Source organism: Gobio gobio, assembly GCF_949357685.1.
Source record: "Gobio gobio genome assembly, chromosome: 7".
Lineage (NCBI taxonomy): Eukaryota > Metazoa > Chordata > Actinopteri > Cypriniformes > Gobionidae > Gobio > Gobio gobio.
This window is the reverse complement of record NC_137103.1, coordinates 8751128-8895306: the sequence shown is the minus strand read 5'-3', so window position 1 is coordinate 8895306 and position 144179 is coordinate 8751128. Positions and strand designations below refer to the sequence as shown.

The following is a 144179-nucleotide window of genomic DNA, read 5'->3' as shown; positions in this document are numbered from 1 at the left end:
TTGACAAACATGTTTGGGCCCACCTCAGGAAACGAAAACTACAAATTAACTCCACTTCATCTGTGAAGTTCAGTTGAGTTTTAGACTTATCCAGCAGAGCTTTGAGGGGTTCAGAAAGAATGTCTGCTGTTGCTTATTGTCCATGTAGACTGGCACACGTGGGTTTGGGGGAAACCACTTTGGTTTCCCATTGAGAACATCCTGTGGGGCAAACAAAAAGTGTTATTTTATATACATTATTTCATATTCATATTATATACATTTATATTTATATTCATTATATATATATATATATATATATATATATATATATATATATATATATATATATATATATATATATATATATATATATATATTCAAATATTTATATATTCAGATACAGTTATTTCACCATTTGCAGGATCCTTCATATCAACAACTTCATATCACAGTTTAATTAACATGCATTAATTTTAATATGTAAGTTTTATAAGTAGGCTACTCATTTAAGTAGGCTACATAAATTATATAAAGTAAAAAAATTACTCCATTTGACATTAATTAATTCAATTTATAGTTTTAAGATAAAAGGTCATTAAAAAAAAGGTCAAACTGTAAATCTGATTAAATAATTAATGATGACATTCTTTGATATTAACACACTCAATGTATTTAATTGGTCTACCTTAATTTTAATCGGATTTTACAATGGCTTGTCTACAAAAAGTCCAAGGTTAAAGGCTAGCTAAGCTATAAAAAATATTTTCGGGAAAAAACTATCTTTACAAATATTAAATGAGCTATTCATGTTGGTGTCGATGAGCTATAAAGTGGTTTGATTAAAAAAGAAATGTGTTAAATAAAATTGATGATACTCACGTTTCGGCCTAAATCCTTCACATTGCAATTGCATTGTTTACCCGATCCAATTTGATAGAAGGCACTGTCTCGAAAAACGAGGGGCCTGAGAATGCGGGACTCTGGGTGCGGGACTGTAGATGCAGCAGGCTCCGAGTCTGCAGCTTCATACTACTCAAAGCAATCGCAATGTTAACCAAGAGCTTCTCTCGTCGAAGTGGCAGCAAGGAACCGTCGAGAAAGTGCAATTTTCCGTCTCTTTTTTGTAATCGCTTGGTGTGTACAGTACACAACCTTTTCATGTCCATCAAACTAGATATTGTCGCGAGCATCTAATGCGTGTATAGAGAAGAAATTAAACATTATGCTGATGGTGCTGTCATTATAGTCAAATTACAGTAAAATCACTCTAAATACTATAGTGTTTTTGAACCACACTATAGTAAAGATACTACAGTATATTATAGTATTTTCTACACTTTGTTAATTTACTGTAGTAGCTTATATTTACTATAGTACGGTTCAAAAACACTATAGTATTTACTAGAGTAATTTTACTATAATATAGCCTACTATAGTATTTTTTCATGTGGGTTTGTTTTATATAACTGATTGTATGTAGACTTTATTCTTATGACTGTATTTACCCAATAGTATTGCATATCTTATAGTTTGTTCCTTACAAATGCATGTTTCTCTGAGATATGATGTACAGGCTAGGGCAACATTATTTTGGAATATGTTAGGGTGGACTGGGGGGAAATTGAAAAGTTAAATGTGTCTAGAATAGTTATCCTAGTTTTCAGTGACAATTACATAAATTATAAACCAAGTATGAAAAATGTCCAAAGTTTGAATTGTTTTGATTTTTAACAAAAAAATGTATTTGTATAATCTCTGACAAAGTAGTTTACTTTATACGTATACAGCAAAATCAGAGTACCACAATGTTTAGCTAAACATTAAAAAGACAAGCCAAAATAATATGAATATTTATTAATGAACCATTTTGAAAATAAACCTTTTTTAAAAATATTGTTAGCTGATGCTAACTGGCTGGCTAACTAGCTAGCTGATGCTAGTGTGAGGTCGAAAAAAATTCAACCACCTAGTTAGATTATATTTGATAGAAAAACAAAGAATGTGATGTAACTAGGCTACAGTATTTTTGATAGTGGGATGCTCCCTGGGGCGTTTTACCCCACAGACTAGGTTTGAAAAAAAAAAGTTAAATTTACATTTACATTTATGCATTTAGCAGACGCTTTTATCCAAAGCGACTTACAACTTGGGGGTACAATAAGCGAATGGTCGTGAAGAGTCGAGTGAGCGCAACAAGTGCCTGAAATACTTAGTCCGTGTACATTTCTCAGTGTAGCACAGGCTAGAGTAGGGAGGGAAAGAGGAGGAGAAAGAGGAAAGGAAATATTTTTTTTTTATTTTTTTATTTTATTTTATTTTATTAAGAGGTTAAGTGCTCATGGAAGAGATGAGTTTTTAGTTGACTTTTGAATGTTGTCAACGAATCAGCATTTCGGATGGCGGTGGGCAGATCGTTCCACCAGCTGGGAACGTTGAATGAAAATGTTCTGGAAAGGGATTTTTTGCCTCTCTGTGAAGGTACCACAAGCCTTCGCTCCTTAGCTGAACGAAGGCTTCTGGTGGGGGTGTGGATTTGTAGAATCGAGTCAAAGTATGCAGGAGCTGAGCGAGTGGTGGATCTGTAGGCAAGCGTCAGCGCCTTAAACTTGATGCGAGTGGTAGCCAGTGCAGAGAGATGAAGAGTGGTGTGACGTGGGTCCTTTTGGGCTCATTGAAGACCAGACGTGCCGCTGCATTCTGGATCATTCGAAGTGTTTGGATCGCACAAGAGGGGAGTCCAGCCAGAAGCGCATTGCAGTAGTCAAGTCTAGAAATAACCAGGGCCTGGACAAGAAGCTGTGTTGCGTGTTCTGTTAGGAACGGTCCGATCTTCCTGATGTTGTAGAGCGCAAACCTGCATGAGCGAGCTGTCTTAGCAATGTGTTCTCTGTCATCAAATGTAACTCCAAGATTTCTGACTGATTTTGAAGGGGAGATCAGGGATGTACCTAGCTGGATGGTGAAGTCATGTTGCATAGTGGGACTGGCGGGAAAGATGAGGAACTCAGTCTTTGCCAGGTTGAGCTGTAGGTGATTTTTACTCATCCATGCAGAGATGTCAGCCAGACAGCTGGAGATTCGTGCAGCTACTGTGGGGTCGTCTGGTTGGAATGAAAGGTATAGCTGAGTGTCATCAGCATAACAGGGATATGAGAAGCCATGTGCCTGTATGATGGGACCTAATGAAGTAGTGTAAATGGAGAAAAGGAGAGGTCCAAGCACTGAGCCCTGAGGAACCCCCGTGGTCAGTTGATGCGCTTGGGATTCCTCTCCTCTCCAGGCAACCTTGAAGGACCTACCTGTGATATAAGATTCAAACCAATGGAGCGGAGTCCCTGTGATGCCCAGTGATGAGAGGGTGGACAGAAGAATCTGATGATTGACTGTGTCAAAGGCAGCAGATAGATCAAGGAGGACGAGGACTGATGATTTGGACTCAGCTTTAGCTATCCGCAGGGCTTCGGTGACCGACAGTAATGCAGTCTCTGTGGAGTGGCCCCTTTTGAAACCGGATTGGTTAGTGTCCAGCTGATTATTCTGTGAGAGGAAGGATGAAACCTGGTTGAAAACAACTCGTTCAAGAGTTTTTGCTATGAATGACAGGAGAGGGACAGGTCTGTAGTTATCTATGACTGATGCGTTTAAAGTGGGTTTCTTAAGCAGTGGAGTTACCCGAGCCTGCTTGAAAGTGGTAGGGAAAGTGCCAGTGCAGAGCGATGTGTTGATGATGTGTGTGAGTGCTGGTAGGAGTGTAGGAGAGATGGCTTGAAGGAGGTGTGAGGGAATGGGATCGAGAGGACAGGTGGTAGGATGGCTGGAGAGGAGAAGTTTAGATACTTCGGCCTCAGTGAGTGTGGAAAATGAGGTTGTGGAAGTGGCTGATCTAAAATCGACAGTGCGCGGGGGTGAGAACTGATTGCTGATAGTTGTAGTTTTGTTTGTGAAGAATTGTGCAAAGTCGTCTGGAGATAGGGAGGTGGTGGAGGAGGACAGAGCAGAGAGTTGAATGTTCTGAATAATGTGCGTGAGTTTGAGGTGCTGCTGATTTTGTTTTGGAAATAAGAAGATTTAGCTGAATGTACTTCATCTGAGAAGGATGAGAGCAAAGATTGATACTTAGCTAGATCAGATGGGTGATTTGATTTATGCCATTTCCTCTCTGCTGCCCTGAGTATCGTCCGGTGTTCACGAATAACATCAGATAACCAAGGGTTAGAGGGAGTAGCTCGTGCTGGCCTAAAAGAAAGGGGGCAGATATTGTCTAGACATGAAGTTAAAGTGGAGCATAAAGTGTCAGTTGCAGTGTTAACGTCCATGGAAGAGAATTGTGTGGATGAGGGAAGGGAGGATGACAGAGCAGAGGAGGGATGAGAAGGAGAGAGTGAGCGCAGGTTTCGCCTGAAAGTAACTGGTGGAGGAACTGGTGGTGTGTGAGTAGTAAGTTGAAGATTAAATGTGATGAAAAAGTGATCTGAGATGTGTAGAGGTTTGACCAAAATGCTGTCAGTAGAGCAGCTGCGTGTGTAAATGAGGTCCAGATGCTTACCAGATTTGTGGGTATGTGAAGTGATGAGGCGTTTGAGATCGAATGAAGCTAGGAGGGTGTGGAAATCTGAAGCATAGGATTTGTCCAGGTGAATGTTGAAGTCGCCGAGTACTATGAGTGGGCAGCCATCCTCTGGAAATGAGGATAGCAGAACATCTAGTTCATGGACAAAGGTGGTCAGTGGACCTGGGGGGCGGTAAATGACTACAATATGTATTTTAGTGGGAGTTGTAAGCGTTATAGCATGATATTCAAATGTGTTGTTATTGTAAAGAGCTGTGTGAGATGAGTATTTCCAATTGTTAGAAATGAGAAGACCTGTGCCCCCAGCCCTCCCAGTCTGGCGAGGGGTGTGGGAGAAAGAGAAGTTATTAGAGAGAGCAGCAGGTGTTGCTGAGTCTTCTGGACGGATCCAGGTCTCAGTCAAGGCCAGGATTTTGAGAGCGGATTGAGTGGCAAAGGCAGGAATGAAGTCAGCTTTATTGACAGCTGACTGACAATTCCATAGCCCCACAGAAAAAGAAAGAGACGGAGGGGCATTAGAGGAGGAGGGAACCGGACGTAGATTAGCAGTGTTACGGTGCCGTCTACGTCTACGTGTAATAGTGGGGCGTGGTTGCGAGATAACGGGGATGGAGTGGACGCACATGGTTAGAGAGAGGAAAGGAAGATGAAAGGAGAAGAATGAAGATAACTAGGTGCCTTATCGGAGTCGTTGCCTCGGAGGAGTCGCGCAGAGGAAGAGTCGAATACAGATGTCTTTACCCGCGTCGGTCTTCACACGCGGAGGCTGAAATGCGGGCTGAACGCTCCCGCTGACGCTTCCGCGCCAGCTATGGAACGCTCGTTAAATAGAACCTATTCGTGGCTGAGTGAGAGCAGCTGGCTCAGATAATTACACTTCAACGCGCAGATGATAGGCCGTGAATGGCTTTAAATCAATACCAATTTATGCCTGGATATAGGCAAGTTAAGTGCAAAGCTCTCTCGGTAATAACAGAGTCAAATCTTATTCAAATGCAATTTTGCAAGTTGCTATGGCAGTAATAAAAATGCTAAAAACCACACAGAACGAAATATAATATTAGTAGGAGAATCCAGCTACTACTTTGAGTCGTGCAACAGGACTAAAGAATATTTTAAAATATCATTATATTTCCCTTAAATATCAACTACTCCCTAACTACAGGCCTTGCTCTTCTCATTTCATATAACTGAGCATGCTCTATAAAATAGAAAGAAGAGGAGCTGACACATCACACGAGTCACAGCAAGCTTTTTTTCTTACTCCAGGTAGTCCCGAGATCCATAAAACGTCCATTCGGTATCCGGGGAGCGTGGCCCCAAACGCAGTTGAAATTTTCTTGGGGGCTGTCAAAGCGGCGAGGACGGTTATGGCGGCCCTGACCCTGCCGGGGGTCAGACGGGAGCGCTCCGAAGTCCGAGGCCCCCAGAGGCAGTACCGCCTTCATCCACTGTGGGGCAGAATCACCGTCCCAGTTCCGGATTGTTCCTACGGGCTTCTCAGCCATTCCTATAAACTGGGATCGGTCACTTTCTCGAGTCCCCCTTTCCCACGAACCCGTTATCTGCCCGATTCCCCTCTGCAGTGGGTGAGTGACCCCTGCTAACCGCTCCTAAGCCACGCCCCTGTCCTCCGAGCCCGATTACCCGCTATGTTGGGCAAATGATCATGTAACCCCCACTGACCACTCCCAAGCCACGCCCCGTCCCACGGACCGGTAATTTGCCCGATTACCCGCTATATTGGGCGAATGATCATGTAACCCCCACTGACCACTCCCAGGCCACGCCCCGTCCCACGGACCGGTTATTTGCCCGATTACCCGCTATGTTGGGCAAATGATCATGTAACCCCCACTGACCACTCCCAAGCCACGCCCCGTCCCACGGACCGGTTATTTGCCCGATTACCCGCTATGTTGGGCAAATGATCATGTAACCCCCACTGACCACTCCCAGGCCACGCCCCGTCCCACGGACCGGTTATTTGCCCGATTACCCGCTATGTTGGTCAAATGATCATGTAACCCCCACTGACCACTCCCAGGCCACGCCCCGTCCCACGGACCTGTTATTTGCCCGATTACCCGCTATGTTGGGCAAATTATCATGTAACCCCCACTGACCACTCCCAAGCCACGCCCCGTCCCACGGACCGGTTATTTGCCCGATTACCCGCTATGTTGGGCAAATGATCATGTAACCCCCACTGACCACTCCCAGGCCACGCCCCGTCCCACGGACCGGTTATTTACCCGATTACCCGCTATGTTGGTCAAATGATCATGTAACCCCCACTGACCACTCCCAGGCCACGGCCCGTCCCACGGACCGGTTATTTGCCCGATTACCCGCTATGTTGGGCAAATGATCATGTAACCCCCACTGACCACTCCCAGGCCACGCCCCGTCCCACGGACCGGTTATTTGCCCGATTACCCGCTATGTTGGTAAAATGATCATGTAACCCCCACTGACCACTCCCAGGCCACGCCCCGTCCCACGGACCGGTTATTTGCCCGATTACCCGCTATGTTGGGCAAATGATCATGTAACCCCCACTGACCACTCCCAGGCCACGCCCCGTCCCACGGACCGGTTATTTGCCCGATTACCCGCTATGTTGGTAAAATGATCATGTAACCCCCACTGACCACTCCCAGGCCACGCCCCGTCCCACGGACCGGTTATTTGCCCGATTACCCGCTATGTTGGGCAATTGATCATGTAACCCCCACTGACCACTCCCAAGCCACGCCCCGTCCCACGGACCGGTTATTTGCCCGATTACCCGCTATGTTGGGCAAATGATCATGTAACCCCCACTGACCACTCCCAGGCCACGCCCCGTCCCACGGACCGGTTATTTGCCCGATTACCCGCTATGTTGGTCAAATGATCATGTAACCCCCACTGACCACTCCCAGGCCACGCCCCGTCCCACGGACCGGTTATTTGCCCGATTACCCGCTATGTTGGGCAAATGATCATGTAACCCCCACTGACCACTCCCAGGCCACGCCCCGTCCCACGGACCGGTTATTTGCCCGATTACCCGCTATGTTGGTCAAATGATCATGTAACCCCCACTGACCACTCCCAGGCCACGCCCCGTCCCACGGACCGGTTATTTGCCCGATTACCCGCTATGTTGGGCAAATGATCATGTAACCCCCACTGACCACTCCCAAGCCACGCCCCGTCCCACGGACCGGTTATTTGCCCGATTACCCGCTATGTTGGGCAAATGATCATGTAACCCCCACTGACCACTCCCAAGCCACGCCCCGTCCCACGGACCGGTTATTTGCCCAATTACCCGCTATGTTGGGCAAATGATCATGTAACCCCCACTGACCACTCCCAAGCCACGCCCCGTCCCACGGACCGGTAATTTGCCCGATTACCCGCTATGTTGGGCAAATGATCATGTAACCCCCACTGACCACTCCCAAGCCACGCCCCGTCCCACGGACCGGTTATTAGCCCGATTACCCGCTATGTTTGAGCAAATGATCATGTAACCCCCACTGACCACTCCCAAGCCACGCCCCGTCCCACAGACCGGTTATTTGCCCGATTACCCGCTATGTTGGGCAAATGATCATGTAACCCCCACTGACCACTCCCAGGCCACGCCCCGTCCCACGGACTGGTTATTTGCCCGATTACCCGCTATGTTGGGCAAATGATCATGTAACCCCCACTGACCACTCCCAAGCCACGCCCCGTCCCACGGACCGGTTATTTGCCCGATTACCCGCTATGTTGGGCAAATGATCATGTAACCCCCACTGACCACTCCCAAGCCACGCCCCGTCCCACGGACCGGTTATTTGCCCAATTACCCGCTATGTTGGGCAAATGATCATGTAACCCCCACTGACCACTCCCAAGCCACGCCCCGTCCCACGGACCGGTAATTTGCCCGATTACCCGCTATATTGGGCGAATGATCAGGTGACCCCCCTGACCACTCCCAGGCTACGCCCCGTCCCACGGACCGGTTATTTGCCCGATTACCGCTATATTGGGCGAATGATCAGGTGACCACTCCCCTGACCACTCCCAGGCCACGCCCCGTCCCACGGACCGGTAATTTGCCCGATTACCCGCTATATTGGGTGAATGATCAGGTGACCCCCCCTGACCACTCCCAGGCCACGCCCCGTCCCACGGACCGGTTATTTGCCCGATTACCGCTATATTGGGCGAATGATCAGGTGACCACTCCCCTGACCACTCCCAGGCCACGCCCCCGTCCCACGGACCGGTAATTTGCCCGATTACCCGCTATATTGGGCGAATGATCAGGTGACCCCCCCTGACCACTCCCTGGCCACGCCCCGTCCCACGGACCGGTAATTTGCCCGATTACCGCTATATTGGGCGAATGATCAGGTGACCACTCCCCTGACCACGCCCAGGCCACGCCCCCGTCCCACGGACCGGTTATTTGCCCGATTACCCGCTATATTGGGCGAATGATCATGTAACCCCCACTGACCACTCCCAAGCCACGCCCCCGTCCCACGGACCGGTTATTTGCCTGATTACCTGCTATATTGGGCGAATGATCAGGTGACCACTCCCCTGACCACTCCCAGGCCACGCCCACGGACCGGTTATTTGCCCGATTACCCGCTATGTTGGGCAAATGATCATGTAACCCCCACTGACCACTCCCAAGCCACGCCCCGTCCCACGGACCGGTTATTTGCCCGATTACCCGCTATATTGGGCGAATGATATTGTAACCCCCACTGACCACTTCCAAGCCACGCCCGTCCCATGGACCGGTTATTTGCCTGATTACCCGCTATATTGGGCGAATGATCAGGTGCCCACTCCCAGGTCACGCCCCCGTCCCACGGACCGGTAATTTGCTCGATTACCCGCTATATTGGGCGAATGATCAGGTGACCCCTCCTGACCACTCTCACGCCACGCCCCGTCCCACGGACCGGTTATTTGCCCGATTACCCGCTATGTTTGAGCAAATGATCATGTAACCCCCACTGACCACTCCCAAGCCACGCCCCGTCCCACAGACCGGTTATTTGCCCGATTACCCGCTATGTTGGGCAAATGATCATGTAACCCCCACTGACCACTCCCAGGCCACGCCCCGTCCCACGGACCGGTTATTTGCCCGATTACCCGCTATGTTGGGCAAATGATCATGTAACCCCCACTGACCACTCCCAAGCCACGCCCCGTCCCACGGACCGGTTATTTGCCCAATTACCCGCTATGTTGGGCAAATGATCATGTAACCCCCACTGACCACTCCCAAGCCACGCCCCGTCCCACGGACCGGTAATTTGCCCGATTACCCGCTATATTGGGCGAATGATCAGGTGACCCCCCCTGACCACTCCCAGGCCACGCCCCGTCCCACGGACCGGTTATTTGCCCGATTACCGCTATATTGGGCGAATGATCAGGTGACCACTCCCCTGACCACTCCCAGGCCACGCCCCCATCCCACGGACCGGTAATTTGCCCGATTACCCGCTATATTGGGCGAATGATATTGTAACCCCCACTGACCACTTCCAAGCCACGCCCGTCCCACGGACCGGTTATTTGCCTGATTACCCGCTATATTGGGCGAATGATCAGGTGCCCACTCCCAGGTCACGCCCCTGTCCCACGGACCGATAATTTGCTCGATTACCCGCTATATTGGGCGAATGATCAGGTGACCCCTCCTGACCACTCTCACGCCATGCCCCGTCCCACGGACCGGTTATTTGCCCGATTACCCGCTATATTGGGCGAATGATCAGGTGACCACGCCCCGTCCCACGGACCGGTAATTTGCTCGATTACCCGCTATATTGGGCGAATGATCAGGTGACCCCCCCTGACCACTCTCACGCCACGCCCCGTCCCACGGACCGGTTATTTGCCCGATTACCCGCTATATTGGGCGAATGATCAGGTGACCCCCCCTGACCACTCTCACGCCACGCCCCGTCCCACGGACCGGTTATTTGCCCGATTACCCGCTATATTGGGCGAATGATCAGGTGACCACGCCCCGTCCCACGGACCGGTAATTTGCCTGATTACCCGCTATATTGGGCGAATGATTCTTGTTTTAAAATGTCACATCATGACGACTCAAAAACGTACCGATAATTTACGAATGAATAATAAATAAATATATACTGTGGATTCAAAAATGTGTTTGTATAAAATGAGCATGTGTGTTTTAAAGATGTATAGTTTTCTCTTAAATGTCAGACCCTTTATCTCCCTCTGACCTCTGACTGAACTCATGACATCTTTATCTCTGCTCATGTGTTTCTTCTGGGAGAGTGTCCATCTAAAGGGGTGGTAAAACACGATTTCACTATTCTAACTTTAGCTAGTGTGTAATGTTGCTGTTTGAGCATAAACAACATCTGCAAAGTTACAACGTTCAAAGTTTAAAGCAAAGGGAGATATTTGCTTTTAAAGAAATCAATTTCTAATACAGCAAACGGCCGGTAGGGACTACAGACATTCCTCCAGGGTCTCTGACATCACCAGCCCCAATATTTACATAAACCCCTCCTCCGAGAATATTAAATAAGGGGAGGTGAGGCCATTTTGTATTGCTGTGAGGAAGAGTTGTTGTGGTGGTATAGTTAGTAGGCTGGAGTGGTGTTGCCGCAATGCAGACGAAACGCTGTTATTTTCATCCGGATTGCAGGTCCACTTTGTTCAGCCTTCCTTGTGGGACGGGGGTGCGTTGCAGAGCGTTTAACATACAACATGTTATATGCATGTGTGTATGAGACAGAGGGGAACAGGTCGCATCGCGTTTGCAGCAGATATATGCTGCCCATCATAAATCAAAGCACGAGACAGACAGGGGTCGGAGGAGAAGACCGGAAAATGTGACATAATGGACAATATTCGTCTGTATTTGCAATACATGAGCCGCGGTTCAGCTGCGCGAGACAAACACTGCCAGTGTGAATGAACAACGGCTCCCGCTGCACATTTCACGGAGGAAAACTTCCACAATCTTCACGAGTTCAATACAGGATTCGCACAACGGCTTGTCCTGAAAGATGGATTTAAAAACAGAAGCTGTTTACGGGCCACAACCTGTAAGTATGAATTATGTTTCAGTTTGTTAAATGCTCATTCATACTTAACGTTATCCGACAAAAACCTAATATTACAAACTTTTTTAAATCTCAACAGCGAACTTGGCATTAGTGTAAATGATTCTTTGATTAGAGCTTTTATGTATTGTTTATCTACAGGCAGGCTAAACATGGTTCTGTGTGTGATTTGGCTACTATAGTAAAGCCAATGTTTAGTGTTCGTTTTGGGTTAATAGTTCTTGCGACAGATATTTGGCTATAATCGTTTTAAAAATACAAAAGTAACAGTGCCATTCAGTAGCGATCACTATAGATCCGCAGTCTTTACTCTTGAGGACTGAACAGGTTCTGCTCGATCATCCTCACTAAAATTGTCTGGGTCTGATTCGGGCTCAAATTGGTATGGTTCTATTGACGCCATTGTTTCTACACTCTCAAAAAAAAGAGTACAAAATTGTACCTTTTAAGGTATAAAGGCCAATTTATACTTCTGCGTTGAGTGTACGGCGTAGGCTGCACGCGTAGCCGACGCCGTCGTGAGCATTTATACTTCTGCGCTGTTGTCTGCGTCAATGTGCAATTACACATGCAGACGCTAGTAGGCAGTGTCCTCGGGCATGATGGTGTAATCAAGAGAACAGCCGAAGAAGAAGCAGCTTGTTGTGTGTAGAATCTGTAGCCTGACGTCGTCATACTCAATTCTAGTCAGAATATGAGTCTGATTCTGCTCCGTTGGGCTGTGATTATGGGGCGTTTCAACCGAACCAGGAAAGACCTCAATTGGATAGACCTACAACCAATCAGAGCAACGGAGCGACGCATAACGTTAGTTGTCAAATGTCAACAGAACTCAACTGCACTGTGTTGCCATGTCCGCGGGTTGAAGCGACCCCAATTATGTGATATACAGACCCAGGAATGCGATTTTTAGCTGCCAGCCCTGCCAAAATAACACATATTTTACCCCCCAAATGCCTTTTTTCCCGGAGAACCCCCCCCCCCCCCCCCGGAAAGCTATTGGGCTTGTTTTGGGCTAGTTTTGAGGAACGTTAGCAATTGGGCGGGTTTTGTTGTAAAAACTTGGCAACCCTGTCTGCACGCACGCTGGAATAAGTAGCCTAACGTTAGAGGAAAAAGATTGTAAACGATCTTTGCCGGTGTTGTAAAAAAATAATTTTTAGGATACACAGAGTACTTACCAACAGGATCATCATTTCTGAGAGAAATAGTGAAGGTGAATGCATATACTAACAAGTTCTCCGTTTAGGATTAGAACAAACTCAACCCAGGCGCTCTTTGATGACGTGGATGATTACATTACTGTTGATCATCTGTCCATCATCGTCTAAAGCCCGCCCTGACAATTTCATTGGTCCGAACAGTTTCTGTTCGGGCATAATTACTTCTCTGTGGATCAAGTCCAGACCGAACTGCCCGAGGAAAAATGTTGTGGGCGGGGCTAAGTTCGGCTGGCATCCAGGCTATAGAATCTGTACATTCATGTCGGAATATCAGCAGCAGTGAGAGAGCGGCTTTTCTTGCAGCTTGAGTTGTTGTATCTAATACAAATTAAGCATCTCTAGTTGATTAGTAAAGTTAAATAAGGCGATCTGGCGCTGGAATGTGTTTGTGAAATCAATCGATTGCTGTTGCAGAGACTTCATTCACGAAATATACCCTAATGTGTCCCTGTTCTTGATATACAATTACTGATTAACATCTTTGGTTTTAATGAGAAAATAAATAAACTATATTCAGCGGATCTATGTATTTATTTACTACCATAAAGAATCGCTGGACTGCAAAATATTGTGTTATAGCAGACGTAAGGAACTATCATCCCATTTCTGGACACACACACACACACACTCCTATCGCAGATTTTTCATTTATTTATTGACCTGAGGGAAGGGTTCTGGCAGACCAATCACAGCGCTTGCGGTCCGCGTAGAATTGACGCGTTGTTACATTTTTGGAGAGGTGCGCGTAAGGGTACGGCGTATCCAACGCGTCTATGCGTATAGTACGCCGTAACCTCTGCGTGCACTCGACGCAGAAGTATAAATTGGCCTTAAGTGTCCGTCACTGGGGTGGTACCCTTAAGGGTACATTTGTGTACCTCTAAGTCCTGATGTCCTGTAGAGTTTAGCTCCAACCCTACTAAGCCACCACAGTATAAAACTCATGGCTCCCAGCATGCATTGCAGCATTAAGTATGTCACCATTGTTGAGATTCATATGCTGATTCTTGATATCTGTGTGCATCTAAACTTTTTTCCCCCTAGAATGTATTTAAAATTCAAAATTCATAATGCCTGATCTGTGGCAAGAAAGCATTGTTGGTGAATATAATTTATTAATAGTTTTAGTCGGTGAGGAGTTCAGTCATACATTTTTCTTCATGACAATTTTTGTTTATGGCTTCTTTTGATTTGAACAGATTATGTGTTTTGTTAACACTGTAACAAAAACCACAAACTCAAATAAAAAAGCCAAGAGTTAAACTGCTCAACTAAAGGAAACACCGATCGCCATAAAGGTGACCACACATTTTCAATAAAACCAACATCTAAACCTCTGTTAATTCTCAATAAGAGCTTCTATAGATGTCTTTCAGGGTTGGAGCCAAACTCTGCAGGACATCGGCTCACTAGGACCGAACTTGCCTGCTAATGGTTTATTGTAGGGGAAATTGTACCTCCACTGTACCTTTTTTTCTGAGAGTGTAATACTACCCAAAATACAGCCTCCGGTAAAGGTAAGTGGCGTGACGTTTCCGACAAATGTGCACTAGGCGGTTAGCGAATCACAACACACTGGGCCAGCTAACCAATCTGAGCCCATTGCTTCATACAACCCGGAAACCATCAGACCGTTTTACAAGGAGGGACAGAGCAGTGTAGAATAAAGGTCAAATATATGAAAAATAATGACATGATAATGACATGATAACACAGGTGAGTCCGTGGAAGCCAGCAGTAGTGTGAGCATGTGCAAACGAGACCGGACAGTGAGTGAGTGAATGCGTGGGGTTTAAGTGCAGGTGGTGATGCTGTGATGATGACGTGCAGGTGTGTGTGAGCAGTTTTCTGGTGAAGGTGCACGTTGTGTCTGGGAGAGGGTGGAGCCTGGCGTGCTTGAGACAATACTGTTGTTGGAGAGAATATCATTTCAATTCTTTTAAAAATATATCTCTTTATTGTTTTATTTTAAAAAAACTTAAATATGGACAGAAGTTTTGGACACAGCTCTTAATGACTGAACTGAGGTGTTTGAATCAGACCCATTGCCACAGGTGTTTAAACCCAGCACGAGCCGCACATCAGCGATCAATGCCAAGCGCCGGATCTCAGAGAGTGAAGCACGCCAGCACTGGACTCTGGACCGACACACACGTCTCGTCTGACCTTTACACCAACAGGGGCGGTAATGTCATCCCATAATGACCCGATACTTCTGTCCATATAGTGTACACTATATATTATAAACATAAACACACATTATGACCAGTCAAAGGTGTATATAAAGCCAATATAGAATATACAGGAGACACTCGAAAAACTATAATATCGTACAAAAGTTCATTTATTTCAGTAGTTCAACTTAAAAGATGAAACTAATGTATTATATAGACTCATTACAAGCAAAGTGAGATATTTCAAGCCTTTTGATGATTATGGCTTACAGCTTATGAAAACCTCAAAATCTCTTAGGATATTGTGAAAAGATTCAGTATTTTAGGCTCAAAGTGTCACACTCTCATCAGATGATTCATCCAAAACACCTGCAAAGGGTTCCTGAGCCTTTAAATGTCTCTCCGTCTGGATCAGAAAGTTCACAATCATGGGAAGAGACCGCTGACCTGACAGCTGTGCAGAAACCATCACTGACACCCTCCACAAGCAGCCAAAGCCTCAAAAGGGAATCGCAAAACAAGTCGGATGTTCTCAAAGTGCTGCATCAAAGCACATGGATAGAAAGTTAAGTGGAAGGGAAAAGTGTGGAAGAAAAAGGTGCACAAGCTGCAGGGATGAGGATTGTCAGGAAAAGGCCATTCAAATGTGTGGTGGAGCTTCTCAACGAGAGGAGGCTGGAGTTACTGCATCAAGAGCCACACACAGACGGATCCTGGACATGGGCTTCACATGTGGTCAGAAGAGTATAAGAGAAGAAATATCTCACTTTGCATGTAATGAGTCTTACTGAAATATATATTTCTATGGGGATGATTAGGAGGTAAATTTGGCCAGGATGCCGGGGTTACACCCCTACTCTTTTCGAAGGACATCGCGGGATCTTTAATGACCACAGAGAGTCAGGACCTCGGTTTAACGTCTCATCCGAAGGACGGCAGTATAGCGTCCCCATCACTACACTGGGGCGTTAGGAGCCACACAGCGCCCCCTGCTGAAGCCTCGTCAGCGCCGCTGTTAAAGGCTGAGCGCCTCTCCTCCAGAGACCGTCTCTTTCCCTGTGCATGCAGGCTGCTGTCCTCACAGGTCCAGGAGCGCAGCGGGGACGGATTCTTGCTCCGCTTTGCCCTTCAGCTCCACAGCTAGAGAAGCAGCCGTCGCCCGTCCCGGACAGAGGAAGGGAACGCATGCTGCTGCCAGGACCCCGACACTACCTTCTTCTTTTCTGATTTAAAAGCATGAGTAAAAAACAGCACTGAAATTTGTCATCTGACTACATGAGATTTGCAGCACATATGGAAAAGTAGCGTAATTAAAGCTAGTGTCAAAATCTTCTAAATGTAATTAATACCTTAAACCAGCTGTGGAGACGAACTTTCTTTAGTTCAATCCTGTTCTCTGGGTTGACCTGCAGACAACGGCGAATCAAATCACAGCATTCTGTGGAGAGAGAAGAAACGTCTGATTATTCGCTTAAACTTCACAAATATCACAAAACCATCATTTATTAAGCCACTGGGCTCAGATGCTCCTGCACTGTTGTTTTGTTCTGTCTAATAAGATTCAGAATCAAAATAGTCTCACCTTGAGACAATCCATTTCTGTTCCAGATGTTCAGTTTCATCTTCTCCAGGTCTTGTTTCTTCGGAAATTTCTTGCACATCATTACGAATAGGAGGACGCCGAGTGACCACACTGTGGCCGGTTCCCCATGATAGTATCCGTTTGTCCAGTACTCGGGGGGGCAGTACTGTTTTGTGCCTGGAGGAAAGAATGAGTAAATTTCCATTAACACAACATTGACTAGATATCCATTATCATGCAAGAAATGATTTGATGCTAATCGCTACAGTGGATCCCATCCCATGATGCTTCATGAGAGCTGGACTCACTCAGAGTCCTGAGGCTCTCAATCATCACCAGACTTTGAGACACACCTTGCAGCTTTGAGAATTATACATACCAGAAAAGGAGGTGTATCCCACGCAGTTGAGGAATTCCCCACATCCAAAGTCAATTAATTTAACTTCAAAGGTGTCCGTGTTAATAATCAGGTTTTCGAGTTTGATATCCCGGTGTAAAACTCCTCGTTGGCAGCATGTCTGCGCCGCAAAAGTGGTCTGGAGCATAATATGGCGAATCAAATCTTCATAACTGCTGCCCGTGACGTTTGGTAAAAACTCACGCAAGGTCTGACTGGGAATGGGCCGCTCCAGCACCATAACATATCGGTCAGCCTCGTCCTGCCAGTCCAAGAGCTGGGCGATCTGAGGAACACTGGGCCCTCGATTGGCGGACATTAGCAGAGCCACTTCTAGCGGGATGGGTCTGGCATAATCCTCCTAGAAGAAAGACAAACAGTTATCTATACTTATGATTTATAGTCTGGGATTAATGTTAATATGAGATGTTTGAAATTGAAAACAGTGACTGAGAGGTCAAACAGAGCCGACTTACAACTATGGCATATTGTGCACGCTCTTTGGAGGCCAGTTTCACCGCCACCTGATGAAGAAACACAGAACATGGATTAGCGTTAGAATTATTTACAATACATGTGTTCAAAGTTCACACATTACAATCATTACACCTGAACAAACATGAACATTTCCATGATTTTAAATTATAAACATGCAGAGCAATGCTATTTAAACAGGTCAGACATGTGACGTGCACTAAATAGTGAATATAAGATTGGGTAAGAGAGTGTAATACAAGACCAAAATAATCATTGAGATAGATATTGTAAGTACCTGAAGGCCATCTTTCAGTCGAGTCGCTGCAAAAACCGTCCCAAAGCCTCCTTCACCCAGTTCAGCGCCCACTTCATATCGACAGGAATTGATGACTGTGAAAAGAAGAAAGGAAGAAATGTCACCGACTTGATCTAAAACTATTTTAACAAGATTTTTCTGATTCATATATTAATTGAGTTACTAATTTGAATATTTGTGCCTTCAAAAACTAATTTATCAAACTACAGTACTATTCAGGTGAACTGCAGTAGCCATTAAACACACACACACACATTTAAATGATCTTGTTGAATGTCAAAAAAGTTAATTTGCGTGTGATCAGCTTCCCTTTAAAGAAAGCATGAATGTAAAGGATAAACCCCTGAACTGCTGATGAAAGAGTGCATGTGTGTCGGTTATGTTTGGGTTTTCTCAGCAAACTGACCCATAATTGTCCTCTTCTCCTCCGCTAGACTGCCTGAAGCCTGGGGGACGGCACTCGTGTCAGGGGACACATGGGCAGGGGTTTGGAAGGAGGCTTTAAGTTTGGACACGGCGCGGCTGAAAGCGAGGAAGGTCTGGTCAATCCAGTCGTGATGGTCTGGAGGGTCAGCAGTGACGCTTTCCTCTGAGATATAGAAGAGCTTCTGAAGTCCAGTGCTGTCCTGAGGAGACGTCTGACCTACAGAGGGCAATCACACCAACATTATTCACCACACACTCCTGTTACTGACGCTGAGCTTGCTGTCAATTATCAACACACTTTTCCACACATCATGTCATTAATATTCATTAAAGCCGCGTTTCCACCCCAGGAACTATAGGAACTCTGGACTGGTACTCGGTGTGTTTTGGGGTCTAAATGAAGTTCAGAATACGCTTAAGTGTCAGTGCTCGTCTCTTTTCCGCCATTTTGTTAATTACATCTTTAGTAAACCAATACATAACCAGCAAAAGCAGCGCTGCTTGCATCTCCTCCACTTATTTTTGTTGCAGACAGTATCGCACAAAAATGATTCCTGTCCGTCTCTGACTGGGAGGAAGAGTTGCGCGCAGTCCTACATCACCGGACTAATTTGCGTAATCCGGTACTTTAGACCGCAGTGGAAACGCAGACAGTAGCAGATCTGGGGGGGGGGGGGGGGAACTTAAAGATGGCGTGTAATGTCCTGTATCATGTGTCGAGTTTATTAAGTCTGAATTTTGCAGTACAATTCAGTTTTAATGTGTGCATAAATTAATTGTGCATATATGTGCTGTATGTTGTATTGTGACTAGGGATGGAACGATTACCGGTTTCACGATAAACCACAATAAAATGTACTGACGGTTAGTAATATCGTTTAAAAATGAATTATCATTAAAACCACACGTGATTCTAATAATCAGAGGCGTTCAGATCAGCCGGAGTTTTGTTCAGAGCGGCTCTCACTCACTGAAATCTGCAGATAAACGTGGGATTTATGCAGGAGATTCACTCATCATACAGTGATCGACTGTTTCAAACAAACACAGCAGATCCACAGCGCATCTGATATGACTGGCATAAAGTCGGCTTGACGTTTGTGAATTTAGGGACCGTCTCTAAAGTTACACACAAGATTTGTATACACGTTTCAAACTTCAATAGCATTTGAAGAGAATGACTTGCAGTCATACATCTGACTGTAAAGTGTTTATCTAGGTGTCAGGTATGATGCACACCTTTTGGATTTTTGATATTTAATAAAATAAACGGTCAAATCATATGAAAATATAGATATGCACTATTTCACTAGGATAGTGTTTGGGCTCTTACACAAAATATGCTGATTTAAATGCATCACAGCTGAACACTGATGAGAATATTGCTTGAGAATATATTTACAGAGATAATATTAGAGATTATATTTACACCAAATTATTATTATTCATGCGTTGCTATTGACGACGGTCATTAAGAATCCCACCGAATAGAATCTAGCTTAAAAAAGTGCATAGAGCTGCTTGATTTATTTGTTGTTTTTCAAATATAAAACTTGTTGAAATGTTTTAAGTGTGTGCATCTGTTCTTTTTTGAACACTTTCATCTCATTGGAAGAAAACCGTGATAATATTGATAACCGTGATAATTTGTGTCACTATAATCGTGATGTGAAATTTCCATACCGTTTCATCCCTAATTGTGACACATTAAGTTACAGATAAAAATAATCTTCAGATGTGCCTCTACATGTGTGACTGTCCTTTAAACATTAAAATAGAGCCAAAAGAGTTCATATGGTCATAACATGTCATTTACCGTCATCATTCCTCTCCACAGGTGGATGATCATCGCTCTGGTGCTGGTGTTCATCTGAGGGGCTGTCGCTGACCTCTGTCCTCCGGAAATAAGCATAAAGCCCTAATAAAGTCAAGAACACCATGGTGAAGCCTTAACTAGGCTAGCTAGCGAAGACCGCAGGATCTGCAGCAAGATCAACGGCTCGTATTTATCTGTGATGAGTTAAGCGTGTTCAGATAAAAGCTGTGTAATATTGGCAAGTGTAATATTGCACAATAAATGTATTCAAAATGCTAGCAAATTGTAGTGAATAAAGCTCGAATCAAGAGAGAAACGCAAGAAACACCAGAATCAGCAACGCTTGAGCAAAGTATAAGCGCTTTAGTCCCTGCACTGTGACGTCAAAGTTCCAATGGAATTCCATAGAATGTCCTGTGATTGGTCCATTCTGTGCTGTGGGCGGGGCTTCCGCGCCTCTAAACTAGTGTATTTACAAAATGAGCCTACAATAACAGAAAGAAGCCATTTAATGAAAATAAAGCTCCATATTTAAACAGAAACAAGCCGTTTAATGAAAATAAAGATCCATGTTTAAACAGAAACAAGCCATTTAATGAAAATAAAGCTCCATGTTTAATAAGAATATTCACGAATTTGAATGAAAATGTTTAGTGAAATTAGAAAACCGTTAATTTTACATGTTTTCATCCATATATTTAGTTCTAATGTCATAAGTAATAATCTCAAGGTTTTCTGTGTTTGACACGGTTCTTCTGTGGTTTTGGTGAAGTGTACTAAAGTAAACCACACGAGTGTAACGTTACTCCTTCTCTCCGCGGTTTCTGACGGTTTATGAGCAATTACTCCGAGTCTCCTCTTTCGTTTCAGAGAATAGAACAAGTATTAAATTATAGGATTATTTTCCATTCAAAACGGTGATTATTTTCCCAGTTCTGTCTTAAATTTCCTCGGTGACAGTCGCTGCAATAATAACCAACTGAAGATATTGGTGCGGAGTTTAAACTATATTAGGCGATTATTTCACAAGCTTTATTATATAAGCCTAAGTTACACCTCGGAGAAATACAGAGGTCCGGACCTCGGCTGCGATCAATTCACAAACAAATGGACAGTTTTCCCATGATTTTATATATCATTTTATTTTCCACAACGCTTCTCATCGTCTATTTTTACCTGTGTCGCGTCCCGTAACTTTTATTTGCTCGCGGATTCTCCACTTTCATCATTTATTTGACATCGACTAAATAAAATAAAACCAATAAGAAGATCCGATCACGGGAACTAATAGCAGAGACGGGTAAGAATATAATGTTTAACTAGATTTACGTTTAAAAAACAAACAAACTTACTGTTGGCTTGACGAGGTCTTTTCTAATATAGACGAGCAGGCAGTTGGGTCTCTCAGTGTTGCTAGGGGGTTTCTGTGGTTGCTAGGGGGTTTATGTGGTTGCTAGGGGGTTTCTGTGGTTGCTAGGGCGTCCTGTGCCCATATAGAGATGATCCACACCTCTGTTAAAACTCTCAGAAGTCTAATGTTGCTGTTTTTGTTGATTCTTGATTGACCCTTTACAGGAAATGACATTAAATTCACAGCTATCATTTGCTCTACAGTAAATATGAAGTCTTTGATATGGCTTTTGATCAAAACTTGTGATTTATCATCAGTCGCCTAACGTTACATTATAGTAATAAACTCTTCTCTATGATGGACCTTCTCTTCTCTCTTGCTGCTCTGATAGTCATATTTTGGTAACACTTTACAATAAAGTTCATTAGTTAACATGAACTAATAATGAACTGCACTTATAAAGCATTTATTTATCTTTGTTAATGTTAATTTCAACATTTACTAATGCATTATTTAAATCTTGTTAACATTAGTTAATGCTCTGTGAACTAACATGAATAAACCATGAACAGCTGGATTTATATGAGCTAACGTTAACAAAGATGAACTAATGCTGAACAGAGGTGTTGTTCATGGTTAGTTCATGTTAACTAATGCTTTAACTAATGTTAACTAACACAACCTTATTGTAAAGTGTTACTGATATTTTGTTATTAGGGGTTCATTTGGTCTCCTAATGAATTTATGCTGCTAATACTAAACTATCAGCCATTTCATGAAAATGATGAGCTGAATTTCTCCCATCAGACATTCGTTCATCGGAGCACAGATGAAGATGTTTTTAATGAACTCTGAGAGATTTCTGTCCCTCCATTGACGCTCCACAACTGCCACTCTCAGGCCCAGAAAGCCCAGCCAACACAAATATGTTCTGACAATGATTTGCTAACTTTCCCATTAAGTTATGAAAATGTTATACATTTTAAACGTTCAAAACGTCCAGTTTTTTAATGTATTAACGTTAGAGGAACATCTTATTCTATCATTTTGAAAATGTTATTTCTGAATGTTATTTCTGAATGTTGAAGATGTTTTTATGTTTTGTCTTTAGGGTTGTGAGGTCGCTGGAGCCTGTCCCATGATCCTCTCCGGCCTCAGGCAGGGAAAACCCCCTGGACGGATGGCCAGTCCATCACTGGCTCTCATACACACGGCTCACCTGCTGCATGTCTTTGGGCTGAACTGTGGGAGAAACTGGAGCACCTGCAGGAAAACATGGAAAATCCCACTGGCTGGAATCAGGACCTTCTCGCTCTGAGGTGACAGTGCTATCCATCAAACCGGTCAACATTTGGGTACCAAAATCCGGGAGACCAGGAGTGGTTTGGGGATGGGCGGTGCTGGATGGCGGAGGCAGGCATGAACACACAGACGTTGCTAAATCTCACAGATATCAACATAAATAAATACGTCATTTTTCAATAAAAATAAATAAATTTCTTCATGTCAAGACGTTCATGTTTTTTAATACATTTTTATTAGTTCTGTCAATCAATTAAAAAATATAACTGGATTAATCACACATTTTTTCTGTGATTAATCGCCATTAAAAACACCACAGCATCCTTTATAATGGCAGTGAATGGCTGTTTCTGTGTTGAAGTCTATAAAAGTGCATCTGTCCATCATAAAAGTGCATCTATCCATCATAAAAGTGCATCTGTCCATCATAAAAGTGCATCCATCCATCATAAAAGAGCATCTATCATCATAAAAGTGCATCTATCCGTCATAAAAGTGCATCTATCCATCATAAAAGTGCATCTATCCATCATAAAGTGCATCTATCCATCATAAAAGTGCATCTATCCATCATAAAAGTGCATCTATCCATCATAAAGTGCATCTATCCGTCATAAAAGTGCATCTATCCGTCATAAAAGTGCATCTATCCATCATAAAAGTGCATCTATCCATCATAAAGTGCATCTATCCATCATAAAAGTGCATCTATCCATCATAAAAGTGCATCTATCCATCATAAAGTGCATCTATCCGTCATAAAAGTGCATCTATGCATCATAAAAGTGCATCTATCCATCATAAAGTGCATCTATCCATCATAAAAGAGCATCCATCCATCATAAAAGTGCATCTATCATCATAAAAGTGCATCTGTCCATCATAAAAGTGCATCTATCCATCATAAAGTGCATCTATCCATCATAAAGTGCATCTATCCGTCATAAAAGTGCATCTGTCCATCATAAAAGTGCATCTATCCATCATAAAGTGCATCTATCCATCGTTAAAGTGCATCTATCCATCGTTAAAGTGCATCTATCCATCATATAACTGCTCCACACGGCTCTGGGGGGTTAATAAAGGCCTTCTGAAGCGAAGTGGTGATCCACATATCCATATTTAAAACTTTATAAACTGTTATCTCTAACTTCCGCTAACTGTCGTCTGAGCGTTCATGAGAGACTGGCGTTACCGACAACCGCCGCTCATTATCTGAATATTAACCGTTAACTGATAAGATTATGATATTGAATTGGCATTAAATAAAAATACAATTGACAAGTGTCTGTGACCCGTTAAAACGAGTTTATTTTACAGTGCAAACCGCAGCATACAGAACAGCTCAACAACAGAACCTGGATATCACATTATCACAGCAGCGTTTCTGACAACAGAGAAAAACAGAATGAAATAATATAAATAAAAAGCATAAAATAAATAGACCTACACTAAATATTTTTCACTTAAATATTTTTCACTTAAATATTTTTTACTTAAATATTTTTCACTTAAATAATTAACAAATTAAGATGACAAAACGAAAAGACACTGAATCTGTTTGAAGCTTTGAAGAACCGGAATAGTTTTTTTCCGTCAGACTAAGTTTTTCTTCGTCAAATAAAAATAGCAGGCCTACCTCAATCCACAGCTTGACTGTTTTTTAATTTTTTATGTAAAGTAACATGTCTAAGTGCTGTGGGTTAGTCTGGACTCAGCCTGTTGACAGTTAGACCCGCGGTAGAAAACACCCTCTGAGATGCACTGATGCCCCGGGAGTAGAGAGATATCGCCTCACTAGAGCGGCCAGCCTTGGGAAGCGCCTTTCATTTGCTTTCCACCAGTCAGGAGCTTGTACTGCTGCTGTATTTTAATAGCATATTTTGCAAGTAACTTCGTCGCCCTTTCTGTCGAAATGGTCCCACACAGTTGGCCTACTTCTTTTCCATTTGCTTCATTTTGCAAAATATGTCTGTGTAGGCACGTGTGGTTGCACGAGTTGACGCGCCCGTGAGTGAACAAATACAGTGTATTTTTCCATAACCATGCTCATGGGCGTCAGAACCACTGTGTGTGGGCGGGACAAGACCCACCCACTTTATACGACCAATGATATTGGACCCACTCACTTTTATCGTCTCTAATTCAGCACGTCTGTTTGCCTACCCCTAACCGATAAACACTTATTATTAAACACATTTTAGATGTTTTATTTCCACTTTTCTAATATTTTCTTCATTTTTATTGAAAATAAATGCCTTTCCGATCTGATATGTGATGGGAAAAGGGAGTAGAGTGAGTTCGGCAAAGGCGGGATTTCGAACCTCGGGTCGATTTGGTTCAAAACTTGATGTGGTGATTTCCGTAATCTTGTCTTGTCCAACCAGATGTTTAGCAAACAAGGCGATATATTTTTATTAATGTAAATGGCATCTACTCCAGAAAAAAAAATTCTGATAGAGGACCCACCCATATTTTTTTTGCTTCTGTTCATGAGTCTTTTTTGTTTTTTTGCTGCATGGTCATGGGCGTCCATGACCATGCAGCAAAAAAACAAAAAAGACCCTTTAAACTAGGGCTGGGTATCGATAATAATGCTGAGCACAGAGCATCTTGAATGCTTTCATTCATGTTTCGCTGTATGTCCTATGTTTTTGTTTAATCATTTGGGTGTTTTATTGTTCGTTTTTGTGTTTTTAGTCACTTTGAGTCTGCATTCGTCATTCACAGCTATTGAAATAGCCTTCAAATTTGTTTGGGCAAATGAGGATATAAATTAGGATAAACTACAGCATGTCCGCCTATTGAAAAATAAATAATTATAAAAATGACCTACTGATTACCAACACACAACTATTGACGTTCCCCACGAACGTATCCGAGAATTTAAATTTTCCAGTTACGTCACCACGACGAGAGTTTGGTCAGCAGATTACATTGCAGTTATTTGGGCCCAGCTAACACACAACGTAACAGTTACGTAATTTATTCGTACTTTTTGGTAATTTCATGACTTACCAACTGACAATGTGGTCTCAACGTCGCATGCCTGTAATTTCCTTACCATAAAATGACCTTCTCACAACGTTGTCTGTACGTTCTCTGGACGTTAAAAGATTACCAACAACGTTCCAGATACGTACACCACACGTAATATTTTGTTCATTTGGCAATGATCACTATGCAAGGCAAGCATTCGCATGTGTGTGATCTATTTTTAGCGGTTGTGTGCTCGGCTGTGGGGGTGTTGCAGCGTCTGGGTGATGTCTCATCAAATGGTTCTGCAGATTTGTAGCATTTCACCTCAGCATTACAAACGTCGACAACACACCGGAAACCACCATTTAAGCACTGAATAAATAAATGAAGAATGAATGACAGGCGCGCCTCTCGCTCCTTTGTAACATCGCACAAGGCCACTAAGAGGATGACATCTAGTTGAGAAGACTAGTAATTAGATTTACGTTAATCTTATGTTCAATGTTTGCAGAAATAAATATTCGATTTGTGGCCTTTGAGAATCAATTTTTTAATCGACCACAATTTAAAAACGATTAATCGAAAAATCTTTTTTTTCCCCAGCCCTACTTTAAACCGTTTAACTGATATTATTAATCCGTCAAAATTCTTACTTTCGGTTAAAAACTGAACTAAAACTTAAACTAATTGCCATTAAGTGCCGACTTATATAGACAGTCGACTCCGCCTGTTTTGCTGGGCTGAAGTGCACAGACGTGATCCAATCAGGCTTCAGTATTTCGGAGAGTCCGGAACTCCTTCTCAATCCCAACACAGTCCTGATGGATCATATTCTGCACTTTTCACATCTTCTGATTGAATCTGTACAAGAAAATCTGAAGAAAAAAAACTGAAAGCCATTAAACTGGCATATAAACGTTTTCTCAACATAATGTACCTTCACTCATTACCTAGGATACATTTTAGATTTTTTCTGTGCAGATTCTGATATGAATAACAAAAGCTCATATAAATATTAAAATCAAGCTTAGTGTGTAGTTCTTACGTGTCATGTCAACTTTTGTGTACATGAGAAAAATATAAAGAGCTGACACATCACACAAGTCACTTTATTAAACATTATAGTCAGTTATTATAAAATAGAGATAACATATTTCAATAGCCATGAATTTCGTCTTCAGATTCTTCCATGTTTACTGTTTTTCTGGATCATTAACCAGTGATGGACTATTTACAGCTCACCATCTTAAAACCACGGAAAATATCCCAGATCACACAAACATGAGAAACCACAGGCCGAGGTGTAAAACACTGTTGATTTTATTATTTTCATGACTTCTTCTATAGTTCAGAGTAAATGGAGGAACGTTTAGGCTAATGAACAGAGATGATGAAAAGCAGAGAAAATATAAAAGGCAAGTGTCCAAAAATGCACCTGAAACCTCAAATGTCAATAAAGTAACTTGGGAATTATTTTAATTAACAAAAGGAAATACATTCATTTTCATGAAAGGGTAATGAGCAACAAAGATGTCATTTTTCCTGATATGTGAAGCTGAAGATAACTATTATATCGTGGCTAAAAACAGGGTCAGCTGTGATACTTCAGTGTGGTATTTTACCGTTTTAACCCGTCACTTTGTGCAGCAAATCCTTTTGCATAGTACAGTAAATAAAAGTGTTGTAGCTGGCATGCACAGACAGCACAGCACAGTCTCTGTGTATAATATACATATTCCTACGGGGTTGGGCACTCGTACTTCATACTTACAGAGTAATAAGTTCACTATAGTGAATACATGCAGCAAAGCAATCATTTCCAGTCGGGTTAGCAGCACTGACAGCTGAGGGAGATGGACCAGAAAGGCCATATAATAAGCTCTGAGTAATGTCTTGACCAACAGTAAGCAGATGAAACAGGTATATTTAAAGCACTGATCAGGGTTATTGCATGTATTTCAGGTCATCAGTTACCATAATAATACCTCGCCCCAGCAGAGGAAACAATATCACTGTAAAGTGCTGTGTATTACATCCGAAACGTACATTTTTACTGTAGATCTTTGGCTTAGAATCACCTCCTCATTCAAAGCGGATGGTGACGTACAGCATCTATAGATGTGTTCACTTACATTCAGCTGCACAGCCCCACGTCAGAGCAAAAGACCAACAATAACACACAACTTACACACACTAATGTGCAGGACTGATAGGAAATCAACTTTCATTAACATATTAATGTTTGCTAAAAAAGTCAAGAAAATCCCTAAAAAAAAAGAGCACTAAACGTACTCCGTAAAAAAACTAACGACAAAAATAATGAATTGGAAAGAGCAAAATTATGTTATTCATCTTAAAGGGATAATTCACCCAAAAATATAAATTCTGTCATCATGTGCCCTTTTTCTAACATAATTTAGCATGGAGCCCTGCACATGGCATGTGGAAACAAGAGATCGTGGCCACAAAATTTGTTCCCACAACTTATTAATTAGTTCCTTCTTGGTCACAATTGAACTACATTAACATGAGGGAATGGACTAATTCTGTTTTTGTTCCTTGTCTCAGTTTAGTTTGACCTCGGCTGTGTCCGATATCGCCTCACACCCTTAAATAGGGCATTATTTGAGGGGACAGCCTACCATTTGTAGTGTGTCCGAAACCATAGTGGACGTTATCGTGTGTACTCATTCAATCCCACAATGCACCTCAATAAGAAGTGAACAGCTGATGTTCGCTCGCCAGAAGATGCGCCCGCAGCTGAATCATACATACATACATTTTACAAACCACGCTAATCTTGTGTAATATCAGACGGGTATAAATTCCTGTTGGTTATTCAATTGTTTATTTATGGTTTATACATGCTAGTTTCCAGAGTTAATCAAGATGAATCTTTTCATTACTGCTGGAGCTGTCAGTTTGCTGTGTTTCAAATGATTATTAAACAGCTCAAATGCAAAAAGCGGCAGCCCTTCCGGAGCACCCAGTGTCTGAATTCACTCACTCGTTTTCATTCACTCCTTCAAGTGGACTATATTAGTGGACTACATAAGTGGAGTAATGTAGGGAATAGTGAGTGAGGGTATAGTGGGCGATTTCAAACACAGCACTAGTTTCTTAGGCCATGTCCACACTAATACGTTTTCGTTTTAAAACGCATATTTTTCTCTCCGTTTTGGCCTTCCGTCCACACTGAGACGGCGTTTTAAGTAAATGAAAACGTAGCTTTTTGAAAACGCTCTCCAAAGCGGATACATGTGAAAACGCCGTCCTCGCGTCGTAGTGTGGACTGTGAAGACGGAGGTAATTGAAAATGACGCATGTTTAGTCATGTGACGCATATTGTACCAATAGATATGTATGTTTATACCTCTTTTCCAGCAGCACCTGACCTATCAAGAATAGCACTTATCACTCTATTCATTTTCTATATATTTTTATAGTTTGTCTATATATTAAAAAATAAATAAATCCTATGTGTTCTGTTCTAGATTATTTGAGACTTGTTACAGCACTTACATATTGTTGCCCTTGACTGTCCTAGTTGCTTCTATTGCACTCATTTGTAAGTCGCTTTGGATAATGTAAATGTAATACCGCCAGAGTTATATGCTATTTACTTTCACAGAGTTGCTAAAATATGTTACTTTGCACACTTCATATCGCAGTCCTGCAAGGATGACAGAAAATATACTCACATTTGCTGTCATGTTGCAAAACACGAGTGGAGTTGCGTTTAAGACCAAACTAATGGTTGACCGAATGCGACCTAGACGCGTCAGTAAATGTGGAGATATTTTGCTAAATAAAATGATCCTGCCTGAAGAATTGTGTGATAACTTTAGAGATGTCTGTATCATCTCAGTGAGCTTTGATTTGGATTTAGATTTGGCGTTTACTGACGTTTCAGTGTGGATGAGACACTTTTGGAAAATGTTAGTGTGGACGGATAGCGTTTTGAGACGAAAACTAAAATATTGGGATTAATGTGTGATAATTTGTTTTCATAGCAACTCATTGTGATCACCTGTGTCTCGTTTAGCTCCATCGGTTGGTCTGTGTATTTAATCCCTCCGTTCAGTCGGGCTGCCCTCGACTAAAGATGTTTCTAGTCGACTGGTAGTCGTTCATTTAAGTGTTTTAGTTGACTAATCGCATGTGTATATTAATAAGCCACATAGCCTAATCATAAAGCTTGCCACAGCGCACCGGCAAAAGTAATGATTATGAATGTGTTGTGAAAAACAGCAAGGAGTGTTTAAAAATGTGAATAATTTATTGCTAATGTTTTCTGTGTTTTCGGCTGCAGAGGTTAAGTCGGCGATAGGGGTGTAACGATATATCGTTTTATCACGATATAAAAATGCAACGATATGATTCGCGATATAGAGTTGTTTTATCCAAGGCTCAACTTGCTGTATTTAAAAGGTATAATTCACCTAAACATGTAAACTCTGTCATCATGTGCTCACCCTCATGTCGTTTCGTTTAACTTCCAAACACAAATGAAGATATTCTTTACGAAACCTCAGTCCATTTAAAGTCCATTCCTCTCAAACTTAAAAGATCCAATAAATGTCAAAAAGGTATCGCAAAAATAATAACTAATCGAGTGTCTAATCCAAATCAAAGTGAAGAGACACGATGGCTTTATATGATGAACAGATTTACTGCAGTAAACACGGACGTTAAAATGATTGCGTGATGCGTGAAAACAACATGAGAGGGAGTGAATGCAGAATTAAATATTTGGATGAGCTAAACATTTACAGTTTGAGTGGTCATTTTGATACGCTTTCTTGCGATTAGAACTGTGACGGATTGCACTGATCATCTGAAGCGCACACACACTCCTCAAAGTCAGTGCGCAAACATCATTAAATCACCAGATCATATTTGGTTTTAGTAGTATGATTTAGTAGTAGTATGAAAAAAAGCAACAACTTTATTTTATTTTATTACAACTTAAAATATCGTGATACATATCGTATCGTGAGTTCAGTATCACGATTTATATCGTATCATGAGTTCAGTATCGCGATTTATATCGTATCATGAGTTCAGTATCGCGATTTATATCGTATCGTGAATTCAGTATCGCGATATATATCGTATCGTGAGTTCAGTATCACGATATATATATTGTATCGTGAGTTCAGTATCACGATATATATATCGTGAGTTCAGTATCGCGATTTATATCATATCATGAGTTCAGTATTGCGATATATAAATCGTATGGTGAGTTCAGTATCGCGATTTATATCGTATCGTGAATTCAGTAACGCGATATATATCGTATCGTGAGTTCAGTATCACGATATATATATTGTATCGTGAGTTCAGTATCACGATATATATATCGTGAGTTCAGTATCGCGATTTATATCATATCGTGAGTTCAGTAACGCGATATATAAATCGTATCGTGAGTTCAGTATCGCGATTTATATAGAATCGTGACACGAGTGCATCGTTACACCCCTAGTCGACAATGCGGACTCGTCATACTTGCATCATACGGATGATATAATCTGACAATCTTTGTTTTCCACTTGAATTGGTTGACAATCGCTTGACATTTCAAGCGTTCTATAGATATATTTCTCATGTCTGTGAGGCAAGTATACACTGAGTTTTGATTTATTTTTTTGACTCGCTCAAGTTCTCAGAGACTGAGACGGCAGAAAGCGCATCCTGTTTGTTTTCTTTATTTGACAAAGGCACAATGTTTTCTTGTTATTGCGATTTTACACAAATAAAGGCAGACCCTTTACAGTGTGGATTGATGTATTTCTCTCATCTGTATGACCACAAATGACCTGGGCTGGATTTCCCAAAACCTTCTTAACACTATGACATTCTTAAGGTATACCTTAAGGTGTATCTTAACGTTAATACGTGTTTCCCGAAACGATCTTAGTTAAGAATACCTTCTGTAAGTCATTCGTTCATAAGGTTGCCTCTTATCTATACCTTCATTCCGATAGAGGCCCACCACTGTTTCTTTACATCTCTAGTCTAGTCTATATGAATATAATTCTGCTAATTGAAGTGTTTTCATGCAAAGAATACAGTTGTCAATGTCATTACACTGATGTTTGTTATCTTTTGAATTACATTATCCAAAGGTAGGGTACATCAGCTGGCAAACCACTATGGAGTCTATTTAAAGTGAACGATTGTGGAGGGGAGTTTGGTCAAACTATGACGGCGATACAGCGAATAGTTGTGCTAAAACGTCCGCGGTGCCATTTCTATGTGCACGATTTTATCCGTGAAAACTTTAGTCCCCTGGCTATCATGTCAAAAGCAAATTCAGAAGCTTTTAGATCTTGTTGGTCCGACTTTGTCAAGACAAACCCGACGGAGGTCAGCCCCGAAATTCAGCTGCTGTTGCCGCTCTTCTCTTTCTTTTTTTATCCACGATAGTAGCTGTTGATTATATGTTTCACGTGTTGCGCTTTTATTGAGTAGGTCATCCAATAACAGAAATGAGTGATTTACTCCAATAATGTGATGCGGGCAATTAACCCTGCTTGTGGAGTAAATGAAGACTATGGCAAAATATATAATGATAATATAAATGGCATACTACCAGTGTAGTGGGTTGATGCATGATACGTCTGGGCATGAGAGGTTGCGGGTTTCATTTCAAAATTATATAAAATATCGACGGTTGGATTTAGTTTGCAATTTGTATTATATTTATAAGATCTCACGAGTCCTGATAAAGGCAATTTCAACCATTTCTGAAGAGCTTCTATTATAAAGAACACCGCTTTCTTATAACGCAGCCTCTGCATTGAGTGAATCATCGATTTTTGAGCCATTGATAAACCAAATTGGCACCACCACCACGGACAGCACCTGCTAACGTCGCACTTCAGAAGGTATACCTCAAGCAACCTCCTAAGATATAGTTTGGGAAATGGTATACCTTTAGTTAAGTTATACCTTTAGGGTCTTCGTAGTGCGCTAAGAGACAACGTTATGGGGAAATGCAGCCCAAGTATTTTAAGTTGTTTCCGCTGTTATCAAGAAAAAGTGCAAGCGATTGCACCTGCTGTAAATCGTGTTATACTTCGGATGAAAGCCCGACACACTGTAATTACCACTAGAACCCGCCGTTAATGATCTTTCCTTGACTTCACCATGAGGGTTTTTTCTGTGAGTTATCGACTATTACATTTTTGGTCGACTATTTTTTATTTCTCTGGTGTCCTCAATGTAACGGTTGGTTTGTGTTACTCCTGTGCCTTACGATAGAGTGTACTATGGTACTGTGCTATTTTGACCTTATTAGAGCTTGTTGCCATTCACTTTCACAGTATACAAAGATTTGACATCTTGCCCCACTGAAGAAAGAAAGCCACACAGTTTTGGATCAACATGAAGGGGACTAAATAATGACAGAATCTTTACTTTTGCATCAACTATTCCTATAGACGTCTCTGGCCATTAATATGTAGAATCAAGTCCATCCCATAATTCGACTTAACATGTCTCTCTAAGGCTAAGCCATGCAGCGATCAATGACTTCTGTCAAATAAACAGTCTAGAAATGAAGGGGGTCTGAGCTCGTGTTGACAGCGCTGATGTTCTTCGTAGGTCGTGATGCTGTATTCGGCTGAGTATGGGCGTTAGACATGCAAAACCTTCAAAGAGGTGCCAAGGCCAGGCGGTTGTGATGTCATGCTTCTGTAATGTAAGAACGTTCTGATTGGCTGTTGGGGGAGAAGGGGATATGTCAATAAATTGGCTCTGAGAGAGGGGGTGTGGCTTATAAAAGGGGGTGGAGCTACACAACTAAGGTATTGTTGGTTGAATTCTTCACTATTGTGTATAATATGTTCAAGTATAACTAATGCCAGAATACAGAGGCTCTGGAGATTGGAGCATTCGTTCTGTCCACTAGATGGCAGAAGCACTTGGATCGTATCCTCGCCGTTTGACGTTTCTTGTTGTTTGGAAGAAGAGGAAAGAAGAGAAAAGTTATTGGGAAACAAAACACTGTTGTCTCTGAGATAGACATTTATCATAACCAAGACTCTGTTTCAGCTCCACAGCATCCAAATAAGAAGAATCAAATTCTACAGTTTAACTTGGTCACATGGTCACTGAAATGTGTTGTTTAGGTAGTGAATTTGTATACAGTTTACACATTGTGGAACTGAAGCAGAGCAATGTGCGCTACAGAGAACAAGCCTGTTCTGGAAAGAGTGGAAATGCACAGCTTCAAGAAGAACAGACCGCTCTCTACTGAAGGGGTGCAGGTCTTAAGGGCGTTCACACTGACAGCAAATATCAGGGAGCAACCAGTTAAGGCCCTTTCACACCGGACGCGTAACGGAAAAGCGAAGCGGAAAAAGCGAACATTTCGTGTGCGAATAGTTCGCATTAAAACCATTCACATCAGCCGCGACGCAAGTTTGCGACGTTTCAGAGCTCCAACATTCCAAAACATTCGCGGCGACAGCTGAGAAACACGGACACGTAATCATTCAGTGGAGACAAGCTTTTAATTTTCTTTAAAAGACAGAGAAGGCGGCTTTGGGTGCACCCAGTCTTAAAGAACAGAGTCTGAAGGGGAGGATGCTAATCTTCTACAGGAGCTAAAACTTTATCATGGCCGGTTCCGAACTTACTTTCAAATGTCCGTGGGACAATTTGAGGAGCTCCTCCAGACAGAGACGGTGGCAGCGCATCTTACGACACACACACACACACACACACACACCTTACGACACACACACACACACACACACACACACACACACACACACACACACACACACACACACACACACACACACACACACACACACACACACACACACACACACACACACACACACACACACACACACACACACACACTCTCTCTCTTCAGGAACGGCTCGATCCGGAGCTGCTGTGTTTCCAGTTGAGTCACAATGTAAACATTTAAGTGCCACAGTCGTACTGACGGAAACACATTCACTTTCAATTAGTGAAGTTACAATTAGGTTAGAAAAAAAATCAACGTATTGATTATAATATCGTAATCTGTAGCCTATAGTGGGCAAACACAGCTGCATCTGTACAGCTGTAAACACAACTACAGCTGTAATCTCATGAGAAATGCGATACCTGGCAAAGGTTAATGTTGATTGAATGGCTAGTGACATCAACTGGACATTTCGTCACCTTTGTTTCCTTGTATGTGATTGGTTTAAGCCTTTTCTGTCGCTGCGAGTGTTAAAAAAATCGACATTGAAACTAAAAAAATAAACATCGTTTTTTCGCCACAGCACATTCGCATTCGGTGTGAAAGCTCTCATTACACAAACAGCTGATCAAAAAATAAAACCATCGTGCGAATTATTCGTGCGTCAAAATCGCGTCCAGTGTGAAAGGACCTTTAGTTTGGGAGATTTGAGATCACATGAGCAATGATGTGACAAAAGTGTGTCCAACGTAATGTAGTAGAAATTTAAATTTTGTATCTACCTGTATGTTGGTTTTATATGGTAAAAAAAACGTTATACATTGTTCAATAAATTGTTTAAATTTAGTTTTAAATTGAATTACTCTAAAATGTCATGTGCTCTAGCCAGGTTCCATTTATTAACACTTAATTACATTAGTTAACATGCACTAACAATGAAAAAAATATGTTTTTATTAAAGGTGCACTATGTAACTTTTCCGTCCGCTAGAGGTCGCCTCTTCAAAACAAAGGCGTAGTTTGATGACGGCATGTTTGAGCGCAGGGACATGTGGTCTTCAGCTCACAGCCGGTGGGAGAGAATCGGGACAGGACTCGGGCAGAAATCATGTTGATGTGATTATTAACATTACTGTAGTGAAGCAGAGCAGGAGCGAGTGTTGTGGAGCTGAGGAACCGCTGGAGCGATTGTTAATAAGATGAACGCAACACACGCCTCGCGAGCAGCGGGACTTTTATTATGAAGCCACAGTCGCCGGCGCCACTTCCGCTCCTCCGCTCATGAGTGTGAGGAAACGCAGCTCTGATGATCGTATTAGACTCATCTGAGTGGTGTTTGGATATTTTACTGCAAAAATGTTACATAGTGCACCTTTTACTATTAATTATTAAATATCAATTAATATTAGCTAAAGTAATAATAATTAATGGGACCGTATTGTAAAGTGTTACCAAAGTGCTAAAATATTTTCCTTGCATTTTGAATACATAGCACACATTGCAATAATCATATATGTATATATTATTATTTATTTATTTTTTAATCATAAATAGCTACCATTGTGTTTCTGGTCACACATGATATTTTACCATCGGTAAATTAATTTTTATCTGATATTTTACTAGATTTAATGACATTGACTACGTTTATTTGCACCCTCATAATGAGATTTAGGAACTATTGCGATTAAACTTTACCTCTTGTAAACAGAATACTTTGATCAAATGGATGTGATTGAGCTGATAATCGCAGCAAACATAATCATAGTAAATATGTGGTATATGCTGATTTTAATGGCAATAAGCAGGCATGTAAAACACTATAATGGCGTAGGCCTATATTCCACTGATCTGAGTGCGCATGTGCTTGTGACAAACATGTTGCGCGACATGAATATAATAAAGAATATTGTTTGTCGAAAACATCCAAATGAAGACATTTTAGGCGCATCGCCGATAAATCCAATACGTCCATAGAAATGTGTTTTGTATTTGACGCAAGTAGATTACAACAATGACGAGTAACATGCTGTGCATTGGGGTTTGTAAATAATGGCGGTAAAAATAACCATAATTCTTAGCGAATAATCAGAATAAAGAAAACTTCTACAGTAGAAGTACCGTGACTTGACAAGCTCCAGCGAACGTAGTGAATCACTGTCAGTGTGAACGCCCATCCAAAACGATGCATTTCCAGGACAGCCCCATGCAGATGGGATAATTGTGTGCGAGTGAACAGCCAGCATTTCTGGATGTGGTCATGCAGACCAGTGTCAGCCAGAGCTGTCTGTACCAGGTGTGGGTTTGCCAGCCAGCAGCTCCACAAGGAGACAGGAAGGCTGATGCCCTGCTCAGTTTACTCAAGACTGAAAGAGAGTGTAAGGGTTATCATGATGTCTCACAAAACTCCTCCAATACTTACCAACACACCTAATCACTTAAAGGAACAGTGCACTCAAATGAAAATTCGGTCATCATTTACCAACCCTCCTTTTTGTCTGTCAAGCACTATAATGTCCATATAATGCAAATTGTCTCTCAAGTTAATTTTACATTACGGCTTACATCTAACTGAATCCGATCTGATTGAAATGTGACTCAATTTCAAATTTCACAATGCATCTCAATCATAAGGTAAATGATCGTAATCTAATGTAATTACTATACAATTATATATCATTGTGTAGAAAAGAGCACTCTGTGCATTCTGCTAAACATTTCCTCTTGTTCCATGATGAAAGAAAGTCAAACGTTTGGAACGACAAGAAGGTGAATAAATGATGACAGGATTTTCATATTTGGGTGAAATACTGTAGCCCTTTAAAACTGATTGTGAATATGAAGCTCATTGTAGAAAGTTAGGAGACCAGTTTCCACTTTGTATGTATAGATATATATTCTAGATACCACATTAGACTGCTCCAGATACGCCAATACGCCATATTGGAACATCAACATTTCAGACAATACTCATCAGTCAGATTAAAAACCAATTAATTTTCGAAAACACCACATTCCCTTATGAAAAAGAAGTGCGCTTATTTTTCAAATAAAAGTAACTAAAGTGTACTTAAAAAGAGTATACTTTCATGACTGTTTTTAACACACAAGTACATTTTAAAAAGTGCTCTTCTTAATAGTAAAAGTTTTACATTAAAGTGTACATTTGAAATCATGTTTTAATAATCTTTTGTCATGCTTTAAAGTACACTTATTTTGATATGTTGGCTAACATACTAAAGCAAATGTAAAGTACTGGATTTTGTTATTCGATATTACATTTAAAGTTAATTTTAAATGCACTAATTATTACAAATTTGTATTTACAAATATATTTAAATACGTGACATTCAAGTGTTAATAGAAATGACATTAAAGTATATTCTAGTTTATCATAAATGCTTGTCAGTACATTCAGTAGTACACTTTAACCATGTTTCAAAGACAATAATTATGACATCACATATAAAGATGCACTTAAGTGGGTCAAAAAGCACTCTAAAGGTAAGCTAATTTCATTTAAAATACATTTAAACTTCTATACAATTTAATTTAATTGCAATCAACAGGTTCTTCCAGGACCTTCACACTGAGATGTCTAGGTCTTGGAGGAATCCATACTCTGCGTGAGTGCATACGCAGGCCACCTCTACATATTCTATGGTGTTTGGTATGCATGAGCGGGTACTGGGCGGTGCCAAGGCTGGAAGAGCCCTCAAGCGCATCATCGTGGAGGAAACCTGCCTTAACCACCAAGCCTTGTAGGGCCACTTCGGCCCTTGTGGGTAGCAGGTCAGGCTGGTGTGTCCCTGCACACCATGGCAGTTTTGCAGGCTTACCAGGCAGACCTGCCTAAAGAATTGGATTATGGGGAGGAATTAGCCCAGGATGCAGACGGCCACAGGCGTTCCGCACCATCGGCCGTTCAATGGCTGCTATGGAGTGGCATCTGTGGCTAAACCTAAAGGAAAAAGACAAGGCTTTCCTCCTGAACACCCCAATCTCGCCTTCTGCCATGTTCAGCAATGCAGTCAACACTGTCGTCAACAGATACCAGGAGGCGATGAAACAGCCAGCGGTGTTCAAGGAATTAATCCCTCACCGTATACAGGAGTCGGCACCATCCACCAGCCACTCCAGGCCAGGGCCCAGTGACAGGGAAGAAGAACAGAAAGCTAGCGTAGTGACCTCTGTTTCCCCTCGCAATGATAAGGGGGCCGGAAAGTGCTCTCAAGCACAGTCATCCCGGGGGAGACAGGATCCTGACACACAGCATTGTGTGATCAACCTTCCTCTGGGCTGTTGGCAGGAGTTTCCACTTACCCCGCCTCTAACAGTGATTCAGGGGGTGGAGGCGCCCAATGGGCTATTCGCCCCATTTTTGCTCAAGAGCGATATTCCCATTTGGCCCGCCATTCGGTCCAACTGGCTACTCCCAAACGTCTCTCAGTGGGTGCTGAATACCGTAAGGAAAGGTTACAGGATTCAGTTCGCCTTCCGTCCACATTGATTCAATGGCGTAGTAGCTACAGTGGTACATCAGAAGTCAGAACATTTTTCTTCAAACAAGAACGACAGTCCCTCTTGGCAAAAGGGGCCATAGAAAGTGTACCCCTCCTAGATGGGACTTAGCCTAGATAGAGCCTAGCTCTACCACCACACATTCACCAAGTGCATGGGTGGTGCTCTGGCTCCTTTGAGACTCCAGGGCATCCGTGTGCTGAACTAGATAGATTATTGACTGATACTGGTTCAATCGGAAGAGCTGGCGCTGCAACATAGAGAAAAAGTTGGGGTTGAGATTGAATGGCAAGAAAAGTGTGCTTTCTCCAGCTGAGATAATCACTTTCCTTGGGGTGGTTTGGGACTCATGGCGGCAGTGCTCAATGTCATTCCACTAGGCCTACTGCATATTAGGCCATTTCAGTTCTGGCTCAAAAGCAGGGGATTACATCCTCTGAACCATCCCTTCAGGGTTGCAAGAGTCATGTGCAGTGGACTACGTTTGGGTTCCTGAACAAGAGCCAGGCTCTTGGGGTGCAGACTTGTGTTTTTGGATTTGAAACACTTCCTCCCACTCCTGAGGGGCTACCATTTGTTGGTCCGGAGAGACAACACATCGGTAGTCTCTTACATAAATCACGAGGGAGATGCACTTTTCAAGAAGATGCCTCTTTTCAGGCAGTCGCAGCAGATTCTGCTCTGGACAGAGGAGATATTCAAGTCACTAAGAGCAGTTTACATTCCGGGGCATGCAAACTTGGGGGCAGATATCTTGTTGAGGCAGGAGCTGAGGCCTGAGGAATTGCGCCTCAATCCACAAGTAGTGTTGTTCATATGACAGAGGTACGCCCGAGTGGAAGCTGAGTTTCTGTTTGGAGGCATCCTTTGGTGTCTTGTTACTTGCATGGTTCCAGACGGTCACAAGCCAGTCACAAGTTTCAGCCTGGGACCTAGCATTGGTCCTTGGAGTGTTAGCAGTAGCTCCGTATGAGCCATTGGAAAAAAATTCTGACCCTTAAGGTGGCTCTCTTATTAGCACTGACTTAGCTAAAGAGAGTAGCAGATTTTCAGGCCCTGTCAGCTGCCTAGACATTGCTCCAGGTGATGTCAAAGCTATACTCCACCCCAGACTATATTCCAAAAGTTCCATCTATGGCTGGTCAGCCAGTGGCTCCACCTCGCAAGAGCAAGAAAGTCTGCATTTGTTATGACCAGTCCACATGATCCACATCCACCGCACATCCACAAAGCTCTCGCTCGGGGTGCACCTTTACGAGATGTTTGTGCTGCAGGAGGATGGTCCTCTCCACACACATTCATCAGGTTTTATAGTGTCGATTTGGATTCAACCCCAGGGTCCCAGGGTCCCAGGATCCGATATAAGCCCACGCTCACAGATGTCTGTGCAGAAACACAGCCTTGTGGGGCAGGCATTGTCCAATGGCGTACTACACTAAGCGGCCCAATAGCATCAAGCCATGATGCAGCATCTCGTTGCCATCTTACATAGGTAACCTGAGGTGCTCACTGCTTTCATTAGAAGCTTAGAGCAATTGCCTGTAGGGTTTTCTGCTGATCAATAATATTTATAAAGAGCTTTAACCAATATTACTTTTTATTTACCATATGCAGAATTTCCTAACATGAATGATAAACTAAATCCTGTGAAAATCAGCTGCTAAAGACTATTGTGGCTATAAATACTGATGAATGTGAATAACTCGGTCGCAGACTCAGCTACGTCAGCACGGAATGGCTTTGACTTTTTCAATATGGTGGACGGGTTATGTATATTGGACCATAGAAACAGTTGCTAATGTGGTATATGTGGTATGACTGTAGCTTAATTTAAATGCACATTTAATTGCACAGCACATCTCTTACAATTCACAAAATTTTTGTCTGAAAGTTTTAACGCTGTTAGTTCAGGCTGGTTCTAAACTATCTATTCCCCACATCAATCAAGAGATTTTCTGCACCATGTAGATTCAGCCTCTCTAGCTTGTGCTGTGAATGCCAGTTTGTGAGGCTTGTGGATGGGGAAGTTGTGTGATTTTAACATGCAGGTCAGGATTTCAGCTGGACCCTACAAGCTGGTTTGAGGTTCTGCTGCAGTGAAGTTGTGTGTAATTTGCCCTCAGTTGTTCACTCTGTTGGCATCTGCAGAGCGTTTCTCTCCTGGTACAGCGTCTGCAGCAGAAACCCAACCCGTGCAAGCGTAAGCTGCAGGTATAGTGTTACAGAGAGGGAAGAGACATGCAGACTGGTGCTTACTTAAACCCCCAGCCCGTGCCACCCAGGACTATAGCTGCCACCAGGATGGCCCCTGCGATGGACCCTATGATGAGATTGGTGGCACTAGGACCTGTTTGGGCAAGTGTGGGAAAACGGGACATGAGCTATGATTCGCTAGAACTCCAAATACGTATATGTTCCAGCAAAACAGATGGTGTCTTTAAAAGATCCAGCATTGTTATGCCATGTTTGCTGTTTGTTATTTCAATTCATCCGGTCAGCCCTAATAACACTGCATGTAATGACAAAGTATCAAACTGTGGTCACTTCAAATGTTGGTCAAACAATCTCTTCCTGTCTAATTGGGCAGTTCTAAGTCAATACGAGTTGCAGAATACTCCAAGCAGCCCTGTCCTGTTTTAGGCATGTTGTTTTTGTAGGATAATTCTATGTCGTGTTCTTTGTCCTGCCCTGCTTGCTTCCCTGTAACACCCTTTGGCAATGACTGCTCATTTTTCTCAACTAAGTAGCTAGTTAGGTGGCTACTTTCTAGGGGTGTGACGAGATTAAAATATGATGAGATTTCACGTTGAGTGAAAAGCTGTCTCGCGATATCTCCATGACGGAGCATGAGGGTGAAATTAGCATAGAATATGCCACCGCTACGTTTACATTACTTTTTTTATAGAAATAAAAAACATTTAATTCAGTTGCAAAACGGTCGCTTGAATTGTAAACTATTGTACACATCTGTGCTCAGCACCACCGATCCCTATACACAGAGTATGCGCGATCACAAATGAAAGCGAAAGTAAACGCGAGCTCCCTGATTCGCGCAAATTAGGCTACATACAATAGCCGGACTCCCAATATCAAAGCCATCTTAGGCTGGGCTGTGTAGTTGTAACCACCTCTTAGCTCTGGTCGTGGTTTTGCTCTCTGTTTGCACTATAATATTGAGAGAGTAATTTGATTATGTTGTTTTTTTTACCTTTTGGACTTCCCGTTTAAGCTTCTACATTCCCTGTGGATCACTGTTCAAAAGTTTGGGGTCGGGAAGATTTTTAAATGCTTTTGACAGGAGTCTCTTCTGCTCACCAAGGCTGCGTTTATCTGATCGAAATACAGTAAAAGCAATAATAATATGAAATATTATTACAAATTCAAATCATTGTTTTCTAATTGAATATAATTTTAAATGTAATTTCTTCCTGTGGTGGCAAAGCTTATTTTTTTGTAACATTTCTTTTTATCGCTGCTTCATAATTCTATGGAAAAAAAAATTTTTTTCAGGATATTTTGATGAATAGAAAGTTCAAAAGAACAGCATTTATTTAAAATATAAATCTTTGTAATATTATACATGTCTTTACAGTCACTTTTGATCAATTGAATGCGTCCTTGCTGAATAAAAGTATTAATTTAAATCTTTGAACGGTAGTATTCCTATGTTTGCCTGAAATACATGAAAAAAAATCCTTCATATTACAGTTTTTCTCAGTCGCTTTGGTACATTTCTCGAATCATCCTTGACATTTGCAAAACAGTAAGTGCATTTCTCAAAACAATTCGTACAAATAGCAAAACACCATGGATTACCTGCAAAAGCCAGTCTCTTGCTCAAAATCCTTAGTTCATCTCTCAAAAGTAAATATCTGTGTCAATGAACATGTCAGTGCCATCAGAATGACAAATCCTTGTATCATTGTGTACGGATAAGACAGTCAAATTGCTTAGTCATATTGTCAATATAACTGTACTCTGGAGGGATGTTCTGATGTAAACTATAGCTAAACTTTTGATGACAATTATTGTAAATTGTAGGTTACACCTTAGTGTATGTGGGAGTTTGATTGTAAGAGACTGGACAAGATTCACATTTACGCTTTTACTGTTTGTACTGTAATTTGTTGACAGACCATGTCATTGCGATACAGAGAGAAAAAGACAGCACTGCATAGCACAGAAAAAAAAACTGAAAAACAAAAGTAGAAATATAAACGTCTAACGGAAATGTATAGAAATATGCTTGACATATTATGATAACTTGTTCAACCATTTTGCATGTAAAGACTTCTGCTATGAACTAATGCCTAAATGTTGTGGGGGGTGAGACTATTCAACAGAGATCCATTATAATACATTTTGATCAACATGACATAAGCAACTGATAATGTAGGAAACAGCAGAAAATTGTACATAATCATTTGCATGGATGTACACAAGCATTTGCAACTTGTTCAAAGAAATGAGAAACTGCTTTTTTGATGTGCACAAGTGACACAATGATGTGAGAATTGAACAGGTAGTTTTGAGAATTTCAATTCTGATCTGAGAAATGTACCAAAGCAACTGAGAAAAACTGTAACAGTGTGCCTATTTGATGGACTTATCTTAGAGTGTGGTTTCCCTCTCTCTGATTTATTCTTTCCTGTCCACTGGGTGGCGCTTGTCTATATTTTTTGTACATGATGATTTTGGGGATTGTCATGTATTGACTAGTATATTTGAAATCTTTCCGGTCAGCCCTAATAACACTGCATGTAATGAAAAAGTATCAAACTGTGGTTGGTCACTTCAAATGTTGGTCAAACAATCTCTTCCTGTCTAATTGGGCAGTTCTAAGTCAATATGAGTTGCAAAATACTCCAAGCAGCCCTGTCCTGTCCTGTTTTAGGCATGTGGTTTTGTTAGGATGATTCTGTGTCATGTTCTTTGTCCTGCCTTGCTTGCTTCCCTAATTAGGCTGCATTTATCTGATCGAAATACAGTAGAAGCAGTAATACTATGAAATATTATTACAAATTCAAATCATTGTTTTCTAATTGAATATAAATGTTCTTAAGTTTACAGACATTTCCTTTAATGTCATGCGTAATTAAAAAAACGTGAAAAACATAAAAACATCCCTTCATATTATTAACAGTAGTTATTTTATGGACTTATCTTAGAGTGTGGTTTTCCTCTCTCTGATTTATTCTTTCCTGTCCACTGGGTGGCGCTATTCTCTATTTTTTTTTTTTTTTTTTACATGATGATTTTAGGGACTGTGTCTATGTATTGACTAGTATATGTGAAATACATTTATGCACTAAATTACTCAAATTACTATTACGACAAAAAAAATTATAGTACAGTACTGTTCAAAAGTTTGGGGGTTTGTTCAATCTTACTGACCATTGACTCATTCATGAAGCGCAAATATAATGACAAGTCGATCACAAATCCATTAAAAAATTTTAACTAATTTAATGCTGGTGTTTTATGAGTCTTTGTATGTGTGAGCGTATGTGTTTGTGTAAGAGCAAAGCAACAAACCCTTGGGTTCATCATCTTCACTAGGGGCCGGTTCTTTTGGAGGGTCAGGCATGCTACAGTCTGTCCCCGCCCACGTCGTGTCACATGTACATGACGCCTCATTATTGCACACCTGTTCAATTTAAAATGCCCAAAACAATGCATATTACTTTAATACATATGAAGTATTACTTTCCAGGTATAATGAGACATGGATTTTGGAAAATGTACATCGATAAACCTCGACATGGCATGTATTCAGCATTGTTCTCACCCCATGACTGGAGCAGATGTGTCCGTTGTGTCCGGTGGGACAGGAGCTCAGGTTCAGATACTGAATAGGGAGACACTTCCTGTCCAGACACATCATTGATGGACCACATGGAGTTCCATCCTCCACATAACCATGATCAGTTTGATCATCCAGCAAGACGTGACCACCGCTGAGAAAACAGTGTGTGTGTTCAGATCAGAGCATTCTGATATTGGCAGACTGTGATGCAGTGCATTTGGCTGCTACTGAAATATATGCTGATTAACATGCATGATCAAAACGTATTATTTGCCTTCTCACCTGCAGTCGATCAGTCTGCCCTGATGGTTGAAGCTCGTGGGAGTGATTTCTCCTTTCATAATTCCAATCCGTGGGATTCGGCCAATGTTAGTGCACAACAGGTACCCGCAAAACACATCACTGCAGATATGGAGATCACAGAGACACTACTGTAGAGAACAAAATACTCAAATTCACAACAATGGCACATGCGTATACTGAAAATCAGAAACAATGTATCATGTGTTGCATCTTTTATCTATTTGTTGTTTTTCTTCGTATGTGCATATTTAAATTTACCAATAAAATTCAGCCCTAACAGTTTGTGAGAGATATGGGAAAGAGGTTAAATATATTCACAAAGCATTTTTTGTGACTAATCTAACTCAAAGATGTTAGGTGTGATTAACTTACATTTTTTATTTAACTTACAAAAAAAGCAAAACTGATGCATGAAGTTGAACATACTTCAAGGCGGCCTGGCAGAAGCTAGATATTTTACTTTATAAAGTTGTAAATATGGATATTTTTCTTACACAAACCCATGGATTCGCTTCAGAAGGCCTTTATTAACCCCCTGGAGTCGTGTGGAGCATGTTTATAATGGATGGATGCACTTTTTTGGGCTTCAAACTCAATAGAGTTTGCCATTATAAATCTTAGAAGAGCCAGGACATTTTTTTAATATAACTCTGATTGTATTCGTCTGAAAGAAGAATGTCATATACACATGGGATGACTTGAGGGTAAGGAAATCATGGGGTCATTTTCATTTTTGGGTGAACTAACCCTTTAAGGCCATTTGTTCAGCTGCTTCCTGCTTCTCTTCGTTCTGCACCTTATCTTCACTCATCAGTTTCACAGTGCAGAGTTATACACAAAATCTAGTTTTTGCAGATTAAAAACTATGAACGTAGATAAATAACAAGCATGATCTGCAGAGTAAGAACCTGACAGCATCATGCAAATGGAAATGTTGCAGAAATGTAACAAAGCTAAAGTGTTTAAAAAGGTCTCAGGCTGTTAAGATCTAATTTGTTATTTGTAAGGTTTTTAGGTAATGTAGAAACAAACCTTTAGTGAAATCAAGGTATAGAGGGACTCGGATGCCCGAATGGGAGAATGGGAGCCCGAAATGCAGGAGCGACTTTCTTATGCTGCGTTCACACTAAAAGCGGTTTGAGCGTCAAATTAGCTTCTATCACGTCTAGTTGGACTCTTGAACATCTTGAATCCACGCGCGCATCCAAAGCGAATTGGAGCGAGCGAGCGTTTGAAGCGAAATAGCTCCGTCTGACTGCTCACTGCCAATATCAGTCGTTCCTCCATGTTGAATGAGTGACTCCGGGTGGGCCTGCCCCCATTTATCACGAGCAGGCTCCTGATTGGTTAACGCGGCGGGATCAGATGCCAAAGTTCAGATTTTTCAACTCAGGCGTCAAACGCATGAATGCCCAAAAAGCACCAAATAAAATCACTGGCGCAAAACACACAATTCGCACAAACTGGACGCACGAATGAGGCGAAACCACGCCGCACTAAACACGCCTATCGCGCCGCAGGACCTCCAGACGCGCGTCAACATATCTTTACATTGACTTCACATGGAAATCGCTCACTCCAGACACTCAATTCGCATTCGGTGTGAACGTAGCATTATACTTTTGCTTGATACTCTCCCAAAGACAACGCGTGCCACTCTCAATCGCCTGACGTGTTTCTGTGGTTGCACTATGATATGAAACGACAGATGGCAGTGCAGAGGAGCTTTCCGTTCAAATAGCGAGAAAAGGCAGTGAAGTGCTTTACTAAACTTTAGGCTTGTGCTATTTATTGTCTAAGCAAGTATATGATTTCCTCCACTGGCACCTGAGCCATATCCAGACCAGAATATCATAGAGAGAGGTGGGATCTTTAGTCTTGGGCCAGTAAGCAAACACCCAGAATGCTCTATGCTGCCATGGTTTATAACTCACTGCTTACTGCACTGGATCCATTTCTCTCCATCTTGACCACAGTTGCCCTTCTCCGAGCCCTCTGTGTTCAGCTTCTCATAGCAGAACTTCTCAGAACTCGCAGCGTCTGTATGAGAACAGGAAGAAAAGGAGTGAAAGGAGAGAAACAAGGGGAAAATAAAATACACTTCAGGATAGATACACTTGTCTAATGGTATTGCCTAATCTATGTAGATCTACTCTACTCACTGCGTGGCCGTTTGTAACTTGATTGGATCAAGTCTTACAGTTGTTTAAGCTGTAAAAGCAGTCTGGTATGCGGCTTGCTTGTATTTTTATCATATTATTTCATTATCACACTCATAAACACACTGGTTTGTAGGGCAAATGGTTCCCTTTTGAAGTGGAACTTCAACACTGCGTCTTGGATGGACGCTATGGAGACGGCATCAGCGTGACCGGTGTCTGAAGCACAATTTCATTGGCCGACGACAGTCCATGACATCACTAGTGGAGCGCCTGTGAGTATTAGAGGGCACCTGTAATACACATCATCAGCTTTGTTTGTCTTCAGGAGACGTTTTTTGCAGAAGCGTGTGGTGAAGGGGAAGGGAAAGCTCAAGCAAGGATTTCAAGGAATATGTGCCTCCGTGTGCCAGGTTTTTGACACCTGAGCACACACACACGATCTGTGTTTTTTGTGCTTGGGTGAGGAGCATGCGCTTTCAGTCCTCGATGAATGCGGCCATTGGGAGAAGTTAACAAATTTGGAAGCTCTGTTCACGCTGGGACCTATTCTTGAGGGATGTGGGACAAGCGTCTGCCCCGCTGTAGCTGGCCGAGGAATTCGAGAAAGGTATGGCTCTTTCATGTTCCTCAGTTGCCAGCTTGAGCGATTTGATGGATCAAGATGTGCTGTCTCTTGAGTCATCTGATCCAGCGAGGATATCGTTTGCATTGAACCATCTCAGCCTGCCAGCACTGCATATGGGGAGCTGCTAGATGTTTTCGCCTGCGCCACAACCAGATTGAATCTAGTTTAGCGTGAGAAACAGGAAGGCCCTCATGGCTCATGACTCGATGAGCGAATCCTGCCAGGCCGTTATCGCCCCGTCCCCCTGAGCCTTCCATTTTGGAGAAGTTGTGGCTCGCATTTGCCCATTCCAACAGTTAAATGATGAGAATGTGGAGGGGATGCGCGAGCTAGGATATGTGCAGATGCCCTCTGTTGAGGAGACGCTTGCAGGCTATCTCTCGCAGGGCAAAGCATCCTCTCTGAAGACTGTGGCCCTGCCGCTTAAGCCACTACTGACCTCCTTGCACTTAATGGGCAGGGAGTATGTGCCAGCGGGTCAGGCAGGTGGTCCTTACACACAATGGCAGGCAGACCTGCTGGATCAGGGGCAGGGACTGTTTCCTGAAGTGGTCGCTGAACTGTGATGCACCACAGATCTAGCCCTCTGAGCCACCAAACAAACATTTGTGGAACCTGGCGGACATCGGCAAGAGAAATCCTTTCTCTTTTATGCCCCGGTCTTGCCCTCAGAACTTTTTGGCACGCCTGTAGAGATGATGGTTGGGAAGTTTAGAGAGGCAAGGGCACAGTTCAGGAAATATATCCTGTGCTGATCCAAGTCTCCACCCAAAGCCTCTAGGGGTCCTGGCCTGCCAGTCTGATGACCGGAGACAGGGCCAGACGGAGAGCATGGCCACTCATGAGGAGAAGTAGAGCACAGAGGAGACGTGACACCAAAAGAAAGAGACCAGATTTGAGGGAAGTAATTAATAGAAAAACAGTTAAAGGTAAAGGAAATTGAACCGCTGAGAAGAAATTTCTCCTCCTTACCTTCCTTCCTTCATCCCCACCCAAGAAGGGTGTGTGGGACACAAGAGGTTGTTCCAAAGCACTTACAGTACATCAGGCTCTGAGGCTGGACTGATGAGGTAACTGGCATGTCCCGCTTATATTCATGAATCGTCTTCTGAGAGGTCTGACAAATTGCTTGATAGCTGAGCTGTTTACAAATCCTTCCCCAAATTATTAAGGGATACTTTTGGTGTTGGAACCAAGTAAAGTTTAGATTCTCTGCCCGAGCCCGCAGGTCGGGTCAGGCCGATATTTCCTGCTACTATCCTCGGGCTGGGTCGGGCCGGGCCCTTGATCAAGCATTTGTGGGTTTTTTTTCATTACTTTATTAGCCTAATTGGGTGGGCAGAAAGCTATGCCATAATTTGAAATAATAAATATATATTTTTAGCATAGTAAGAACTAATACTACAACTAAGAAACAAATGTGTACAAAGTTGCACAAGTCAGAATTAGTCTAAAAATGCGTTAAACTCACAGCACATGCAGTGATGGAGCGCGCAGGACCGCTCTGAGACGCCAGTCAAGCGCTTTGCTTAACTAGCCGATTTCTTTTCGTTTCAAATTGTTTCGTTTAAAAGTGGACATTTCAAGCTTTCTATACACATATTCCTCATGTCTGAGGCAGTCGCTGCTGAGTTTGGGTTTATTTATGAGACGCGCTCCAGTTCATGTGCAATGAAAGTGATCGCTCCGGCGCCTCCATGTCACGATTATTGTCTGCTATAGTCTATTTGCTTCTTATTTATTAAATGCAGGCAATTGGCTGACGAAACATTGATTAAAATTAGGATACAATTTATACAAAACGAAATTCACTTTAAAGAAAGGCTTTCTACAAAACAAAACTTAATATTAAACAAAATATAATAACCACCAAAATCATTTCTGACCCACTCGCATCTTTGTACTTTTCATAGTCAGATGAAATTTAAAAACAACTTTATAATATTTAAACATAAATATGAAACAAAATACATTGTTTAATGGCTACAACAGGTATAGTAGCTACAGTACAGAGAAATGTCATGTCTGAGCGGGATTTGAGCGAGTGTTGTTTTACCGGTGAGTGGTTCATGAGTGGAGCGGATTATTGAGCTGAGCGTCACACCGCTTCTCTCATTACAGGCTCGTTCTCATCAGAACGCCCACGTATTAAAAAATGGCCGGGTTTAAATCGGGCTTGGGCTCATAATTACACGTAATGTGTCGGGCCGGGCTCGGACACAATGTGTACGGGCTCGGGTAGGGTCGGGCTTGATTTTTTTTAGCTCAATCTAAGCTCTAGAATCAAGGTAGTGAGACGTCAGGGCAAAACCCTGTTCTCGCTGATTTCATAATACTACATATTTATTATTAGTATTATTATTAGGTAGATACGCAGTTCAGTGCCGGTCCTATACTTCTGGGGGCCCTACACGATGGACGAGTCTGGGTTTGGTGGTTGCCAGGAGAACGGGACTTGCCTGACTGCATTGTGCCAAGTGTAAAGTTTGGTGGAGGGGGGATTATGGGGTGGGGTTGTTTTTCAGGGGTTGGGCTTGGCCCCTTAGTTCCAGTGAAAGGAACTCTTAATGCTTCAGCACACAGATATTTTGGACAATTTCCTGCTCCTAATTTTGTGAGAACAGTTTGGGGACGGCCGCTTCCCCAAAAAACGTAACTAAAACACGGCCCTAAATCATTCTTGAGAGCAAATGGGCCCCATGGTGTTTCGGGGGCCCAACGCAACTTGCGTACATTGTGTTTAGGGAGGACCGCAGTTCATAGTGGAGCAGACTGCTGGGTTTAAGTCTTCTGTCTGTTAATGATGACAGGATATGGTCACTCACTTTGACCCCACACATATTTACACTGACTGTCTCTCGTCTTGCACTCCCCAGCATAGCAGCGACCCTGCAAAAACAACACAGTGTCACTGATTAATAGTAAAAGACCTACATATATCGATCAAGAAGATTAATCAGCTGATTGCTGGACTGATATCAGTGGCTGCTCTGCTAAAATATGCTAACTCTGCCAATGGCTAATGTACATTTTTAAATATTTGTAAATATTTTGTTAAATATTTTATGTAGCCTAATTTAATGCAATGAAAGTCAATAAAAAAATATTAAATATTGCACAATTCATATTTGTCGACAAAACTAATTTATTTCATTCAAACATAAGCTTTTATATCAGAAGCAACTGGTCATTGCTCACCCTGCTTTCTAGATACGGTCATTGGCCATTTGAAACAAAAACAAAACATATTGGCCAACCACTAATAAGTAACGCCACCGTGTTTCAGTAGAGCAGCAGTTTTTGCGGTGTGTACCTGGTTGAGAGAGCAGAAGTATCCGTCCTGCTTGTGTAGATTGGGAGGGCACTGCACAGACACAGAGACACACAGATAGGCTCAATAAAAACATGGATGACCAGAGCCTAATATGTGTTTGAAGTAGCGCTGATACATCACTGACCTGCCCTGAGTCTCCTGAGCACGTCTCAGAAATATCACAGTCATTTACTGCATAGCGGCAGGTGAAGCCTCGCGGGTAGAACTGAGACACAGAGAGAGAGAGAGAGAGAGAGAGAGAGAGAGAGAGAGAGAGACAGAGAGAGAGAGAGAGACAGAGACAGAGACAGAGACAGAGAGAGAGACAGAGAGAGAGACAGAGACAGAGACAGAGAGAGAGACAGAGACAGAGACAGAGACAGAGACAGAGACAGAGAGAGAGAGAGAGAGAGAGAGAGAGAGAGAGAGAGAGAGAGAGAGCTCTCACACACCCCTTGTGACGAATACGTGTTTAATAATCATTTTTCGCGCTTTAAAGAAGTTTTTACACTTGTGTTGAACATACTAAAGCACATGTAAAGTTGCGTGATTATAATTTAAACAGTAGTGTTATTCTGCGTTACATTTAAAGTTAATATATGTTAAATGTATTCAATTGCAACTTCATCGATGCAAACTTGTAATTACAAATATATTTAAATACAAGTTTTAGAAGAAATGGCATTATATTCTAGTTTATCATAAACGCTTATCAGTACATTCAGCAGTAACACTTTATCATATTTCAAATACAATAATTATGAAATCATATATAAAGATGCACTTAGGTGGGTCTAAAATTCATAAATGTAATACATTTGAATTAAATTGAACCAGCATAAGGCCCTCAGTTTGTTCAGTTCTTTGTCTTGTGTTGTTTGCACTGCCATGTGTTTGCTCCTGTTTGGATTATCATCTTAGTTTTTAGTTATTAATAAATAATATTGCTGCATTTAGATCCTCCCGTCTCTGTTTGCCTGACCCACTGTGACAGTATACTAAAGTGTACTTTACCAAACACTTTTAACATCACTAACACCACAATGTTTATACTTTGTTTTCTGCTGAGCAATTTACGAAATGTTCACTTATAAGCAGTGTTGGGGGTAACGCATTACAAGTAACTTGAGTTACGTAATAATATTACCTTTCCTAGTAACTAGTAAAGTAACGCATTACTTTTCAAATTTACAACAAAATATCTGAGTTACTTTTTCACATTAATTTGACTGACAGCTCTTCTGCCCCCATGTTGAGATAAATAAGTGCAGATGTGTGTGTGTGTGAACATGTTATTGTAGTTCTAGACTAAATGTGAGCATTTATTTATCTCACTTGCACAATAAAGATTCAGTACTCCTCAAAATGAATAAAATCAGTCAAATGCAAAATCAGAATACAATGCAAACCTCCAATAATTAAATGTTAAATAAAACAACCTATTTTTATGCATTTAATCTACCTTTATATTTCATTTACCAATGTCTTGCTGCTGACCTTTGATGATGAAAATTACTAGATTTTTTGTTTTTATTGGTAAAACTTTTTCCTCCTGCGTCCTATTCTCCATTATCCAGAGCTGCGCCCTCTACTGTTCATGTGTGAATCTGCATTTTTACCTCAGCCTGGGGCTTATTATTTCAATTTTGGTATAAGAGGTCTTTACCATTGCACAAAAATATATCTTTTTTTGTTATAAAAAAAAACAAAAACAAGCCCAGCCCAGGTGAGAAAAAGTAACGCAAAAGTAACGTAACACATTACTTTTCTTAAAAAGTAACTAAGTAACTCAATTAGTTACTTTTTAAGGGAGTAACGCAATATTGTAATGCATTACTTTTCAAAGGAACTTTCCCCAACACTGCTTATAAGAGTCTCAGCATACAAGCTAGGATAAGAGATTGAGTGAATAAATGACATACTTCACCTTTAACATGTTTTAACCACCCAGGCAGATGGATAAGTAAATGAGACGGACAGATTTGGTTATGTATGAGTGTTTGTATAAAAGTAATAATAATAAACATAAATAATAATAAACTTGATTTGATATATAGCCTTTAAAAGAAGCTTCTTAAAGCACTTTACATAGTAAAAAAACAACCAATACAAACAAAAAAAAATATACATAATCAGTTTTATAAAATGACGACGGTGTGACTGACTCTCACCAGACATGTTTTATTGCAGCAGGGTCCGTCGCTGCAGTGAGCACCGTTAGACAGAGAGCACTTTTTACAGCACTCTTTAATGCACTCCTATGACACACACACACACACACAGAAGATACACATATACACAGCTCAATACTGCTGTGACACTGTTATGAGCTTCATGTGTAAAATACAGAAGTCATTTGAGTGCTGTCAAGAGCAGCAGTTTCAGTCCTGGTCCTGAGGACACACACACCGCTCTGCATATTTTGTATGTCTCCCTTACTTTAGCACACCTGATTCAGATCATCAGCGCATTAGGAAAGAGCTCCATGAACTGGACTGAGGCCTAGTCCACACTCCATTTAATAAAATAAAAAATTGTGTCCACGTGAAAACACAAAACACGCTATGAAGCGCTGTCAAGAGCATGCCAAACCAACAGGTGGCAATATAACCCTAACCATAAAGCCATGTTGGCCAGAATGCAAAAAATACGGTCTCCGGCCCTTTGAAGCTAAAGGTCACAGCCTGGACTGATGAAACCTGCAATGATTAGTCGACTATTAAAGCATGAATTTGAAGTAAACAGTAAGTCTACATAATATTCACATCTGAAGTTCATAGGGGACATACATACACAGCAGTTACAGCATGAAATTATAAATAAACCTATAACATTTAGATAGCTAACATTTTTATCTCACAATTCTTGACTCTTGACAAAATACTCTCTTTCTTGCATTTGCGTGTTTATATCTCCCAGTTTCGGACTTTATAACTCGCAATTTTGAGTTTATATCACAATTCTGAGGGGGAAAGAGTCAGAATTGCGGGATATAAACTCTCAATTCTGAAAAAGAGTAAATAACGAGTATATCTCACAATTCTGTTTATCCTTCGAAATTAACTTTTTTTAGTCTTTTATTCCATGGCTTCCACAGATTGCTATGAAAAACATCACTGTTTACAAACACAAAATAGGTCTATACCCTTAAATAGGGCATTATTTCAGGGGAAAGCCATTTGTAGTGTGTTCAAAACCATAGTGGATGTTATTGAGTGCACTCATTCTATCCCATAATGCACCATAATATCGAGTGTACAACTGATGTCCGCTCAACGGCTGTAGGGAATAGTGAGTGAGGGTATAGGGGGCGATTACACAGCATTAGTGTGTCAGATAAGAGTAAGAGAGACATACAGAAAATATGCCTCAGGACCAGGATTGAAAAGCGCTCACGGAAACTCACTTCTCTTGGTCCACAGTCACACTCCTCTCCCACTTCTACAAATCCATTTCCACACGCCGTCTCTTCAAACAGCTGCAAGACATGAGGAGGAGTGAATAATGGCATTTTGATTGCATTGAATGTGCACTTGTAATGTACTTTAAATCTGAAAAGTATATATTTTTACACTTTATTTCGATGGTCCACTTTAGACACTCTACTAACTATAAGTGGCTTTGCACATACATGTCAACTAGCAGTCATTAGAGTATTAGTAGACTGCTAGGTTAGGGTTAAGGTTAGTAGAGTTACTTACAGTCTGTTGGGGAGCATCAAAATAAAGTGTTAGCAGATATTAAGGAGAAATTAATACTCTAATGAGAGTTAGTTGACATGTAGGTGCAAAGTCACTTATAGTTAGTAGAGTGTCTAAAGTGTTACTTTAACTTAAAAACAGTATACTTTCATTACTATGTCTGTACACACACTTAAGTACACTAAAAAGTGCACTTTGTATTAATATCACATTACGTTTTACTTTAAAGTACATTTTAAATCATTCATTTTTAGTAAGAATAAGAAGAACACTTATTTTGATGTGTTGACTAACATACTAAAACACTTTATAAAGCACAACTGTAGTGTGTTATTCAGTGTTACATTTGAAGTTAATATATTGAATGTATTAAATTGCAACTTTATCATTACAAATGTGTGATTATAAATATATTTAATTACATGACATACAAGTTTAAATAGAAATGACATTAAAGTATATTTTAGTTTACCATAAATGCTTGTCAGTACATTCAGCTGTGACTTTAACCACAACAGAAGTAATTATAAACTGACATATTCAGCTAACAGCATTTAATATGAATTTAAACTTAAAATTAAGTGTCTGACATAACATTCAGTTTGAACTGAAGTATATTCTCTTAAAAAAATTGCCTTGATCTTTTGACATATAAGAGTCTTTGTACCATTCAAACATCCCGCAAGTTTAAAATGTCCTTCTCATCATAAACAAAGCATTTATTTAACCAAAAATGACTTGTTTTGATATTTCAGGATCCATAGATCCAGCTCATCTACATTAAATGAGTTGAGTTAACATAATCAGGCTAGTTGATTAACTAATAAAATAAAGATTCAATTAAAATGATAACCATATATTTCTATATGTCACCACCACACAAAGCATCGTTTTTAATGTGACGATTGGTTATAAATATGAAGATTGTATTTTGAAGATATTGTATTGTATAGTCTATTATAAAGATGAAGATTGACATTTTGTTAATGAAACAAAAAGCACTTTAATGTTATAAAAAATTAAACAATTTAGGTTCTGTTAGATGTGTTTTGACTACTTTTTGAATGTTGTAAAATTAGATAACGAAGATATATTAACATAAGATTTTTTAAATAGGGCCTCATTGATTCATTTTGTTGGTTCGCCTCTGTTCACTTTAACGCATCCAGTTTAAACTGGTCTTAAAGTTTCTGCTCTTATCCTGTCCACATAGACAACATATTCGTTTTTTTATACAAACAGAGGGATGAGTTATTACAGAAAATAATGTCTGTGGTATTGTGCAGCACACCACAGATGACCTGGAACAATTTAAATGAAAGGTGGGACTGCCTGTCTCCTCCTTATACTTTCTCAGGCAGTTTCTTATTATTTTTGGATAAATTCTGATGATGTCTGACCTTGATGGGTTTGTTAAAGAGGCAGGATCCCCCTCCCTTCAACAGGAACTCTTTATAACCAGTGATACTGCACCTAGAGAAAATCCTCGTGACCTGAGCCCTGAGTAGAAAGACGGATGGGGGAAGAAAGTATAGCTCACATTAAAGGGTTAGTTCACCCAAAAATGTAAATTCTGTCATTAATGACTTCCCCTCATGTCGTTGGACACCCGTCAGACCTCAGTTCATCTTCAGACACAAATGAAGATATTTTAGTGTAAATCTGATGGCTCTGAAAGGCCTCCATTGGCACAATGCACTTTTCACTCTCAAGACCCTTAAAAGACACTAAAGACGTCGTTACAAAGTCCATCTCACTACAGCGGCTCTACAATAACTTTATGAATCGGCGACAATAGTTTTTGTGCACAAAAAAACCCTAAATAACGACTTATATAGTGAGGACGATTTCAAAACAAGGCCTCATGAAGCTTCGAAGCGTTATGAATCAGTGAGTCGAATCATGATTCGGATCGTGTGTCAAACCGCCAAACTGCTGAAATTTGGCGATTCAAACCGCTGAATCGACTCACGGATTCATAACGCTTCGAAGCTTCATGATGCTGTGTTTTTTAGGGGTTTTTTGCGCACAAAAACTATTGTCGCCTCTTCATAAAGTTATTGTAGAGCCACTGTAGTGAGATGGACTTTGTAACGACGTCTTTAGTGTCTTTTAAGGGTCTTGAGAGTGAACCGTGCCATTGTGTCAATGGAGGCCTTTCAGAGCCATCAGATTTACACTAAAATATCTTCATTTGTGTCTGAAGATGAACGGAGGTCTGACGGGTGTCCAACGACATGAGGGGAAGTCATTAATGACAGAATTTTCATTTTTGGGTGAACTAACCCTTTAAGAAGACAACATTTTCTCCATTTCTGTTCTGCCAGGCAAATGACACACATTGCAACAATTTACTCCATTGACAGGCCCATTGAAACGCATGTTATTTAAAACATGTATTAAATGAATAGGAAATAGTTCAATTTAGCTTAAATACAAAAATAATAATTGTGTTTTTATAGATTGTGTGCATGTGAGTGGTAACAGGGGCTTGTGTCCCTGTGCCCCCCTCCAGAGCGAGGGAGACGGACTTGATAATAGCATGATTTGAATTTGAATTTTTATAATAATCCCATATTTTAGTGAAAAAGAGATCCAGTGCGTTTCTGTATTTGTGCTCATCAAATTATTCAATTTTTGGTGAGTAATGTAGCCAATCACAGGCATGTTTGTTGATTTCTTGAACGCAATGGCCAATCACAGGTGTTGAAGTCAGACTCCACTCACCGCTCGAGTGTTTGTCCAGTGCTGAGTTCTGCATGCGCACTAATCCTCTCTAACATTACGGAAATAAGAGATGCGTTGCGTCATCTGATTCAAATAACGGGACTGTGTGAGAACGTGTTCATTGAATGAGTGACAGCTTTTAGTGATTATAAAGGGAACGCTGTCTATGCGATATAAAAAAATAATTAATAGGCCTATAATATATTCAGAATTTGAATAAAACTTTTGTTTTCCATTCTTGACAAGCGGCCACATACACACTTCAGTACATAGACCCATCTGTGTATATACATGCGGGATTCACTCTGCAAACTGATGACTGACTGAGAAATATTTATGTATCAAAATCAAGCTCATATAAATGTCAGGAAACACGACTCCTGGCTGCATGTTAATATCCATGGATCACTGGATCTTTGGGGAGTTGTAAGGAACACTATAGTTTGATAACCGTTTGTTTTATTAGCAGTTTCCTCTATTAACTCAGTCCGGCTCCGGCGGGACAGGGACGTCGATGCATAATACCCTCTATAAAGTGATGTCTAAATGATTACACCCCCCTCCACACACACACACACACACAACCTACACACACACAGGAGATGTAATGAGTACTTAGTATATGGACTATGGAGACTTGTCATATATCAAAATGTGTTTGTGTGAAGTATCTCACCCATTGTCCTCCATGATACAGCCTTGCCAAGAGTTCATGCAGCCACAATCATCTGATAAACAGAACACACACAGTCAGTTAATGCTCAATATTTTATAGTTTATATGTCAGTTTCAAAGTAAAGTGAGCAAGATTATGAGAAAGAGTGTGTACTTTTTATTGATGTTGTATCCCACTGAATGCCAAGATTCTGAGCCAAACTCTGGGACAGCAAGAGCGGCAATGTCTGCGTAGAGCCATACTGCACATCCATTACACACACACACACACAGAGAGAGAGAGAGAGAGAGAGAGAGACATGTTGGGTTTTAATAATATGGGTTTTATACTGTACAAACTGTATATTCTCTCCCCTTACACTAAACCTACCCCTAAACCTATCCATCACACAAAACTACAGGCATTTTTACCTTTTCAACAACAAAAACCTCATTCTGTTTGATTTATAAACTTGTTTCCTCATGGATACCAAAAAATGTCCCCACAAGGACAAGGATTTGTGATATTGCCATCTTTGTGAGGACATTTTGTCCCCATAATGTAGGATTTGCCAGGATCTAATAAATACGGTGATATTCCTGACAAAATAAGAATTGTCCATTTTGAATTCATGTTGACTTTAAGATATAGATGATGCGATAATTAAATAAAAAGGTAGATTTGTTAAAATGTGCAATTAAAGTCTTTAATTTACTGATTGCAGTGGGAGGCAGAATTAATCAAAACAAATCAATAATTGTATTCAACAAAGATGCATAAAATTGGTCAAAAGTGCCAGTAAAGACATTTTATGATGGTGCAAAATATTCTGTTTCAAATAAATGCGTTCTATTCATCAAACTCAAAATGTATCACAATTTCAACAGAAATATGAGGCAGCACAACTGTTTTCAACATTGATATTTCTGAAGGATCATGTGACACTGAAGACTGAAGTAATAATGATAAATTCAGCTTTGAACACAGGAATACATCACACTTTACTATACTCTGATCAGGCATAACATTATGACTAATATTGTGTTGGTCCCTTTTGCTGCCAAAACAGCCCTGACCCGTCGAGGCATGGACTCCTCTAGACCCCTGAAGGTGTGCTGTGGTATCTGGCACCAAGATGTTAGTAGCAAATCCTTTAAGTCCTGTAAGTTGTGAGGTGGGGTCTCCATAGATTGGACTTGTTTGTTCAGCTCATCCCACAGATGCTCGATTGGATTGAGATCTGGGGAATTTGGAGGCCAAGTCAACACCTCAAACTCGTTGTTGTGCTCCTCAAACCATTCCTGAAGCATTTGTGCTTTGTGGCGGCGCATTATCTGCTGAAAGAGCCACAGACACAGGGAATACCGTCTCCATGAAAGGCTGGACATGGTCTCAGCAATGCTGAGGTGGTGCGTGTCAAAGTAACATCCACATGATGGAGGACCCAAGGTTTCCCAGCAGAACATTGGCCAAAGCATCACTGCCTCCGCCACACGCCTTCTTCCCATAATGCACCTGTGCCATGTGTTCCCCAGGTAAGCCACACACACACACACACCCGGCCATCCACGTGATGTAGAAGAACACGTGATCATCAGACCAGGCCTCCTTCTTCCATTGCTCCGTGGTCCAGTTCTGATGCTCACGTGCCACTGTTGGTGCTTTGGGCGGGGTCAGGGGTCAGCATGGGCACTGGTCAGCGGCTGTGCCGCCCCATACACAACAAACTGAGATGCTCTGTGTATTCTGACACTTTTCTATCAGAACCAGCATTAACTTCTTGAGCAGTTTGAGCTCCAGTAGCTCGTCTGTTTGATCGGACCACACGGGCATCAATGAGCCTCGGCCGCCCATGAGCCTGTGGCTGGTTCTCCACTGGTCCTCCATGACCCTGTGGCCGGTTCTCCACTGGTCCTTCATGACCCTGTGGCCGGTTCTCTACTGGTCCTTCATGACCCTGTGGCCGGTTCTCCACTGGTCCTCCATGACCCTGTGGCCGGTTCTCCACTGGTCCTTCATGACCCTGTGGCTGGTTCTCCACTGGTCCTCCATGACCCTGTGGCCAGTTCTCCACTGGTCCTCCATGACCCTGTGGCCGGTTCTCCACTGGTCCTTCATGACCCTGTGGCCGGTTCTCCACTGGTCCTTCATGACCCTGTGGCCGGTTCTCCACTGGTCCTTCATGACCCTGTGGCCGGTTCTCTACTGGTCCTTCATGACCCTGTGGCCGGTTCTCTACTGGTCCTTCATGACCCTGTGGCCGGTTCTCCACTGGTCCTTCATGACCCTGTGGCCGGTTCTCCACTGGTCCTTCATGACCCTGTGGCCGGTTCTCCACTGGTCCTTCATGACCCTGTGGCCGGTTCTCTACTGGTCCTTCATGACCCTGTGGCCGGTTCTCCACTGGTCCTTCATGACCCTGTGGCCGGTTCTCCACTGGTCCTTCATGACCCTGTGGCCGGTTCTCTACTGGTCCTTCATGACCCTGTGGCCGGTTCTCCACTGGTCCTTCATGACCCTGTGGCCGGTTCTCCACTGGTCCTCCATGACCCTGTGGCCGGTTCTCCACTGGTCCTTCATGACCCTGTGGCCGGTTCTCTACTGGTCCTTCATGACCCTGTGGCCGGTTCTCCACTGGTCCTCCATGACCCTGTGGCCGGTTCTCCACTGGTCCTTCATGACCCTGTGGCTGGTTCTCCACTGGTCCTCCATGACCCTGTGGCCAGTTCTCCACTGGTCCTCCATGACCCTGTGGCCGGTTCTCCACTGGTCCTTCATGACCCTGTGGCCGGTTCTCCACTGGTCCTTCATGACCCTGTGGCCGGTTCTCTACTGGTCCTTCATGACCCTGTGGCCGGTTCTCTACTGGTCCTTCATGACCCTGTGGCCGGTTCTCCACTGGTCCTCCATGACCCTGTGGCCGGTTCTCCACTGGTCCTTCATGACCCTGTGGCCGGTTCTCCACTGGTCCTCCATGACCCTGTGGCCGGTTCTCCACTGGTCCTCCATGACCCTGTGGCCGGTTCTCCACTGGTCCTCCATGACCCTGTGGCCGGTTCTCCACTGGTCCTCCATGACCCTGTGGCCGGTTCTCCACTGGTCCTTCATGACCCTGTGGCCGGTTCTCCACTGGTCCTTCATGACCCTGTGGCTGGTTCTCCACTGGTCCTTCATGACCCTGTGGCCGGTTCTCCACTGGTCCTTCATGACCCTGTGGCCGGTTCTCCACTGGTCCTTCATGACCCTGTGGCCGGTTCTCTACTGGTCCTTCATGACCCTGTGGCCGGTTCTCCACTGGTCCTTCCTCAGAGCACTTTTGATAGAGACTGACCACTGCAGGCCGGGAACAGCCCACAAGAGCTGCAGTTTTGGAGATGCTCTGATCCAGTCGTCTAGCCGTCACAATCTGGCCCTTGTCAAACTCGCTCAAATCCTTACGCTTGCCCATTTTTCCTGCTTCTAACACATCAACTCTGAGGACAAAATGTTCACTTGCTGCCTAATATATCCCACCCACTAACAGGAGATGAAGAGATCATCAGTGTTATTCACCTCACCTGTCATAATGTTATGCCGGATCGTTGTATATTCACATAGAAAAAACTTTTTGTAATTTCTGTTTTTATTGTATCAAATAAATCCCGCCTGTGTGAGCAGAAGAGACTTCTTTCAAAAAGAGATATTTTGTACCCTAGCTTACACTGGAAGTATTGCAAACTAAGAGTAAGATCGGTGTGTAAAATCAGCTGTAATATCCTCTACTTTAGAGAAAACGTCATTGACACCGTCTGTGATGAGTGTGTGTGTTTGCTGTAGAGTCACTCACCTCAATGACTCCGACCCCGTGACTCGCAGAACACATCCCTCCAAAATACGCCGCGCAGCCCCGAGGATAGTGAAACGCCACATTACTGCAGACACACACACAGAAGCTCCATTAAGCACACTCTATTTCTGCACATGTGTAAGCAGTTTTGCACAAATGTGAACTCACGAGAACAGATGCACAGCGTCTGCGTGCTTCCTGATGTGCTGCTGTCGGTATTTGGAAAAGTTCCGCAGCATATCGAATGGAATCACACTAACGGGAATGTGATCCTTGTCCGTCCAGATCTCTACGCCGACCAGGACAACACGCGTGTACAGGTGATCTTTGAAAATCTTCCATTAGACAGAGAGAAAGAGCAACAGGAGAAAATTAACATCTTTCCATATAATCCATACTTTGTTGTTTAATTTGGGGCCAAGCATCAAAGCTGAGATCGTATCCGTTAGTTTTCTTATTATACAGCCCATAGAACCGTATGGTTGAAAGTTATGAAATTTGGCACACTGATGGAGGACAGTCCAAACATTCACCACAGTAAATTTGGAGTCTCTAGCTCAATCCATCTAGCGCCACCAACTGTCCAAAGTTTCACTTACGCTTGTGCTGATAACTTTTGAACAAGAAAGGCTAGAAACAAAATTGAATGAAAAAAATTCCGCCATTTTGAATTTTCCGAAAAACGGTTTGTCCAATTTTCATGAAAATCGAATCAGATCATTTTCAGACCATACTGGCAAAAATGTAACAAAATCTTTTTGATAAACCCATCCATTCTCGAATAACGCGCAAACGAATTTGACAAAGAGCACGCCAAATTGGACGTGAGGCAATATCTCCGCAAGGCTTTAGCGTATTCAGACCAAACTTGGTACATGTCTTCACAAGCATGACCTGAGGCCGCATGCAGAGTTTCAGCACAGCGCCACCTACTGGTCAGGAGATATGAAAAATTGCTCTTTTTGCTTATAACTTCTGACCGGTTTGCCCAAAAATCATAAAATTGGTTCTCGTTGGTTGGCGAGCTGAATTATACACAATTTTCCCATAACGGCCATTTTTGACGACAGCAATTTTTAATTTTGTAGTAAAATTATGTATTTTATGAACGCATTGGCGTATCATTATGAAACTTGGTATGGGTCATCGGCCGAGTCCTAAAGGAGCCTGAGAAGTTTCGGGTCAGTGTCACCTAGTGGTAAAAATAAATATTTACAAAAATGTTTCGATGTGGTTGACTCCTTTTCACAGCAGTCATCTCGTTAGATTCCTGAATCTTTGCAGAGCCCAATGATACCAAACATGCTATGTTTTGCTGACATTGTGATTTATCATTTTAAAAAGCATTCGCAAATATCTTCGAAACATTTATTCCAATTGAGATGAAACGTAGAAAAATTGGAACCATAGCAAGTTCACAAAATATCAAAGATCCAATGTCAAAACTTTGATTGTAAGTGGCAAAAGATTAAATCAACGTCGGGCATGGGTCATTTTTCATGTGCTTATAAATGAAATTAGATATTTTCACAGAATTTGATACTTCTGTATGAGCGCACTCAGAGGACACATAAAGAAGAGATGGGATTGTGCCACTTGGTGGTGTTATAATTGAACAAAACGTGAAATTAGCACAAACTACAGTACAATATTTTGTTGTAAAATGCTATATTTTACAAATGCCTTAGTGTATCATTACAAAACTCTGTATGTGTCATCAGGACCATGCCTTTAATATACACAAAAAACACATTCTGGTCAAATTTTATAATGACATTTAAAAAAATGCTAATAATGTTCGATTTATTTAGCCTATTTTGATGAAACTGATCTTGATAGATTCCTTGAGTAATACCGAGAACAATGATACCAATTAGTAGCTAGCCTGGTCTTACCAGACTCTCTTACGTTTCATTTGTACAGAGAGTCTGGCCACTCTCCATTGACAAGCGTTGACTTCCTTTAAGGCGGGAAACTGATTGGACTGGTTAAAATTTGACCGGAGAAAACCAGAGAATATACCGCAATCCCAGACGGAGTACTGAAGGAAAATGAAAATTGAGCGGAAGTACGTAGGAGGGCGGAGCCAGGCTAACCGAATACTAAAAATTAGCTGTCGGCCATTTTGAATTTCTTTGAAAACGTACTTTTTCGAACTCCTTCCAGACCATTGGTCTGAATTTCACCAAAATTGTCCCAGATCATCTTCAGACCATGCCAGCAAAAAAGTTGTCAAAAGCTTTTCAATAGATCAACCCATTTTCAAATAACACATCAATGAAATTGTAGGCATGATAACCAAATGAAGCTCTTGAGTTACAGCCTCAGAATCAGCTGGTTATGCCTACAATTTCATTGATGTGTTATTTGAGAATGGCAACTGCAACGCTTTGGCATATTGACACTAAACTTTGTATGTTATTGTAACCTCACACTGACCACACTATAATAATTTGATAGCAGCGCCACCTATTGGTCAAAAGGGATAAACAAGTCAATCATAATCCAAGTGATTATATTTGTGATGTTTCTGCCATTTTGACAAAAATAATAAAAAAATGTCTTTAATTACACATTGTTGCAGTTTTTCTGAAGCTCCCAGCCACGGGGTCCACAGACCATTAGGGGTTTCTGAAATCCAGGTCTATCTAATTGATCACAAACACAAAGTATTCACTGAAAACTGGTCAATAATTCAAAAACTCACCGCATCCGCCTGGTTGACAACAGATTTGGCGAAGTTGAGAGTGTGCTGCTTGGTCCTCAGTCTCTTAAACTGTGGGATAATATTGATATAGTTATAGCCTAATTATAAAACATCAAACCGAAAGATCAAACAAACACTCAAACTCAGCACACTTAAATGCGCCTTTACTTGCAGCGCTAATACTGCATTGACTGCAACAGAATTAGTGAGGAGAACAAACTCTGTAGAAGAAGCAGAGCGCCCTCTAGTGAACACTACAGATTTACTCAAGAACACTGCAGAAACATTGTTTTCAACCCTTACACCAACTCTAAGCGTTAAGACTGTAAAAAGGTTTATGTATGACGAGTCACTCAGGTATGGGTTACTCCGCAGCGGTTGTCGTCCCGCTCAGACTAAAATATTTTACATTGTCCCTGTTACACATTTTACATATAGTTACTTTAGTAATAATAACATTCAATTATGCATAGTTACATGCAACTAAACCAAACCGTAACCCTAACCCTGATTATCTAGTTAGTACAAGTAGTTAATTACTGTTACTTAATACTTAGTTGTATAATTACACTGGGACAATGACACTTTAAAATAGTGTAAGTGTAATCTTTATATTCAACTTCATCATTGTGTATTATGTTCAACTTTAAGTTGTGCAATTACAAACATATTTAAAAATACAATATAAATTATGGTTACATTTTATTTTAAGGTGTCGTTTGTTACAGTGTAATTATATATTTAAGTACTGAGTACTATTAATTAACAAAATGTACTTGCTATAAGGTTAGGGTAGGATTAGGGTTTGGTTGAGGGTTCTGTACATGTAATTATGCATAATTTACTGTTATTACTATAGTAAGTACATGTAACATATGTAACAGACACTGTAAAAAAAGGGTTACAGAAATTACATTTTAGTAAATAAAATAAATATATTTTAGTCTATCATTAATGCTTGTCAGTACACTCAGCGGTAACTTTATCCATATTTCAAAGACAATAGATGTAGTTATGAAATTGCAAATAAAGATTGGCACCCCATGGTAAATATGATCAAATATGGCTGTAAAAATAAATCTGCATTGTTTATCCTTTTGATCTTTCATTCGAAAAATTCACAAAAATCTAACCTTTCATTGAAGTAAAAGAATTTTAAGTGGGGGGGAAATCACAGTATGAAATAAATGTGATTTATTTCTGAATTGTACTTAAGTCTTACTTAACTAGGCAAAAAAGCTGCAAATTGCATTTAAAGGATTAGCTCACTTTTAAATAAACTTTTGCTGATAATTTACTCACAGTTTTTCTCCAAATAGTGGCCTTCAATGGGCTCCAAACGGTTCAAATGACAGTTTCAGTGCAGCTTCAAAGTGCTTTAAACCATACCAAACAATACCAGATGATGAATAAGGGTCTTATCTAGCGAAATGATCAGTTTCTGCGAGAAACCGAGCAGTATTTATGCTATTATTTTACCTCTTATCAGACGAGCGTGATCATCTCTGAGCTCCGCCATAACTTCCGCTAAGTGAGGTCAAAATACGAGCGTGGTCATAGATATATCGATCATAGATGCCTCATTCTACTGATCCGTGCAGGCGCTAATGAGGCATCTACATATACATCTATGACCACGCTCGTATTTTGACCTCACTTAGCGGAAGTTATGGCGGAGCTCAGAGATGATCACGCTCGTCTGATAAGAGGTAAAATAATAGCATAAATACTGCTGGGTTTCTCACAGAAACTGATGGTTTGGCTAGAGAAGACCCTTATTCATCATCTGGTGTCGTTTAAAGCCCTTTGAAGCTGCACTGAAAATGTAATTTGGACCTTGAACCGTTTGGAGCCCATTGAAGTCCATTATATGGAGGAAACCCCTGGACTGTTTTCATCTAAAACCTTCATTTCTTTTTGACTGCAGAAAGAAAGACATGGACATCTTGGATGACATGGGGGTGAGTAAATTATCAGCAAAAGTTTATTTAGAAGTGAACTAATCCTTTAATATTAATTTATACTATAATACATTTTTGCAATTAACATGAAATGAAGTGTCCAAAAACATTACAATGAGTTCACTCTTTTCAAGTACATTGTAATTCCACTTAAATGTTTAAGTACAATCAAATTGGCTGTACAAGTCAAAAATCTTGCCTAGTTAAATCTTCTATAACTAGTTATAACATTGGTCAAATTATTTTGATGAGATAAAGTGGAAAATTGACCATATAATTTTTCATATTTTTCCCCATACTCTTTTTAAAAGGACTGCTAAAGTGTACGTCTTCTTCGCAAAGGAAAACACATGCCACACACTCACATACTATCCTATCCAAACAGCATTTAAACACACCATGTTGTGGTCAATGACGATCATCAGCTCTATGTACTTCATCTCCTCAAACAGGTTCCTCGGGATCTGGAAGAGAAATAGGACTCAATCCTGGCTCAGCTCCTCAAGAACAGACAGAAGTGTCTCATAATCACTTTCATTCATTACAGACTCTCATAATGGGCTGCGGTTACATTTATGGATAAAGTGCCTTGTTCTGGATGAACGTTTTTGGATGGATCCCAATTTACATACTTCGACAATACCATAATTTAATTTATGGCCACAAAAACTTTTTTGTCATAATGAAAGCTTGCATGTTTCTGGTGATGGGAAAGTACATTTCAAAAGTTTGGGGTTGGTAAGGTTTTTTATGTTTTTAAAAGAGGTCTCTATTGATCAAAAATACAGTGAAAACAGAACATTTTTTAAATATTACTACATTTTATAATAGATGTTTTCTATGGAAGCTTGTTTCCACCATGGAATACAACTAATTTAAAAGATAATTGTGAAATAAAGTCAGAACTGCGTGATATAAACTTGCAATTTTGACTTTTTTTCTCACAGTTGTGACATCATATCACGCAATTCTGAATGTCAATGTGAAATGTCATGATTGTGAGTTATAAAGTCAGAATTGTGAGATATAAACTCGCAATTGTGGAAAAAAGTCTGAATTGCAAGTTTGACTATATCACGCAATTCTGAGAACTAAAGGTCAAAAGTCAGAATTATGAAATATAAAGTCACAATTACCTTTTGTATCTTTTATTCTGTGGCGAAAACAAGCTTCCATCATTTTCTGTGTGAATATATAGTAAAATGTGATGTATTCCTGTGCCCAAAGCTGAATTTATCATCATTACTCCAGTCTTCAGTGTCACATGATCCTTCACAAATCATTCTCATATGAGGATTTGATGCTCAAGACACATTTATGATTATTATCAGTGTTGAAAAATGTTGTGCTGCTACATATTTGTGTGGAAACCATGAAAAAAAAAAATCAGATTCCTTGATGAATGAAGAATTCATTAGAAATCTTGTGTAACATTATTAACCTTTACTGGGTCTTTTGCTCAATTTAATGCCTTCTTTCTTTAAAAATTGGATTTTGTCATCACAGGTAAAAAATGTTTTGACATTTATAGTAGAAAGTGCTACATTGATGCACCAGTAGACATTTCAAACATTTTGAACAATTCATTTTCAGAAGCACACCATTATTGAGAAATACTATTAGTTCATAAGATAGCATCAGCTATTGTTTGCATTAGCATTTTGCTAAACAAATGGCCTAATTTATTCATAATTACATGGGGCATTATGGTAATGATCTGAGCACATGGTCTGAAGCTCATGGTGCACTTAGAGTGTGTCCGAATCCACTTTTGCTATTTTAACGACGGAATAAATGGTCGGCGCACCAGGCGCAAAAAGGTCCAAAAGGGTCGTCCCTCGTCTCTCAATGAGTCATGGGTGTGTTTTGGGCGTAACGTGCAATAAACCAATCACAGTCTCATCTCCCATTCCCTTTAAAAGCCAGTTGCGCTCGCACCATGGCGGATTCCCCATTTGAATGGAGGAATATAGACGCCCTCAACCTGACGAGTCTGTTTCATGTGTGTATTGGCACGATTGGTCAAATAATTAGCCAATTTCATCCGTCATTACTGCAAATAGCTAATTCTGAAACATGCAATGACTATCCATTATGACATGAAGGCATTTTTATCTTTATGTACACAATAATAATAAAATCTAATGTAATAATCAGAGTGTACGCGTGTTGTGAACCGCCTATAGGCTCATATCACTAACACACCCTTTAAATAGCACACAAAATACTGCACTATTGACTTTAGAGCAGGTTTGTGTTGGTCAAAGGCGCAGTCGTCTTCAGTTCCTCACAATAGCAACACTCCAGCAATGCTCCTGAACACACCTGGGGTCCGTTCTTCGTACCTCGACAGATCCCAGATCTTTTAATCGTGATAACTGATCTCTGGCTAATTTGGTTCTTCAAACGGATTAAAATATATAATTTTATATATATAAAATATATAAGATCACTGCGCGTTCTTCTGTTCCCTGAAGAGGGCAGATGCATTGATTCTCGAAACCATGATCAGCAATGCAGCGATTGGCTGGCGGCAAGACAACGTCATGACATCATATAATAAAAAAAAGCCACCTGGCAAAAAACTTGACAAATTAAAAAAATTCTGGACCTTTATAAGGAAACAGCCAAACAACCAAACCAACATAAAAATTATAATAGATAAATCAAATTTGTTCCCAATTATTTATATTCATGATTTTATAGTATTTGTAAACCCTTTACATTTTTATTTCAATGTTGTAGTTAGCAATTCATTTAATTTTTTATTCAATTTGAAGAAGATTTGTATTAAAGTTTCTTAAGGGTCAAGATCAAGTTCTCTGCATCTCCTGCGCTGCATCAAACCATCCCATAATATCCGTCACCACTCAAATTAATGCACGGCTCAGAGTAACTGTACAACGTGTGTAAGACTGCGATAACATTATAAAGTAATTATTCCATCACAAATAAATCTCTCCGTAAAGTAGTCTATAGTATTATACACAACATTATAATATTATTTTCAAATGTATATTTTATATATATTTTCATTTTTATATTATTATTGTTATTATTTAAAATAATTATTGCCCCTGGTGTAATAAAGCAGCAGTGGCTGGGACAGATTTTAAGTATCAACGCTCCTTAAAAAGATGCAGTCTAACCCTATTCACATGAAATCAGCCGCTCCCGAACAGGTTTAAGCTCACAGTTTGATAGCAAGATGAGCGTCGAAGAACCAAACAATCCAAGATCACGCCAAATCAAATCCGGCTAACTGAGTTAGCGACGTACGATGAACCTGGTGTTCAGAGCAGACGCCCATGGGTGAACAGATGCACCAGTGCATTTGATATTTCAACAACGTGGAGCTGGACGTGAACATGAGAACTGCGTCCGGCTGAAACTAGCAGAACACACTCGCGTCGCATCGCATCGGGTGTGTTATAGGGCCCTTCATGTTTTATGTTCATGTGTTTAAAAACTGCTCAATCAGTTACAGTCTGCATTTTTCGGACCAGTTACAAACTCGTCCTCCTGAGTAATAACGCTTGAGTGCAACATTAACCCAAAAACCATGAGCAGAATGCATTCTTCCAGAGTCCACAAATAAATCATGTAGCCTGCCATCCAGGCCCCAGTTCAAACTGCTGTTACTTTACAATAATGTATGAATACAATCTAGTATGGATGTGACCTTGTGTGTGTGCTAAGAGTGGCAGTACTAAGGCTGAGTCTATCAGTTTGACATTATGGGATGTGTGCTGGTTTGTCATTGTCGGTGTTGTGTTGTGCTCTGCAGTGGGTCACTTTATGGCCTGTATCCAGCATCAGCTAAGTCCCACTCAAACTCTTACAGCTCGCTTTTTCCTCCGTCGAAGCCAAGACAAATCCTCCTCCATGCCTGCACACACACACACACACACAAACATGTGTTTGTTTGTCAGCCCTTCCTTCGTTTGTTATGTGAATACATTCTAAGATTCCTTCCTAAAAGAGAAATTTAAGCTGCTAACAAGAGAGTAACATTGTTTTCAAAGACACAAAGAGCACATCTCCAAACAACATGTCGACCATGTAACTGATCAAATCGGATCAAGTTTTTTTTATTGTTCCCCCTAGTATTTTGGTATTTTTGGGTGAGCTGTTCCTTTAACTCATCAGGACGTCCTGGCCGTTCATGTTCCATGTAGTGTACCTTCTTCTCCTGTAGGTGGGGTTTGCTGCAGGATAGCCGTCCTGAGTAAGACATGTGGTCTCGCTGTTCCCTCCTAATGAAAAAAACACAGAGTATGAGCCGCCAAACCTCACCAAGTTCATCCAACGTGTCTTCAGCCGCACACATCATCTTAACTGGCCTAGTGCTTTTCATTAGTGCTTATAATGAACGGTGCAGTTTGGGTTGTTTTAGAAGACGGTTTGTTAGTTTAAAATTAAAATGTTAGTTTAGAGTCACTGTGTGTAGGGATAGTGTGTATGGAGGTCATTAAAGCGTTAGGAGTCAATTTGCAGAGGAAATTATAAACATGATGCAACCATTTTCATTGCCAATAGCAGTGCATGTTCTTACTGCAGACTTCATATGAGCATATTGACGGTTTGCAAATATGGCTGTACTAATTATTATAAGAATAATATTCAGTGAGTAATCTAATGGAAAATTAGGCTTTATTCTTATGCTTACAGGAAATACACATATTCACACATTTTCATCACGTTTCCCTAAGATACACTATTGTTATGTTGCATTTATTTGATCAAAAATACAGCAATATTAGTATAGTAGGATTAATATTGTGAAATATTATTACAGCTGTTTTCTGTGTGAATATACACTCACCTAAAGGATTATTAGGAACACACACTAATACTGTGTTTGACCCCCTTTCGCCTTCAGAACTGCCTTAATTCTACGTGGCATTGATTCAACAAGGTGCTGAAAGCATTCTTTAGAAATGTTGGCCCATATTGATAGGAAAGCATCTTGCAGTTGATGGAGATTTGTGGGATGCACATCCAGGCCACGAAGCTCCCGTTCCACCACATCCCAAAGATGCTCTATTGGGTTGAGATCTGGTGACTGTGGGGGCCATTTTAGTTCAGTGAACTCATTGACATGTTCAAGAAACCAATTTGAAATGATTTGAGCTTTGTGACGGTGCATTATCCTGCTGGAAGTAGCCATCAGAGGATGGGGACATGGTGCTCATAAAGGGATGGACATGGTCAGAAACAATGCTCAGGTAGGCCGTGGCATTTAAACAATGCCCAATTGGCACTAAGGGGCCTAAAGTGTGCCAAGAAAACATCCCCCACACCATTACACCACCACCACCAGCCTGCACAGTGGTAACAAGGCATGATGGATCCATGTTCTCATTCTGTTTACGCCAAATTCTGACTCTACCATCTGAATGTCTCAACAGAAATCCACACTCATCAGACCAGGCAACATTTTTCCAGTCTTCAACTGTCCAATTTTGGTGAGCTTGTGCAAATTGTCGCCTCTTTTTCCTATTTGTAGTGGAGATGAGTGGTACCCGGTGGGGTCTTCTGCTGTTGTAGCCCATCCGCCTCAAGGTTGTGTGTGTTGTGGCTTCACAAATGCTTTGCTGCAGACCTCGGTTGTAACGAGTGGTTATTTCAGTCAAAGTTGCTCTTCTATCAGCTTGAATCAGTCGGCCCATTCTCCTCTGACCTCTAGCATCAACAAGGCATTTTCTCCCACAGGACTGCCGCATACTGGATGTTTTTCCCTTTTCACACCATTCTTTGTAAACCCTAGAAATGGTTGTGCGTGAAAATCCCAGTAACTGAGCAGATTGTGAAATACTCAGACCGGCCCGTCTGGCACCTGTCACATGGTGTTTTGGTGTTGGTTCATGTTCATTGTTCCTTGTTCATGTTTTAGTTTATCATGTTCTTGCTTTGTTTTAGTGTCATGCACTTCCTGGTTTTGTCATGTTTCAGTGTCATGTGAATCCCATGCCCTCATGTGATCTTGTGTCTTGTCCTGTCATTGGTTCATTGTCTCATCACTGTTCACAGGTGTCACTTGTCTTGTCATTAGTCTGTGTGTGTATTTAAGCCCTCATGTTTGCCATGTGTCTTTGTCAAGTATTGAATGTTGTAACCCGCTGTTGGTGAGTTCTGTTAAGTTAAAGCTCTTTATAGTTTGTTTTTTGCCAAGTCCTTGTTTTATGTTTTGTTGTGAATAAAAAGCTGCATTTGGGTCCAACAACTCGCCTCCAGTGGATAAACTGTTACAGCACCAACAAACATGCCATGCTCAAAATTGCTTAAATCTCCTTTCTTTCCCATTCTGACATTCAGTTTGGAGTTCAGGAGATTGTCTTGACCAGGACCACACCCCTAAATGCATTGAAGCAACTGCCATGTGATTGGTTGATTAGATAATTGCATTAATGAGAAATTGAACAGGTGTTCCTAATAATCCTTTAGGTGAGTGTATGGCTGCGTTCACACTGCAGGGCTTAATGCTCAATTCCGATTTTTTGAAAAAAATGAGATTTTTTTGCAAGGCCGTTCACATTTCCAATTAAATGCGACCTTTTATGATCTCCTGTGTGAACGTGAAATGACCCAGAAGTGACCCGCATGCGCAGAAGAGTACTCAACGGTCAACGACGTCACTTGTTGAAATGTTTTCAAAAACCGCCCGGTTCCGATAAGAGCCCTCGAGTTTGGCCTGAATAGAGCTGTCCCCCCAAATATTAATTAACTCCGAAATCTCGCTTCCCTTCCACTGACTGGTCTCCGCATCGTCCGCCATAGTTGTTTATCTTCTCATTCCCGCCTACTTCAACGTACAATGATGATGTTTGTCACGTATCAACGACGTGCGGGTCGGATACATGTGACCTGGCAGTTCAGACTGAAGACGCATTTCAAAAGATCGGATATGTATCGGATTTGGACCACATACCCAAGTGGCCTGGGTCGCATTTGAAAAGATTGGATCTGTGTCGTTCAGACTGTCATGAAAAGATCAGATATAGGTCGCATAAGGGCAAAAAAATCGGAATTGGGTCGTTTCAGCCTGCAGTGTGAACGCAGCCTAAGTTAAAGGGATCAAAGCTGAATTTATCATCATTACTCTAGTCTTCAGTGTCACATGATCCTTCACAAATCATTCTCATATGAGGATTTGATGCTCAAGACGCACATTTATGATTATTATCAATGTTGCAAATGGTTATGTCGCTTAATGAAGTGTGAAATATAAATCTTTTGTAACATTATAAAAGTCTTTACTGTCATTTCTGATCAATTTAAAGCCGCACTAGGTAACTTTTGCTCTCGGGCTCCCCCTACAGTTGTGAAACAGTATTGTCCTCTACTACTGTCGTAAACGGTCACTCTACATCAGGGGATGCATCGCACGTGCATTTGTTGACATGACAACTATGATAGCCCTGAACACTGCAGGAGTTCACATGCAGGCGTTCTGCTTGCGTCGCGTGTGAAATGTCTTCATCCCAGGTACAGTGGCATATGTTTCAGCATGTCATATGAATACAATTTCATGGGTTTTATTTTTTTCAAATGCCAAATGATCGCGATGCTCACGTTTACAAGCCAGCGTCATTATAGTAGCCTAGTCTATTGGTTCCCGTTTTACAGAATCTATATGATACTTCAATTCAATGTTTGAGTGGTAGGTAATAACCATATATCGTCAATATTATATTATCAAGCTACCATAGATGAATCTGCAAATTCGAAAAATCGATTTGCATTAAAGCTTGAGGAAAGACAAATAAACCAATATCACAGACATGTTAGGTATCCTAAAATATGATTTTGTATGTATTACGTATTTACTTGCAAGAATGTAGCCCCTCCTCCTTCAGCTCACGCCAACGAGCAAACGCTGGCCCAATGTTGATCCTCGTCCTGCCTTTAATCCGATCACTTTCTCGTTTTCTCTTTTTGCTTTCCTCAGACAAAACCTTTGCTTTCTTATTTTTCTGTGCTGCTTCGGCCATGACTATAACATTCGGCAAACAAATGATTTGCGAGCGATTTTTTCACGCACGTCCGAATTTAAGGAAGTGGGGATGGTGGTGGAAGTGACGTATATGCCGTAAAGCAGTCTAATTTTGTAGTTCTTTTTGTTCTCGGGTTACTACCCGAAACCCGAAGTTTAAAAGTACGATTAAAAACGACACAGACCCCGTCAGGCTATGGCAGACGTGTCATTCAACCTATTGTAAGTCGATGTATCATCACAAGAGTTTTGAAAATATATTATGAAGGTTGAAAAGTTACCTAGTGCTGCTTTAATGCATCCTTTATAAATAAAAGTATTAATTTATTTCCCACCACCACATGTATTTCTGGTAAATTCGATGAGAATTATAAGTATATTTAATTTAATTATATCTGCACAATTCACATAAACATAATTGAATTGGATAATGAGTTGTAGTGTACATAAATGTTGGTCTGTGTGTATACAAATGAAATGTACATGTAGAAAAGAAAACTTACAATAGCGTGAGTCTGCTTAAGTGGCTCAATTGTGTACATATGGACTCCATCATCAAACATGCCACTGGGTACCAGAGAGAGACAAACAGTCATGTTTGATCTGCTTCTATCCAAAGCAACTTAGAAATGAGGAAAACATACAGACACACTACACACTACAGTACAATGAGTTAGGGGAACATCATTTGTAGCATAAACATACATTTTTAAGTTGATTACTCAAAAACATTACTTACAAATGGGAAAAAATACAGACAGAACTGATTGAGTCAGTAAAAATCTTTAAGTGGATGTATTCACTGCAGTACTCACTGTAAACCGTTACAGGTGGACAGAGCGGCATGCGAGTTGTCATTTCCTCTGATCCGGCCGTGGTAGTAACAGTGCTCTCCACCCTGACAACACACACATTTAGAGCCTGTTTACACCTTTGATCAGATAGCTATCCAATCGTGAAAAGACCACCGTTTTGTCGAAAATCGAATACTTCCCTACTACAGTGGCATGAAGAAGTATGTGAACCTCTTGCAGAATCTGTGAAAATGGGAACCATTTTAACTAAATAAGAGGGATCATACAAAATGCATGTTATTTTTTATTTAGTACTGTCCTGAATGAGATATTTTACATACAAATGTTTACATATAGTCCACAAGACAAAAAAAATAGCTGAATTTATTAAAATAACCCTGATAAAAAGTTTCTGAACCATTGATTCTCAGAGCTGTGTGTCGTTCCCTGGATGATCCACGGCTGTCTGTGTGTGTGTGTGTGTGTGTGTGTGTGTGTGTGTGTGTGTGTGTGTGTGTGTGTGTGTGTGTGTGTGTGTGTGTGTGTGTGTGTGTGTGTGAGTGTGTGTGTCGTTCCCTGGATGATCCACGGCTTTGTTTTGTGATGGTTGTTCTTGAGTCTCTTGTTTGTCCTGAGCCGTTAAACTGCCCAATGTTCTTCAGAAAAATCCTCCAGGTCCTGCACATTCTTCAGTTTTCCAGCCTCTTTTTCACATTTGACCCTCTCCAGCAATGACTGTATGATTTTAAGATCCATCTTTTCACACTGAGGACAATTGAGGGACTCAAACACAACTACTAAAAAAGGTAGAATCATTCACTGAAGCTCCAGAAGGAAACGCGATGCATTAAGAGCCGGGGGGTGAAAACTTTTGAACAGGATGAAGATGTCCAAATTTTTCTTATTTTGTTCAAATATAATTTTTTTTTCATTTAGTCCTGCCCTTCAGAAGCAACAGAAGATACTTGCATGTTTCCCGGAAGACAAATTAAGTACAATTTACCTTGATTTTCAAATCAAGCTCTTAATGCGTTGTGTTTCCTTCTGGAGCATCAGTGAATGTTTGAACCTTTTTTAGTAGTTGTGTTTGAGTCCCTCAATTGTAAATTGTAAGAAACTTTTTATCAGGGTTATTTTAATAAATTCAGCTATTTTTTTGTCTTGTGGACTATATGTAAAAAAAAAAAAATTATGTAAAATATCTTATTCAGGACAGTACTAAATAAAAAATAACATGCATTTTGTATGATCCCTCTTATTTAGTTAAAATTATTCCCATTTTCACAGATTCTGCAAGAGGTTCACATACTTTTTCATGCCACTGTATATAGTATGCGAAAAACAGTACGCCAACGGAGTAGTACGTCCGAATACATAGTATTCGAAAAGTAACAGGAGAAAACTCCCCAGATGACCTACTACTTCTGTTGAGATTCTGAAGTGTGCATTCGATGGACACTTTACTATCCCGTGAGGCCACGGGAGGGGATTTATGAATGGAAGTTAAAGCTGCACTATGTAACTTTTCCGTCTGCTAGAGGTCGCCTCTTCAAAACAAAGGCGTAGTTTGATGACGGCACGTTTGAGCGCAGGGACATGTGGTCTTCACCTCACAGCCGGTGGGAGAGAATCGGGACAGGACTCGGGCAGAAATCATGTTGATGTGATTATTAACGTTACTGTAGTGAAGCAGAGCAGGAGCGAGTGTTGTGGAGCTGAGGAACCGCTGGAGCGATTGTTAATAAGATGAACACAACACACACCTCGCGACTCCCTCACACGTCCCGGTTCCTTGGTTAAAATAGCAAATTCTCATGATTTACAAATACCTGGATATTGCAAGTACTCGACCGAACCAAATATTTAACACTGGCCTAGTGATTTTTGGATATTTTACTGAATTTTTTTTTACATATGGCTTTAAGCGTCACAACTGACAGTGACAACATGGCGGATGTAGTACGTCTACACTCAAATTACAAGTTTTAAAAGCATGTGACGACTTTTACAGTACATCAGTAATTATGATGAAAACACATACAGTATATATGTAACTCGATGCAAATGAAGAGCGACTTTCAGGACTGACAACCAATAGGAGTGAAGTCAGTGGAGCGCACGTGATCTGTCACTACATCCTGAGGTGGAGAGCGTCGGAAGCAAGATGGAGGAGAAGTTATTTTAGCGGTCAGCAACTTTCCTATGATTTATGATATGTCTCTGTGTACATACGGTGATACTCGCTGTGCTGACTGGTGCTTTCACTTCCGCTAAGAGATAAATATCACTCCCGGATGGCAAAGAGCACTCACTGTTTCTCATTCATCCTTAATATTGAGCATTTTCTGTCCTGATTCCGTTTATTTATAGTCTTTTCCCTCCAAAAATGTTTGTTTTCATTTTTTTTCTCTCCTATTGCAGTCTTTGATCTTGAAACGAGCCGATTGCTTTCGATTGTCTGTTACTTTCATTGACATAAATTTGCATAGTGTGGGAAGTAAAGATCGGATTTGTATTGGTTTTCCTGTATGGTGGGTATATGTGTACAAACGCAAAAATGCAAAAGTTTAACAGTCTGATGTTTGTCTAGCTACTATAAAAGTGATTCTTCGTGCAATGTCAGAGCGACTGATCTTCAGCCTCTCTCTGCTTTGCTTCAGCAGAGTTTGCTGGTCATGTGACCTGACCTGCAGGTGAACTTGCCGTGCTGATTCAGCAGTGAAGTCTTGATTTACCTGATTTAGCACCTATCAGCATCCTCTCGCTCTATCTCCCTCCGGTCATGCTCTTTTATGTTACTCTCCCCCTCTCTCATAATCTTTGTGTCACATCTGTCATCTCATCTCTACCGTCACACAACACTGTAGGCGGTTGGATTATTAAACTGTAACACCCGACGAGTTAGGATAACACGTTTCAATTGAGGAAACCGATTGCCTCAGTGCATTTAAGTTCAAGAACTGTGAAATAGCCCAGCAAAGAGACTACCACTGCATCAGCAAGTGCAGTTACTACATTTAAACAAAGCAGCATAAAGATAAAATATCATTTAATTCCAACGTTTATTCTCCTTACAGAGTCTGAAGCGAGGCATGAAGGGAAATAGAGACTACCGAAACTACTAAAAACGTATCATATTAAACATATCGTTGTCATGTAAACGTACCCTCAGACAGCCGTTGAGTGTACACTCATTATTGCGGTGCATTATGGGATTGAATGAGCGCACTCCATTATGTTCACTATGGTTTCGGACACCACTACAAATGGTTGTCCCCTCAAATAATTTCCTATTTGAGGGTATAGGGGCCGATTTCGTATTCAGCTAGTTTCCATTGCCATCTTGTTAGATATCTTGTTTGTTACCACCTGTCCTTCATTTAGCCTCTTGTTACCTTCGTGTATTTAAACCATTCAAAATTAAGGGTACAAATTTCCTCCTCAAAACGGCCGTGCTCGTGAGGTAGCACTTTTTCAAAGTTCAGGAACTTTCCCACGGCTCGCGCGCTCTTTCAGATTCAAATACAGACGATCCAGAGTCGACGCCCACATCAACTCATACAAACACATCTAGTGAAGCGCTGTAACGTTACTTCAGCTACATCGCTTTGAGACGTTGAGGAATAATCCTGTATTTATTCTGCTAATGAAAAGCTGTTCATTTCTAAGAGCAAAGGATTCCGCCGCTGATTGTAAGGTCAGTTTATTCTGTTAGCATCTGTGAATATTAAATGCAAAAAGACCATTTAAATATGATTCCTATTGCAACATTAAATGTCATACACGCAAGACTTTTTAGACAAGATTTATTTGGCTTGTTTTGGACAGATTATAACGTGTTTATTGTAAAAGAGCCTAGTGTCACATCAATAAAGCTTTTATTCGCAAATGTCTGCTCAGATGCTATAAATATAGTACCAGTCAAACGTATTTTGCTTCATATTGATGTTTAAATAGTATAGCCTAATGAAATGTTTTTAATTTAATATCAAAGTTTGTCAGAAATGATTCAGGAGTTTTGTTTTGTAGAAAGTGTTTTTTTGTTTAGTAGAATGAGAATTTTAGCATGAGACTACTTTCAAAAACATAAAAAATAGTACAAAAAATGTTTTTAAAAAAATGCTCTTCTTAGTAATTTTTGTCTTGTTTCTAGTCTAAATATTTAAATATTCTTAAATCAAGATGCATTTACAAGATAAGTACAATTTTAAATAAGAAGAGCATTTTTTTTAAAGTGTAGTCAAATCTTTTGATCATTTAAAATATAATGGGCCTTTGTTGACTTCATTCTAAATAAATGATTCTGGAGTTTTGTTTTGTAGAAAGTGAATTTTTCGTTTTGTAGAAAGTGAATTGCTTTCTTTAAAGTGAATTTCGTTTTGTATAAATTGTATCTTAATTTTAATTATTTATTATTAATTTTTTTAGCATGAGACTACTTTCAAAAACATAAAAAATAGAACAAAAAATGTTTTTTAAAAACTGCTCTACTTAGTAATTCTTGTCTTGTTTCTAGTCTAAATATTTAAACATTCTTAAATCAAGATGTATTTACTAGATAAGTACAATTTCAACTAAATAAGAAGAGCATTTTTTTGCTCTCTCAGTCACACTGAAGCTCATTCATTATGCACCTCATTGTACAGCTCATTATGCGGGCTATTATGTTCTTTTGTTCTCTCAGGTGATATCCAACATTATTCATTAGCTATCACGCCTCCTCGCACACTGGCTTTGTGAAGAAAAACTGTCTTACAAATTTTAAATCAGTGTATTGTTTTATGTGAATGAGTAGGCTCAATAATTCTCACATCAGTTTGATTAGCTCAATGATTCTCACATCACCCATTATTCAAAAGTCTTGTGGACACATATCTATTGTGTGTTTTGAGGCCTTAATTTTAAAGCAATTTTTTTTGTTTTTTTTCTTTGTGCTGAATTACACCTTTGCCATTAATGTGTTTATAAGCAACTGAAAAAAGCACAAATTTAAGAGCATGTCAAAACTTCTAAAGGGCCCCAAAACAGCTCAGACTCCTAGGGGTTAAAAAACAAAACAAAACAATGGACCAACGACAAGGTTCAGGCTTTATTAAGCTTATATGTGGAGGATAAAATCCAGTGGGCTCTGGAAAGTCGCGCACAGTCCTACGTCACCGGGCTAATCTTCCCGGTGCTAAGGTAAAAAGAGTTCCTGGGACAAATTGTTCTGGGTCATTTGGGTGTAAATGGGGCTATGGATTATCATGTCAAGCCAGTATGCAACAGCTTCATTTAGTACATTTGACTGAGTTTATACCATTGGCACATTCTCATTTGTGTCCCAGTGATTTACTACTGATATTATTAACAGGAAAGATTAAAGAGGATTTATTATAGGGCACACCGAAAACAACTGACACTTTTACACAGTATAAATTATAAGCATGAAACCAAATTAACTGGGGTTCTTTCACAATTGTAGTTACGGTACACAGGTTCAGCAGTAATGTCTTCCCATGAAATTATATGGCTGTTATTATAACTGATTAAAATAGTCATTGTATGACTAACTATTCTCAAAAAAAGAGAGCATAAGCCGTTTTTCCACCATCAGTCCGAACGGTTCTGAGAACAGGAACAGGAATGTTTCCAGTTATATTTCCACTTGAGCTTGGTTTGGCATGGTACAATTACAATCTGTTCTTAGCCTGTCTAATTCTCAGCGCAGTTGGCTAACAAACTAAACACCAGTTAATAATAAAATGAAAATAAATATCTGATCATCCTCTATAACACAGTGGCTATTAACATCTCATACATCTATAAACTCTTTCAATACCAAAGCAATGACTGCCGCATTTGTATTACATCCCAAAGAGCTTCTTTATCAGACCCACAGTGCAAAATGAAACCAAATCCGTACCAGCTGGACCGGAACGGAACAAAATAGAAAGGTTAAGCAACGAGAACAGTGTGTCCCAATGGTGGAATAGCATCTATACAGTTCAGACAGAGTGAAGTGACAAACAATTAATTAAAAATGGCTAATTTATACCTTCCCGAGGATGGCCTTCCCTTCCTCATAGTGTATCTCCACATAGTCTGAGGACAGCAGGTCACTGGAACACACAAACACACACAAATGTGAACTGGTATGAACTTATGATCATCTGTTGATTCTGGATATCAGAAGACTCTGGTATTCTGGCTCGAGTTTACACACAGGGACTGTTTTCTTCTGCTGAAGAGTATTTGCTTTGAAAGGAAAGTATCTGAATCCAATTCGGTTGGACCAGAGCCTATATTTCAGGGGAAATGTCACTATAGTCAGTTCAACATATGTGCAACACGTTTTTTGCATGTTTCCAGTATTTCTGTTACATACCCATGCAAAGAAGAAGAAATTCAAGTGCTATTAGTATACTTTTTTTTTTTTTTTAAATAACAGTATATTTAGAAGATAGTCTTGTATTTATCAGAGATATACTTAATGAAAATGCTTGGCTTTTACTGACAAGTTAAAAAAATCTGTATGTTTGGCCTATAATTGTACTTAATCTTTTGATCAAGATATACTTAAGAAAAGTATAATTATGTATTCAAAGTATACTTTTCTTATAGTTGTGTTTAACATTTTAGTTTGTATTTAGCTAGCAAATAGAGCAAGTTTCTTTATGTAATACATAAATCACTGACATAGGTAGTTTACATAAAGGAGTTATGTTGAAGTACATTTAAAGGCTTATTATTTTAAGTATAAAAATGTATATCTAAATAGAAAGTGCAACAAAAAAAAAAACTTTAAGTATCTGTTAAGTTCACCTAAAGAAAACGTCTCAGGTTACGACTAACCATTGTTGAACCACAGCCAGACCAAATAATGTCAGCTTCTGAAATGTCGAAGCAAGTCGATCACAGGAGGTATGGGGGGGCAAAGCAGTGTCTCATTAGAGTCGTAACCTGAGACGTTCCCTTTCGTGGGAACTTGCACTGCATCAAAGACGCTATGGGAACGAAATACCCACAACGGCATACTGATAAGTGTCTGTCTAGTGTGAAATCATGGTGAGCACAACTAAGACATGAGTGGGACCCTGGTGTAGACCCCAAAAACCTCACAAATGTGGTTTGCATCACACACGTCTTGAAATGGCACGCCTCACAATAAGGCTTTAAAAGCCACCGCACTCCTAGTTGAATGAGCTCTGAAAGCTATAGGTGAAGACCAGATGCTTACTCATACTCTGCTTAGATGCTGGGGACCCTCGTCTAGGAAACCCGAAGCACACAAACAACTGGTTAGTTTTACACCACAGGACAGTTCTGTGGACATAATCATCCAATTCTTTGACTAGACAAAGCAGATTCAGTCTTTCTGATGTCAGAAAAGGGGTGAGGAACACTATAGATCATGCCACATTGGCGGGGACCTTAGGAATGTACCCCGGTCTAGGGTGTAGAAAAGCTTTCACCACGTTATAGCCAGAAGAAACGACACCAACGGGTTTATCCTCTATGACCCACCACCCAAAGGTGTGTGGTAAGCAGCTATGGCCGCCATGTAAACGCTCACGGTGCCGGTGTCTGTTTTGGCAGAATACTGCCATCTAGTGGTAGCAGGTTTTCTTAGACAGCTGTGTGTGTGGATCGTGCAAGGCCAAACCGGCGAAATGAAAGTCTCAAAATCCAAATGAATCAAATAGGATCGACTCGTACCCGTTGCACGCACAAATTCTGACCAACATTAATACAAAATCAATGTTTTGCATTCACAACTATGTCTCCATTTGTACAAATCACTGCACATTCATGTGAATCTGGATTTTGCACACACAAGTTGTAAAGTAGTAGTTTAAATGTAGTAATGCACATTTGTTATTTGTGCATACATTAATAATTAGAACCAGGCATATTCACTGGTAGTTGTGTGTGTGTGGGTTGTGAAATGCTCGAAAAGAAAGTCTCAAAATCCAAATGAGATCGACTCAGAAAAGACGGCAATAAATGCACGCGTGTCACATGATCCACAAATGTGCATATTTGTACGAATCGTTGCACATTCATGTAATTCTGTATTTTGCACACACACAAGTTGAAAGGCATTTGTTTGTGGATAGTAAAAATATCTGCAAAATGTATCAAGTTCATGGATAATTGTGCTTGCATTTATTCATCCTTTTGATACTAAAATCATCCCATATTTCAGCCTCATAATAAATGAGTAGTTTGGGAAATGAAGACATGGTGTGGAGATCTGGAAAAAATGGCAGGCGAGGAGATTGTGATTTTGAAAGCAGGAAAAGTTAATCTAATGTACTCTTTTGCTTCTCGGCCAGCCAATTGATATTTATTTTAGCAATGGCACGAGTCAAAACCTCCATAAGCTCCTTGTAAGCAGAAGTGTAAGGTGACTGGTCCTCAACATCTCCTGTGTCAATGCAAACAACATCCAACTCCTCAGGGATGGATAGCTGCAGCACCGGTGCCTCACTTGGGGTCGAAGAAACTGCTGAGCATGCTTTCTAACCCAGAGAAAAGGTGCTAGGATCCAGCAGATAAAGGCAGAGCCCGTCTCTAACCCCTCAACTAGATCCATTTGCAAACCCTACGACCTGAGTCGCCACTCTGCCTCAGCTGCAGCGGGACCCAAACTAAGAGGAATGCGAGCCTGGGCGCCCTCCTCAAAGAGCGAGAGCTGACCGTGCTTTCTCCGCTCCCAAACAAACAAAAAATACATTATAAATTATAAATGTGTATCCCCATCCGTAATGTATTGATGGCGAAGAGGGACATACGATTTTAAATTGCTGTTTGCTTGCCATTATACTCCTGTCTTAGTTAAATATACAGGTGCTGGTCATATAATTAGAATATCATCAAAAAGTTGATTTATTTCACTAATTCCATTCAAAAAGTGAAACTTGTATATCATATTCATTCATTACACACAGACTGATATATTTATAATGTTTATTTCTTTTAATTTTGATGATTATAACTGACAACTAAGGAAAATCCCAAATTCAGTATCTCAGAAAATTTGAATATTACTTAAGACCAATACAAAGAAAGGATTTTTAGAAATCTTGGCCAACTGAAAGTATGAACATGAAAAGTATGAGCAATGCGGCGTGGAGGAGATCAGTCTGTGGCACTGCTCAGGTGTTATGAGAGCCCAGGTTGCTCTGATAGTGGCCTTCAGCTCTTCTGCATATCGCATCTTCCTCTTCACAATACCCAATACATTTTCTATGGGGTTAAGGTCAGGCGAGTTTGCTGGCCAATTAAGAACAGGGATACCATGGTCCTTAAAGCAGGTACTGGTTGCTTAAGCACTGTGTGCAGGAGCCAAGTCCTGTTGGAAAATGAAATCTGAGCATGAAGTGCTCTAAAACCTCCTGGTATACGGCTGTGTTGACCTTGGACCTCAGAAAACACAGTGGACCAACACCTGCAGCCATGGCACCCCAAACCATCACTGACTGTGGAAACTTTACACTGGACCTCAAGCAACGTGGATTGTGTGCCTCTCCTCTCTTCCTCCAGACTCTGGGACCCTGATTTCCAAAGGAAATGCAACATTTACTTTCATCAGAGAACATAACTTTGGACCACTCAGCAGCAGTCCAGTCCTTTTTGTCTTTAGCCCAGGCGAGACGTTTCTGACGCTGTCTGTTGTTCAAGAGTGGCTTGACACAAGGAGTGCGACAGCTGAAACCCATGTCTTGCACACGTCTGTGCGTAGTGGTTCTTGAAGCACTGACTCCAGCTGCAGTCCACTCTTTGTGAATCTCCCCCACATGTTTGAATGGGTTTTGTTTCACAATCCTCTCCAGGGTGCAGTTATCCCTATTGCTTGTACACTTTTTTCTAGCACATCTTTTCCTTCCCTTCGCCTCTCTATTAATGTGCTTGGACACAGAGCTCTGTGAACAGCCAGCCTCTTTTGCAATGACCTTTTGTGTCTGGCCCTCCTTGTGCAAGGTGTCAATGGTCGACATTTGGACAACTGTCAGGTCAGCTTCTTCCCCATGATTGTGTAGCCTACAGAACTAGACTGAGACCATTTAAAGGCCTTTGCAGGTGTTTTGAGTTCATTAGCTGATTAGAGTGTGGCACCAGGTGTCTTCAATATTGAACCTTTTCACAATATTCTAATTTTCTGAATTTAAAAAAACCTTCTTCATGTATTTTACAACACTTCAGCTTGTGATTCTTATCTAGTGGGGGTCATTTTTTAGGATTCTTTACCTAACTGAAGTCTCTGAGATCCTGACACCTTGCACTTCTGGAGACTCCAGGTAGGTTGCAGCTTTGGAAAATGGTGGCGCTGGAGACTAAAGGGTTCCTGATGGTTTCACCCTTAATTCTTCACCTTAATTCTTCATTCTTTTGCGGTTAACAGGTGTCTTTTCTCCGCCACATGTTTTTGTCTGAACCTGCTGACCCAACGAGCATTTCACTGTCCAATGGTCATGCCTTAACTGCAATGTCTAGTATTGCATTAGTATTGCATCCTTCTCATGGGCATTTAATACTTTTTGACTTTTCAGTCTGAGTTAAATCTCTTTTTTGGCTCAATTTATCTGTAAAAGAAAACATGCCTAATAATTCTGCACACCTGAATATAAGGTGATTTTCATTTCCAGCCTTCATGAACAATTATATATCACTTATACATTATTAAATACTAAATCAATAGTAGTTTTTAGGATTACTGTGGTTTGGAATTGGTCAAATGTGCCTGGAAAAAAAATATGATCAGAAAATCAACGTGCCTAATAATTCTCCACTCCCTGTAGTGCTTGTGACAAACAAACAATAAATAGAGACAATTTCACATAGAGTCCTTGCTGAAAGCAAAGAGGCTGACATTGTTTGGTCCAGGTGCACTTTATAGCTTCCTGATCATGACATCATCCATCTATGATGTCCCAACATGCAATTCCATGCAAATGCTGATTGCACACATGCTTCACGCAGAGGCATTCCCATAGCGTGGATAATTTGATGCTGCGCAAGTTCCCCTGAAATTAATAATTGCAGTATAAAAACTAGTAGTTTACTTTCTTATATAAAAAGCGAGTTAGAAGTATACAGTAGATAGTAAATTAACAGCATAGTTCAGAGAAGTTACAATACAAAAGAAAAACTTAGCTGTCAATAGTTGTGTACCCAAAGTTTACTAACTCCCCATTTAGGTATATAGGACTTGACTTTGGGACTTTGGCCACCCTCAGGATCACGTACTGTAGCTGTCGGCCTTGTCATCGCACACCTGATGCATTATGTCAAAACAGACGAATATAAGAGGTGCTTTAGGCTGAGACTGAGACATTCATCTCTGTTTGTATTTATGTAAAATGAAGGTAGGCAGTGTTTAGTGTGTGTGTGTGTGTGTGTGTGTGTCAGAAGGTGACACTTATTGACCTTCAACGTCCTTTAATCATCACAAGCCTGAACTTGAGTCAGCGAGGCAGAGCACACAAACATGCGCTCTAGCTGACAAAACACTAGCTGTCTCGTTCTTAGCTGACTGCTCACTTCAAGAGACGCCAGTTTCTGCCAGAATGGCGTTCTCCTGTAACCTTGTGGAAGTGACTTAAACACACAGTCAGGTTTCCTCCGGAGCAAACAGATCAGAATATTCTAATTAGGCTAGTGCGTGTGCATATGTGAGGGAATGTCAGGACACATTGTGATAGAAAGAACTGTATTATATCCTTATCCATCTGTCTGTCTATGTATGGCCTAGATATAACAATGCTATTCACCCAGTGTTTTCCATACTAATCCATCATGAACTGATAAAGTAACTCTACAGTAACACAATCTCAATGTACTCCAATGGCAACACTTCTTTTATGGGTCACTTGTTATTAAGGGTTCAAGCACGTAGCGCTGAAACCCTATTGTAATTGTAAAATTTGCCAAGGATCAGCATTCTCCCCTAAAAGTGAGCAGGCAGACCAAACCGTAAGTCATAGAGATTTGAAACTTCGAGGGCTGGTTGTACTCACACCGCCTACACCGTCACCAAGCCTCACCCAGAACGGCCTGACGGGGGCGCTACAGTGGTCAAAAGTATGAAATGGCTCATAACGCCTAAACCGTTAGGCGAAGACTCAATTGTCTTATATTGTTGGAATCCTTGGCTCAAGATGGACACAATTCAGGTCTCGGATTTGCTCGTCATTTTGCGAAATGTTCAGTTATTTTGGATATTTTTGAAAAGCCTACTTTTGCGAACTAGCAGGGTTTTTCCTACATTGAAATTTTTTTGGCGGCCGCCAAAGCAAATTTTTGTCCCGCCAAAGCTTTATGTGATGAGTTATTGTGATTTATGAATGATGTAGAATAGATGCTGAGTGACAGAGAGAACGATCAGAGCTCCTCCCTCGCTCGCACTCTCTCTGTCTTTAAAATAAGCATTCTTAGCTTTCTAATATTTCCCATATTACGTTAATCAAAATCAAAAGGTCGGAAGACCGAATCCATGTTGCACGTGGCGCTATCAGACGATGTTTTCCTTTAATTACCGCTGGCGCTGGGTGTGAAATGCGCTCAAAAAACATTGACTGATTCTCTGACCAGCTGACATAAACCATACTTTCAATAAACGGGAAACAAATCCTATCCGGTTATGAAGTGTTTTCTGTGTGTTGACAAATCTTTTGCGATGTTCTAATAGACGGGATTCACACACAACGCGTCTGCTAATGTCCGATTCGCCACCTAATGACTCCTTTGAACCGAATCATTTTAACGACTGGTTAGAACAACTGATCTGTCCAACACTGAACTCACGAATCAGTTTAATCATTAACTCTGAACACATCTGAAGAGAACAAGTGTGCTTACCCCATTCAGCAAGAGTGGGTGTAAGAGTTAGTTGTAATTATTCACAGTCTTTGAGCTTATTTATGTTCATAATGTGTAGTAAAATAAATAGCCTATAAATCACTTAGTTTAGACTGGAGTGAGGTGAACCCAGAACAAAGTTGTTGTTAGCAAGCTGATCATTTTATGAAATTGTATATGGCAGAAAATTAGGCTATTTGTTCATTTTTTTATTCTACTTTTTAATATTGATATGATTATATACCAAAACAATTATCAGTAAATAGTGTAAAAATGAGGAACAAAAACAAACATCAAGGTATCCCACATGAAAAAATACTATAGTATATAATAGTATATTATAGTATTTACTACACTTTGTTAATTTACTGTAGTATATTTACTATAGTACGGTTCAAAAACACTATAGTATTTACTAGAGTAATTTTACTATAATATACTACAGTATTTTTTCATGTGGGATCAAAATAAGATAAGCTAAAGTTACAAACTTTCTTTGAATTTATTTAAAATGTATTGTCAGTATCGTGCTTGCAGATCACGTGGGTAGGGTACTTTTTTACTGTGCGTGTGTGTGTATGTGTGTGTGTGTGGATGACCATGTCTGTCAGCCACCACCGAAGACCATTTTTGACCCAGGAAAAACCCTGACTAGTCCTAGGTTTTTGGCCCGATCGGAACCAAACCAGCGCAGCAAGATTCTCTGGAGTCTGATTGTCAATAGTTGTGAAATTTCTGTTCATGGTCCCTGAGGGGATTCAAAATGTTCGAAGTAGGAGGAGCCACTTTTTAATTAAAATGGTGTTAACTCGAGAACGGAATGAGATATTTTCACCAAACTCAGCACACCTATGTAATACGCACGCATTCTGTGGTCGAGCGAAAAAGGACGAGGCGAATGGCGACTTGGTGCTGCTACTGTCATGGAGACGGTATTCCCTGTGTCTGTGGCTCTTTCAGCAGATAATGCGCCGCCACAAAGCACAAATGCTTCAGGAATGGTTTGAGGAGCACAACAACGAGTTTGAGGCGTTGACTTGGCCTCCAAATTCCCCAGATCTCAATCCAATCGAGCATCTGTGGGATGAGCTGAACAAACAAGTCCAATCCATGGAGGCCCCACCTCACAACTTACAGGACTAAAGAATCTGCTGCTAACATCTTGGTGCCAGATACCACAGCACACCTTCAGAGGTCTAGAGGAGTCCATGCCTCGACGGGTCAGGAATGTTTTGGCAGCAAAAGGGGGACTAACACAATATTAGGAAGTCTACATTTTAGATAGTCTACATAGATTTTAGAAAGGCTACATTACTTCCAACTGTAGATAAAGCAGTGATCAACATCTGTATGCGGCCTGGGTGATCTTAGCTGCCAAGAGAAATTATTCAATTTCATGAATTATTACAAAGGAAAAGATTTATTTTCTCTGGAACAACATCTGGAATCCTGCTTAATCTGACCAGTAACATGTATTCAGATATCAGGCAGGGTCAACCCAACAGTGTAATTATGTTGGCTTGAACTATTATTTATTCTGGTTTTTTGGGGGTTTTTTTGCTTTCCTTTTTTTGTCCTCATAGTTCATGATAAGGTTTGTACTGTAAATATTTTCTACTATTAAAGGTGGGATATTTTTTTCTAATCAAAAAGTGCATTTCTTTGTGATTTTAAAATACTTGAAGGAAACAGCTCACTTTTCCGCAGTCATTGTCAATGGGGCAGATTTCTGCTTGTTGTACATGTTGTACATTACATTTATTTGAATGCATTAATGAGAGAGTGATTGTGTGTGTGAATTACTCATACCGTCTCTATTCATTATGAAGCCGTGGTTTGTACTTCAGAGGTATTAAAATCTATAACGGTTGAGTTTCTAAGCTACAAATCACAGGACGGCGTTGACACTGCGTTTCTGTGCTCCTCTCTGCGCGCGATCTTCACGTGATGTGCAAGCTTCTGTCTGAGTGTACGTGTGTCACAATATATCAGGCATTAGTTCAACATAATACACATCTGATGGTCTAACATCGCTTCAATGTTCAAACTGGCAGGCCTTAAAACTCATTTAATTGACAAACTTCATGAGGACGCAAGTGAAAGAGATCTGGCTTCGGGGCTTGCTCGCGCCGTCTCTGTGTGTGTATCAGCGCATATAACAACTGTAATTAACTTGCGTGTATAAACTGTGTAAAACATGCCATTACCATAGTGATTCTGAGCATCTATAAACACAGATAACTGCTCCTGCATCTTTCCGTGTGCCTGCAAACTGCACTTGATGTGACTGACGGGGCGGAGTCACGTGTCTAAAACCGAAATAACCAACATGGGAAAATTACGTCGGTTAGAGGCTCTAAATTTCGGTTTCGATTAGTTTTCGGTTAATCGTCCAGTCCTAGTTTCGACTTTGGAAATTCCCATACTGGACTTTTGAATCCCAAATACTTTCACTGAGGGGGTCAAAACCTTTATACAATAACACATATGGAGTATTTAAGCTTTCTATCACTAGCAAAGCTTAACAACTAACCTAGGACAACATGCTAGACATGTGCTAAAACATGCGAGCAACATGCTAATTCATGCTAGCAATATGTTAAAACATGCTAGTAATGTGCTAATTTGTCTTAAAATTTGTTAGCAATGTGTTATGCTAGCAACATGTTAAATCTTCTGAGAGACCCTCAAACTTGAAGCGTTTAAACTACTTCGAAATAAAATCCTTCAAACTTCAAGCTTTCAAAACATTCTCAAACCTTCTGGTCAAAAATCTAAGCTTTTTTTTTTTGGACAAACCTTTTAATCTAGTTATAGAAGTAATTACAGAAATAAAATACAGCTGTAATTACATGCAGGTATTTTTCAAATACATCAAGTACCTTTAAGTACAATGTACATTAAGAGCATTGTGTCAAAAGATTAACTTTAATGTTAGTCCATACAGTAGTAGTTAAAGATAACTCATATAAAGTGAGACCCAGAGCTGTTTATGATGTTTCAATGTGTAGGACTATAAACGCTGTTTGATTCATTCAGCATGTGATCTCACATCCTTGTGGTAGTTGAAATCATTATTCAGCAACAAGAACATGACACATGAACATGAAACAGAACTCACTAGACATTACAATTATGTTGAATAGCTTATTCAGGACAGTCAAAATAACATGTAGTTTAATCCCAGATTAAACCCCAAAATTGCATATTCTGCAAGGGGTATGAAACTTACAAGCAGAACTGGAGCTTAGGATGCTTTTGCAGACTGTCAGAGTCTGAGAATCACGATTGCTATTTATATTAATTGTCCGTTATAGTTTAGATTCATGTTTAAATTAAATAGATTACATTCAAATTCAAAGTAATCACTTTGATAATCTAAAATACTTTTCGGATGCAAGTGTAATTTGATTACCACCCATTTAAAATCTAACTGTAATGAAATACAGTTACTCAAATTTTGTATTTTAAATAAGTAACTAAGTTGAATGTATTTTTATTACTCCCCAACCCCTGATAATGTCAATTGACAAGTTTAACTTTGATGGAGGGATGCTGTGAGGATGTTAGTACAGGTGCAGTGAGAGGATTCTCTGAGCTGCATGCTCATGCTGTGGGACGGCTATAATTAGATCAAGACTGTCGCACAACCACAACACCGGCCACATGTACACCCGTATAGAGACACACACTGACAGGCTAACAGCACACACACACACACACAGAGGCATTGTGAGAGAGACAGTGAGTCTACGAGGTAAACCGCATAGCAATCAAAGCGGTCTGACAGACAGAGGCACTTCCCTTTCACAATTACAGTATTTTTAGTCTCTCGGGTCTCCTATCAAAATCGCCTCCTCAATCAACTCAAGCATAAGCTGCAGCAACGGAGCCATGGCAGTGACTTTCAGCTAGTTATTTTGACTCAGGGCACTTCTTTAATGAGGTTTTTTTTGCTTGATTTTTCATCCGGCTGGCAAAAATTCTAAGTCAGATTGCTTAGAAAAGTAATAGCACTTGTCATCAGCAAAGCAACACGATTTGAGTTATCACTGAAGTCCAGTGTTGGGGAAAGTTACTTTAAAAAGTAATGCATTACAATATTGCGCTACTCCCTTAAAAAGTAACTAATTGAGTTACTTAGTTACTTTTTAAGAAAAGTAATGCGTTACGTTACTTTTGAGTTACTTTTTCTCACCTGGGCTGGGCTTGTTTTTGTAAAAAAGTTATATTTTTGTGCAATGGTAAAGACCTCTTCATACCAAAATTGAAATAATAAGCCCCAGGCTGAGGTAAAAATGCAAATTCACGCATGAACAGTAGAGGGCGCAGCTCTGCTGCCATTCTGGATAATGGTAGAACATTGGTAATTTAAATATAAAGGTAGATTAAATGCATAAAATAGGTTGTTTTATTTAAAATTTAGTTATTGGAGATTTGCATAGTATTCTGATTTTGCATTTGACTGATTTTATTCATTTTGAGGAGTACTGAATCTTTATTGTGCAAGTGAGATGAATAAATGCTCACATTTCGTCTAGAACTACAATAACCATCATGTTCACACACACACGCCTCTGCACTTATTTATCTCAACATGGGGGCAGGAGAGCTGTCAGTCAAATTAATGTGAAAAAGTAACTCAGATATTTTGTTGTAAATTTGAAAAGTAATGCGTTACTTTACAAGTTACTAGGAAAAAGTAATATTATTACGTAACTCAAGTTACTTATAATGCGTTACCCCCAACACTGCTGAAGTCCTTGACACAAATGGAGTGGGTAAAGTTAGACGAATGAAGTTTAATATTCAGAAACCCCTAACCCTCATTTTGAGCAATAGTAAATACTAAATATAGCTGCAAGCTGAAATTATCAGAGCCAAGCACAACAGAAGCTAGCAGCAGACCAGCTGCAAAAATGAGTAAAGACATTTGGAGAAAATTTTAAAAAAGTTTGACAACCCACATAAATACATTGAGTTGTATAGAGCCAATTTCATGTTTTGTTTAATTATAGCGCCACCGAATGGCACAGTACCATCGCTTTTTTGTGTGTCCTCAGAGTGCCCCCATACATAAGCGTGTGAAATTTGGTGAAAATATCTTATTTCTTTTAGGAGTTATAGACATGTGTATGTATGAACACATAAAAAATGATGCATTTTTTTGCCACTTACTATAAAAATTTTGACATTTGGCCACAATTATATTCTCAATGACCTATGATTCAGATTTTCTTTTGATGGTTTCGTCTCTATCAGACTAACGGTTTCGAAGATATTCGCAAAAGTAGTTTAAGCGCTAAATCACAATGTTTCACAAACTATAAGGCGAAACCTAGCATGTTTGGTGTCGTTGGACTCGGCTGATGACTCCCGTGAAAATAAGTCAACCATATCCAAAGTTATAAGTGTGTAAATATTTTTTTTCACCATTAGGTGGCACTGGTCTGAAATTTCTCAGACTCTTTCAGGACATCGTGCCGATGACCCATACCGAGTTTTGTTACGATATGTTCATGCGTTCGTAAAATACAGCATTTTACTTCAAAATTCAAAATGGCCGACGGCCAAAATTGTAGACAATTGGAAATCATTGGACTCTAGCCTGACAAGCCAGACCCACATCAAGATGTTGGGTCTGGGAACACGCCATTGACAGGGCTCAATCCGAGGGGCGGGATAAACGGTTGTCTGTCAAATTCCCTCTGCACGCAATGGGATAGCACTACAACCAACCAGAGCAACGAAGAAGGTGAAGCGGAGCTAGTTGATAGATTAAACTTTCGCCGTATCCGGTCGGCAAAACTTTGAACACATCGTCCTTTCTTAAGAATGACTTCAGTGCCGTTCTTTGTTCTTTTCTCAAAGAAAAGCTGAACTTCAAGTCTTCTAGAGTCGCGGCCAAAACCGATTGGAAAGACCGCTGTTCACCAGCTTCTTTGTTTACGAGTAGCACACGGAACCGCCACAAATCTGCCGTCATTATGTTAAGCCCGCCCACCGACTCTATACACGATTTGATTGGCCTGGCCAGAGTTTGGTTTTTCCAGCTCGCACGCCAACGGAGAGTTGCTAGACTACCCTGGCTGCAAATTACATTTCTAGGCTAATTGGACTTGGCATGTGGCCCTGAATCTAACAAGATCACTTTTATGATTTTTGGGCAAACCATTCAGAAATTATAAGCAAAAATAGCCATTTTTGCAGCATGTAGCCTCAGGTCATGAAGATATGTTTGGTCAGAATACGATAAATCGTTGCGAATATACAGCCTTATGTCTATTTTCACAAGCAATATGTAAAATTAGTTTGCACGTTATTCGAAAACAGTTTGATGAATCGACTTGAATTAAATATCGACTTGAAACCATAACTTTTGTTGGCACTGTCTGGTTAAATTTTCGTGAAATTCGGATAAACCGTCTTGGAGAAGTGCGAAAAAGTATTTTTTTTGGCGGGAAAATTAAGCGGGAAAATTGGCACTACAGAAAATGATGTCAGTGTTCAATCGAATCATCTTGAGCCACAGAATCTAGCCCTTAGGGTTCATAAGTTATTAGAAAAATATGAGTGCAACTTTGGACAGTTGGTGGCGCTAGAGGGGTTGAGTTAGAGACTCCAAAATTGCTATGGTGACATTTCAGACTGTCCGCTATCCGTGTGCCAAATTGCATAACTTTCCCGCAAGCGGTTCCATGGGCTGTCATAAGCTATGTTTCCATCCAAAGTTGCAAATATAATTTATGCACAAAAATGCAATATCGCATAAAACATTTGCGAATAAAGCACCGTTTCCATCCAGTGAGTCGAAGAGAACATAATCGTCAATTCCTGATAAACTACCCCTAAAAAATCACTAGGAAACATAGAAGCCACCATATATAATAATTTTCGTATATAATAAATTATTTGCGTCTCAGAGAAACTTGTGCATCTCAATAAACGTGCTTTCAGAGGCTGATGTGTTTGGGGCAATCTTTGACAACAGACTTCTGAAAGACCAAAACAGCATTTCAGATGCTGTGCAAACAAGAATTGTTTTGTACTAACAAGATTAGTACAGTTATGCTGTTACATCGCGAAAGTCACATTATTTTTTTTATGCCCATCAAGGAATTTATTCGGTAAATGCGTTTCCATCGCAGTTTTTGCGCATGTTTTCGTATCGGATAGAAAATGTATCCGACTTGAACGAGCGCGTACGTTTTTAATGCGCATTTTTAGAATTTATGCGCATCTTGGCGTTTTCATTCAGCATTTTTTGATGCGATATCCCAAAATGTGCATAAAAATAGGTGGATGGAAACATAGCTATAGACTCCCATGGCAGAAGAAGAATAATCATAAGAACGCCTACGATTACAATAGTTGATCGTTACACCCCTAATAATCACAATTTGGTGAAAATACAGTAATTTTCAGAGACATCATTGATGCAGAACAATCCCTTGTGAAAAAGAAGTACGCTTCATTAAGTGCACTTTCTGTGTGTTAAGAAACAGTCATGAAAGTGCACTCTCTTTAAGTACACTAGAGTGGTCTTTCGTTTCATTAATATTATATTATCTGTAAGTAGGTTTAAAATATACTTAAAATCTGAAATTGCACAAGTGCAATATTCAATGCTAATTGCACATTCAATACAGATAAAGCTCTCTTCTTTTTCACTGTGTCTGTGAGTGTGCATGTGTTAACCACACATAAACACATTCCCTTCAGATGAATGTCTGCTATTGTGTGATAACTGAAGGATGTAGTTATGTAGTGTTTTGGTTACAAAACCTGCAATAAGGCGCTCAATACCACTTTATACTGAGGGGAGAAACGGATATGGAGTTATTTCCAGTGTTTCCCAGCACACAATGCTTCCAGTAACACAAAAGAGAGAACCTGTATTCCCAAAAGTGCATGTGTTAGGTTCACACAGACACAACACATCAATAACCCGGCACGTCAAGGGTCATGAGAGACGTGTGTGTGAGGCCGATGAGAGTCTGTATACTCACTTGTTTAATGTGAGGTCCAGAATGAATTGGGATCCGAAGGCCTGAAGTTGAAATGAAGCCTGAGCGAGATGGACCTCCTATTGAAGAAAGAAAAACAGGAGTCAGGCTAGAGTGAACAAACGTTTACAGATCAGGTCCCTCGATGCTTCATCGGAAATACACCCTTGTTTATTGAACAATCAAAACGCTGTTAGGCAATTCCAAAGCGATGTCTGAGTGATAGTATTATCATAGCAATAATCACAAACATGTCTTGTCAGGGCTGGTGAAACGTGACTAGTAGTACTGTCTGCTTTCAGCTCAAATGTTGCATAATGTCAAGTTGTTTTGAACTTATCTTTTTATTGCTTCCAGAAAGTTCATAAATAAGAGAAAGCAATCGAATGATGTCTTTTATCAGATGGTGGTGTGATATGGTGCATTTCTAGCCTCGGGGTGTGTACAGTTTAGAATACTTTTAAAAAGAGTAATTATTATGGAAATAATATACACTCACCTAAAGGATTATTAGGAACACACACTAATACTGTGTTTGACCCCCTTTCACCTTCAGAACTGCCTTAATTCTACGTGGCATTGATTCAACAAGGTGCTGAAAGCATTCTTTAGAAATGTTGGCCCATATTGATAGGAGAGCATCTTGCAGTTGATGGAGATTTGTGGGATGCACATCCAGGGCGTGAAGCTCCCGTTCCACCACATCCCAAAGATGCTCTATTGGGTTGAGATCTGGTGACTGTGGCGGCCATTTTAGTTCAGTGAACTCATTGACATGTTCAAGAAACCAATTTGAAATGATTGGAGCTTTGTGACGGTGCATTATCCTGCTGGAAGTAGCCATCAGAGGATGGGGACATGCTGGTCATAAAGGGATGGACATGGTCAGAAACAATGCTCAGGTAGGCCGTGGCATTTAAACCATGCCCAATTGGCACTAAGGGGCCTAAAGTGTGCCAAGAAAACATCCCCCACACCATTACACCACCACCACCAGCCTGCACAGTGGTAACAAGGCATGATGGATCCATGTTCTCATTCTGTTTACGCCAAATTCTGACACTACCATCTGAATGTCTCAACAGAAATCCAGACTCATCAGACCAGGCAACATTTTTCCAGTCTTCAACTGTCCAATTTTGGTGAGCTTGTGCAAATTGTCGCCTCTTTTTCCTATTTGTAGTGGAGATGAGTGGTACCCGGTGGGGTCTTCTGCTGTTGTAGCCCATCCACCTCAAGGTTGTGTGTGTTGTGGCTTCACAAATGCTTTGCTGCAGACCTCGGTTGTAACGAGTGGTTATTTCAGTCAAAGTTGCTCTTCTATCAGCTTGAATCAGTCGGCCCATTCTCCTCTGACCTCTAGCATCAACAAGGCATTTTCTCCCACAGGACTGCCGCATACTGGATGTTTTTCCCTTTTCACACCATTCTTTGTAAACCCTAGAAATGGTTGTGCGTGAAAATCCCAGTAACTGAGCAGATTGTGAAATACTCAGACCGGCCCGTCTGGCACCAACAACCATGCCACGCTCAAAATTGCTTAAATCTCCTTTCTTTCCCATTCTGACATTCAGTGTGGAGTTCAGGAGATTGTCTTGACCAGGACCACACCCCTAAATGCATTGAAGCAACTGCCATGTGATTGGTTGATTAGATAATTGCATTAATGAGAAATTGAACAGGTGTTCCTAAGAATCCTTTAGGTGAGTGTACTTTAAAAGAATATGCTTACCGTAAAACTTCAAATAATAGCCGAGTCCCAAATAGACGCCTGTCTCTTTTAAACGCCTGGTGTAACGGCAGGTTTGGGTAAATAAAGGCCGGTCTCAAATAGACGCCGGGTCTGTTTTTTAGTATCGGGCTGTATTTGATCTTCTCAAACCCGTCAGATCGTCTGTTCTATGTTTTGATTAAATTTCACGTGACAGACGGAACCGTTCATGAACGACTCATCACTATGGCAACATAACAAAGAGGTTAACGAACTTTCAGTCTTCAGTTTTTCTTAATTCTCTCAATACCACCATTGAGAAAAGTATAATTTGACATTTAAGCTGACAGTTGTCAAATTTCAAGCGTGGGTAAAGCTGGATACGGAGCGGCTGAAAAATTCCTTTAATGCTTGCGCGCAGACGTGCGCGTGTGTTTGTGTGTGCGAGGGAGAAGGAGGAGATATATTTCATTAACTTCGGGATGTTATCCTTGGGTATGTGGCCTGACAGTAGCTTCTGATGGAAGCGAGGATCACCGTATCCATTGTTTCAAAGAGGGAGAGCCGTGCGCATCTGGGCGGGATCTGTTAGTGCGAGCAAGGCAGGCAGAGTTAGCGGAGGCTGGAGAAGTGGAGGAGAGCGACGAGGAGGAGGAATTCGCCCATGAACTTGTAATTGAGAATCGCGGGGATGATGATAGTGATGAATATAGTAATTTTCTATCACATGATTGCAGTTGTTTTACAGGGTAGCCTTCATTCTTTCTTTTTGATGTGTTTCGGGCAACAAGTTCATACGCTCAATGGATTTTAGCGGTAACTTATATTGTTCTGCCCATTGCTGTCACATTGTTTCGTTTTTTGTGCTGCCAATAATTTCTTATTTCTTAGACATTTCTTACATTAAATGATTTGTTAAACACATTTGAATTAATTATAAATAAAACGTAATATAATGTGGTAACCTCCTACCGTCATGCTTGAACATCTCAACACTAAATTAAAGGCCTCTCTCTTATAGACGCCTGTTTCAAATACAAGCCGGTGCAGTTCGGCGATTTGGGTAAATAGAAGCCCGGGCTATTATTTTTTAAGTTTTACGGTAAGTGCAAACTTAATGTAAAATTTGTAGACACTGAATTGTGTGTTCATTGCAATTAAATGAACATTATTAAATGACTTAATGCTGAGTTCACACTGCCTGATTTTAGGCCCGATTTTGACTCGCCGACAGGTTTCGCGAAATCGCAGTCAAATTCCCGAAATCATAGGCAAATCGTTGCTCGTGCACGTGAATGATCAAAGACGTGATCTGAGAGAAATCGGAGATGAGTCGACGATGCCCGTGAGATATTTGGCATGCTCAATAACTGGACCTGTCTGCGATTCAAAATCCTGCTGTGTGAAATTAGTTCTGACTGAAAAATATATCGGTGTTGACCGACAGCCAATGAGAGAGCAAGATAGCCTTATTCAAAAAATTACTTGTAAAAACCACGCAAACGTCATAAGTTGACCTCGGACAACAGTATACAAATTTTTTAAAGGTCCCATGGCATGGCATTTTTCTATTATTTTATAATGTTTCCTGAGGTGTACTTATATTGTTAATATGATTTTTACATCATAAAATGTCATAATTTAGAAATAAAAGGCATTTTTTCAATACTGATGTTTGCCCTGTGGCTGAAGGCCCTGTTACAAGAGGCGTGTCTGCTGTGAGACTTCAGTAAAAACGCCCACTGTTGTGATTGGCTGATATCTTTGCATTTTAAATGAGCGGAGGAGCGTGGTTTAACGAGGTCTACGAGGCACGAGCTGCTGCCAGAGAGACGGATGGACCTGAGTTCACTTCACATCAGTTCTGTCAGTCTCAGTTCAGTGAACTGTTGTAGTTACAGCATATACTTCAGGTTGTTAGTTTATTTCTAGTCGGAGGGGCTGTCACTCATGTCAGAAAGTTAGTAACTTTAGTAAATTATGGATCAGCGCTGAACCATTTAGAACAATTCAATCCGATTTGGTGAACTGATTCGGTTCACTAAAAAGAACCGGTTCAAAACAAAGATCGTTCGCGAACCGGACATCATTAATGTACCAGAGACTGAGCTCAGCGATTGCTAACAAAGTTATTTATAGTAACTACTGAGTTATGAGAGCGCTGTCTGTCAGCGCGAGTTTATTGTGTTTGTATCTGAGAGTTCTGAATAAACACGAGTCCCAGTCACGCCGAGTCCGTCTTCATCATTATTACCAACTTTGTAACACATGCAAAGTACCATTACAGCTGTCGAGATGAACGAGTTACGAGTAAGTGTTGATAATACCATTATTTTTAGATATGTTCCTATCATATGGAAAGCGTCAGTGACGCGCATTGAGTACACAGCGCAAACAAAGACACAACAGCAGTAATCGAATGTAATCCAGTTTATTGTGGGGCTAGGCTGGAGTAATTATACTATTGTGGGGCTAGGATACCCTCACGCTTACCCCCCTTCTGCTTAATCTAACCCGCGTTTGGTGCCTCCGCTGTGGGCCAGATGCAGTACTGGGGGTCGGGGATGTTGGAGGCCGAGCTTCGGCGTGTGTGAGGTTTATCTCTACAGATGTTACTCTGCTGATGTTGAGCAGAAACTCCTGACTGTATGCACATTGTAGAACAGATAGACGCGACGAGGACGTACAAAAACACTGACTCACAAGATAGAAAACACGAAAACACCGTTCTGTCGGGAGAGAGAGAAGCCGCTGCGTGTGCACGAATAATAAATAATAAGCTACACATAAGAAATCACTGATCACAGATCAGAAGAAACTGAAAAAAGACTTCTGTTTTCATTTGTACATCCAAACACTGAGAAACTGCCAGCGTTCACTCGTTCACAAGCCATGATCTCTCGAGCGTTTGCATGGGCGTGCCAGATTCTCTGGGCGGAGGAAAGGGAGGGAACCGTTCTTGTTTTGACTTCATAACAGGAGACTTCAGGATTGGCTCGTCTGGCCTGTCATTTTCTCAAAGGCAGAGAAAGACAGCCAGAACTCGGGTTTACACCGATCAACATTTCTATCCAATTGGGGACAATATTCAGGCTAGGGGAACTCATATTAATGTTGAAAAAAATTTCATGCCATGGGACCTTTAAAAGCCAGTTCATGACCCCTTTAAACAAATGGAAACAAGAACGTTCAAACTGTGAACAAACAATTGACCTATTGGTAAGCCCCTCCCCTCGAACGCAGATGAGCCAATAGCAGTTGAGTATCAGTTGCGCTGGGACCGGAACTCGGACATCTTTAGGCTTCAGCGCCATAGAGAAACATTGGAAAATCCGAAGCTGTCATCGGTTTGATGGTGTTTATGCTACAAAAATGCTAAAACGTCGTGCCTGAGGTACTGTAGCACTGACTCCAGGGATCCTGAGAGGATTTTCTGTTTGTCAAACTCTCGTTAAGTTACGATTATAGTCCCTGCTAACATTCAAACCGAAATATTTGACGGTTCTCACGTCATGTAACACTGTAGGTCAAAAACACGAACGTCTACATTTCAGTGCCTCTCCATATTAAACTGGTTATATGTAAATTAATTTCATTTTAGATATGTTTAAGGTCTACATTATCTGTCTTATGAGGAGGACTCCTATTTTTACGGGTATTATAGTCTCCGGGTAATGAAAGGAAGAGCTCGCACGCAGTTTATCGGAGTTGTTTTGCAGATACAAAGTTCACCAGTTATTAACTGCACCCCCGAAAAGGCATACGGCCTGTGTATATGTTTGTTTACTATGAGTGTTTTTGTGTAATTTGCTGTGTATGTTAATGGTAATGCAACGGAGAGAGACAGTTTGTGAATGAGACGTTAATGCGCACTTATGCTTTGTTTGTTCAGCTCTTACGGTTATTTTTTGGAGTGAAAAATGATGCAATAAACTTGATAAACCATCAGTTAAGTTTGGCCATCATTCGGACAGGATATACACTACAATCTGTGTCCAAAAACATCTTGGGAAAAGGTTTTCACACTGACAGCTGTCATTGTAAGATATAGCAACTCCGTTTGTTTGTCCGAGTTAGCAACAGTAACTAAGGGGGGCGGGGCTTACCGATAGGTCAATTATATTCTATGACAGTGATTGTTTTAGTAAATCAGTATTTTAGTAATGTTTAAATGGTGTAATATTTGTGAATTTGACTATGTACTTCTCCATTTACTTGCGAGTGCCGTCAAGATTAATCTCTGGTGCCGTGCACTTGCCGCGAGAGCCCGCCCACACGCTGTTCTGATTGGCTGTGGTTTTTGATTGACTTTGTGGCATCTCCTAGTCGCGTCGCGTCTGGTGTGGAGAGACAAGTTGCTTGACGCTGGAATCGTATCGTGTCGCGTGTAGTTAGGACATGGTGTCAGTCGACTTGCGTACCGCTGACCACCAGAAGTTAGTTATTTTAGTCTATAAAGGTTTAAATATGGATATTTTTCTTACACAAATACCCCACTTCACTTCAGAAGGCTTTTATTAACCCCCCGGAGCCACGTGGAGCAGTTATATGATGGATAGATGCATTTTTATGATGGATAAATGCACTTTTATGATGTATAGATGCTCTTTTATGATGGATAGATGCACTCTTATGATGGATAGATGCACTTTTATGATGGACAGATACTCTTTTATGATGGACAGATGCACTTTTATGATGTATAGATGCTCTTTTATGATGGATAGATGCACTCTTATGATGGATAGATGCACTTTTATGATGGACAGATACTCTTTTATGATGGACAGATGCACTTTTATGATGGATAGATGCTCTTTTATGATGGACAGATGCACTTTTATGATGGATAGATGCTCTTTTATGATGGACAGATGCTCATTTATGATGGATAGATGCTCTTTTATGATGGATAGATGCTCTTTTATGATGGACAAATGCTCTTTTATGATGGATAGATGCTCTTTTATGATGGACAAATGTACTTTTATGATGGATAGATGCACTTTTATGATGGATAGATGCTCTTTTATGATGGATAGATGCTCTTTTATGATGGACAAATGCTCTTTTATGATGGATAGATGCTCTTTTATGATGGACAAATGTACTTTTATGATGGATAGATGCACTTTTATGATGGATAGATGCTCTTTTATGATGGATAGATGCTCTTTTATGGACTTCAAAAACGAAGCAACATTCACTGCCATTATAAAGCTTTGAAGAGCAGGACATTGTTTAATATAACTCTGATTGTGTTCGTCTGACAGAAGAATGTCATATACACCTGGGATGACTTGAGGGTGAGTAAATCATGGGCTAATTTTCATTTTTGGGTGAACTAGCTCTTTAAGGTAAAGAAATTATAGCCCCCTATCCTGCCTCAGCATGCATACGCATATTTAAGCACATACGCTGAAGCATCATATCAGTAGTGAAGTGAAGCGGCTCTCACCTGTCCGTGTGGGTCAGGGATCTTAGCGCGGGTGTCCAGGTCATGGTAGGTGCTCTCAGAAGCTTCGTTCAGGTAGTAGATGAGGCGAGAGGGGTATGTGAGTGTGTGCTGGGACTCCTGCGGGACGCTGGCATTGTGCATCTGTCCGGCTGCAGTATCATCTGACACCGCCTCCCCGGAGATCTCAGCCTCTAACACTGACAACACACACACACACACTCATGACTGAAGCGGTCTCCACGTCTGATGAACACTCCTGACACTAACACCATCTGAACTAGGCCAATCTGACACTGAACCTCAAAGAAATCTGTGAGGAATTAACCGGAAGACTTTGGTGTCAGGTGTACTGTACATGCGTCACAAGCTAATCGGGTCGATTAGACTATTCATATCATTACAATGATAATTGTAAGCAATTGAGACTTGAAGAGATTGAGGCTCAAGATTGAATTTTAATAATAAAACAAAACGAAATGTCAACTTCTGCAGTCTCCTCTGTGAGCCCAGACCATATCAAGTAAAGCAGAGACACACTGAAGCTGTGTTTGCATGCACATGTCTGTCTCTGTCTCAGGCAGGACACTTTGCTCCCTGCACCGCTGCCGTCCTCCGCACACACACACACACACACACACACACACACACACACACTCAGAGAGAGAGAGAGAGAATGCCCTTGCAGAAGAACAACTCACTGAACACATCCCAAACCGGACCCTCGCGATCACATTCCTCCAGAAGACATATGTTTTCTCACTGGCGGTCTGTACAAACTCAACGCAAAGTGATTCGGTTTAGGTTAAGTACGTACCGGCTGACGATGACTCCACGAATGGCTGGAGACAGGAAGCGAGGATGCAGGCGAGCAGATTCGACAGTACTAGCACATACATGATTCATAGTTGGTCTGTGGAATAGCGCGAGATTAACGTATGGATGCGGCTACTCGCTAGGGGCTCATTGTCCTTGCTGGTCCTGATGCTGCAGCGCGTGAAGGCGGTGGCCAGCCCGAGATCTCCGCGAGCACGCTCCTCCAGATAATGATGCGCCCGCGCGCAGGTGCCGTGCGTCTGCCCCTGCCCTCTATACCAGCTGCTCTGCCGACGCTTATTTGCATAAGATATATTTTAAATCAGTGCATGCATACTACACGAGTTACACATGTCTTGTATACACGGTATAAAAATATATTTTCATATAATGTTATGCAGACAATAGTATCTTAAAGGTAGGCTATATAGGCCTATATAGATATTTTATGACAAAGTCATCCAGAGATTTATTATTTTTTAATAAATAAAAAGTTCTATTTTTGGCAAATGTAAAGGCCCTTTGACACCACAGTGAAATGAGGCTCAGGCTGAAGGAAATGCACATTCACACCTGTACAATAGAGGGAGCCGCTCAAACAAACAGAAGAAAGTTCAACACTCTTCAGTAATAAAAAAAAGTGATGTTTACCTAAAGTCATCACAAAGTCCTTGCATTACTTATTTGAAAAAAAGAACTAATGTTCATTTAAAAGTAATGCGTTACTTTACTAGTTGACTTGGAAAAATAATCTGATTTCATAACTTACGTTTTACCCCAACACTAATGGTGAATAAAGGTGGACACTTTTTTGTCTCCAGCCATCATGGACACCACACCAGAGTCTCCAGCCATCATGGACACCACACCATTGTCTCCAGCCATCAAGGACACCACACCATTGTCTCCAGCCATCATGGACACCACACCATTGTCTCCAGCCATCATGGACACCACACCAGAGTCTCCAGCCATCAAGGACACCACACCATTGTCTCCAGCCATCATGGACACCACACCAGAGTCTCCAGCCATCAAGGACACCACACCAGAGTCTCCAGCCATCATGGACACCACACCATTGTCTCCAGCCATCAAGGACACCACACCAGAGTCTCCAGCCATCATGGACACCACACCAGAGTCTCCAGCCATCAAGGACACCACACCATAGTCTCCAGCCATCAAGGACACCACACCATAGTCTCCAGCCATCATGGACGCCACACCATAGTCTCCAGCCATCATGGACACCACACCAGAGTCTCCAGCCATCATGGACACCACACCAGAGTCTCCAGCCATCATGGACACCACACCAGAGTCTCCAGCCATCATGGACACCACACCATTGTCTCCAGCCATCAAGGACACCACACCATTGTCTCCAGCCATCATGGACACCACACCAGAGTCTCCAGCCATCAAGGACACCACACCAGAGTCTCCAGCCATCATGGACACCACACCAGAGTCTCCAGCCATCATGGACACCACACCAGAGTCTCCAGCCATCAAGGACACCACACCAGAGTCTCCAGCCATCAAGGACACCACACCATAGTCTCCAGCCATCATGGACACCACGCCATAGTCTCCAGCCATCATGGACACCACACCATAGTCTCCAGCCATCATGGACACCACACCATAGTCTCCAGCCATCATGGACACCACACCATAGTCTCCAGCCATCATGGACACCACGCCATAGTCTCCAGCCATCAAGGACACCACACCATAGTCTCCAGCCATCATGGACACCACGCCATAGTCTCCAGCCACCATGGACGCCACGCCATTGTCTCCAGCCATCATGGACACCACACCATAGTCTCCAGCCATCATGGACACCACGCCATAGTCTCCAGCCATCATGGACACCACGCCATAGTCTCCAGCCACCATGGACGCCACGCCATTGTCTCCAGCCATCATGGACACCACACCAGAGTCTCCAGCCATCATGGACACCACACCAGAGTCTCCAGCCATCAAGGACACCACACCATAGTCTCCAGCCATCATGGACACCACGCCATAGTCTCCAGCCACCATGGACGCCACGCCATTGTCTCCAGCCATCATGGACACCACACCATTGTCTCCAGCCATCAAGGACACCACACCATTGTCTCCAGCCATCATGGACACCACACCATTGTCTCCAGCCATCAAGGACACCACACCAGAGTCTCCAGCCATCATGGACGCCACACCATAGTCTCCAGCCATCATGGACACCACACCATTGTCTCCAGCCATCAAGGACACCACACCATTGTCTCCAGCCATCATGGACACCACACCATTGTCTCCAGCCATCAAGGACACCACCCCAGAGTCTCCAGCCATCATGGACACCACGCCAAAGTCTCCAGCCATCAAGGACACCACGCCATAGTCTCCAGCCATCATGGACACCACGCCAAAGTCTCCAGCCATCATGGACACCACACCATTGTCTCCAGCCATCATGGACACCACACCATTGTCTCCAGCCATCAAGGACACCACACCATTGTCTCCAGCCATCATGGACACCACACCATTGTCTCCAGCCATCAAGGACACCACACCAGAGTCTCCAGCCATCATGGACGCCACACCATAGTCTCCAGCCATCATGGACACCACACCATTGTCTCCAGCCATCAAGGACACCACACCATTGTCTCCAGCCATCATGGACACCACACCATTGTCTCCAGCCATCAAGGACACCACGCCAGAGTCTCCAGCCATCATGGACACCACGCCAAAGTCTCCAGCCATCAAGGACACCACGCCATAGTCTCCAGCCATCATGGACACCACGCCAAAGTCTCCAGCCATCATGGACACCACACCATTGTCTCCAGCCATCAAGGACACCACACCATTGTCTCCAGCCATCAAGGACACCACACCATAGTCTCCAGCCATCATGGACGCCACACCATTGTCTCCAGCCATCAAGGACACCACACCAGAGTCTCCAGCCATCATGGACGCCACACCATTGTCTCCAGCCATCAAGGACACCACACCAGAGTCTCCAGCCATCAAGGACGCCACACCATTGTCTCCAGCCATCAAGGACACCACGCCATAGTCTCCAGCCATCAAGGACACCACACCAGAGTCTCCAGCCATCATGGACGCCACACCATTGTCTCCAGCCATCAAGGACACCACACCAGAGTCTCCAGCCATCAAGGACACCACACCAGAGTCTCCAGCCATCAAGGACACCACGCCAGAGTCTCCAGCCATCAAGGACACCACGCCAGAGTCTCCAGCCATCAAGGACACCACGCCAGAGTCTCCAGCCATCATGGACACCACACCATAGTCTCCAGCCATCAAGGACACCACACCAGAGTCTCCAGCCATCAAGGACACCACGCCAGAGTCTCCAGCCATCAAGGACACCACGCCAGAGTCTCCAGCCATCATGGACACCACACCATAGTCTCCAGCCATCAAGGACACCACGCCAGAGTCTCCAGCCATCAAGGACGCCACACCATAGTCTCCAGCCATCATGGACACCACACCATAGTCTCCAGCCATCATGGATGCCACGCCAAAGTCTCCAGCCATCATGGACGCCACACCATTGTCTCCAGCCATCATGGACGCCACACCATTGTCTCCAGCCATCAAGGACACCACACCATTGTCTCCAGCCATCATGGACGCCACACCATTGTCTCCAGCCATCAAGGACACCACGCCATAGTCTCCAGCCATCATGGACACCACACCATTGTCTCCAGCCATCAAGGACACCACACCAGAGTCTCCAGCCATCAAGGACACCACACCATAGTCTCCAGCCATCATGGACACCACACCATAGTCTCCAGCCATCATGGATGCCACGCCAAAGTCTCCAGCCATCATGGACGCCACACCATTGTCTCCAGCCATCATGGACGCCACACCATTGTCTCCAGCCATCAAGGACACCACACCATTGTCTCCAGCCATCATGGACGCCACACCATTGTCTCCAGCCATCAAGGACACCACGCCATAGTCTCCAGCCATCATGGACACCACACCATTGTCTCCAGCCATCAAGGACACCACACCATTGTCTCCAGCCATCAAGGACACCACACCATTGTCTCCAGCCATCATGGACACCACACCATTGTCTCCAGCCATCAAGGACACCACGCCATTGTCTCCAGCCATCAAGGACACCACACCAGAGTCTCCAGCCATCATGGACGCCACACCAAAGTCTCCAGCCATCATGGACACCACACCAGAGTCTCCAGCCATCAAGGACACCACACCATTGTCTCCAGCCATCAAGGACACCACACCAGAGTCTCCAGCCATCATGGACGCCACACCATAGTCTCCAGCCATCATGGACGCCACGCCAAAGTCTCCAGCCATCATGGACGCCACACCATAGTCTCCAGCCATCATGGACGCCACACCAAAGTCTCCAGCCATCATGGACACCACACCAGAGTCTCCAGCCATCATGGACGCCACACCAAAGTCTCCAGCCATCATGGACACCACACCAGAGTCTCCAGCCATCAAGGACACCACACCATTGTCTCCAGCCATCAAGGACACCACACCAGAGTCTCCAGCCATCATGGACGCCACACCATAGTCTCCAGCCATCATGGACGCCACGCCAAAGTCTCCAGCCATCATGGACACCACACCATAGTCTCCAGCCATCATGGACGCCATGCCACAGTCTCCAGCCATCATGGACGCCACACCATAGTCTCCAGCCATCATGGACACCACACCATAGTCTCCAGCCATCATGGACGCCATGCCACAGTCTCCAGCCATCATGGACGCCACACCATAGTCTCCAGCCATCATGGACACCACACCATAGTCTCCAGCCATCATGGACGCCATGCCACAGTCTCCAGCCATCATGGACACCACACCATAGTCTCCAGCCATCATGGACGCCATGCCACAGTCTCCAGCCATCATGGACGTTCCACCTGAAGCTACCAAAGCAGTCCTTAGGTGTTTGAGACTGGCTTCCAGTTTCGTGGACACACCGCTGATGTCGATGCTAGCAGCTGGCATCTTTGTAGTGGTATCAAGTCAGGGGATCTCAGAGGTTCTCCCACTATCAACTGTATCCCTGTTGCTTGTCCTGACATGACCATGGAGGTTACCCCTGAGTTTCCTGTCTGCCCTGATGTGACCACAGAGGTTGTCATAGAAAGACAGAAAGTCCAACAAAATTATTTAATAAAAAAAAAAATCATAAATTATTTGATGCAGAAACAACTGCATTTGTACGGCATTCAGTAGTTCATATGTGAGAAGATCTGGTATACTGTGAGTCCAAAATTGACCAGATTACATTTAATTCTATTCCTAACATTTTAAACTTTTTGAATGTAAGTTGTGAGTCTATTATTGTGCTTAAATATTTATACTCATGCACTGCTGATAATCTTCCTGCTAGAGATCTGGATCTCTATTTGCGGACTTTGAAAAATACTGACCACTGCAACTCTTCTGTAGCTTGATTTTTGCTTTTAGCATGTAAGTATATAACCGTATCATCAGCATGCATCTGACAACTAACGTCAGGTCAAACTGAATAATAAAGGACCCAATGTTGAACCTTGAGGTACACCAACAGGATTAATGACTACTCATGAAGTCTTATGATCTACTCGAACACGCTGTTTTCTATCAGTATGTGATCCATTTATATACCTTTGGTGAGAAATTTTAATTTGATGACTTGTTAATGCATGTGGGAAAGTATCCCATAGCATTATATGCAATAAACATTTCTGGTTATTTTAAGTTTTAACCCTCTGGGGTTCTTCATTTATGGGTCACACTCAGGACCTTCGGAGGGTGGGATTAAGATAAAAAAGATTTGAGTAAAATCAATGAAATATATTTTTGTTCAATAATATTTTTTCTTTTCTTTTTTGGTGTTTTGAGATAATTTTATGATTTATAATTAATATTTATGCAATAATTATGACCCATTTTTTCCCATTGAATATAATAAAAAAAAAATATATATATTTTTTTAATTAAAACTGTATTTCATTTTAGAGTCAAGCCTAGGCCTCATGAAAGCAATTTTTTTAATGAGATCAAGACATCAAGAGTGCAAAACAGACAAAAAAACTCTCACACACACTTATACACACAAAAACACACGCACACACAAATTAACACGTGCCATTCCAAAAGCAAATTGTGTTTTGTGTGTGTGTGTGTTTTTTTTGTCTGTTTTGCACTCTTGATGTTTTAGAGATTCACCCCTTCACTGTTGAGTCCTTTTTTCTGCATCCTGGCTGATTTGTAGATTGTATGCACAAAAAGACTCTGTATTTTCATATTTTTGCCAATTTCCCATTCATTTCCTATGGGGGCCATTTTTGACCCGAAGGTCCTGAGTGTGACTATTTTTTTTACCACCACTTAGACTTTTCAAATCCTGTCCCCATTATGTTTTTTTTTTGGGGGGGGGGGGGGGGGGTGTTCATATACCAAGTACCAATAAAGTCACCAGGTTTCGGACCATTCCGATGAAGCTACGATTTTTTACATTTTTTATTTAAAAAAATTTGTGTCAGAAATGACTGAAGAGCCACAGAGGGTTAATTAAAATGTGTTACAAAACTAGCAACATAAAATAATGAATATACAAGATGAAACATGTAAGAAAAGAAGTCGGTGAATCAGGCAGTTTTATTTTTTGGCTGATTGTTTGTGCTTCAAACTAAATTATTTAATTTAAAAATGTTTTTATATATCATTCAATACATAAACAATGCATTCCATCTTAGTATTGTTTACTTAGTGTGTAAGTGTGTGTCCTCTAACTGTCTGTCCCAAACATTATAAAATACCAGGATATCCTGTTCAAATTATGAGACCCCAGTGGAGGCACTGTAGCGATGCTGGAAACATATCCCGAATGAGCAAGCAGGGATTTCTGTGTTCAAATGCCGTCCATGGCCTTAAACCATGACTCTAAACTAATCAGCCCCTTCCTTCCCAGTTCAGATGCCTGAGGCCTGACCTCTTAATTTCCTCAGAACCAGCTGTTTACTTTAGCCGCTCACATGCCACAGTGATCATTGCACCTTAAATGATTAATTGCAGATCATTGAGATGCAATACATGATTTCACAGCCCAACTGGTTACTTGCCAGACATTAATATCTCTTAGGAGTCTGTACAGTGTGGGAATTATGGTTCACTAATAGTGCACTAATAAGCAGACGACATCTGCAGGCATTTTCTGTGTTGATTTTAGGGGTAAACGTATTGAAGTTTGTTGTGATACAGAAAATAAATATGATGAAAATGTATTAAATTGAGTACAGAAAGCATAACCAATAAGGCAAACTATTTTACAAATGAATTGTGGTTGGGAATACATATTCTTGTGACTCAGTCACGCATGGGCACAGATTTCACAAATACCTAATAATGAGCTGTTTAATCAACAAAAGGGTTTAAATTTAGCTCTTCATCTGTAGTTCATATCCCAAGGAATAGGACGTGACTCGCACGCATCCCTTAAGGTTTGAATGAAAAAGCATATACATCCTGTTCATGTAGGGGGCAGTGGTTGAACGGATATATGGATCTGAGGCTGTGTCCTGGAGGACTGCAAAGATTAGCACTGATTACAAACCTCAGACATATGCACATTATTTGACAAAATCAAAGACCTGTGTTCTAGTTCTAGTATATGACCTGTAAAATACATTAACTGGTCACTGCAACATATTTTCTGGTAAAAACGGGAAAACAAACTACTGGTGCTTTAAGTCAACTCATTATAGCAGGAAATAGGGATTTTTGCCATTGAGATGACTGCGTTGGAGAAATGTCCCAATTATCCTTGAATTAACCACATGCAAAAATAGCTTTAATTAATAAATCACCATTAATCGGTTAGATTAGCATTAGCCCTTTTTTTGGTGATACAACAAAATCCTAATAAAAACAACAGACTAGTGCTGGAGTGTATTATCTAAATGTCTTTACTATAAATGAATACATATTTTGTTGATTATATATTTACATTTATATTTATAAATGATCAAAAGTTTTAAGTATAGGAAAGATTATATATATATATATATATATATATATATATATATATATATGGTAACACTTTACAATAAGGTTCATTAGTTAACATTAGTTAACATGAACTAATAATGAACTGCCCTTATAAAGCATTTATTTTATCTTTGTTAATGTTAATTTCAACATTTACTAATGCATTATTTAAATCTTGTTAACATTAGTTAATGCTCTGTGAACTAACATGAACAAACCATGAACAGCTGGATTTATATGAGCTAACGTTAACAAAGATGAACAAATACAGTAACAAATGTATTGCTCATGGTTATTTTATGTTACTTAATACATTAACTAATGTTTAATTAAACCTTTTTGTAAAGCATTTAACTGATACAAAGCTGTAATGTGAAATATTACAATTTAAAATAACTGTTTCCAGCATCATTACTAGTCTTCAGTGTCACATGATCCTTCAGAAATCAGTCTATCATGATGATTTGATACTAAAGAAATATTTATGATTATTATCAGTGTTCAAAACAGTTGTACTGTGATACATTGATTCTTTGATGAATAGGAAGTTCAAAAGAACAGCATTTTTTTTAAATCGAAGTCATAGAGAGAGAGAGAGAGAGAGAGAGAGAGAGAGAGAGAGAGAGAGAGAGAGAGAGAGAGAGAGAGAGAGAGAGAGAGAGAGAGAGTTGCTCCTTTGTATCGTTTGCTCCAGTCAGTCAGTCAGTCAGTGAGTCTGCAGTATTGCAGTGTTTCTCGGCTCTCGGGACGGCGGTGAAGCGTGAAGCCTCCACCAAACGACACTTTACGGCTTATTCCCCTCTAACAACAAATGAGGCCAACATTTGCCTAAACTTTCGGGGCGTCCTACTCTAGCGAACATTTAACGACAAACAAGGTACGGCGACTTTTACAGTTTCTCACTCACTATTGTTTAAGACAAAACTGCCTTCACTAAATGCATTATTCATTACACTCATTACACAAAGAAGAAAAAGTTTTATTGAGAAGCGTTTTTTCTTCTTCTGTAGGTTGAGCTTTATGTTGCTTTGAGGTTTATAAAGTGAAGTTCTCGAGTCATTGGCTGCTGGTTTCTGGATTAAGTGAAGTGCCAGTGGTTTTCCAGACCTGCTTGAGGGACAAAGGTCCTAACGCGTTGTTTTGGTTGTAATTGAAACCAGTTTTATTCTTGACTGTCAGGCTATGAAAACATCTCTGCCCTTTTGATTCATTCTGTGGTGTATTAATTACAGTATAGTTTCAGTTGTTGCTCATTCACTGCACTATGGTTTGCAAGCAATGACAGCTCAGTGGTGTGATTAGTTTTCAAACTTATGCAGAGCTGATTTGTGTTGAGCCCATCATAATTACAGCCATGCTAACTAGCAGATCACATTTCCAGAGAGAGAATAAGCATGCACCTCTCATTAGGATCTTAAAGTGCTCTGGACGCACAGATGGAAAGATCCTGCAGTGATGCTGCATTCCTGACGAGTTCAGAGGTTTGAGTTAGTGACAGATCTGAATCATAAAACACCCTCTGTGTCACAGACCCCAGCGCTCCTGACGGCACACACTACAAAACACAACAACAAACGTGTGTGTGTGTGTGTGTGTGTGTGTGTGTGGAGGGGCCAGGCTTAGTCCGGGTCCTTTCTCTTCACTCCTGTCTCACTTTCTTCACCTCTCTTACCCTCTCTCTCTCCCAGCAGGGACAGCATAATCTTTTTATGAAATTGGCACAGAAATATTTGCAGTGGAGCTGAAGTCTGAGAGCTGACGCTGTCAGGTAATTCTTTCATCAACTGTGAAATGCCTTTCAAATAGTGTGCTTGGATTGAGGCCCCAAGTTCTTAAATAAATCTGGGATACATTTCGATCTAGACCTGCTGAGAGAAAATAGCATCAAAATAACATAAGGTGACCAGATTTCTGAAATTGAAACCGGGGACATTTCCTATTTGAGTGGTCAAAATATTTTTTACTATCTTTTAATTAAAAAACAGCAACAATACATTTTTTTTTTGAATGATTTTGTTGTTGTTGTTGTTGTGGGCTCCCTATATTATTTTTAACATTAATAATTATTATAATTTAGTTTGATTATTACGATTTTTGGTCTGGATTGAATACAATTCAACGCACCCGCAAAAAAAACAACAAACAAACAATGAAACCAGTTAATAGTAACCATTATAAATAACAAGCAGTTCAAAACAATATTGACTTAACAAAAACACATTACAAAAATAAAACAACATATGATAAATAATCATTTTATTATTGCATTTAATATTTTTATTTTAACAAGTTTATACTATATATATTACTTATTATTATTTTTTTTACTGTTTTGTTACGTTTGTGCTTGAAAATAACTCTTACTATCCAATTGGTCTTGTTATTTTGCATTTTAGGCTTATTTTAAGCAGAAAGTATGTGTATTCTGCATATGTATTTGTTGCAGGTGTAATTGTTTAGGCTTTTTTTATAGTTCAGATGTGTGGTTAGTTAATCACTGCTTTGTGACTGCGGAACTCTCCAAGTCCCGCACCTGTTGAGGCTCTGTTATAAAGCACATACAAACAGTATTACTTTAATCTAAGATGAAGAGTTATTATACTACGGGTGATGAACGTTCTGAGTTGTGCAATTATTTTCTGGGAAATGCACAGCGAACGTAGTTCCAGGCAGCTCTCTTGACCACATTACAGTTCCATATCACTTCGCTATTGTTAACTGTAATAACGGAAAATTACAGGAATAAAAAAACATGACAGACAATTTTCCTAAAGTAAATTTTAATATTTATGGTGAATATAAAACACACAAGCTCTCTCTCTCTCTCTTTCTCTCTCTCTCTGTGTCTGTCGCTCTCGCTCTCTTTCTAATAACTTCATTAATAACTGGAGAATGCTATCAACGGCTCAAGCCTCTGTTAACAGCTTTAAAATGACGTTTCGGAACTAGCAATAGAGCCGTTGGATGAGACGCGAAAGAAATAGTCCTACTCACAATAGCAATTTAAGTACAAAAGCCAGACGAATCCCTTTAAATATATAATCGGATTGATGTCTTGAGGTGTGGTAACCGTAGTATAAGCAACACTTCACTTCGCGTCGTGACCTCATCACCACCTCGGGTGTCCATTATTTTACTAATAATTCAACGGCCCGTCATCAATTATTCCTTACGTATGTTACTACCTTGAAAGCGATAATGATGTTTCTTTTGATATCTGGCGATAATGGCGCTCTGCTCTCGGTTACGTTCTTCATGAAGTAACGTTAGTAGCGGCGCATGCGCGACCAAGTAGAGTCAGCGTATCTCACAGCGCCATCTGCTGGTGAAAATAATCACTACACGATTGCTCCTATAATCAGCAGCTGCTGTATTGTGACTGGGCGAAGCGTCTCGCCTGGGCTAAAGACAAAAAGGACTGGACTGCTGCTGAGTGGTCCAAAGTTACGTTCTCTGATGAAAGTAAATTTTGCATTTCCTTTTGTTGTATTTTTATACCGCTGTAACTCCCTAATACTCTACACCCGATAAGCCCTTTATTTCATATATTAATAAGAGGGCAATCTCACCTGTTTCCTGGGCATATCTGATGTAGTATCAAAGGTCCTCGGCGGTGTCCTGAGCTTACTCAGTCTCGGATTCCGTTGCACTAGACAGGTTACTAATATTCTTTTCAATGTATATTTATTCTATTGATTTATCATGGATAGATATACAAATACTTAGAAAAAAGGAAAAATGAATACTCTGAGTCTGGTCAAAGATTAATAAGGTTCACCACATTGGTTCCCCCATTTTACTTAATAAAAGTTTCAAAATAATACAAAGTACAATGTAAAACCGCATGAATTCGCTCCAAGGATCGGTAGCGAACCGCGGTGAAGGCCGCACGCGTTTAGTGTTTCAGCTGGAAGAATGGATTTGATTATAATATTCTTTATCTGACTCCATTTATCATAGTTGTTGCATTTAGAAGAGAATGCCAACTTGTTTGATCATTTATATTTGATAGTTAATCATACATTTAATCGTTCCGTTTTAACCCTTTGTTGCAATTATAACGTTCCACATTGGAGATAGTTAATAATTACAGATTAATTCAGAAAGGATCAAAATGTAACAATTTATTAACAATCAAGTAAATGTAAAATGTCAATTACATCATAGACATAAATCTCTTCTAAAAGGAAACACAAATTCTAGTTATGGTTACACTTAAAATAGTTTCAAATAGATGTAAACATAAACCCTTAATTATGCTCAGTAGGCCTCTGCCTAGAATGTTACCTGTGAGATAGAGAGAGAGAGAGAGAGAGAGAGAGAGAGAGAGCTAAAGAACAGCTCTCTCTAGAGAAAGCCAGAGAATCCAAAGAGAGCGAGCTACAGTTGAAATCCTCTTTTATCCTTTTCCCTGATGTCACCAAATTCAAATATGTCTCTTTTAAAACTGACCAATCAGACCAAACCATAAGACGTTTGAAAGTAACCAATCAGACCAAACTTCCCCCATTGTATCAAAGGTGTGAAAACCTTTTTGCCATCCAGCCATTCTTTTGTTCTTCTAACGCCAACTGGCCCTTCTGATGGCGTTAAGGGGGAAGGGGTTGAGTCAATTTCAATATCTAAATCACGACGATGGCTGCTAACAGCAAAGCAGATGATTTTGTTCTATTTCAAATATCTTTTATTATTTTCCACCTTACAGTTACAATAAACTCAAAAGATTAACAAAGTTCCAACAAAAAGAAATAACAGCGTAAAAATCTTCACCCGGGGTACGGCCCCGATCTTCTCTCAGCACCCTGCTTTATCCTCCGTCTGCGTGGGGCGGTTACAATCATAAAACAATTCCTAATATGGTAAGCATGATCCCTGGACAGTTTGCACACACTTGATATATTTGTCCGAGAATAAGATTAGCTTCATGTGGTTTACATTTGCCCGTGTCATGGCCTTATCTCTGTTTAACACCTTTAACTTCAGCCAGCCCTCTCCCCCATGTCTGCAAATAGTTTAACTGTTAAACAGACTACCCTGCATTTGACCTCATCCTCTAAGCACAAATACACTTCTAAAATTCAAAGAAATATAATAATTTCTTTATTAAAATATATCCACTCCTAAGATCTAAAGAGAAATAATAATAACATGTTTTATTTACGAGGCAAGTTTGGATGGTCCTGGGTGTCCAGAGATCCAAACTTCTCTCGTAACTTAACCATTTCACAATGTGAGCATTCAAAGTCACTATCAAACACAATATGTTTAATATCATCCATCATACGTTTGTTCATTTTCTCCATCTGCCTAATTAACCTAGTCAATTGTTTCTGTCTGGAAGCTCGTCCTGCTTTGAGTGACTCCATCCTTTCGGATGGCCTTGAATGTCCTTTTGTCTTTCTTTTCTTCTCTCCGACGATGTCTGTCATGTTCTGTTAGCAAATCAGCCATACATAGTTCACTTGTATTCATCAATTTTAACACACCTTTATCATTTCTGAGAAAACGTGTGACCGGAGATTCTTGGGAATTCGTAAATTGTAATTGTCCATTTCTGGCCAATTCAAGACTTTGGAAATCAGGGTCAACGCAGCCGTATACCATGAAGTTTTAGAGCACTAATAAAGTATAAAGTTGGTCAGCAGCAGGAAGCATGAAGTGCTCTAAAACTTCCTGGTATACGGCTGTGTTGACCTTGGACCTCAGAAAACACAGTGGACCAACACCAGCAGATGACATGGCACCCCAAACCATCACTGACTGTGGAAACTTTACACTGGCCCTCAAGTAACGTGGATTGTGTGCCTCTCCTCTCTTCCTCCAGACTCTGGGACCCTGATTTCCAAAGGAAATGCAAAATTTACTTTCATCAGAGAACATAACTTTGGACCACTCAGCAGCAGTCCAGTCCTTTTTGTCTTTAGCCCAGGCGAGACGTTTCTGACGCTGTCTGTTGTTCAAGAGTGGCTTGACACAAGGAGTGCGACAGCTGAAACCCATGTCTTGCACACGTCTGTGCGTAGTGGTTCTTGAAGCACTGACTCCAGCTGCAGTCCACTCTTTGTGAATCCACCCCACATGTTTGAATGGGTTTTGTTTCACAATCCTCTCCAGGGTGCGGTTATCCCTATTGCTTGTACACTTTTTTCTACCACATCTTTTCCTTCCCTTCGCCTCTCTATTAATGTGCTTGGACAAAGAGCTCTGTGAACAGCCAGCCTCTTTTGCAATGACCTTTTGTGTCTTGCCCTCCTTGTGCAAGGTGTCAATGGTTGACATTTGGACAACTGTCAGGTCAGCTTCTTCCCCATGATTGTGTAGCCTACAGAACTAGACTGAGAGACCATTTAAAGGCCTTCACAGGTGTTTTGAGTTCATTAGCTGATTAGAGTGTGGCACCAGGTGTCTTCAATATTGAACCTTTTCACAATATTCTAATTTTCTGAGATACTGAATTTGGGATTTTCCTTAGTTGTCAGTTATAATCATCAAAATTAAAAGAAATAAACATTTGAAATATATCAGTCTGTGTGTAATGAATGAATATAATATACAAGTTTCACTTTTTGAATGGAATTAGTGAAATAAATAAACTTTTTGATTATATTCTAATTATATGACCAGCACCTCAATTGCAAAAAAGCGCCCAATCACCATACAGCAGCTGCTGATTATAGGAGCAATTGTGTATTTTCACCAGCAGATGGCGCTGTGAGATACGCTGACTCTACTTGGTCGCGCATGCGCCGCTACTAACGTTACTTTATGAAGAACGTAACCGAGAGCAGAGCGCCATTATCGCCAAAAATCAAAAGAAACATCATTATCGCTTTCAAGGTAGTAACATACTAGCTATTCATGTTAAATTAAAGTAATACTGTTTGTATGTGCTTTATAACAGAGCCTCAACAGGTGCGGGACTTGGAGAGTTCCGCAGTCACAAAGCAGTGATTAACTAACCACACATCTGAACTATAAAAAAAGCCTAAACAATTACACTTGCAACAAATACATGTGCAGAATTCACATACTTTGTCCTTAAAATAAGCCTAAAATGCAAAATAACAAGACCAATTGGATAGTAAGAGTTATTTTCAAGCACAAATGTAACAAAACAGTAAAAAAAAAAAGTAATCTCTATAGAATAAACTTGTGAAAATAAAAATATTAAATATAATTATAAAATTATTATTTATCATAAATAATAAATGTTGTTTTATTTTTGTAATGTGTTTTTGTTTAGTCAATAGTGTTTTGAACTGCTTGTTATTTATAATAGGGGATAGGGAGTGATTCAGACAGTGCACTATATAGGGGATAGGGAGTGATTCAGACAGTGCACTATATAGGGGATAGGGAGTGATTCAGACAGTGCACTATATAGGGGATAGGGATCGTCTCGGTACCTTCGAGGAGTCTAACAACGCCCAATGGCAGTGCCAATGCCAATGCCATGGGCATGTGGAATTTGCATGCGTAACTCCGCCCCACCACTTGGGTATATAAGGAAGTACACTGGCAACATCGCATTATGTTATCTGCTGCGGAGCCAAGACTGAACTCCCGGCCGTTCCAGCAGTACAGCGGATGTGGCAAAGGGACGTTACGTCTCCGTTCCCTCCTCAGGGAACGAGGGTTACATATGTAACCGAGACGTTCCCTTTCGTTCAGTCACTACGACGTAACGTTAGTGACTAACGAATGGGGGTCCCAATACAGTGACGCCACTCGGCTGTCTTCCAGTGCCCTGCGTAAGTGTGAGTGCCCTGTTGTAAGACTAGTACGGATTAAGGACTCCCACTTATCACAGGAATACCAAGGGACACTGGGAAGCATATTCCAGTGGAGATATGTCAAAAATGCCTACCCGTAGGGAGGACTTAGAGAATACACATATGACCCGCTAAGGGCTGCATGTGGAGAAATCAGGGGTACCAGCCGAAAGTTGATTTTTAACCCCAGGAGTGGCACGGGACTTGCCAAGGGAAAGACTCACTGAGGAGGCTTACGGCGGAAATACACGTGTGAGGGTCGCCGGAGGGGAACCATGCACAGGGGGCACCTGGCCGGACACAAGGGTCTGGGCTCCAGACTAACTGGTGTCGGCGTCGACAGTGCTCGAGGAACTCAGGGCTTCCGGGAAGCTCACCTGAGGAGAATATTGCACGCATCCAGTCCGTGGAGTGGAATGGCGAGCAAGCAAAGACACCTGAGCCTAGTCTATTACCGGACACTAGTAGAGGCAAGTACATAGTCGGACACTGGCTCCACTCGGAGATTGTAGAATCTGGCGAATGTGTTGGGTGTCGCCCAGCCTGCAGCTCTGCAAATGTCTGTTAGCGAGGCGCCATGCGCTAGAGCCCAAGAGGATGCCACACTCCGAGTGGAGTGGGCCCTAACTCCAAGGGGGCACGGTCGACCCTGCTGCTGGTAAGCCAAAACAATGGTGTCCACTATCCAGTGAGACAGCCTTTGTTTTGAGTGAGCTCTTCCCTTCTGCTCCCAACCATAACAGACAAAGAGCTGGTCTGAGGTCCTGAAACACTGCGTCCTGTCTACGTAAGCGCGGAGAGCACATACTGGACAGAGCATTGCCAAGGCTGGGTCTGCCCCCTCCAAGGGCAGCGCTTGCAGGGCCGGGGTCTCAGGATCACGTGAGAGTTGGCCGGCCCGAACTCCAGGCACTCTTCGTCAACCGAAAATGCCTGCAGGTCCCCTACCCTCTTGATGGAGGCCAATGCGGTTAGGAGCGTTGTCTTCATAGACAAGAACTTAAGATCGACTGACCGCAAAGGCTCAAAGGTAGGCCTCTGCAGAGCATCTAAGACTACTGAGAGGTCTCAAGAGGGTACGAGGGGAGAGCGAGGAGGATTCAGTCTCCTGGCTCCCCTCAGGAACCTGATGACCAGGTCGTGCTGACTTACCTTTTTGTTCTCCAAGAGGTCGTGGTGGGCAGATATTGCGGCCACATATACTTTAAGGGTGGAGGGAGACAGCCTTCGCTCCAACCCTTCTTGGAGGAACGAGAGCACGGACCCGATCGGGCATTTCCAGGGGTCTTCTTGGCGGGAAGAACACCAGGTGACGAAGAGGTTCCACTTCAACACATAGGCATGCCGAGTGGACTCTGCCCTAGCGGAAGTGATGGTAGCCACCACCGGAGGTGGTAGGGTACTCAAACCTGCCGCGTCCCGTCCAGGAGCCACATGTGGAGGTTCCAGAGCTCGGGACGTGGGTGCCAGAGGGTGCCCTGTCTCTGAGTGAGGAGATCCTTCCTCAGAGGGATAGGCCAGGGAGGGGCTGTCGCAAGGAGTAAGAGTTCTGGGAACCAGGTCTGGCCGTGCCAATATGGGGCGACCAACATGAATTGCTCCTTGTCCTCCCTGATCTGGCACAGGACTCGTGCGAGAAGGCTCACTGGGGGGAACGCATATTTGCGCAGGCCCCGCGGCCAGCTGTGCGCCAGTGCATCCGGGCAGAGCGTGCCCTCGGTCAGGGAATAGAACAGGCTCCAATGGGAAGAGTCGTGGGAGGCAAACAGATCTACCTGTGCGTCACCGAACTGTTCCCAAATCAGCTGAACCGTCTGGGGGACCGGCTCGATCGCACCCTTCGACAGTAGGGTGGCAATCTTCGCACGCATGACAGGGGCATTGGCCCCGACCATAGTGCAGCGGACTCCCCGGAAGCGGGGAGGAGCCTGCACGAACTGAATCGCGTAGCCGCGCCTGACGGTCTTCGTAACCCAGCGGGACAGTCCCGGAAGCTGAAGCCAGGCTCCCATGAACTGCACCAGTGGGGTCATTCGGACCACAGGCGTACCCAGGGTGGGGCAGCGAGGCAGCGTTACCGGCCTGGACGTGGGAGGCGGAGCATCCCGGTGTGGGGGCACAGTTAACGGCTGCATCCTGACAGAGGAGACCAGGGAAGGACGCACGTTCCACTGGGGTCTGCTCTGAGAGGAGGCTGGCGACAGAGAGGGACGAGAGCAGCGTGGCCTGGGGGCGGCACACACTGCCGTCACCATTTTCTGTGGGCTCAGGGATGTGAATGTTAATTCTTTCTATAACCACATTAGGGTGCTGCTGACCCAGGTGCCAGCAGCTGAACAAAAGATTCTCCCCCGGCCCTCCACCGGGGGAAGGAGTGGCTCTGCTGCCATCTCCCTAAAATAATTTCCCATCCCTGAGCCGTCCGCATCAGGAGTGCCGCTTGGCCTGGCATTTAGCGGGGCGGCCTGGGCGGACTGGGGCGCCTTCCTATGGCGTCCTCCGTGACCCGGCCCGGGTGAAGGCTACTGCTGGGGAGGGGCGGCACGCAGCTCGTCCATGAGCCCTGGATCAGCTCCACTCTTGTGTATGTCCCTGAGCAACCGGGCCTGGTAGAACTGCAGAATTGCCATGGCATGCAACGAGGTGGCAGCCTGCCCCGCAGCTCTGTACGATTTCGCCAACAAGGTTGAACAGGCTTTGGAGGGGTGCTTAGGATCACCACGCCAGGTCGAAGCACTCTGAAGACACAGTTGCATCGCAACAGAACATTCGACTGGGGGGACCCCAGTGTACCCGTTGGCCTCGGCCCCATCGAGAGTGGAGAAGGCGGAGGAGGCCGCCGAACGGTCGCGGGAAGACAACGGGGACTTCCAGGACCGTGCAACCTCCTCGTGCAGCTCGGGGAAGAAAGGTATTGGGGGCGGGGACTGACGGGTGTAGAGCCGCGAGCGCTCAGGACAGGGCGGAGGGTTCCACTCTAGCCCGAGGCTCATGGCTGCCCGAGACAGCATGGCTGTCAGCTCCGGGTCCGACTCGGGCAATGCTGGCGCCCCCGGAGGTGGCTGCACAGCCGAGTCATCATCCTCGGAGGACTTGAGCCCACCTTGTGATGCGGTGACCGACATCGCATCATCCTCTGGAGCACCAAACGAGATGCACGGGGGGGCCGGAGCCGGGCTCGCGATCTCCGCCTGGACACTCACGAGTTGCGGTGCGCTAGAGGGGGGTGTGGCCCGAGGCATGAGCGTCGGGGCTTTGTTCCACACCGTCACCCTCAGGTCACCCTGGCCACCAGCCAAAGTACCGCCTCTCGAGATTGGGGTGTGGCAGAGGGGACTCTCACTTCTTTACGAAGATCCTCGAGTCTCGACCGCAGCACCGCGATGGTCATGTTCCTGCAGTGGGAACATGACGCATCCACAAACGCTGCCTGGGCATGCTGAAAGCCCAAGCATACCAGACAGTGATTGTGCCCATCAGAAGCTGACAACGACTGGCCGCACCCAGAAGTGCACGGGCGAGACATCCTGAAAAGGACGTGCCACGCGCAAGCGTGAGAGGAAAGCCTCGCAGTGACGCCGAAGCGCCCAGGGAAACACACACCAGCTGTCTAGCAGACCACTGCGCAGATCAGCAGGCAGGAAGTACTGTATGTGATCGCTGAAACGTGCCGTATACACCAACGCCACTGGAAAGCTGCTCATCTTGAAGGCTGACAAAGACTCAGTATCAGGCTTGAAGGAGTGAAGAGTAGTTCTTGGCTCCAAAGCAGAAACATAATGCGATGTTGCCAGCGTACTTCCTTATACCCACGCGGTGAGGCGGAGTTACGCATGCAAATTCCGCATGCCCATGGCATTGCCACTGCCATTGGGCGTTGTTAGACTCCTCGAAGGTAATTGGCTTCTAAGCGAAACCCCCATTCGTTAGTCACTAACGTTACGTTGTAGTGACTGAACGAAAGGGAACAGTCAGACAGTGCACTTTATAGGGGATAGGGAGTGATTCAGACAGTGCACTATTTAAGGGATAGGGAGTGATTCAGACAGTGCACTATATAAGGGATAGGGAGTGATTCAGACAGTGCACTATATAAGGGATAGGGAGTGATTCAGACAGTGCACTATATAGGAGATAGAGAACAATCAGACAGTGCACTGTATAGGGGATAGGGAGTGATTCAGACAGTGCACTGTATAGGGGATAGGGAGTGATTCAGACAGTGCACTGTATAGGAGATAGGGAGTGATTCAGACAGTGCACTGTATAGGGAATAGGGAGTGATTCAGACAGTGCACTGTATTGGGGATAGGGAGTGATTCAGACAGTGCACTGTATAGGGAATAGGGAGTGATTCAGACAGTGCACTGTATTGGGGATAGGGAGTAATTCAGACAGTGCACTGTATAGGGGATAGGGAGTAATTCAGACAGTGCACTGTATAGGGGATAGGGAGTAATTCAGACAGTGCACTGTATAGGAGATAGGGAGCGATTCCGAAATATGCTTTCTATTGGGGCGAATGAAGTCTGATTTCACGTTAGTGTCACGTGAACCGCCGCAGCTCCAGTCCAGAGACACGATAGAAGAGCTCAAGACTCAGAAGCAAGTTTGCTTTTTTATGTCACATTTGCTTTTGTTAACACTCTCATTAGCCCTGTTTACATTTACCGTAGTGTAAATGCTCATGTGGTCGATTGTGCTCGAACAGCCACAAAAGACCGTCTATTCTCCGTGTACTGACCTAACGCTAACATTATGAGAAGCGCACTAGCCAGACGGTATTTAACCTTTGTCGGCTGAAGACACAATTTTGGTTTGAAGATGAAAAACACAATGTTCTCTCTCCATTCCTGATTTCTAACACAGACTCACAGCGTTCGGCTGGTCTTGCGGCTGTCAAAGCAGAAACTAAAGCTGATGCTCTCTGTTTGTTTTTCTGTCGTCTCCGCTCTAGTTCATATGTAAATTGCGTGAGTTTATTTCATCCATTACATCGAAAGATCTGAAAAGCCCATACATTTACCCACCCATAGACCCTCCACCCAAAGATATCAGGACAGAAGTGATTTAGTGTAGGTAGTACAGTTACATTTTTTTCGAACACGAGAGCATTAAGATTTCCCCGGACATTTAATTTGTATAAAACCTTGTCATATTAGCGTTCATCAGTCTTCAGCACCACTCAGCGGACGTTTCTCACAACGCAATATTATTTTGCTGAAACTGCCATGTTTTTCCTATGAGTCTGGGTTTTCTGTTTGCTTGAACATCCCAAGCTCCCTTACACAGGAACATTGGATCAACCAATGGTGTGTTGCTATCTGCTTGACTGACCAATGGCAGATTGGGGGAGTGTTCTGAGGAAAAATGTTTGATAATTTTTGCAATTTCGCCCGGTGGCACCGAAATTACATCACCTTTAAACAATTCATTAAAACAACAGATATAAAGAGATTTGTAATTGTTCTTTCCCATTTTGTCTCCAGGATGTTGACACAAGAAGACATGGACTACGAAAACGACACTTACGAATACATGGAGTACGGCTATGTAGAGGAGGCCAAGGCTGACGGCTACACTCAGAGAGAGGCTCTCCACATCATCTCGGTGATCATCTACAGCCTGGCGTTTTCTCTGGGCGTAATTGGGAATGGCATGGTGATCTGGGTGACTGCGTTCAAAAGCAAAAGGACGGTGAACAGCGTTTGGCTGCAGAATCTGGCCATCGCCGACTTTGTGTTTGTGCTTTTCCTTCCGTTCTCCATCGACTACGTGCTGCGAGACTTCCACTGGCTCTTTGGGAAGACCATGTGCAAGCTGAACTCCTTCGTGTGCACCATGAACATGTACGCCAGCGTGCTGTTTCTCACCGTGCTGAGTTTGGATCGCTACATCTCGCTGATCCACCTGAGCTGGTCGGAAAGGTATCGAAACGTCCGGCGGGCCTGGTGGGTGTGCGCGCTGATTTGGTTCACGTCCTGCTGTTTGAGCTGTCCGGCCCTGATATTCCGTGACGTGATCCAACACAACGGGAAGATTGTGTGTTTTAACAACTTTCATGATGAGAGCAGGCACATGGTAGCGGTGAGGCACATTGCGTTGGTGTCTCTCCGCACCACCGTGGGCTTTCTGCTTCCGCTTGCCACCATCACCGTGAGCGGCGTCCTTTTGGCTGTTAAGATGCGCCAGTCCAACTCGGTGCGCTTGACCAGCTTTTCCAGAACAGTCTCCGCCGTGATTCTTGCCTTCTTCCTGTGCTGGGTGCCGTTCCACACGTTCAGCCTGATGGAGCTGAGCATGCACCACACCACCTACCTGCACACCGTGCTCACCGTGGGCTTCCCCCTCGCCACCAGCCTGGCCTTCTTCAACAGCTGCGTCAACCCCATTCTCTACGTACTGCTCACCAAGAAGGTGCGCAAATTGGTGTGGCGGTCGTGCTTGAACTTCACCAAGAGCTCGCTGAGAGAGCTGAGTCAATCTGTGTCCGCCACGGAGTTAGACTCAGCACTGGTCAGCTGCACTCCTGAAGAGCCCATGGCCAGCTCCTCCATCTGATGGGCTCGGACGTCACTCCCAACTCACCTGAACTCAAGGAAGCCATAGAGCTCCAACTGGACTGAAAGTAGATTCTGACTGATTGGTTGGGAAATACTGTCTTTTAAAGAATCAGACCAATGTTAGTCGCGTGTAGAGCAGAAACAGCGCAGCGTTTTCAAGCGTTTTTATTAAACAAAATATTGTATTAAGTCTAGGGGTTTAAATAATAAAGATAATACATGAAAAACAGTAAATAAGCAAAACAAGTTGACGGTCCAGCTCCGGAGCACCGAAGCATTAATGCAAGTGCTTTTAGAAAATGAGCTTCACATTTCCTCCAAAAACAGGCCCCATTCACTGCCATTATAAGAGCCTCACTGTACACTCACAGTTTTTTAAGGAAAAAACAAGGGAGTAGTCAAAATAATTTTTGGCGTCAATGGTAATCAACATTATGGCACAAATGCTCTTGACTGGCATTGACTTGGGAATGAGAATATTCCTTTAACTATAAACTTGTTCAACTAATGTTCAGTACTAGGACACTCACATTGTTACCACATGTTTTGTGAGATGATTCATCAAAACACGGAGGATGCTGAAAACATCTGAGTCAACTTTAGTTCTTTACTTGAAATACTGTATAAAAGGCAAAAAGTAGCTGAGGAAAGTGCAAAAAGAAGAAGGGACATAGCTGTAACTTGTAGTTTAGATTAGTAAGTAAGTACATTTAATTTATAGCACATTTAACCTCTTAAGCTCTGGGACCATTTTTGGGATTTCCGCCTGGATTTGGACGACCCAAATTGAAAAGCTTCTCATACTCACATACAGTGGTCTCTAAATACTCAATTTTGGTGTCATTTTAAAGGAAACCCTTTGAACTTTCATAAACCACTGCTAAAAGTGATAAACATGTGAGTATATGTTGTCGCTATGTTGTCATTTTTGAAAGTGTATATCTCAGGCCCTGTGTGCTCTAGCACCCTGCAGACAGTTTGGGCTGTTTCCACTAGATTCCAGAAAATACTGGATTTTCATATGCTGGAAACAGCCCAAATTGTCTGCAGGGTGCTAGAGCTCACAGGGCCTGAGGTATACACTTTCAACAATGAATTTATAACCCAAAAAATCAAAAACGCCTCTTTTGTTTGTCTGTTTTTTTGTATATTTTATGTTTATTATATCAAACACAACATATACTATAATATTTCTCACTATCAGAAGTGTTTTTTGAGGGTTTTCTGTAAAAAAGACACAGAAATATTGCAGGGTATGGGGGTGGAAATTACATAAAAAAGGTCATATTATTCCATTCAGATTCATTTGAATAAATCTTGCATACATGATCCAGACAAAAATCTTTTTTCCAGTATTTTCTGGAATCCCTGTAAAGGGTCCGCAGAGTTTACGTGGATTTATTAAACATAGCACAGCTATCCAAAGTGTTGAAAGAAATAAAACAGACAGTAAAACAGAAGTATGATAATATTAGGGAATAGAGATACGTTTTCAATTTTGATTTAAAAAATGGTAATGGACGGTGCAAGGCGGATGTCCAGAGTAGATTCTGACTGATTGGTTGGGAAATACTGGCTTTTAAAGATGCAGACCAATGTTAGTCGCGTGTGGAGCAGAAACAGCGCAGCGTTTTCAGGTCTTCCCGCTTAGGTCCCTCCAGCACTGGAAAGCTTTTCTAATATTAACGCATGTCTTAAAGCTATTGCCTGATCATAACCCCAGTGGTATTCCTCTGAGCTTTTCACTTTTGTAATGTCTCTCAGTCTCAGCCATCGGTCTTGCTCACGCTCTCTCCTCCCCATCAGGATTGGACACGCCCCCTTCTGCTGATTGGCCACAAGTGTGTTTTGGTGGTCGGTCCAATCCACTTTCAGCAGCGTCTTTTAGAGCGTATGCAGTACATTACAGTAAATATGATTTTAATGCATCATCTCTTTTTTATTAAGTTCTAAATATACAGACGTGGACAAAATTGTTGCCACCTGTGGTAAACAGGAACAAAAAAGTCTGTGAAAATAAATCTGCATCGTTAATCTTTTTGATCTTTTATTAAAAAGATTTGCACAAATGTAACCTTTCATTGAAGTAAAATAATTGAAAGTGGGGGGTAAATCACATTATTGGCCATAATTATTGGCACCCTTTAAATACTTTTTGCCAAGATAAGTCTTCTCCTATAATGCCTGATGAGTTTGGAGAACATCAGAGATCATTCCTCCACACAGAATCCCTCCAGATCCTTCAGATTCACAGATCTTCTATAGGGTTCAGGTCAGGGACTGGGACGGCCATGGCCATTGTGTGTTGATTTTGAGTGTTTGTTTTGGATCGTTGTGCTGAGGGAAGATCCAACCACGGCCCATTATCAGATTTCTAGCAGAGGCCGTCAGGTTCTGTTGGTATTTGCTAGAATCCATGATGCCATGTGTCTGAACAAGATGTCCAGGAACTACAGCAAAAACATAGGCCCACAGCATTAAAGATCCAGCGGTGTATTTTTAACTGTGGACGTGGGGGACTTTTTATCCCTGTTTACACCAAACACATCTGGTGTGTTTGCTGCCAAAAAGCTCTTTTTATAGTTTCATCTGAGCACAGAATCAGGTCCCGTCTGAAGGTCCGACCACTGAATACACTGGATACACTTGTTTCTGGATGAGCAAGGAGGAATTTTCTGGAAACCCTCCCAAACAACATGTGGTGATGTAGGGGCTGTGTGAATTTTTTTTTGTTGTCTTTCTGACCCCAAGACTCAACTAATTTCTGCGATTCTCCATCTGTGATCTTGGCGAGTCTTTGTCCACTCAAACTCTGCATCAGGACGATAGACACACGTCCTCTTCCAGATTCACAACATCTTTAGTGGATTGAACTTCTTAATTATTGTCCTGATGGTGAAATGGGGATTTTCAGTGCTTTAGCTGTTTTCCTACAGACATTTTCTGTTTTGTGAAGCTCAATCGTCTTTTGCTGCACATCAGAACTATATTCTGTGGTTTGGCCTTTGTGTTTCCTCATATTTATACTCCTGTCAAAACAAGACGTCATAGCTGGACAATTTCATGCTCCTCGTCACCCTGGTGTGCTAATGTGAATGGAATTATACTTCAGAGATATTTTACTTATAAGAATTTCTAGGGGTAATGATAATTGTGGCCATATGTGTTAGAGAAATCTTTTTTTTTTCCATAATGTGATTTCCCCCATTTTCATTTCAATTAAAGTTTTTTTTTTTTTTTTTTAAATGATAGATCAAAAGGATTAACAATGGCGATTTATTTTCACAGACTTTTTTGGGCATATTTACCAAGGGAACCAACACTTCTGTCCATGTCTGTGTGTGTGTGTGTGTGTGTGTGTGTGTGTGTGTGTGTGTGTGTGTGTGTGTGTGTGTGTGTGTGTGTGTGTGTGTGTGTGTGTGTGTGTGTGTGTGTGTGTGTGTGTGTGTGTGTGTGTGTGTGTGTGTGTGTGTGTGTGTGTGTGTGTGTGTGTGTGTGTGTGTGTGTGTGTGTGTGTGTGTGTGTGTGTGTGTGTGTGTGTGTGTGTGTGTGTAGATAGTTTCTTCTCTAACCATCTCTTTTATATTAAGTACTATATATATATGTAATAATAATGATCATATATATAGTTTCTCCTGTAACTATATGAAAGGAATAAATATACCTTTCTCTACAAAGTGTTTTTGAACATTTCTGATGGTGTGTCCCAATTTGCATACTAATGCACTATTCTGTGTCGTTTTGTAATATACATTTTAAAAAATCCCAAAAGAAACCGTGCACTTTAAATACCTGGGTGATGCACTTAATTAACCGAAAAAATAAAGTGTGTGGAATGTTGGACACGTCATGTAGTCGACTGTCACAGCTTTAATTATGTAGCCGTTGAGTATACAGTGTATAAGTGCATAGTGTGTAAGTGCATAGTGTGTAAGTGCATAGTGTGTAAGTGTATAATGTGTCATTTGGGACGTAACTTGAGAGTAAACTCTTAGAAGAAAAGGTTCTATATAGAACGTTAAGGATATGCTTCATATATAGAACCTTTTAGGAAGTCCCATCTTGGGATAATTTTTTTAATATACTAATTTTATTTAAATAACTTTTTATTTTAAATAAATTATATGAATCAGGCAGGTTGTAAACATTCTTTATCACTAGAAAAAAATGAAATAACCCATTAAACATGAAAGTATTTATGCAATCTCATTATGTAGAACCTTTTTGGGTGAAGAGTTCTAGCCCTAGAGTTCTAGAACCGCACTGAAGATTGTAACACTGAGGAATGACGTTTGAAAGGACTTTAACATTGCACACTGTAACTGAATTAATAAAGTTAGTAATAAAGTGCTCATTCTAATGTTTTATAATTATTCTACTTTATAAGTTATTAAATAAAAGCACAACAACATTACATTTTAACAACATTTGTGACATACAATTATTTGTTTCCTTTAAGAAAAAGCACAAATCTGGGTTACAGTGAGGAATTTATAATTATGGAAGCTTGTGTCCTCTACAGAATAAAAATAAAGTTAATTGTGACCTTTTATCTCACAATTCAGACTTTTTTAATTTTTAGAATTGTGTGACACACTTTTTGTTACATTCTGGCTCAAGGAAGTAACAAAAAAAAGGCATCAAAGTCCAAAAATATATTTAAAAAAATATTTTATTAAGTCTAGGGGTTTAAATAATAAAGATAATAAAAGCTGCGAGCAGCGATGACGGGCCCAAGCCAGTGGCATCAGCTTAACTGTGTATGGCAGGCAATAGGCATTTAAAATGGGAAAACCTAAAAAGGACTATGTCAAAGTCATCTGAATTCACCACATTAACTGCAGCAGTTGGTGCTGCTATGAACACAAACCACAACAGCCACATCTATGAGATCAATTAAATTTAGTATTCATTCATTTCATGTCAGATGATGTTAATGGTCAATTTCAAATGAGTGCAGAATACTGTTCGAATGCTGACGTTGTATTATCCTCACACTTCTCTTCATGTGTTTTTGACCAATCTTAATGCACCAAAAAACGTGCTTTCATTTCAATATGTGTGGCATCCAATAAAAATTGTTAATGAAAAAATTTATAAATGGAGCCAAATCACAGAAACCGCAGCAATGATTTTAATATCAGTGTCAGGTAAGAGTAAAATGCATGTCTACATTTTATGGAAGTTTATTATAAACCGCCACTTTTAGAAAATCGTGTGAAATAATTTTTTTTTTAATATAAATTTGAATTATATCAGTAAATAATTAAAGACGTGTCAAAATTGATCTTTGCAAACACAGCACATGACCTTCTGTAAAGCACACACATTCCTTTGTTAAATTGTAACTCAAATGTAGAAAATTAGTCCTGTCTGAATGGTGATAAAGTGTCATAGTTTAATTTCAAATGTGTTGTTATCATTTGCTGCAATATGATTTTAAATCCGTTAAATGTAAAAGAACTATATCAAAGTCATCTTAATATGCCACATTTACTGCAGCAAATATGATCCATGAGATCAAATAAATAAATATATTGATCTGAAAAATAGTACATTCATTTTAAACTCATCCAGGTTCAATTACCGGATATACAATCTTTATTTAATTTAAATCAAAGAATGATTTTACAAGATATGAGACAGTTTCTGTTTCCCTTTTTTGTCCTTATTTAATCCCTCGCCATGGCAACACCGTTTGAGGTATACAATATCCGTTCGCATTTTAGCATCTTCTGTATCTTTGTTTCATGTTGACCGAGTTTGGTGGAGATTGAATAAATCGCCTACGAGGAGAATGTAAAAACTCAGAGCCTGATTATTCAAAATTTGCACATTCAAACCAAAATATCTGACTTCCTGTTGGTTGGAGCTAATGACTATAAATTAGAAAGTTGTCCGGCTTGAAGAGAACAATATATGTACCGAGTTTGGTGACTGTAGATAAAACTAACCCCCCCACTTTTGTCAAAAGTTGGTGCTACTGAGCCCCTCCACCACGCCCGTTTCTGAGGCTTTGCCCATGTCTACTGACTGACATCTCTGAAATCCTTAGGGGAACAATAGGGCCTTTCGCCCTTTCAGTGCTTGGGCGTTAAATGAACAGCAGGAAATAAGCAAAACAAGTTGACGGTCCAGCTCCAGAGCACAGAAGCGTTAAAGCAAGTGCTTTTAGAAAATGAGCTTCACATTTCTTCCACAAACAGGCCCCATTCACTGACATTATAAGAGCCTCACTGTACACTCACAGTTTTTAAGATAAAAACAAGGGAGTAGTCAAAATAATTTTTGTGGTCAATGGTAATCAACATTATGGCACAAATGCTCTTGACTGGCATTGACTATAAACTATAAACTTGTTCAACTAATGTTCAGTACTAGGACACTCACATTGTTACCACATGTTTTGTGAGATGATTCATCAAAACACAGAGGATGCTGAAAACATCTGAGTCAACTTTAGTTCTTTACTTGAAATACTGTATAAAAGGCAAAAAGTAGCTGAGGAAAGTGCAAAAAGAAGAAGGAACATAGCTGTAACTTGTAGTTTAGATTAGTAAGTACTTTTAATTTATAGCACATTTAACCTCTTGAGCTCTGGGACCATTTTGGGGATTTCCGCCTGGATTTGGCCACAGTGGTCTCTAAATACACAATTTTGGTGTCATTTTACAGGAAACCCTTTGAACTTTCATAAACCACTGCTAAAAGTGATAAACATGTGAGTATATGTTGTCAGAACTGTAATAATAGTAGTATCTGGAGGCGTACAAGCAGTGACTGAGGAAGACCCAGATACAATGAGTTACAATAGTCTAAGCATGAGGTAATACAAGCATGAATACAATTTTCCAAGTCTTGGAATGACAAAAACATGTTTGGAAAAACAGTTCTGAGTCCAGGATGACACCAAGGTTCCGAACCTGGGAAGTGATTACCCAGGTCCTTAATGAGAATACTCCTCAATTATGGGGGACCAAAAACAATTGTTTCTGTTGTGTCCTCATTAAGTTGGAGAAGTTATTTGACAACCATTTCTTGATGTCCCAGACGCATTCCAACACAGGTTAAAAGGAATCGCCAGCTTTCAGCGGCAGCTACAGCTGTGAATCATCAGCGTAAAAATGAAATGAGCCTCTTAATAATATCCCCCAGTGGACGCATGTATAAGATCAAAAGAAGCGGACCCAAAATAGAGCCCTGAGGTCCTCCACTAATCACAGGGGCAGAAGATGAAGAGAGCTTACCTAACTCTACAGAGAAAGCTGTAATCAAAGTCTACAGATAGTGGAAGACACTCCCATTGAAATGATAAGAGCTTCTCTGATGATAGATTCTCTTGTACTGTTTTCTCGTCTACACTAAAAAATACCCGTAAGATCAGTAAAGCATATCTGTAAAAGGGTACAAACACGGTCACTTTTCCACACTCAGCTCATGTTTGAGGCCTTCTGTAATACCTTAAGGCCTGTACACACCGGGACGAATATCGCGCGCGCTTATCGCCAGCGTTTTTCGTGCCGTTTTTCGGCGCGTCTTGAGTGTTCACACCCAAGAGATTTTCACTGGCGCTGCGCCGAGTGAACGTGCACATTCAGTCGATGCGCTCCCGGTACACAAGATGGTGCTGCGGCACTTTAAGCCTCTGACACTCGCTTGTCACACAGAAGGAGAAGAGAGACAGTATTTACGTGCTTGCCAAAACCATAGACATATTATGTATATGGACAAAACCATTCACACACTTTTTGCTAACTGGCAAGCAGCATTAGCAGCTCATCTTCTTCTTTGTCTACTTTCTACTTCTTCGTTGTATCAGTGTGTGCTCGGCAAGACCGTTTTGTGCTTGAGCGCCACCAAGTCGTGTTTTACTGTCACTTCAGCAGCTCCAGGCACGTGAACAAAAGCGCCGATCTCATTGGTCGGACAGTTTTTTATGCGCCGCGTCAAAATAAAAAAACGAACCCGAGGCGTTTTTTTAAAAATGACGCTTTTACGCCTGCCGTTTTGCGCGTCGGTGTGAACACTCACATTGGCGCCCATTGTTTAGTCCTGAGGCGTTAAACGTCGGCGATAAACGCGTGCAAAAATCGTCCCGGTGTGAACAGGCCTTTAAAAGTCAAAGTGAGAACAATGACTAGGCCACAGATTAGAATGATGAAAATGTCAGGTGTCAGCTTGTCCATCTGGGACTGATGATGCATTTTCACTTCTGTGTGTTATTTGTGGAATTCATTCTTTAGAGCTGAAATGTCTGTTTTGCTATCAATGGAACTGTCACGGGCTATTATCACCAATCACACGAGATTCTTGAACACTGCCCCTGTCTTCCATTGGTTACACAAAAAGATAGTCCCACCCCAAACAGAGTTTGTACTGATCCTCGGATAAAGGAGAACGTATTTTATCACATTTTTAAAATAGAAATGACAAAAACATTTTACTTAAAGTGCCCCTATTATGCTATTTTAAAGGCTCCTGATTTTGTTTTGAAAGATTTACTTCCATTAAAGGTAAAAACATCGCCACGGTGCTCAATGATCCTCAAACGACTGGATGGAATTAGTCTCTCTAAATCCCTCCTCTCCGTTAGTTACTCTGCTCTGATTGGTCAGATGGCCCAGTCTGTTGTGATTGGTCTACTCTGCTCTGATTGGTCAGATGGCCCAGTCTGTTGTGATTGGTCTACTCTGCTCTGATTGGTCAGATGGCCCAGTCTGTTGTGATTGGTCTACTCTGCTCTGATTGGTCAGATGGCCCAGTCTGTTGTGATTGGTCTACTCTGCTCTGATTGGTCAGACGGCCCAGTCTGTTGTGATTGGTCTACTCTGCTCTGATTGGTCAGTTGGCCCAGTGTGTTGTGATTGGTCAACTCTGCTCTGATTGGTCAGATGGCCCAGTGTGTTGTGATTGGTCTACTCTGCTCTGGTTGGTCAGATGGCCCAGTGTGTTGTGATTGGTCTACTCTGCTCTGATTGGTCAGATGGCCCAGTCTGTTGTGATTGGTCTACTCTGCTCTGATTGGTCAGTTGGCCCAGTCTGTTGTGATTGGTCAACTCTGCTCTGATTGGTCAGATGGCCCAGTGTGTTGTGATTGGTCTACTCTGCTCTGGTTGGTCAGATGGCCCAGTGTGTTGTGATTGGTCTACTCTGCTCTGATTGGTCAGATGGCCCAGTCTGTTGTGATTGGTCTACTCTGCTCTGATTGGTCAGATGGCCCAGTCTGTTGTGATTGGTCAACTCTGCTCTGATTGGTCAGATGGCCCAGTCTGTTGTGATTGGGCTACTCTGCTCTGATTGGTCAGATGGCCCAGTCTGTTGTGATTGGGCTACTCTGCTCTGATTGGTCAGATGGCCTAGTCTGTTGTGATTGGTCTACTCTGCTCTGATTGGTCAGATGGCCCAGTCTGTTGTGATTGGTCTACTCTGCTCTGATTGGTCAGATGGCCTAGTCTGTTGTGATTGGTCTACTCTGCTCTGGTTGGTCAGATGGCCCAGTCTGTTGTGATTGGTCTACTCTGCTCTGGTTGGTCAGATGGCCCAGTCTGTTGTGATTGGTCTACTCTGCTCTGATTGGTCAGATGGCCCAGTCTGTTGTGATTGGTCTACTCTGCTCTGATTGGTCAGATGGCCTAGTCTGTTGTGATTGGTCTACTCTCGTATTGATTCTTTCTTTTGGGAGACAATAACTTTATTTATGGTTCACTTTCGACTTCACAACTTTGCGGAATGTTTACATTCACAAATAGATAATGCACACTGCATGAAAGGGAATATTAGGAAAACCATAATAGGGCACTTTAAGCTCAGTTTAGTCCAGTCAGGAATTTTGGTTTTATTTGAAAACATGCACGTTTAGTGAGTAACCACACAGGGCACAGTGGGTTATTGTGGGCTTCCTCTTTGTGTGTTGCTATGGTGTTACTCAATCATTCAATGTTAGCCCAATTTAAAAAGAGGAAGAAAAAGAGCCAACAGACACAAGGCCAAGGAATGATGCTATAAATAGTGTGGAAGCAGTGGACTTACTGTTAAGCAACCAGGAACAAAATACACTACATACAAAAAGTGCATTCACAGAGACTCTACCCCATACATAACATACACAAACTAAACTCAACCAGAAACTGTGTTTTGCATTCTACAGAATGGCTCACTAAAGGACACAAGTCTATTTGATGAGCAATATGTGTTAGCATCACATATGGTGACAAGATTTACATCTGTGTAGAATTTGCACCTCGTCACGAAAAATGTGTGAGTAGGTCAACGAGAGAACTTAATTTGTTTTAAACCCCTTAAACCCAGAGTGTAACCCCCACCTCCACCCCCCAATCAAATTACTAAGCAACCACTGAATAGAAGAACCCCAAATAGTCATAATTTTAAAGCTTAGAAACTCCGCTTTTTCAATGCATTTCACCAAATTGAGCAACAAAAGTTGATCGTGCCACCTAGCTACGAAAAAATTAATAATCATATTTCTCAAAGGTGTCAAGTCAAGTCAAGTCAACTTTATTTATATAGCGCTTTTAACAATGTAGATTGTTTCAAAGCAGCTTTACAGTGTTAAACAGGAAAATAATGCAGCATAATTTTATTCAGCTGTATAGCCATTCTGGAAAAATTTCAAGTATCATACAGTGACAGTGTGGGCTTTAGATCAATAATTTGATCAGTAATTTAGTTTAAATGGTTAATTTAGTTTATTATTTAGATGTATTTCGATGTTTAGTTGAAAAATTTAGTGTCCCCAACTGAGCACGCCAAGCCAGAGGCAACAGTGGCAAGGAAACCAAAACCCCATTAGGTGACCTAATGGAGAAAAATAAACCTTGGGAGAAACCAGGCTCAGTCGGGGTGCCAGTTCTCCTCTGGTCAATTAACAAACAGCGTATTATTATTATTATTATTCTGGCAGTTTTACAGCTCGGAGGTCATAATAGATCAGAATATTCGAGGGACCGGGGGCAACATGCTGGAGACGGGTTTATTGAGGATGATGTTGATTAAATAATTATTAAAGTGCAATATTCGAATGATCGGAGGCAACACGCAGGAGACGGGTTTATTGAGATGCCGTGTCGATGAGGCAGTTTCAGGGGGAGTCTAATCACGGTCTCCCAGACACTTCGGGGTCCTGTGTTGGTCTTCTCTGGGCGCAGGTCCACCATCTGATCTGGATACGGCCCGGATCCAGCCGACTGCAGTAAACCTCGGGATAAAACAGAGAGACTAACATTAGCGTAGATGCCATTCTTCTGATGATGTAACGAGTACATCAGGTGTTATGGGAAGTGTTCCCGGTTCCGGCTGACCTAGTTAATGCAGCCTAACAATCATTTCATTGAAAAAGTGTTTTATGTGTATGCCACAGTAAAGAGATGTGTTTTTAGTCTAGATTTAAACTGACTGAGTGTGTCTGCTTCCCGAACAATGTTAGGAAGACTGTTCCAGAGTTTAGGTGCTAAATAGGAAAACGATCGACCGCCTGCAGTTGATTTGGATATTCTCGGTATGATCAACTGGCCAGAATTTTGAGACCGCAGTAGACGTGATGGAGTATAATATGTTAAGAGCTCGCTCAAGTATTGGGGAGCTAAACCATTTAGTGCTTTGTAAGTAATAAGTAAGATTTTAAAATTTATGCGATATTTAATAGGCAGCCAGTGCAGTGTTGACAGAACTGGGCTAATATGGTCATACTTCCTGGTTCTAGTAAGAACTCGAGCTGCTGCGTTTTGGACCAGCTGGAGTTTATTTATTAAGCGAGCAGGGCAACCACCCAGTAGAGCATTACAATAATCTAACCTTGAGGTCATGAACGCATGAACTAACTGTTCAGCATTTTGCATTGAGAGCATGTGCCGTAATTTAGATATATTTTTAAGATGGTAGAAAGCAGTTTTACAGATGCTAGAAACGTGGCTTTCAAACGAAAGATTGGTATCAAAGAGCACACCCAGGTTCCTCACTGACGACGAGGACTTGACAGAACAGCCATCAAGTGTTAGACAGTATTCTAGGTTACTACTTGTGGAGCTTTTTTGTCCAATAATTAAAAATTCAGTTTTTTCTGAATTGAGTTGCAGGAAATTACCAGTCATCCAATGTTTTATATCAGCTATGCATTCCGTTAATCTTGTGAATTGGTAAGTTTCTTTAGGGCGTGAAGAAATATAGAGCTGAGTATCGTCAGCATAACAATGAAAACTAACGCCATGCTTCCTAATGATATCTCCCAGTGGTAGCATGTACAGGGTGAAGAGTAGCGGCCCTAGCACTGAGCCTTGCGGTACTCCATACTGAACTTGCGATCGGTGTGACATATCTTCATTTACTACTACAAACTGATAACGGTCGCATAGGTATGATTTAAACCATGATAATGCAATTCCACTAATACCTACATAATTTTCGAGTCTATTCAAAAGAATGTTGTGGTCGATAGTATCAAATGCAGCGCTAAGATCGAGTAACACTAATAGAGAGATACAGCCACGATCGGATGATAAGAGCAAATCATTTGTAACTCTGACGAGAGCAGTCTCAGTGCTATGATACGGTCTAAATCCTGACTGGAAATCCTCACAGATACCATTTCTTTCTAAAAAGGAACATAATTGTGAAGACACTGCCTTTTCAAGTATTTTTGACAGAAAGGGTAGATTTGAGATTGGTCTATAATTGACTAAATCTGTAGGATCAAGTTGCGGTTTTTTAATAAGTGGTTTAATAATTGCCAACTTAAAAGTTTTCGGTACATATCCTAATGACAAAGATGAATTAATGATATTAAGAAGAGGATCTATGACCTCTGGTAGCATCTCTTTTAATAGCCTAGTTGGTATAGGGTCGAGCATACATGTTGTCGATTTTGATGATTTAACGAGTTTAGCCAATTCTTCTTCTCCTATAGCAGTGAATGAGTGTAATTTTTCCTCAGTGACACTACAATGCTCTGTCTGATGTGATGCTGTATTAGACGGCTGCATGGTTAAAAATTTTTTCCTAATATTATCAATCTTACATGTGAAGAAGTTCATAAAGTCATTACTGCTGTGCTGTTTACAATCATCAGAAGTTGAAGCTTTATTTTTGGTTAATTTAGCCACTGTATCGAATAAATACCTTGGGTTGTGTTTGTTTTCTTCCAAGAGAGTTGAGAAATAAGCAGATCTAGCAGTTTTTACAGCCTTTCTGTATGTGATCATGTGCTCTTTCCACGAATTACGAAATACCTCTAATTTTGTTTTCTTCCAGCTGCGCTCCATTTTTCTGGCTGCTGTTTTAAGGGCCCGGGTGTGCTCGTTGTACCACGGCGTTGGACTATTTTCTTTAATCTTCTTTAAGCGCAGAGGAGCAACTGTGTCTAAAGTACTGCAAAAGAGAGAGTCAATAGTTCCCATTCAGTCGGTCACTCTCGACGCCACGTCGGAGTACCGACGAATAGGAATCTCGCTCGCGAGAGCCAATCTACTTCGAGTGTAACTAAACGAGCCAATGCACATTGGCATGCAATGATTGCACCAGGTGCTCATGCCACGCCGTGCGGGTATAAATGAGACACAGGTGATTGCATCAAATCAACCTTTTGCTTCGGAGCCGAGTGGTGAATGGTTTGTCCTAAAATCACTCTCTACAAAGCGTGTGTTAACATTATAACGAGTCAAGCTCTTCGGTGGACCTCTCCTCGTTTGGTGTTGGAGTGACGGCACTGCAGCGGGGTTGATTTCTCTCTTTCTTTTTCTATTTTGAGCAACAAAAAAAAAAGGCTGTTCTCACAGCTGGTTCGGTGCGCTATTAAGAGCGCTTAAAAGCCGTTTTCACGGCTGGTAAGAGATCGCCTTCTATGAGAGAGAGAGCGCGCATGTCAGGCTGCACTTTTTCCCTGTCTGTGTCGCCGCGACTATTCCCCTGTGTGCTTCAGCACCGCGGAGAGCAGTTTCCCTAAAAGAGCTACACAGATAGAGCTTGCGTCTTTTTAAAGATGACATTCTATCTGTGTGTTTCTGGATGCGGTTGTTTCCTGTCCTCACTGACGGCCACGAACACTGTTTCACATGTCTGGGCGCATGCTGAGACTGTGTTCGTGGGTGGTCATGTTTTCTAATGAGAACATGACCACGTCGGCACGCCGGTCGCGACTCATCTTTCTCCGGGAAGCTTGAGTCCCCTTTGTTGTTGGCCAGCCGCCGCTCGTGTGTAAAAGCACAGCCGCGGGTCTGCTCGACACTCTGGGAGACCGCGGAGATCAGCGAGAGTTGCCGTCGGGGAAACTCGAACGGACCTCTCGTTTCTCTGCGTGCCGTGTGCCGTTGAGTGCTAGGCTGTAGCGCGGGTTGTCACGGCAACCCAGCGCTCGCTCTGCGCTCGAGGTGCGCTGTCCCCTTGCCTATTTCTCGTTGTAGCGCCCTCCCTGGCAACAGGAGAGGTCTATTTCAGTGAAATGGCTGGGGTGATCTGAGGAGAGGAGGGCTTCTCCTTCGGGGAACCAACCCCCTAGGGCCCCTCCCCCTCTAGCGCACTGCAAGCTGTGCAGCTCTGGGTGGAATTGCTGGTCCTTCTTATGGGGGAACCTAGCATTTCATTCAGTGCTCCAGCTGAGGATCAGATGTCAATCGCTGCATCGGAGAGAGGGCTGTTGTGCTCTGGGAATGAGGATGATGCTGAGCCCACTGTAATGGTGTGTGCTTCGCTGAATCGGATTCAGAGTTAACAGCCATGCTTCCCGGGATCACTCCTGGATGTGCATGGAAAACTTGGCAGTGTGGCACTTCTTTGGATATGGAAAGCCAAAAGGGCCAAAACTGCATAAGTTTTTCCTCTCTCACTACCCTCAACGGTGGGGTGGCTGTGCGCAGACCACCCCTGCCTGCACAGGGTAGTTCTGAGTTGAGGTTGAGCTGTGCATGTTGACTAACCGTGATCAAAGTCATGGCGCAGGCCCTCGGCCAGACGATGTCCACCTCAGTGGTCCAGAAAAACCTCCTGGCTTGCCTTGCTGAGATGTGAGTGGTCGTCAAAGTACGCTTTCTCGATGCTCCCATCTCACAAGGTGGCCTTGGGCGACACTGTTGAGAACTGGGCCCAGCAGTTCTTCGCAGTCGGTAGCAGGCTGAGGCAATCAAGAGCCTCCCCCGACGTACCATCAGAGTGCCTCGTGGGCCGCCCCTCAGTCTGCTCGTCGCCAAAGGCGTCGTCCCCTGCAAAAAAAAAAAAAAACACTTGGCACAGCCTGCTCTACTGTGTCCTGCAGGGGATGACGCTACCTGTCTCTGCTGCTGTTTAAGCGGTCGGTGAAACATCACCTCTGAGACGGGTGACCGGGAGATGGGCGGGGCTGCTCTTCCCCGGAGGAGGGCCGGGTAGAAAATCTTGAGTCAAAATCCGTTCTGCCGCTGGTGTCACAACCAGTGGTACCCAAATTCTCAAAAAAAAAAAAAAAAAAGAGCAGTTCTTCCCATCTCTGGGTCCCAAGGGGGTTCGGAGAGCTGTGGACGGTCAAACGCCGGACCACACTCATCCTCCTCCTTCGCCAGTGGACAGTAGTGGACGGTTCGAGGACGCAACCTAGCCTTCTCACGTACCCTCTGCCCTCTCGTGGAATCAGGTAAGTGTGCACCGCACACTCACAACCGCGCTGCGGGCCGCCTCCACGAGACAGCCGCCCCAGCCTGGTACCTGCATTCCACCTCGCTGCCCCACGGTGGGTACGCCGGTGGTCCCTATTGTCCCGCTTGCACGGACTCTGCGAGCCTGGCTAGAGCTCCCCAGTCCGTCTCGCTGGCTCATTCGGACCATCAGGCTCGGCTATGCGATTCAGTTCGCCCGGCGCCCCCCCCCAGGTTCAAGGGCGTCCACTTCACCTCGGTGAATGCCGCAGATGCCCATGCCCTGCGTGCGGAGATCGCTGTCCTACTGGCGAAGGACGCGATAGAGCCGGTCCCTCCAGCCGATATGAAGACCGGCTTCTACAGCCCGTACTTCATTGTACCCAAGAAAACCGGTGGGTTACGACCTATCTTGGACCTGCGAGTCCTGAATCGGAGCCTCCACAAGCTACCGTTCAAGATGCTCATGCAGAAATGCATTTTCGGATGCATCCGTCCCCAAGATTGGTTTGCAGCGATCGACCTGAAGGACGCGTACTTTCATGTCTCGATTCTTTCTCGACACAGGCCGTTTCTGCGCTTTGCATTCGAGGGTCGAACATATCAGTACAGAGTCCTGCCCTTCGGGCTGTCCCTGTCCCCCCGTGTCTTCACGAAAGTCACGGAGGGGGCCCTTGTGCCCCTGAGAGAACAGGGCGTTCGCATCCTCAACTATCTCGACGACTGGCTCATTCTAGCACAGTCAAGCCAGGGATCAGTTGTGAGAACACAGGGACCTGGTGCTCAGACACCTCAGCCAGTTGGGTCTTCGGGTCAACTGGGAAAAGAGCAAACTCGCCCCCGTGCAGAGGATCTCTTTTCTCGGTGTGGATTCGGTTGAACGGACAGCGTGCCTCCCAGAGGAGCGTGTCCAGTCGATGCTGAACTGCCTGAACACGTTTCAAGGCAGGATGGCGGTTCCACTGAAACAATTTCAGAGGCTCCTGGGGCATATGGCAGCCGCTGCGGCAGTAACACCGCTCGGCCTGCTTCATATGAGACCGCTTCAGCATTGGCTACTCGGCCGAGTCCCGAGATGGGCGTGGCAACGCGGCACTCTCCGGGTGAGCATCACACCGGCCTGCCGCCAGTCTTTCAGTCCATGGTCAGACCCCTCGTTCCTTCGGGCCGGAGTGCCCCCGGAACAGGTGTCCAGGCACGCTGTGGTTTTCACGGATGCCTCTGCCATGGGCTGGGGAGCCACGTACAACGGGCATGCAGTGTCAGGGGTTTGGACGGGCCCGCACCTGCATTGGCATATCAATTGCCTCGAGTTGCTAACGGTGCATCTTGCTCTGGGCCGCCTCAAAGCGCGGTTACGGGGCAAAGATGTACTGGTCCGCACGGACAACACTGCGACCGTTGCGTATATCAACCGACAAGGTGGTCTGTGCTCCCGTCGCATGTCGCAACTCGCCCGCCATCTCCTCTGGAGTCAGAAGTGTCTGAGGTCGCTTCGGGCCATTCATGTCCCTGGTGTGCACAACCGTGTGGCCGACGAGCTTTCACGAGCTGCGCTCCTAGGCGAGTGGCGACTCCACCCCCCAGGTGGTTCAGCTGATTTGGAGACCGTTCGGGGTGGCACAGGTCGACCTGTTTGCCTCCCCAGAAACGTTCCACTGCCAGTGGTTCTATTCGCTGACCGAGGATACACTCGGCACGGATGCCCTTGCGCACAGCTGGCCCCAGGGGCTGCGCAAATGCGTTTTCCCCAGTGAGCCTACTTGCACAGACA

General features: G+C 41.9%; 3 protein-coding genes across 9 annotated transcripts; 1 reads left to right on the top strand and 2 right to left on the bottom strand.

The window, feature by feature from the left end:
* Positions 1-44198: 44198 nt before the first annotated feature.
* On the bottom strand, positions 44199-104621 carry adam23b (ADAM metallopeptidase domain 23b). The gene is made up of 24 exons (XM_079822446.1): positions 104361-104621; positions 103547-103743; positions 96381-96457; positions 81566-81629; positions 75550-75632; positions 75238-75301; positions 70922-70994; positions 70581-70627; positions 67137-67202; positions 64778-64846; positions 62239-62405; positions 62071-62155; positions 58419-58506; positions 58266-58317; positions 56263-56362; positions 54568-54639; positions 53333-53419; positions 51307-51387; positions 51162-51212; positions 50674-50737; positions 46996-47101; positions 45041-45160; positions 44741-44909; positions 44199-44599 (listed from the first exon to the last, which is right to left on the bottom strand). The coding sequence occupies exons 1-24, from the start codon at positions 104440-104442 to the stop codon at positions 44432-44434; spliced, it is 2232 nt and encodes a 743-aa protein (XP_079678572.1). The 5' UTR covers positions 104443-104621; the 3' UTR covers positions 44199-44431.
* On the bottom strand, positions 59261-62023 carry LOC307129391 (uncharacterized protein; the record flags this gene model as incomplete). The annotated part of the gene is made up of 3 exons (XM_079821778.1): positions 59261-60102; positions 60300-61570; positions 62007-62023. 3 exons carry the CDS (start codon positions 62021-62023, stop codon positions 60077-60079), a joined length of 1314 nt encoding a protein of 437 aa, XP_079677904.1. The 3' UTR covers positions 59261-60076.
* An 8525-nt stretch (positions 104622-113146) lies between the features above and the next one.
* On the top strand, positions 113147-132581 carry cmklr2 (chemerin chemokine-like receptor 2). Of its 7 annotated transcripts, none has more exons than XR_013816877.1 (4): positions 113147-113333; positions 114145-114224; positions 125718-130628; positions 130727-132581. XR_013816877.1 is itself a non-coding variant. In XM_079821622.1 (3 exons), the coding sequence occupies exon 3, from the start codon at positions 125719-125721 to the stop codon at positions 126787-126789; it is 1071 nt and encodes a 356-aa protein (XP_079677748.1). In that variant the 5' UTR covers positions 113147-113333; positions 114145-114224; position 125718; the 3' UTR covers positions 126790-132581. The 7 variants fall into 7 exon arrangements, 3 of the variants coding, with proteins under 3 accessions (XP_079677748.1, XP_079677749.1, XP_079677750.1); XR_013816880.1 differs by lacking the exon at positions 130727-132581 and adding an exon at positions 130697-130708; XR_013816879.1 differs by having other exon boundaries at positions 113149-113333; positions 125718-127745; positions 127842-132581.
* Positions 132582-144179: the final 11598 nt, after the last annotated feature.

What these genes read in the sequence shown, in the direction of transcription:
- cmklr2 (XM_079821622.1), top strand. Translation starts at nt 125,719, where the DNA reads ATGTTGACACAAGAAGACATGGACTACGAAAACGACACTTACGAATAC.
- adam23b (XM_079822446.1), bottom strand. Translation starts at nt 104,442, where the DNA reads ATGTATGTGCTAGTACTGTCGAATCTGCTCGCCTGCATCCTCGCTTCC. An exon ending in TCCCTGACCCACACGGACAG is followed by an intron (nt 96,458 to 103,546) that starts GTGAGAGCCGCT and finishes TTTCTTCAATAG; the next exon opens with GAGGTCCATCTCGCTCAGGC. An exon ending in TTAAGCAGACTCACGCTATT is followed by an intron (nt 70,995 to 75,237) that starts GTAAGTTTTCTT and finishes TTTTTTCATTAG; the next exon opens with GAGGGAACAGCGAGACCACA.